At 31.5% G+C, this 142470-nt stretch overlaps 14 protein-coding genes, 1 long non-coding RNA gene, 1 other non-coding gene and 2 pseudogenes across 28 annotated transcripts; 7 read left to right on the forward strand and 11 right to left on the reverse strand.

Moving 5' to 3' along the window:
• Positions 1-5272: 5272 nt before the first annotated feature.
• LOC121230352 (putative homeobox-leucine zipper protein ATHB-51) lies at positions 5273-7039 on the forward strand. Its single transcript, XM_041114957.1, has 3 exons — positions 5273-5670; positions 5764-6110; positions 6573-7039. The coding sequence occupies exons 1-3, from the start codon at positions 5313-5315 to the stop codon at positions 6813-6815; spliced, it is 948 nt and encodes a 315-aa protein (XP_040970891.1). The 5' UTR covers positions 5273-5312; the 3' UTR covers positions 6816-7039.
• A 1768-nt stretch (positions 7040-8807) lies between these two features.
• LOC121230354 (60S ribosomal protein L24) lies at positions 8808-10659 on the reverse strand. Its single transcript, XM_041114961.1, has 5 exons — positions 10483-10659; positions 9815-9890; positions 9626-9727; positions 9243-9391; positions 8808-9151 (listed from the first exon to the last, which is right to left on the reverse strand). Exons 1-5 carry the CDS (start codon positions 10491-10493, stop codon positions 8995-8997), a joined length of 495 nt encoding a protein of 164 aa, XP_040970895.1. The 5' UTR covers positions 10494-10659; the 3' UTR covers positions 8808-8994.
• Positions 10660-12697: 2038 nt separating this feature from the next.
• Positions 12698-19742, forward strand: LOC107905342 (SRSF protein kinase 3). 2 transcript variants are annotated; one of them, XM_016831987.2, is made up of 5 exons: positions 12698-13159; positions 13554-14522; positions 16414-16461; positions 16555-16979; positions 19446-19742. In XM_016831987.2, the coding sequence occupies exons 1-4, from the start codon at positions 12950-12952 to the stop codon at positions 16936-16938; spliced, it is 1611 nt and encodes a 536-aa protein (XP_016687476.2). In that variant the 5' UTR covers positions 12698-12949; the 3' UTR covers positions 16939-16979; positions 19446-19742. The 2 variants fall into 2 exon arrangements, with proteins under 2 accessions (XP_016687476.2, XP_040970901.1); XM_041114967.1 differs by lacking the exon at positions 19446-19742 and having other exon boundaries at positions 16555-17258.
• On the reverse strand, positions 19286-23366 carry LOC107905343 (probable glycosyltransferase At5g03795). The gene is made up of 4 exons (XM_041114974.1): positions 22915-23366; positions 22595-22779; positions 20891-21224; positions 19286-19962 (listed from the first exon to the last, which is right to left on the reverse strand). Exons 1-4 carry the CDS (start codon positions 23215-23217, stop codon positions 19300-19302), a joined length of 1485 nt encoding a protein of 494 aa, XP_040970908.1. The 5' UTR covers positions 23218-23366; the 3' UTR covers positions 19286-19299.
• A 573-nt stretch (positions 23367-23939) lies between these two features.
• Positions 23940-28448, reverse strand: LOC121230360 (probable glycosyltransferase At5g03795; annotated as a pseudogene).
• Positions 28449-35922: 7474 nt separating this feature from the next.
• Positions 35923-38717, reverse strand: LOC107905339 (pentatricopeptide repeat-containing protein At5g03800). Its single transcript, XM_016831985.2, has one exon. It carries the CDS (start codon positions 38652-38654, stop codon positions 35991-35993), a length of 2664 nt encoding a protein of 887 aa, XP_016687474.2. The 5' UTR covers positions 38655-38717; the 3' UTR covers positions 35923-35990.
• Positions 38718-39682: 965 nt separating this feature from the next.
• Positions 39683-42786, reverse strand: LOC107905338 (adenylosuccinate synthetase 2, chloroplastic). The gene is made up of 4 exons (XM_016831984.2): positions 42375-42786; positions 40531-41223; positions 40123-40434; positions 39683-40028 (listed from the first exon to the last, which is right to left on the reverse strand). The coding sequence occupies exons 1-4, from the start codon at positions 42666-42668 to the stop codon at positions 39858-39860; spliced, it is 1470 nt and encodes a 489-aa protein (XP_016687473.2). The 5' UTR covers positions 42669-42786; the 3' UTR covers positions 39683-39857.
• A 3285-nt stretch (positions 42787-46071) lies between these two features.
• LOC121230365 (UDP-glucose 4-epimerase GEPI48) lies at positions 46072-49784 on the reverse strand. 2 transcript variants are annotated; one of them, XM_041114988.1, is made up of 9 exons: positions 48983-49784; positions 47851-47900; positions 47630-47765; positions 47385-47486; positions 47075-47302; positions 46845-46923; positions 46679-46761; positions 46507-46598; positions 46072-46407 (listed from the first exon to the last, which is right to left on the reverse strand). In XM_041114988.1, exons 1-9 carry the CDS (start codon positions 49163-49165, stop codon positions 46314-46316), a joined length of 1047 nt encoding a protein of 348 aa, XP_040970922.1. In that variant the 5' UTR covers positions 49166-49784; the 3' UTR covers positions 46072-46313. The 2 variants fall into 2 exon arrangements, with proteins under 2 accessions (XP_040970922.1, XP_040970925.1); XM_041114991.1 differs by lacking the exon at positions 47851-47900 and having other exon boundaries at positions 48983-49780.
• A 2894-nt stretch (positions 49785-52678) lies between these two features.
• On the reverse strand, positions 52679-52751 carry TRNAA-CGC (transfer RNA alanine (anticodon CGC)). Its single transcript has one exon. It is a non-coding gene; the product is annotated as a tRNA-Ala (tRNA).
• Positions 52752-63705: 10954 nt separating this feature from the next.
• LOC121230374 (2-methylene-furan-3-one reductase-like) lies at positions 63706-65045 on the forward strand (annotated as a pseudogene).
• A 47-nt stretch (positions 65046-65092) lies between these two features.
• Positions 65093-66430, reverse strand: LOC121230371 (uncharacterized). The gene is made up of 2 exons (XM_041114993.1): positions 65661-66430; positions 65093-65575 (listed from the first exon to the last, which is right to left on the reverse strand). The coding sequence occupies exons 1-2, from the start codon at positions 65853-65855 to the stop codon at positions 65393-65395; spliced, it is 378 nt and encodes a 125-aa protein (XP_040970927.1). The 5' UTR covers positions 65856-66430; the 3' UTR covers positions 65093-65392.
• A 2679-nt stretch (positions 66431-69109) lies between these two features.
• LOC121202840 (E3 ubiquitin-protein ligase UPL7) lies at positions 69110-77888 on the forward strand. Of its 2 annotated transcripts, none has more exons than XM_041114999.1 (15): positions 69110-69245; positions 69384-69506; positions 69607-69847; positions 69991-70583; positions 71270-72253; positions 72333-72667; positions 72932-73210; positions 73319-73571; positions 74635-74805; positions 74885-74977; positions 75119-75226; positions 75340-75456; positions 75688-75777; positions 75915-76024; positions 77351-77888. In XM_041114999.1, the coding sequence occupies exons 1-14, from the start codon at positions 69222-69224 to the stop codon at positions 75996-75998; spliced, it is 3495 nt and encodes a 1164-aa protein (XP_040970933.1). In that variant the 5' UTR covers positions 69110-69221; the 3' UTR covers positions 75999-76024; positions 77351-77888. The 2 variants fall into 2 exon arrangements, with proteins under 2 accessions (XP_040970933.1, XP_040970935.1); XM_041115001.1 differs by having other exon boundaries at positions 77356-77888.
• Positions 76716-79870, reverse strand: LOC121230376 (GDSL esterase/lipase At5g03820). Of its 3 annotated transcripts, none has more exons than XM_041115008.1 (5): positions 78526-79870; positions 78299-78429; positions 77953-78165; positions 77365-77620; positions 76716-76947 (listed from the first exon to the last, which is right to left on the reverse strand). In XM_041115008.1, exons 1-5 carry the CDS (start codon positions 78767-78769, stop codon positions 76754-76756), a joined length of 1038 nt encoding a protein of 345 aa, XP_040970942.1. In that variant the 5' UTR covers positions 78770-79870; the 3' UTR covers positions 76716-76753. The 3 variants fall into 3 exon arrangements, with proteins under 3 accessions (XP_040970942.1, XP_040970946.1, XP_040970941.1); XM_041115012.1 differs by having other exon boundaries at positions 77953-78162; positions 78526-79868; XM_041115007.1 differs by having other exon boundaries at positions 77953-78186; positions 78526-79866.
• Positions 79871-81872: 2002 nt separating this feature from the next.
• LOC121230379 (peptidyl-prolyl cis-trans isomerase FKBP16-4, chloroplastic) lies at positions 81873-85181 on the forward strand. Its single transcript, XM_041115018.1, has 10 exons — positions 81873-82020; positions 82153-82302; positions 82392-82447; positions 82529-82584; positions 83075-83132; positions 83536-83610; positions 83729-83818; positions 83909-83986; positions 84489-84529; positions 84997-85181. The coding sequence occupies exons 1-10, from the start codon at positions 81942-81944 to the stop codon at positions 85022-85024; spliced, it is 711 nt and encodes a 236-aa protein (XP_040970952.1). The 5' UTR covers positions 81873-81941; the 3' UTR covers positions 85025-85181.
• Positions 85182-85331: 150 nt separating this feature from the next.
• LOC107905332 (aspartic proteinase 36) lies at positions 85332-89431 on the reverse strand. Its single transcript, XM_016831973.2, has 10 exons — positions 88975-89431; positions 88086-88215; positions 87746-87993; positions 87005-87232; positions 86730-86892; positions 86555-86628; positions 86376-86472; positions 86225-86288; positions 85994-86065; positions 85332-85889 (listed from the first exon to the last, which is right to left on the reverse strand). Exons 1-10 carry the CDS (start codon positions 89196-89198, stop codon positions 85723-85725), a joined length of 1467 nt encoding a protein of 488 aa, XP_016687462.2. The 5' UTR covers positions 89199-89431; the 3' UTR covers positions 85332-85722.
• Positions 89432-102211: 12780 nt separating this feature from the next.
• On the forward strand, positions 102212-103441 carry LOC121230385 (uncharacterized). The gene is made up of 2 exons (XR_005928352.1): positions 102212-102841; positions 103134-103441. It is a non-coding gene; the product is annotated as an uncharacterized lncRNA (long non-coding RNA).
• Positions 103442-106579: 3138 nt separating this feature from the next.
• Positions 106580-114626, reverse strand: LOC107905331 (uncharacterized). Of its 4 annotated transcripts, XM_041115032.1 has the most exons (23): positions 114411-114626; positions 113406-114324; positions 113222-113293; positions 112913-113117; positions 112699-112807; positions 111888-111986; positions 111642-111734; positions 111352-111444; positions 111072-111164; positions 110900-110981; positions 110762-110821; positions 110628-110680; positions 110375-110541; positions 109448-109658; positions 109278-109335; positions 109096-109152; positions 108730-108975; positions 107902-107966; positions 107722-107778; positions 107542-107635; positions 107094-107234; positions 106845-106996; positions 106580-106722 (listed from the first exon to the last, which is right to left on the reverse strand). In XM_041115032.1, the coding sequence occupies exons 2-23, from the start codon at positions 114294-114296 to the stop codon at positions 106719-106721; spliced, it is 3102 nt and encodes a 1033-aa protein (XP_040970966.1). In that variant the 5' UTR covers positions 114297-114324; positions 114411-114626; the 3' UTR covers positions 106580-106718. The 4 variants fall into 4 exon arrangements, with proteins under 4 accessions (XP_040970966.1, XP_016687459.2, XP_040970982.1 ...); XM_016831970.2 differs by having other exon boundaries at positions 106580-106996; positions 111888-111980; XM_041115048.1 differs by lacking the exon at positions 110762-110821 and having other exon boundaries at positions 106580-106996; positions 111888-111980.
• A 16455-nt stretch (positions 114627-131081) lies between these two features.
• LOC107905330 (increased DNA methylation 1) lies at positions 131082-139351 on the forward strand. Of its 5 annotated transcripts, none has more exons than XM_016831962.2 (23): positions 131082-131328; positions 131420-132335; positions 132448-132519; positions 132624-132828; positions 132934-133042; positions 133887-133979; positions 134135-134227; positions 134422-134514; positions 134689-134781; positions 134871-134952; positions 135031-135090; positions 135172-135224; positions 135311-135477; positions 136204-136414; positions 136559-136616; positions 136743-136799; positions 136921-137166; positions 137950-138014; positions 138124-138180; positions 138267-138360; positions 138675-138815; positions 138915-139082; positions 139193-139351. In XM_016831962.2, the coding sequence occupies exons 2-22, from the start codon at positions 131448-131450 to the stop codon at positions 139068-139070; spliced, it is 3093 nt and encodes a 1030-aa protein (XP_016687451.2). In that variant the 5' UTR covers positions 131082-131328; positions 131420-131447; the 3' UTR covers positions 139071-139082; positions 139193-139351. The 5 variants fall into 5 exon arrangements, with proteins under 5 accessions (XP_016687451.2, XP_016687450.2, XP_040970990.1 ...); XM_016831961.2 differs by having other exon boundaries at positions 138915-139066; XM_041115062.1 differs by having other exon boundaries at positions 131083-131328; positions 131420-131525; positions 138915-139351.
• Positions 139352-142470: the final 3119 nt, after the last annotated feature.

Consider the following 142470-nt stretch of genomic DNA (forward strand, 5'->3'; position numbering starts at 1 on the left):
AAATAGGGGATTTGATTTACTTGAGCTGGATTGATTCGATATTTAACAATTTGTTTTTTCAATAGACCGATCTTCGTAGACGGGCCAACATACTTCCATGAAATTAACTTTAAGTCATGCCCCAACTATTTTTGGTTCAAAAGATTGCCAACATTAAATGAGGGAAGTTATGAATCTTTAGTATTTAGCATGGACATCCAATTTGAATCGTTTAGCACGAGTCTTCAACTTCTCCAAAGCTTTCAACTAATTCTTCAAGTAAGTGATGGTCTTGACTTGTGTTGCAAGCTTGGCATCCAAGTGCTCAATCAATGGCGCCCCAAATATTGAATTGTAACAAGCAATGGCAGGAACAATTGTAATTAGTCTTGTATTAGCTCATGTAGTTGTCTCTTGATTTGGTTCCTCATCACTAGCTACAACTTTAATGTTCGCTACAACATGTTTGTGACATCCCACATCCGACCCAAACGATGAGTCCGAATGCAAAATGTCACATTATGTTGCCAAAGTAACTCGAATGTCGTTCATTCATTAATTGGACTGAGAAATTAAATTTAAAAACATTTGTACAAAATTATGGAAATAAATAAAATGAATTATATGACTTTAAAATCATTTTAAAATACTTTAGAATCATTTTCTAGGTGTGTAACACCCCTTTCCCGACCTGATCGTCGGGTTCAAGCTACGAAATGCTACAGTCATTGCTGAAGCAACTACTGACAATTAACAATCACATTAAAACATAATTCATGCAAACACAACCCTTATAAATCATAAATTCATTATACAATCTTTCTCGGGTCTTATACGAGCCTATGTATACTCTAGAATTAACCTAAAATCGAATTAGGAGCAAATTGCAACATTTATAAAATTTCAAAATAACGTCGCAACATAAGGAGTTCCTCGTCATGATGTGACCTCCTGTTTTGCCTTGTTGTGATGGCGGGGTTCCTCGTTACGCCGTGACCCAAAAATCAGATCTCGTCGTGACATGAACTCTGTTTTTGGTACAAAATAGGTCTTTTATCACCTAATTCAAGCCAACTACACCATTGATTCATTTGGTGCATAATTGCACCTTTATTCCAGCATAACCAACAAAATTGCATATCATATCATCATTTAATCTTTACCAAATTCATTCAATTCAACATGCCTTAATTTGGCACCAAAACACATTAAACAACTTGTTAAAAGACAAACTAATTTTCCATGCTTCCAAATCATTCAAAATAACATTTAACCATGTCATTTTCATGTTCAAGTCATACCATTGCACATTCAAATGTGTCATTTAAACATTATCCATATGGTCTCAACACATGACCAAATCATGCCACAATACATGTATAAGCATTAACATCTCATAATTCACATGCTGGTCAAACTTAAACCAAGTTAATAATTCAAAGTTAATACATTTATAGCACCTATGTACATGCCACAAAACCAAAATTTTTAAATATTTAAAAGACTATCGAATCAATGACAAGATAGTGTGAGCTTTTTGTAGATCCGGTCAACATGTTCCGCAAAATGGTAATCTGACAAGGAAAGGGAAAAACAACGGGATAAGTATAACGAATGCTTAGTAAATCCATATATATTTAAATGATAAACTTACCTCAATTTACAATTTAACGACTCAAACTAATAATTTAGTAAAGATTGCCTAACATAACAGATCACAAAAACAAGGTGAGTGCTAATACAAAATCAATCATGTAATGTAATGTACCAAATTTATGATATATATATCAATACTTTACATTTGAGTACTCATAATGTATACCAAAGCTTTACATTCAACTCATTCTTTAATATCACATTTGATCATCAGTACATTTTGGATCACTTTGATTTCTCGTTTCATATTATCCGTATTACTCGATGAAACTCGGTAAATAAACTCGAATACATTGGTACTATCACATTTGTTGCTCATTCGAGCTGAACATATAATCATGTCAGGTTACCTGTCCCAGCTAAAAATTTATGTTGACGCATCAAATAGCTTGGCCAAAGCTATACATGTACATGATAGGCTACCCGTCTAAGCTAAACCGTTAAAACAACATCAGGTTACTCATTCGAGGTAAACCTGTGTCACATGTATCTTCGAGTCCGCAACAAATGTTAGAGCTCGATAATCACCAGTAATTAATCTTTACCCGTATCCATGTGTACGATAATTTTTCGAAGTTTCATCAGGGTAATTTCAACATTTAAGTTCATACTTACTTATTTACAATACAGTCCAATTCTTACCTTTTGTACTAAATTGTAAACAATTCAAATTTCAATAAACCATACATATATTCACAATATTAAATACATAAAGATTTAAACACAATTATACCATATGAACTTACCTAAAAAATCAGCAGACAAGTTGAATTGCAAGGACTATTCGGTAATTTTACTTTTTCTCCGGTTATCCTCGGTTTTATTCAAATATTGATCTATATAATAATTCAATTCAATTTATCAATTTCAAACAGTTTATAATAGTCTACTAAATGTATAAATCAGCTTAATTTTCATTTTTCGAATGTTCCTAAAGTTTTACATTTTATTTAATTTAGTCATTAAAATCGAAATTGTCATAACTTTCAAATTTGAGTTTCAATTTCAAAATCGCTCTTAATTTCATCCTTCTACAGCCTTCTATTATCTATAATTATAGAAATTTAACATCAATTTCGAAATTCTTGCACTATAGTCCCTATGTTCAAAAACTAACAATCAAACTTTACAAATTAGTCATTTTCCATAGCTAAGTTTAAAATCTAAAAAATTAACATCAATTTCATCAGTCATTCAACAATGAAAACTTTTTAAAACTTTAATAGTTTTGAAAAATAATGTTTGGATTAACTAAATCGAGCTTCCACAATCTCAAAAACATAAAATTTCTCAAAAACGGACTTTAAATCCCTTACCATACAAGGGGGATTGTTTGAAAGCTTCGACCTCGCCTTTTCTTTCTTTAAAATCGGTGGAGATGATGAAACATGAAAAGAAATGGCTTTGTTTCTTTTCATTTCATGTTTTTTAAATAAAATAATAATATAATAATAATAATAACATTATTTACATAAAAAAATCACCTAACCGTCCACTACCTTCCAGAATGGGCTAATTGCCCTTTTAAATCTTGATTTAATTACTATTTTAGTTCTTTATCAATTAAAAATCTATAGTGATTGAACTTTTATCACTTTTACAATTTAATTCTTATACCTTAATTAACTACTCGATTGACAAAATTAGAGGGTAAAACTTTAATTAAACCTTATACTAACCTCGTAAATATCAAATAATAATATTTAAGGACTCACTCATCAAAAACGGGGTTTCGAAACCACTGTTTTCGACACCACTGACTTTTGAGTTGTTACAAGGTGTACAGGATCAAATATGAGCCTTGAAGGATCAAAACAACTCAAAACAAGGGAGGAACCCTGTTCTACCGTATATGTATCAGTACAAGTGGGGAGATATACCAATACATCTCCTTGCTACTATAGTAGTTGACACACTGCTTGACTTGTTGTGTTACAATTGGGCCCAAGTATCGATACCTCTATGCCGTGACCTAAAAGTTGCCTTAAAACTGACTTTTTTGACCCATAACAACTTCATACCAAAACCTTGACTTGGAGAACTCAAAAATTAAGTTTAAAATATCAAAAACACATACCATGACACTTTCAAACATGATGAACATATCAATATTCATCTTAAGACATGCTCATCATTTAGACTTACATGTAATCAATAAATAACCATCATTTACACCATGTTAATGTTTCATTCAAGTGCTCCCAAACATCACACAAAAAAAACTCTCATTGTAACCTATACTTAGGTACATGCTAAGCCATTAACTAATTCAAAAAGAACATTACATTGATTTGATTGAGCTGAGGAGTAAGCCTTTAAATGCTATGTCGATTTCACGAGCATGTGGTAGGTTGTTTCGATTTCACAAGATTACACACCGAGCAAAAGAAAATTACAATTTTTAGATTTTTAGGGCATTATAAGACATATATATGACAAAAAAAAGAAGATAGAAGTGAGCTGTCAAAGAATATTAAAAAAAACTTGAAAAATATCATTGAAGCCGATTTTTTGAAGCAGATTTCCATCAAGATTGAAGATTCTCAATTTATTTCTTAGGAAGTTATCATGAGTTTCTTTATTTTTTCGATTAGATTGTATCTTGAATGTTTCTATTTTCAAGCATAAACTAATTTTCTAAATACCTAGGGGAGATGAACCCTATGATGGATTATGTCATTTAATTTTTATTTTATGCAATAAATACTTTGTTTCTTATTCTCAATTATGTATGCTTAATTCTTAGTTTAATATTTCTAGAGTATTGATCCATATTCGATGTGCTTAAATCGGTGGTTGAATAAATTCTATTTAAGAGTAAATCTTGCGCAATTGAGAGGAGTTGCATACAATCCTAAAAATAAGATGATATAAATCTACCGAATTAGAGTCAAATCTTTGGAAAATCCATAACACGAGTTAATCCGATAATAGGGTTTTAATTAGAAATAATTTCAATTAATCAACTTAGAGTCAGAGTTGCTCTTATGCTTGAAAGAGATATTACCATAATTTAGGGATTTTTACGGTCAAGGTGCTAAGTAAAAGAAATTGTGTAATTTAGATTGATAGTGATAGATAAAATCTAGACGAATTATTTCCTGAGTATTGTTTTGCTTCTTGGTTGTTAATAAACTATTTTTCTAATTTTTTTTGTTGTGTTCGTTAATTAATTAAATTAATTCATTTTAGTATTTAAATCAATCATTCAAATTATTCGATTAAATAATAAAAAGACGATAATTACTAATACTTTTAATTTTCATAAAAATAATATATTTATTCACCATAACTATATTATTAATTAATTGGTGTAATTCTCTAAATCAAATTCCTAGTTATTTTCGTCGCATATCATTACTAATTTAACATTTATTACTTACTTTCCAGCTCTAATAAATAAGATCTGATTAGAACCGAGTCGATAACCGGTTGGAGAGAGCTAAAGTCAGGTAAGGATGAGGCGTGAGAAAATGAAGGCATAATGTCAGTTTTGATGGAGGCAGGTTTACGGGACCAGATGGAGACCTGTGATTGCACCTTTCCATTTCTCTCTCTCTCTCTATCTACCGCTTTCCCCCATTTTCACTTCTTGTTATTAGCCGACAAGAGTCCAGCTATTTGCCCCCCCTTTTTCTCTCCCTTTAAATTCACACACATTAGCACATTTTGGTTCCATGCACCCCAAAAGTGAAGTAAGACCCCTGCACCCCCCCTTCCTTTCAGTCTCCCCCTCACGCATTGTTGCACACCCCAAAAGCCAATGTTTTAGACACTACCCTTTGTTAACTATCACTTTCCATGCTTCTTTAAGCTCACCCTTTGGTCTCTTCTGCTCTGATCGGGTCTGGTGTCTGGTCTCACTTGGTGGTCCTTTTATATATATATATATTACAAACGAAGGATACTCTTTGGAATATTGGAGAGAAAGCAAAAAAGAAATGGATTGGAATGACACTTTTCGACCCTTTGTTTCACGACCAGAACCTTCTCTTAACTTCCTTTATAGTAACTATAATTATGATCAATATCCAGGTAATATATACATGTACATATATACATATATATATGTACTCACTTTCTTTTAAATCTATAAGTGTTTATGTTTCTCTTTTTTTTTTTGGTAAGGTATGGAGATGAAGCAACATCAAGAGTTTATGGAAGTGGGTAATGAGATGGTTCTTCCAGGTTTGAATAAGAACAGCTTCAACAACAACGTTAATCAAGACAAGAAGAAGAGATTGACAAGTGATCAGTTAGACTCGTTGGAAAAGAGTTTCCAAGAAGAGATTAAGTTAGATCCCGACAGGAAAATGAAGTTGTCTAGGGAACTTGGACTTCAACCAAGACAAATCGCTGTCTGGTTCCAAAACAGACGTGCCAGATGGAAAGCTAAACAGCTTGAACGCTTGTATGATTCGCTTAAACAAGAGTTTGATGCAATCTCCAGGGAAAAACAGAAGCTTCAAGATGAGGTATGTCATTCATGTTTGATATTGGTAATAAAAAAAATTGACATAGGAAGCATTTATCACACAAATCATTAAACCCTGTCTTGGGGTTTAACCTATTTCTTAGCATATACATATATATATGTAACTATGTATGTATATGGAGCAATCACTAGAATTGTTCACGAATTTTGAGATCTCCTAGTCCTTGGGTCTTGGGATATTCATTATTAAGTAAGAGATAATTTAAGATAGAAACTTTCACTAAAGAAATTAAACAATAACCCTAATTATTCCTTTTGATCAGTATGATACATATTACTATTATTCAAGTAAATACTTATACATATTCACATCTTATGTATAGCTTTATTCAATTTTATTTAAAATATTCGTAAAATTGAATAAAAAATCTTAAAAATATGAAAATATTTTATAGGAAAAATATATATAAATAAAAATAATGCAATATCTTATTATATGCAGGTCATAAAATTGAAAGGAATTCTAAGGGAACAAGTGAGAAGGAACCAAGTCTCCACAGTTTACACCGAAATCTCTGGCGAAGAGACCGTTGAAAGCACCTCGATCCGTAGCTCGAACAAGCCGAAGATCGCCGGAAACAACCACCACCCCCACCCGGCGTGCAACTATCTTTTCAATGTAGACGAGTATAACCCAGTTTCATCCCCTTATTGGGGTACTGTTCAACTGCCTTCTTATCCCTAATAAGCTAATTAGTGACTTAAATTAATCTTTAATTAGATAACTAGCTTTAGCTTAATTAGTGTTTTGTTTGTAAGATGAGGGAAGATATGTAGTTGTTGAAAGCCATTGTTGAAGGGCTGACATAACATTAATGAGTAAAATATATCATATGTATTGTATGTACTAAACTGTTTTAAAAGGTCAAAAGGCTGCTTTAATGAATATTGGATCAAGTGCTTGAAGTACCTTTTTTTTTTCTTGAATAAGGCTGAATTTTTGTTTCTTTTTGTTTTTATAATTTTTTTCTCGTTTATTGTGCTATTTTTGGAAATTTGAATGAATACTTTGGTGAGAAAAAAAGTGTAAATTTTGAAATTTATGAAAATATAATCTATCTTATTATTATACTTAAAATTAAAATCTTTTTATATAAAAGTAATGTAGATTAGTTAATAAATGGTTTGACGGTAAAAGTATTATGGAGGTTCTTGTATTAAGAGTTGAATTGCATTTTGCCCCTTTACTTAAAAATGGGTAAGTTAATTCCTGTACATTAGATTAAAGAGCAAACCGATCATTCTGTTAAAAGAATACATAATTTTTTATTGTTAACTACTAATGTGTTGTGTGTCCGCGAAAATTTATAATAAGTATGAATTCTCTCAATTTATATCCTATCATACGATTCGAATTCAAACAAGCAGACAGCAATAGGTTATCACTTAACAGTAAAAATGAAAGGAATTTGGAATTTTTAAAAGGACTCGCTCGCTCTTTGATCCAATCTAAAAAAATTAATTTACCCATTTTTAAATTAAAAAATAAAATACAATCTGATTTTTAATACAAAAGTCCTCATAATACTTTACCATGATTTGATACAAAATAACAAAATATATATAAAATAAAAAAAATTCTAAAAATTAGCAAAAGTGAGTCATAACTCCTATAATTTATGTTAGTAATGATCCAACTTCATTGTCTTTTCGCCCAAACATATCGACACTTCTGTTGTCTTTTCGAAAGACATGAAAATATAGTCTTCCTTATAACTTAGACCGAAGTTAACAATCAAATAACAACTCGGATAATAAATCTATTAGACTCAAGTGAGTTTATCCAATGTTTAAAATCGAGGTTTAATCTACAAATTCGCCCATGTGAGTGTAATATGTGTGTACGTAGAATTTATACTATAAAAAAACCAATCAAATAAATAATAATAATATTGTTGTGAATAAATTAAATGGATGTTTACAACATTATTAAATGATGAAGTAATTAAGAAAACTTAATTCATTAAATGTAAATGAGTTTATAAATAGTACATTCTAAATGAAAATTAGACAATGAAAATTCTCCCGTATTTTTCACCCACTTTTTATTTATTATTATTGTTTTATTATTATTGTTTTATTAATTTTTCTATAACAAATATCACATTTGATGCCTGTATCTAAGGTGGTATATGAACTTTCATAAATTGTTCAATATGGTACATAAATTATCAATATATATTTTATTATGGTACTTGTTATAACATGTTAGTGGATAGTTAAACCAATCAATGAAAACTCGATACAAAATTTTGCATTATCCAGGCAAACTTAATAGTTTGAGTACTACATTAAGTATTTTCACAATACAAATATCAGACATTTTATGAAAGAAAGACGTATCAAATACTAAATTTTAAAAAAATTAGGAGAAATAACCAATATTGAATTTGAATTTAGATAATAAACTAAACTCAAGTACCAAATATTAATCCCTTTTTAGCTTAATTGGGTTTTTTTTAATATATTATTTAATTAATGTATTTAAAAATTTTAATACAAATTGGAGTACAAAAATCCTACTATTTGAACAAAATTCAAAATTTAAATCTAGAATTGGGCTTCCTTATTTGAAATGGATTCAACAAATTGATCAAAAACTGACCAAAGTATCAATCCAGATAAAATCAAGCAATTAAACTTGGTACAAGACCAAGTATGCATGGATGAAAAAGTATAAATTCAAAATCCATAAAAGCACTTCATCACAAAACTTCAACACTGGGTTCATAGTATAGGATCAAGCATAAATGCAAAAACATCATGGCCATCAATGCCATTAAGTCCATAAAATTGGCTTCAAAAAAAACATACTAACCCTATTTTTTTCTGGCTAGGGAAAAACAGATAATAACTTTAACAACTTAACGCTTTCCGCCACCGCCACCGAGCTTGGGGCCTTTCGGTGCTCCACCCTTTGGAACATTACCCTTGCCCTGAGTCTTTTGTTGCTTTGCCGCTACTTCTGCTTTCTTTGCCTTCTTTTCATCCTTAGTTTTCTTGATTCTTTCCTTGATTTCTCTGCAAAATTAAGATAAATATACAGAATATTTCCCATAAATACAAAGCTTAATACATGTGAAAATCAGTGATGAAAAAGATGGACACACACCGGAGAGCAGCTTCCCTGGCAGCATCACGGACTTCGGGTTTCTCACTTCTCTTCTTCTGGATAACCTCTAAGGTGGCACCAACAATGGATCGGGAGTAAGGCTTCTTGGCTGCACGTCTTCTCTTCTTCACGGCCTCTTGGGCAATATCCTAAATGCAAGTAAACATGGAGATAGATAAATGATAGGGCACAAAAATGATAAAATATAAACGGTAGCAATTTCTAATTCAATCAACTAATCATTTAACCTTGCCCCAACTTTTATCGTATCAATGAGACATAGAGGAGATGCACAAATTTGCTCAAAAGTTACAAACTCGATATAATTACTTCAAATGCAGAAATTTTCTATATAAACTCGGATTTGCAACATTGAGACTGACCTTCTTATGCTGCTTCCTATACATGGCTGTCCATGTAAGTTTTGAAGGCTTCAAACGGTTGTGGAAGTACCTCTTGCATTTCGAATTGGAAAAGAGGAAAACCTAAAAGAATCAATGAAGATGATTATTCGTTACAAACACAACAAAATAATATTAACTGCTTCAAATCATAACACAATGAAAATTCACCTGAGAATCTCCACGAACAAATCTGATGCCTTTCCCAGGGTATATCTTGGCACCACTAAATCGGCAAAGCTCCGTCCTAACATGCCAACATCACACAGTTTATTAATGCAAGAGCATCGATAGATAACAACAATTTCCACAAGGTAATTTTAAACTGAATCTAACGTATCCGACACACAAGCCTAATCTTTCACTCGATTATTACTTAATTTGCAGTTGAAATGAACACTAGCATTTTTCAAAGTAACATAAGCTGCAAAAATTTCGATGCCAGAACTAAACTAAAACTCCAATTCCACTCTCATAACCCAAAATTAATTACATTTCCTGTTTCCATCAGATATTTTAGTAGCCAATCAATCTATTTTATTTGCTTTCATTGATTCAAAGCATTTAGCTTCATTAACTTATCAAATAGTATATTAAAATTAACCGATTTAAAGTATATTAATACTTCAAAAACAGAAATTTCTGGCTTAATTTTCTGACTAAAATCAATGAACATGAAACCTTCAATCACATTTCCAAAATCAAATCAAATCAAAAGCAGATCCGGGTATAAACGGTTGTTTTTCCATAATGAAATGTAATTTTTTTTTTAAGATCAGGTCATTAAATTTCGATTAACGAACAATTTCAAAGAAAAACGAAATAGAGAAGAAACGTACTTGAGAACCATGGCTGCTGCTGCTGCTCTGTTCCTTTGTTATGGAAACCCTAGAAACCCTAGCGGGCGTTGCTATGTATGTATATAAGGGTTTCGTATAATCGGCCCTTATATCGTTTTAAAATTACGAATTACCCATCGCTGAGAGGGCTTGCTAATGGATGGGTAACTGGAAATGGACCAAGCCCAATATCTTAAAACAATTTTTTTTCTTTATTTTAATGTTAATAAAAAGGGTTTGCAACCAAGGTTACTAAACTATCAGTATGTTTACATTTTGATCACTTAACTTCAAAATATTTCATTTAAGTCATTGAACTATTCGAAAATTATTATTTAAGTCATTGAGTTATTAAGTTTTTTTTTAAGTCTGGCTAGCAAACTCTAAGCAGCTTCGATGACTAATACAAAGGATCATTACTTATTAAAGAGTAGAAAAACATACCTTAGATCCAAGTTGATCTGACGGTTAATGTTGAAGATCAAAGAAGAAAATTGATTGAATTTTGGTTCGTAAATTTGTGGCATGTAAAATTGTTTCATGAAATACAAATTGAAACGGTAGAAGAAAAGGGAAAAAAATAACTTTTGATTAGTGCAGGTGATTAGAGAATGTCATACAACAGCGATTTTACAAACCCAATAATTTAAATAAAAATTTTCGAATAGTTCAATAACCATTTTGTAACTTTTTAAAGTTAATTGACTAAAATGTAAACTTACTAATAGTTTAATGATCATGGTGTAATTTACTTATATTAAATTTTTTTTGAATAATCTCATCATAAGTTCTGATCATATCTGCTCTTGTTGACACAATGTCTAAAACTACTCATAACCTCTCTCCAACCTATAATATATGAGGATAATGTGCTTTAACATACTCGAACCTACGTCTTACTATATTGACAATAATATTCATACGAATCAAATTAAAATTCAATTGGCTAAATTTTATTATTTAATAAATATATATATATTTTAACTTCACAAGCATATCATTAATCTCCCTTGTAGATATAGGGAAAAAAAATACCACTAATGAGATAATTATCCTTTAGAATTACTATTAAAAATGATACACGGCCGATATTATTGAGAATTCTCTACCTTGACTGGAATCTCAATTATTAAATTATTAAATATTTTGAGAAGATGGCGATGACACCTCACTCAGCTAATCTCATCATCACGAAGGATCCAAGCCCCTTCTTAAACGCCACTTGTTAAAATTTAAGGTAAATTACATTCAAGATCATTCAGCTATTAGAAAATTTACACTTTAGTCACTTGATTTTTTTTTATAAGTTGCTTACGGGAATTAGACGTGGGGATGAGTAATTTTACAATTTAATCACTTAACTATTAGTAATTGTACAAGTTGGTCATTGATTATTAGTAAATTCGTAAGTTTACACATTTGTCACTTAATCTTTGCACTGTCACTCCCTAAGTTGATAATCCAAACAATATTGACAACAATTCAAAGCCACAATCAAAGAAAAAAAAATACAAAGAAAGAAAGAAAGAAATTATCTTATTTCAATAAGCCCCCAAATAAGACCTATAAAAGGAAAAGGATATGATAAAATCATGGAAAAGGGAATCAAAATATTGAAAAATGAGACTCACACGTATCGAATTTAGTCAAGAGTTAGTTGGAGAATTCCAAGCAACGAGTCTCAATCCAAAAGGTCAAGGAGAAAGTCTCATTGAAAAAAGGAACATATTAGAATTAGGTGGTCATCTGACGAAGATGGAAAGAGATCGAAGAGCTTCTTCATTAGGGCTTTGAGTTTAAATCAGTGAAGTTTCAAACTATTTTAAGAAAAATTAAACCATAAGGTTAAAAGAGAAGGAAAAAGCTTTGGTTCAGTGTGTTTCTTGGTTGGAAGAGAAGGCTGGAAGATGACAAGATTATTGAAATATAACTACGATGGAGTGACCTTGGGTGTGTTTTAGTGATAAACTTGTAATTTTTTTGAAATTGAGTGACTATAGTGTAAATTTACTTAATTTACCTTTTTGATGAGTAGTGAGTTAACAATTGTCATAGCAACTTAAATGTAAAGTGACTTCAATGATAACTTTTGAATAGTTTAGTCTTTTCAAAATTAAATGATCAAAGTGTAAACTCAGTAATAGTTAAGTGACCTTACATGAAATTTAGCCTAAAATTTTAAAACAAGTTTAAGAGGAGGATCGTAATATCAATAAAAAGGAAAAGAAAAACGCCAAGTTTCAAAGTCCCTCTCTCCGGGGGAATTAACAGTAACACTCCCGCACATTTTCTTTTTCTGAATTAAATTTTCCTTCAATCCAAACAGAAAAAAAAAGAGGAAATTTCCTTTCTCTTTCTTTAACAGTAGTTACAAGATCTACTAATCCAGCTGAATTTAAACGAAGAACTGTTGATTATTTTTTTGGTAAAAAAATAGTTTTTATTTTTTAGATTTGGAAGAGAAGGAATGGGGGACAAGAAGGAGGAAGAAGAGTGGAGTGGAAGTGAGAGTAGCGATATCACGTCGGAAGACGAAGGAACGGAAGATTACCGGCGGGGCGGTTACCACGCTGTGAGAATCGGCGACACTTTCAAGGACGGACGTTACGTTGTGCAAAGCAAGCTCGGTTGGGGCCATTTCTCCACCGTTTGGCTCGCTTGGGACACTCAGCTCTCTGTACATCTCTCTAGCTTTATCTTACTCTATTTCTGTACTTGTTCAGCTTAATTACGACATCGTTTAGTAAATCTGTGTACTTTATTCGAGAAGTTAGCTGCTGGCTTTTTAGCTGTAGTTCTTTTTGTTTCTTTCAGTAGTCAATCTTGTAGTTGAAGAAATTTATCTGAAAAAAAAGAAGCAAATTATTCCTCTTTATTTTTTAGCAATATTTTGATTTGACTTGATGTTTAGAAATATACAAGAGGGAATATGCAAGACTATAAGAATCATAAAACAGTGGAAAATCAATAAGAAATTTAATTTATTATTTTTTAATAGTTAACTTGCTTTTCTTTATGTTGGATTTTAATAATTCGCTGTTGTTTTTGTTTTTTTTTTTTTTAAATTACAGCGTTATATAGCTTTGAAAGTACAGAAAAGTGCAAAGCATTATACTGAGGCAGCAATGGATGAGATAACCATCTTACAACAGATTGCGGATGGGGATAAAGAAGATAAAAAATGTGTAGTGAAGCTTTTAGATCATTTTAAGCATTCAGGTCCAAATGGACAGCATGTTTGTATGGTGTTTGAATACTTGGGTGATAATCTTTTGACGCTCATCAAGTACTCTGATTATCGTGGAATGCCTATTCATAGGGTTAAGGAGATATGTTTCCATATTTTAGCGGGGTTAGATTACTTGCATAGGGAGCTTTCCATTATACACACTGATCTGAAGCCTGAAAATATTTTACTCCTGTCGATGATAGATCCGTCTAAGGATCCGAGAAAGTCAGGCACCCCTCTTGTCCTTCCTAATAACAAGGACAAGACGTTGCTGGACTCTTTAAAGTCCACTAATGGGGACTTGAGTAGAAATCAAAAGAAAAAGATTCGTAGAAAGGCTAAGCGAGCGGCTCAAGGGTGTGCGGAGAAGGAAGTTTCTGCAGCTGCCAATATGGATCCTGAAACGTCTGGTGCAGCTGAGTCATCTCTGAGTGAATACACAAATGTCGATTCTATTGAAGAACGTCCCGCTTGTTCTAGTAATGCCAATAGCTTGTCCGATGCTGATACTACCAAGGATACTGGTCAAGCAAGTGTAGGTAATAAGAGAGGAAGCCGCTCGATGAGGAGGAAACTGTTGGTATCAGTTGACTTAAAGTGCAAATTAGTTGACTTTGGTAATGCATGTTGGACATATAAACAGTTTACTAATGATATTCAGACAAGACAGTATAGATGTCCGGAGGTGATACTAGGATCTAAGTATTCTACGTCAGCAGATCTTTGGTCATTTGCATGCATTTGTTTTGAGCTTGCGACGGGTGATGTACTCTTTGATCCTCATAGTGGTGATAACTTCGACAGAGATGAGGTATTTTATTTACAAAGCTCGTATCTGTTTTATGTTTGTCTTGGCACTGCATATGATTGATGTTTTTTTTAATGGTCTCTCTTATATACTTTTCTTATTCATGCTATTGAAAATGGGGTTGGGGGCATGGGGGATTTTCTTTGGAGTCATCATTAATACGATAATCTTATTCCTTTGATTTAGTTCCCGGCTGAAATCCTGTAATATGTTATTAAGGGGACACAGTACTACTGTGTTAGGTTACTGTTTTGTAGAAGGATAGAAAATGAGAAGAGTGAAAATAATAGAGGTGTTTTGTTTCTTCACTTTTGGAGGGATTTTTAAAGTTTAATGGTGGGAAATCTTTCATCGTGCATATTCACGGTAAAAGTATCATGGAAGCCCTTGTACGAAGAGTCGGATTGCGTTTTTGCTTCCTCTACTAAAAAAAGGGCAAATTAGTCCATATACGTTAGATCAAAGAACAAATTGGTCCTTCTTTTACATATTCCATGTATTTCTACTATTAAAAACTGGTCCTTATACGTCAGAATGAGGTACATGTGGCACGCCACATGTAACTGTTTGGTTATTCTATCAGTCACGCCAGTTTTTAACAGTAGAAACAAATGAAATTTTTAAAAGAAATGATTAGTTTTTTCTTTGATCTAATATACAGGTACTAGGTGGCAAAATGCAATCTGATTATTAGTATAAGGGCCTCTATGGTACCCTTACCGTCTATTTATTTATATTTTCATTTATTTGTTATACTTCACCTTCTTCACTTCTTTTAATCCAAGATACTTTAAATTCTGGTGTTTATTTCCACTGTGTTGTAACCTTAAGTTAGTATTTAGTGTCCTTGTTATTTAGACTTGGGTGTGATGGTTGGATAAGGATAAGTCAGATATAAGTATGTTCAATTTTTTTTTTTCTTCTATTCATTTTGGATATGGCTCTCCATATCTATGGCCCAATATGTATTGGACACATGTATTCCAAGAAATAAAGAGTTGGAGGAGTATACTTTAGTATTATATTATTGAAAATGATAGCTGAGCAGAATGTAAGCTATTCATGAGCCCAATATGTATGCATGTACCTATGTCTGCATATGTATACACATATTTTGGCAGCATTGTAGAGTTTATCTTATGTTGTGCTTAGGCATGAGTTCCATTAAAAAAAAGTAAGCTATTCATGTTTGAGATAAAAGTTGAATGATCAATACGGTCTTTTTTTCTGATCTAAATGGTTTGAAATGCCTGTATTTTTGCTTCCTTTTTCTGGACCCTGAACTCAATTTCATAAGAATAACATTTTTTGGTGTACGTTTATAAGCTTATGATGGTGCAAGGATATTGTTTTCGAACACTTTAATTGAAGAGTGTTCCTTACTTTGGTTATGTGCTTCTATAACTTCTTTTTTTTTTTTTTGGTATATTTGAAGAGTAGTCACCGGTCAATGTAACTGATTCAGCTTTTAGTTTTGAAAGTGCTCACGAAGCGTTGAACATGCTAAATGGCCGAATACTATATGTGGATTACTTTTAATTGTTGTTAAATATCTAGAATTTGCCATCACAGTTTACTATATGTTAATAATAATTTTCTGTATTTTGGAATATTTATGTTATGCATATGCCTTGTATATGCATGTACCTATGTCTGCATATGTATACACATACTTTGGCAGCATTGTAGAGTTTATCTTTAGTTGTGCTTAGGCATGAGTTCCATTATAGAGGACAAACGAACTATGGGGAAAAGCCTGAACTCGAAAACTTCAAAAAATAAACGGGCTGAAAGTTATTTGTTGTACCGATGTTTGATTCTGCTTTCATTTAAACAAGCACCGATCAAAATATATGCTTTAGATGAATGTAATGTTATTATCCCATCTGTTCAGGACCATTTAGCTTTAATGATGGAGCTTCTAGGAATGATGCCACGCAAGGTGAGACTTCTCATTTCGACCTATTAATATTTTTTTGCTTTCTTTTAAGACTCCTGCATTTCAACTTAAATCATGTATCAAATTAATGCGCAGATTGCCTTGGGTGGGCGTTATTCACGAGACTTCTTCAATCGATACGGTGACTTAAGACACATCCGTCGGTTGCGTTTCTGGCCATTGAATAAAGTCCTTATTGAAAAGTACGAGTTCAGCGAGCAAGATGCAAATGACATGACTGACTTCCTGGTTCCAATCCTTGATTTTGTGCCCGATAAACGGCCTAGTGCTGCTCAGTGCCTTGTTCATCCATGGATCGATGCTGGTCCCCGACTTTTAGAGCCATCAGGGTCTTCATCGAAAACCCAAGTAGCGGTTTCTGAGAAAAAAACGAAGGAGATGGATGATATGGAGGCGATGGAGGTTGCAATGGGGAATATTGCCATAAGTGCAGATTCTAAACATGCCAAAGATCACTAGCCTCCTTCGAAACCCTCCAACGCAGCCATTTCTTCTTCCAGGTAGGAGCTTGCCTCTTTATTTTATATATGCGTAGGCTAGTTTTGTGTCTGTATCTGTGCACGGAACATGTAATTCTTTAGAAAATATATATTTTTTTATAAAATATAACTGAAAATGAAATTACATTCATATGCACTGGAAAATTGCTATTTCTTTTTAAATTAATTTTCATTTTCCAGAATGTTTTGTTTTCTTTCATCACTAGAAATAGATTGGATAAGTTATAATAATTATTATGGTGGTGTGGGAAGATAACAATAAACAAAGGTTTCAACTTTCTATCATTTTCTTTAGTTTTATTTGTCATCACTGTATATTTTGAGTAAACGAATATTAAGAATACAATAAAATCCAAAGATTGTTTACCTTTTGTGTCGATAAATACAATTCATCGAGCATTCAGCAGTTTATAACAAAGCTATTAATTTTTAGGGTAAACTACCATGTTAGTTACCCAACTTTCATAAATTTTCATTTTGAATTTTGAAAATAAAAAATTTGCCATTTGAATATTGTCCTTATATAGTTTTATTATTTTAGCCATTTGTTATTAATTTTTCATTACACACTCACCAACTTTAATAAATTTTTATTTTGCTCATTTTTTAGAAATAATTTTTTTAAAAAAAATTTTGGGCTTTTAGAGGAAATTGAGTTGTTTAGCTCTTGAGATGAAACACAAGTTTACTAAATTCTATATAAATAGACCTGATCATAAGTTAGGTTGATACAAGGCATCTAAGGTCATTTTTTAGGCTTGGGTTCGTGTTTGGCCTGAAAAATAGGCAGAAAATTATGCTTAATGTCGGTCTAGATTTAAAATATTAAACTTGAACTTGATCTGACCCGTTCATATTAGATTATTTTTTATTATAAAAATAAAATTTTTAAAAACATAATACATCAAATATACTAAAAATATTAAAATAAATGTTTTCCATCATATTGAAAATGCATTATAAAGATAATTTTTAAATAAGATTAAAATAGTTACAACTTAACAAGTAAATATCTCTAAAATAATAATAAAATTAACATTAAAAAAAGAGTTAAAAAATATCTAAGTAACAATAATAAAATAGTGAATATAATAGCAAATTGACATTTCGACAGCAGCAAAAATTGGCAGCGAAACAACATTAAAGGAATTAGTGATTAAGATTAGGAGGTTGGGTAGTATTTTTGGGTGTTAACCTTTGGGTAATAGATTTAGTTATAATTGAGTTAGTGACTTAATATAATATATGTAACTATATATATAATTAATATAATTATTTTTATAATATAATACATTTAGGTCAGGCTAAAAAAAAAATCTTACTCAGCCTAGTTAAAAAACGATCTTTAATTTTTATTCAAGTTTATTTTTTGGATTTATATTTTTGTCTAAATTCTTTACTCTTTGAACGAGTCTTTTAACTCTGGGTGGATAGCTTAACCTATGATCAAGTCTAAATGTAAGTGGCCAAAAATAATTTCATGTAAAAAATCATTTCTTTCCTATAAAAATTCAAGTAATTAAAACACCATATTTTTTTCTTTTTACTAAAAAAATTAAAATTAAATTAAAAAAATTAAAAATAAAATAAATTTTCTTGTAAAAAGTCAAGTTTTTCAAACAAAACCTCAAGTCTTTCCCTCTTACTAATAAAAACTAAAATTAATTAAAAAAAGAAAGAAATTGAAGAAGATAAATTGGTTCTTTTTGATAGTTTTTCTTATAATTAAACCTCGTACTTTTTGAACACTTCTTTTTTCTATTTTATCATTCATGATTTTATATTTAAAGTTCGTGGTTGTTCCTCTCAACGTCTTCTTTAAGGCTTGAACTCACGTTCTCTTCTTAAAAGTGTAATATTCCTTACTATTACACTCAACACTCGTTGAACTTTAAAAAAATTGAATTTGATATTCTTACTCAAGATCAGGGGCGTAGCCAGGGGGCTAGCATAGGCCCCGCCCCCCTAAAATGTAAAATTATATTTTAGGCCCTTAGATTTTTTAAAAAATTTTAAATTAGTAAAGGTAAAATTTTACTTTGACCCCCTAAAATTATAAAAATTTGATTTAACCTTGTACAAATTATAAAGATATAAACTATAAAAAATTAAAATTTCATCCGGTCCCTCCTAAAAAAATTTTCTGGCTTCGCCCCTGCTCAAGATATATTTAAATAAAGATATATTATTATAGTTCACCAAAAATCCTTTAAATATATGAAAATCTTGAAAAAAAAATAATATACACTCGTGTTTGATACTCTTATTTAAATTCAGTGAATTCGATATTCTTACCTAAATCCGAATAAAAGAAAACCCATCACCAAAGTCTAACATTTAATCTTCTCAACCAAATAGAATGAAGTATCATATGAAAAACATCATATCTCTTTGGTGTAGAATTCAACTCAAAATGCCTTTTAACTTGAACAACTCTTTTTTGCATTCTTTTATATTGCCTTTCAGGTATCCCCATCAATCTTTTCTTCAACTCCCATATTTCCTCGATCGGAACAGTCACCGAAAACGTTTTCCAATCCAAAACATCGCTAAACGGCGGCACGTAATCTTTCGATATCAAAACCGGGACGCATCCGTTGTACAAAGCCTCCACAACCCTGGGGCTTGCAACTTCGTAGCCACTGGGACAAAGGCAGTATTTACTTTTTCTCATCAAGTCAATGTAAGATAATCCTTTCGGAAGGTACTCGTAAACTTGGATGTCTTGATCTTTTCTTTTCCAATGCTTGAACAATATTGGTCTAATGGGACCATGGTTCCCTCCTGCAAAGAAGGCTAAGATCGAACGCTTCGATGGAGGTAGTCCACCGGTATTGAGCCCTTCGAGTTTATTGCCTCTGATATTGATTTCTGGGATCGATACATCTTTCATCGGATTGAACCTTTCGGAGGTGTTCGCGTTGCATAAAGCACGAATTGAGTTTCTCACTAGCTCCGGAACATAAAAGCTACTATAAGGCCCCTGAAACATAACTGAAAAAATTATTTAGAAATAGGCTAATTCATTAGAACTTCCATCAACCTAGGGCTAAATGTTAATTCGAATATAACATCAAAAATATTTAAAATATAAGAATAAAAATTTTGAAGTGTATACTTATTGCATGAATAACTTGAATCTGGTGTATTAAAACTTAAAAGTAATAACGTTCTTAAGTTTCTCACTTTCATTTCAAGGAATTTAGTCCTTTTACTTTTCGGATTTAAAACTACAAATTTAATTGTTAACATCGTTAAAGTTCTTTTGTTAAATTCAAATTCATTACAACATAATTTTTTAAGTTATATGGCTATCAAGTAAGTATTTTTTTAATTTCAAAATGTCACACCAATAAATTTAACAAAAAAAATAACGATTAGACTTGAATTTTGAAATTGAAAAAGTTGATGACTAAATTCTTGAAAATAAGCGTACAAATATTAAATTCCAAATTTACGAAAAGTACAAAACTTAAATAACATGTTTTAAACAATTTTTAATGATACTATATGTTCTTTTAATTGATTGATACTTTAAATTGATCTCCAATTTTAAAATGTTCTAATCGAGTTATCAAATTATTATATCAATTAAAAATCCTTCTGTCAACTTGGACTTTAAATGTCAAATTGATTCAGACATGAATCATATTTAAAAACATATAGATCAAATTTTAAACACGTATCTATTGTATGGACAATTTGGGTTTAAGTATTTTAAGCACATCAAAAATCTAAACTGTCTATACAATAAGTACACACGTGTCTAAATTAGTTTCATATGTTTTACATATGATCAGTATCATATCCGAGCAAAGCATTTAATACTCAAGCTAATGAAAAGATGTGATTGCTTAAATCGATAGAAAACATTAACCCAAAATCATAAATGACACAAAAGGTAAAGTTACCCAATCATGGCAAGCAAGGATGAAGTGATCGGCGCCAAGGCTCCGGTTCCAGTGTGGGTGTTTAGCGGTGATGATGTTGACGTAGTCGGTGACGATCCTCCCAAAGGAACGCAAATCATGAAGGAAATGGCGCATTCTTGTGACACTGTAAGGTAAGAAGAAGGCATGGGCATGGTGGGGATTGTGGGTGCGAAATTTTGTATTGATTTCCATCTTATTGATGAATTGTCCTTCTATGGTGTATATCATCCTGCATGGACCGTCGTGAAATAATGGAACCTCCCCTTCTTTGTACACGTATATCTTAAACTGTTTCTCCATTTCCAGGTAGCTCCTATTTCCAATAAAAAAAAAAGACATGGTGATTTTTTACTTTGCTGGCACAACAAGAAGGGTGAATTTAGAAGTTATTTTAGGGAGGGTCGGAATTGAATTACAGATTTTTTCGTGAAGTAAAAAATGTAATTTTATTTTATATTCACTTATAATTTCATCACTTTTATCATATAATAATTTTTAATTTTATCTTTTATTAAGGAACTAAAAAATAATTTTTCCATTTGAGGAGGGAGGGCAAGGCCGATACCTGCTCCCTCTAAATTCACCCTACATAACTAAGGATAACGATGTTAACCAACCTCATCGGCAATTTAGTGCCTGACCTTTGTCTTGCCTATACGATTATCTAAGTGGCACTATAAGATAAGGAGTGACTCATTATATAAATTCAGGAGCACAAGGGATAGCGGGATGGATTCCACAACCTCCCTGCCTTCTCCATTTTTATGGCTTCTTGCCCATATAGGTGAATCAGCCTCGCTCTGATCACCTCCTACCCTTTGTTGACACTTGATATCAACAATATGTAAGAGTTCTCAAATAAAAATAAACATTGAATAAATTTCATATTATGTGAATTGGATTGGTCAAATTAAAGTCTCGTTCAAAATTTAGAAATATTTAAATAAAAATATTAATCAATTTTCGGTAATTGAATGGGTCACATTATCAATTTTTGGTTCGATCAAATAAATTATTAAAAATTTATAAAAACAAAATATTAATATATGTTGCTAGTCCTTGTATAGAATTTGAGATTTAGTCTCTGTGCTTTAAAAGTTAAAATTCCAATCCTCTTATGTTTTCAATTTAAAATTCCTAGTTCAATCGTTATCATTATTGATAGTTTCTGTCAGAATTTGTTAATTTATCATGTTTATTTTTTGTCATTAATCATATGTCGTATCATTTAAGGACAATTTAATCAAAATTTCAAGTTGACAAATTTTGACAAAAAATTCTTACGATTTTAATAACTAGACTAAGACTTTCAAATAAAAAAAAAATAGAACTTAATTTTTAACATTTTAAGTAGAATAACTAAATCTCAAATTTCATCAAAATATAAAGGACTAATAACATATTTTTAACTAAGAAAAAACCGTTTCAACCAATTCAAGTTGTTCTTTAATTCAGTTAAATCTATCCATACTAGTTTATAAATCAACTACTTTAACCCGTCTCTTTGGATTAATAACCCGATTAATTTTCAATTCAACTCATCAGATCTGATTTTCCAATCTGATTTTTAGGGAAGTGATTGAAAAGGTTGTAAGATGCCCACTTTATAAAGTTAGAAAAGAAAGAGAGAATAATAATAGGATAGCCTAATTATTAAAGTTAGTGATGAAAAGATATGAGTACCTGTGAAAGACTTTAGCATTCCAATAAATAGGACCATCTGGGCTATAATCAGGGTCTTTTAATCTACTCCCATTTATAGCTTCTTTAATGGCAGCTCTTGCTCTTTGTAGACCTCTTTCCAACCTACCCAAATCACTCCAATACCACCTTCTTCTTCTATGCTTCAATGGCCGATTATCATTTAACTATGAAATAACAGTTAAATCAAGAACAAAAAAAGCTTGTTTAAAATCAACAAAATCAAACATACCCTTTTTGATAAACCACAACTTGCAGCCAAAAATGAAGAGAGAAAAAAGTATAAAAGAATTGTTTCTTACAGTGTATTGAACATGTAGGAGCTGTTGCTGTTGAGCAACACTTGAAGAAGAAGAAGAAGAAGAAGAAGAAATAGAGTTGTTTTTAATGGGGGTCTCATTTGAAAAACCTTCTTTTATGGTTTTTGAGTAAGGGTTAGTGTAACTGAAACCCCAAAAGGACCTTTTTGAAACTAATGAAAAAGATAGAAAGCTTGTAAGCAAAATCAATGGTATCACCACTGATAATAATACTACTCTCATGGATGATGATGATGATGATGATGTTTTAATGGAAGAGCAACAAGTTTTGAACCTTTTCACCATAGCTGAAGCTTTAATGGTTTTTTTAACTTATGGTGATTGACAGTTTCTTTCTAGGAACTTGATCTTTGTGTTGGGATTTTTTTTTTCTGAGAAAATCAGCTGTTTATGATATTCAGCCAATTACTGGTTCTAGAAAAGGATAAATATATTTATCATTGTGCAGGACAAAGTCTTTTTTACTGTTTTGAATGGTGAAACGGGGACCATTTTGCAAATATTTAAAACAGTATTATTGGTTTGATTATAATTTTTTTTTATGTTTTTTTACAAATGTAATGATTTTCTATTTGGGTTGAAATGTATTCTAAGTTGTTATATCTAAAATTTTAAATAATTTTCTCATTTAATAGTTAATATTGTTAGTATTTTCAGTCACTTGACATATTAATTAGGTTATTTTTGTATAATAAAATATATGATTGACGAAAAATAAATATAGTAAGTTGACAAATTTGACTATCAATAATGATAATGATTGAACTAGGATCTTTAAATTTAAATTAGAAAAGTAAGAGGATTGAATTTTTAACTTTTAAATTATAAGGACTAAATCTCAAATTTTATAAAGTATAGACACTAATAGCATATTTTAACCTTCTATTTGATAAGGAAAATCAAAGAGAAAATCAAGTTTGCTGATTCCAGAAAATAAATCTTTATTTTAACTAATTAATCTTATTTTCTTTAAATAAAAAATTAATCTAAAATTTTCCCAAATTCAATAAAAATAAAACAGTAAATTATATATCAAACACGAATATATATAAAATGATTACAATGAATTATTTATTTATCAATTGGGCATAACATCGTTACCATCACTGACCCTAACATTCAATCTTCTTAGCCAAATGGAGTGAAGGATCATATGGAACACATCGAATCGCTTCGGTGGCGAATGAAACTCGAAATGTCTCCGAACTTGCAACACTCGTCTCTGCATTCGTATGTATTGCCTCGATGATATCTTCATTAGTATTTCCTTCAATCTCGGGATATCCTCGACCGAAACCACCACCGAGAACGACTTCCACCTCAGCACATCACTGAATGGTGGCACGTAGCTTTTCGATATTAGCACCGGGACGCATCCGTTGTAGAGTGCCTCGACGATTCTCGGGCTCGCAACTTCGTAACCACTAGGGCAAAGACAGTATTTACTACTTCTCATCATTTCGTAGTAATTAATACCTTTCGGAAGGTATTTATGTACTTTGATCTCATCATCCTTACCTTCCCAATGCTCAAGTAGGATGGGTCGTATCGGTCCATGAACCCTCCTGCAAAGAAAGCCAAGATTGGTCTTCGAGATGCCGATGGCCCGCCGATCAAACCGGTTAATTTGCCAGTTCGAAGGTTCATTTCCGGAATGGACACATCCTTAACCGGGTTGAATTTTCCGAAGTGTTTGCATTGCAAAGAGCACGGATCGAGTTCTTTCCTAAGTAAGGATTCGAAAAGCTAGCTTCCGGCCCCTGTATTTTTCAAGTCTCGGACTAAATATCTACAATTTCTATAATATCCAAATCTGAATTAAATGAAGTCAACAACTTACCCAATCATGGCAAGCAAGCATGAAATGATCAGCGCCGAGGCTCCGATTCCAATACGGGTATTTCTCCGATACAACATTGACATAGTCAATGACGGTCCGTCTGATGGGACCAAAATCACGCGAGTCGCGCAAATAAACGAATTGGACCATCTTCGCTACACTGAACGGAAGGTAAAAAGCATGAGCTTTTTCGGGATCGTTAGTTCGAAACTTCGTGTTGACATCCATTTGGTAGATGAAGTTTCCTTCCATTGAATATATGCTCTTGCAAGGACCATCATGAAACACCGGGGGCTCCCCTTCTTTATATACAAACACCTTGAATTGTTTCTCCATTTCCATATAACTCCTACAAAAAATTACCAAGAGATTAAATTATATATTTTTATAAGAGTTGATATACAATTTCACCCTTTTTTATGATTTTTAAACATTTTTAAGAGGCCAATTTATAATTTTACCATAGATTAATTTCAATGGCATGGGGGACATAGATAGCAACTTAACAATGTATTAGGCCCCCACTACCTTTACAAGTATCAAGGAAAATGACTATTCAAGTATCGGATTATTCATTTATCTCAGCATATATTCGACTCATTTTACTATTCATTTAATAAATAAATATTTCGAACTTCAACTCGACTCGATCTAATCATGAGTAATGTGGTTTAATTGTGTCTATAGCTAGACCCGAGCCATGTTGAGATCAAGTGGTATCCATGTTACCTATAGGTGCTCTATAAAGTATAAATCTCACCAAAAAAACAAATGTTGACATTTTCTTAATGGGTGAAAGTGTTTTCTTTCAATGAAAACAAAAGAAAAATCTTATCGAGAACAATACCGATCGACCCCTTCCCTCAACAAAGTCTAAGTCTAATGTGGTCCCTATTTAGAGACCCAAAACTCATGTAATCATTCTTATTGGAAGATCCAATTCAATGATGATAACTAATGATATCAAAATCATGACACAGGAAATAATTTCATAATGATACTGAATTTTGAAATTTGAAAAGTATAGAGACTAAATTTTAAATTTGTAAAAAGTACAGGGACCTAAGGCATATTTTAACCCATATTCTTTTCACATGGCTGGACAAAAAATCATCAAATCAAGGTCTATGTCATTCCTTTTTCCACATAGTTCTAATAAGAATAAAACGAAGAATAGTAAAAAAGACGATACGAGAATTCTTTTGTTTTCCTTTTCACCTGTGAAAGGCCTTAGCATCCCAATACATGGGACCTATCGGAACGTACTCGGGATCCAGTAATTGACTCGAGTTTTTAGCGTCTTTGATCGCGGCTCGAGCTCGTTGCAGTCTTGCTTCGAGCTTATCCAATTTGGTTCGGACTCGTCGGTTTCGTTTTAAAGGAAGAGATATCGACTCGTTCAGGGATATCGTAGCGTTCGGGACACCGGTGACGGAAATGTTTAAGTTGTTTAGCTCGTTGGTGGTGATATTTAAGCTATCTTCCTTTGTTTCATCCTGTTGGATTCACCCAATGGAGGAGTGTCACAAAAATTCAGTGATAAAAATAGTAAGAGTTTTATATTTATGTTATGGTTTAATTCATAATATACACTATTATAAACTTTTAACCGAAATTATATTAAATATTAAATATAATTAAACCGAATTAAACATTTCAGTTTGAATCGATTTTTAATTTTTTATTGAAATCTTTTTGCTTAACCTTATCTCGTATTTGTTGAATATTTAAATTAGAACTTACTCATATTAATACTTTTCGAAAAATGTTATTTTTTATATAATATTAAAGATGAGAGATGAGGTGATAGGATTTGAACCCGTGTCAAACGGGTTTGTCTCATAAGAACTTCAACCATTATTCCATACAAAACCAATATTCAAGAAATATTTGTATAGATCTAAATTCAAACTAATCTAATTGACCTAAATTCATATTAAAAAGAATTATTTTTATTTAAATTTAATTATAAAAAAGTTCATGTCAAAAACTCGAATTCGACTACATCTCACAATTTAATTTTACTATTCATATATTATAATAATATTTAAATAAAAATATTTCTTGAATTTAAATTTAATTGAATCAATCCAAAATATAATAAAATATATATATAAATCTAAATCGAACCGAATTGATAATCCGAACGGTGGCTCGGACAATATAAGTAACTATATATAATTTCTGGAGAATTGGTAATAATAAAAAATACTAATCATTAATGTCTTTAAAACAATAAAATTAAAAACCGAACATTAACAATAAAACCGACATAAAAGTAAAAAAAAAAAAAAGAACCAAGAGAAATGTTTGACCAGCGGCTACTAAGGGGTATAATTGTACTTTCTCACATTTTCAATGTCAAATGCCAATCTTAGAAACCAATTAAAGGCTGCCTAATTTGAAGTTGAAGACACTGTCTGTCCACGTTTTCAACGTATGAAATAAAATTTTAAAGGTTAAAATATGTAATAAGTTCTTATATATTTTATAAATTTAAAATTTAATCCTTATATTTTTATTTTCAAGAATTTAATTCTTTTACTTTTTAAATTTTAAAATTTAAGTTAAATTATCAATGATATTAAATATTTTGAAATAAAAAAAAATTACTCATTTGATACTAATATAACTAAAAAATACATTATACTAAACTTGAATTTAGCAAAAATAAATTTACCAGTGTTAATAGTTAAAACTTAGATTTTGAAATCTAAAAAAAATTGAATGGACTAAATTCTTAGAAATAAAATGTATAGAGATTAAATTTCAAATTTAAGAAAAATATAAGGACTCATGACATATTTTAACCAATTTAGAAAACCCATTAAAATAAAATAAAAAAACTAAAAAGAAACTTGATTATTAAGAGTTAATTTTTTAACACTAATTATAGCATGATTTACCCAATTGTTTTCTTTATATATATAATTTTTTCCAGATTAAATTATTTATTAAATTATATCTTTTTTCCAAACATGAAATTCAGACAAAAACAAAAAAAAAATTAAAGGAAAGGGACATGCATTATATCCACATTAAGGAATATAATTCCTGATAAGAATATCGATAAAAAAAATTTTGCATGAAAGAGAAATCACTTACAAATTCGTGAATTTCCATGACTTGAGCTTCAACATCAAGTGACTTATTAGATGACCGATTAAGCGCCGCCTCACCCGACACAGCCACCGCTTCCGCCGCCGTTGATACTTCTTCACTAACTGCACCGAAATTCCCAGTACTGCTATTTCCAGAAGGAGAAACATAAACCCAATAACTTGAATTCCTCGGAACCAAAAGGAAAATGAAGAACGAAACAAGAATCAATGGAACTGTAATCATCAAAAGCTTGATCGCCGTTGATGAAGAACCCGCCGGCGTCGGAAGAAAACAGTTTTTGAACCTATCCCCACTCATTTCTTCCTTTTTTATTTTTATTTTTTGGTATTTACAATCTGTTTGCTACCAAAAAATCATCTTTCAAAGCTCTAAAAGGAGGTGATTTCTTGTTTTGTTCTTTATAAATTTTTGTTTTTGATAAGTAAGAAACAGGTGGAAAGAAAAACCAAGAAAAAGGGTATTAAAAGTATAAACATGAATGACAAGCGTCTTCCAGTTTATGTTCTCTTTATTCGAGTTTCTTCATGCAATTTTGTTTTTAATTTTCCAATTTCACCCTTCTCATCCAATCACCGAGTCTCTCTACTTATTTTGCCTTTCACGCGCTCTGGTTTTTTTTTTTTTTGATTTATTTAGTTAGTAATAAAGTGAATTTACTTTTTATTCAATGATTTCATAATCGGATCAGTAGTCATAACTCACAAATTCGATTAATAAATTATTTAAAAAATTATGAAAATAAAAAAATCGATTTAATCACTCTTTATCGATTCTCAAGTTAATTGAATAAATACTTTTGTCCGAACTGATACCTTGACCAATTTGATCTAGTTTAAACAACTTTATATTTTTCTTTCCAAGATTTTGATGTTACTTTTTCATCTATAAAATCAGAAGTTGAAATTTTCCTTAAAAAATTACACTTATTTATATGAGATTGGAATAAAACAACATTTAACCTTTGAATTTAATATTTTTTTTGTTCGTATTAGGTCTGGAATTTGACAATTTTTTTCAATTTTGGTTCCTATGATTATATGATACTTTAATGTTATGTCATATTATCAGCTAAAAAATACATGTCATCAAAATAACCATGGGTGAAACCAGTCAACCCCCTAAAATGAAAATTTTTTCATTTAAATTCTTTAAAATTTTAAATTAGTAAAGGTAAAATTGTACTTTGCCCTCCTAAAAATATAAAATTTTGATTTAATCCTTTAAAAATTATAAATATATAGGCTATTAAAATAATGAAATTATATTTTTACCATCGTAAAAATTACAATTTAATTTTGTCCCCCTTAAAAGAAATTTCTAATTTCGCCCCTAAGAACCAAAATTGAAAATTGTTATCAAGTTCCAGAACTAATTTGGATACAAATAAAAATGTCAGTGACTAAATTCAAAAGGTATTGTCAAATTTAAGTACTAAACGTTGTTTTATCCCTATTAACTTTTCATTTTTCAATAAAAAGTTTTTATTTAATTTTCAATAATTACAAAATTTATTCAATTTTTTGTGCAATTTTTAAAAATATACTATAAAAAATTAAATAATTAAGGCTTCTATTAATTAAAAAATTACATTTTATTCGTTATTTTTATAAATTTTTTGGTAAATTTTTTTTATAATTTTATTGAACGTAAATAAAAGGTAAAGCATTAATAACACTTCCTATATTAAATATTACATTAATTAATGTGATTAGGCAGATACTGTTCACATAACATAAAGTAAGGGACTTATATTAAATTAGGTCATACGTAGGTTTCCTATTTTTTCGTATATTTTTATCTGGTTAAATTCTATTATCAGTCCCTGTACTATGTACAAATTGTTAATTTGGTCCTTTTTAGTCTTTATACTTTTTGAATTTTAAAATTTTAGTCCTAACTCAATGGTAGTTATTAAATTCATTAAGTTATGTCATGATATTTTCAAACTTTGATGCGGCAAACATGTTATCGTATACGTAATGTCATGTCAGCTTGCTATTTTCATATATTACTAAAAAAAATAGTTAATAAATTTAATGAATATCGTTAGTAAAATTTTGAAATTCAAAAAATATAGCTACTAATAATGATCCAATTAGAGAACATGTACTAAATCTACAACTTTATGCAATACAAGATTAATAGTAAAACTTAACCAATCAGATTTAACTACACTTTTTCTTATAGGGGCTAATAAAAAATTGATTAAAAGCATAGGTATTAAATCCACAATTTAAGCAAAGTAAAGGGCTAATAGAAAATTTTGACCTTTTCTTATTTTTACTACTGAAAGCCTGAAACAGCACGTGGGTCGACTTTCACCTTCATTATTACTTTCTTAAACGGATTTTACTTTTACAGACATCTCACAGCCATACATCTTTAAATTTTGTGGGAAAAAATTCTACTTTAGTAAATTGATTTCCTTAAAAAAAAATTAGAGTAATTTAATCTCGTTTATTTTAAAAGTAAACAACTAAGTATAATTAATTACGATAATAATATTATCCATTAATTATATCTAATTTATATTAGTATAATAATAAATTTAACTCTTAATATTTATATATTTTATATAAATATTGACAAAATGTGTAACTGTTGTAAGCTAAATTATTAAATCATAATTAAATTAACAAAATGTGTCAACTTTGAGTATTAAATATATTATATCAACAAAAAATGTTATAATTGACAAAAAAAACATTGACATTATAACTAATTATCTCTAACTGCTCACTCTCAAAATTGAGAAATTTTAAATTGTTATAATTTTTAAAGGGACTAATTTGCATAATATAAAATTAAAAGGACCGTAAATGTTGTTTTACCTATACTTTTCATAATTAATAAAACATATTTTTATTTTTACACACATTGATCTCACGGCACATTTCATTAAATTTCACATAGGAAGGCTATAATTGTCCTTTTATTGTTATTTTTTGTTGGTTAGTTCCACTGTCGAGAAAAACATGCAAGGGGTAGTTTGGTCTTTCAGACATGATTTTAATTTTGCATTATTTATTTATTCGTTTATTTATTTTTACAGTGGGCACCTCTAGTTTATATTCAGAGTATAGAAGAGAAAGCCAAATCTGAAGCATTGAACTTCAAGCATCAGCACCCTAAATTTGTGCACTATTATTGCCTTTCTTACATCATACCCCTCACATGCAATTTCTTTTATTTTCCAAAAAGTCCACATGCAATTTTCAACAACAGAGGAAGTACCTAGACCAACCTTCTCCGGGACAAAGTCAGAAAATTATTTTAAAGGAGATCAAAGATAAATCATAAAATTTTAAAACGTCAGTGTAAGTTTATCATTATACTAATTTATAATTTTTAAAATTTTAAAGGGACTACAAGTTAATTTTACCATTGGGAGGAAGCCATCGCCTACGCCCTTCTTCTCTATGCCCCTACCACATCTCATCTAAGATAACCCAAGGCACATCATAACGCCATTCTATTTAAGTTTATGACACCGAATCACTTCCCTTCACCTACCAATAGCAACCCAACACATGGCACCTCAAGAGAAAGAACTTTATTTTCTCTTACGCTTTCTTTACTCCGCCTTATTTTAAAACAAGTTAAACCGTGCATCTCCACTACTTATCATTGTGTCAAACGATATACTTGTTTATTTTTATATTTTAAAAATTAGTACCAAACTTTGAAAATTTCTATTAATTTTTTATATTTTCATTCGAAATTTTGGAATTTTTTTATTAATTTTCGAATCTTATGATTATTTGTATTTTTTTTTCAATTTTAAAAAATTAAATTTCAACTAACCTTGGCTGGATACATGTGTATTAATGAAAGATATTAATGTTAAAGTTTACATGAACAAAATATTATGTCATATCGTGTTTCTTAAATTAATTCTACAAGTGAAGCCCTTTGAAGAAAGTAGCGTAGAACAAGGACATGATTAGACGACGTTGGATGTGGAAGTCAATTTGATAGATAAATGTATGATCACACTATAAATCTAAAACAATAAAATTACAGTGGTGGTTCTTATCTTAAGAGTTAAATTATATTTTACTTCATTTACTTAAAAATTGGGTAAATTACTTTTTATACGTTAGATCAAAGAGTAAATCAATGTTTGTGGTAAAAAATTTCATTTGTTTTAGCATGAGGTACATATGATACGACACATGTCACTAGATGTGCTCATGGGTCGGGTCAAGCCAGGTTTGGGTTGGGTCTATGCATAATATTAGCATACTTTATGCTTACCCAAGCTCAGCCCGACCTAAAATGTTACTTAAATCCGCCCATATTTGCAAAACACTAATCCAAGCTCATTTTAGGCTCACCCATATTATTTTTAATTTTTTTAATATTTATATTATATTATTTTAATATTTAATAATTTTTTATTTATTGAAACTTTTTATATAGTCATCTTAACATTATTTTAATGTTTACATTAGAGTAGTATTATATATTTAGTATAAGTTTATTTTTTTTAATGTATTCTGAATTACATAATATATAAAAATAACATAATATAAAGCATTATAAACTTAAAATGGGTTGGGCTCAGGCCTTGAATATTCAAACCCAAGCTCGATCCATATTTTAAACGGGCCTAATTTTTTTGCCCAAACCCATTTTTCGAGCCTAATATTTTTGTCCAAACCCTCCCAAATTTCGAGTCTGGGTGGGTAGCCTAGCCTATGAACAGGTCTACATGTCACTATTTGGTTATTTCGTCAGCCATGCCAATTTTCAACAATAAAAATGGATGAAATTTTTAACAGGAATGACCACTCTGCTCTTTAATCTAATGTACAGAGGCTAATTTGCCCATTTATCAAGTAGAGAGACAAAATGCAATCTAACACCTGCTATAAGAAATTCCATGATATTTTCTCCAATCTTAAACACAGATGAATTAATATAAAATCGAGTAAGTAAAACAAACAGAATCCTTACAACAATGTTAAGATAATCCAAAACGGTATATATACAATTTACCAAATTAAAATATAATGATTAAATTAATAACCATGACATGAGTAATAACATAATTTAATCCATAAATAAGATAATTTTTCTATTTTTCATCATAGGTAGTTTTGAATGGTACATCTCACCTTCTTATTTCGTGAAACATTAAATTTTTTTGCAAAGAAATAGCATAGTATTGAATTAGGTAGTATCACAAGTAGTGGACTTATTTCCATTTATAGTCCCTTTGATATTTGTTGTTTTCAAACTGATCCGGAAGTACATTTATAGAAGAAATAGCAAATCACATGATAATGTCAACAGCAATACAACACTCTTTCTAGTAAGTATATCACATGCTTATTATCAGCATGGTTTATGAATGTTTGAATATATACCAATAGTTGTGCTTCTAATTTTAGAATTTAAATTTATATTTTAAAAATAATGTAAATTACAAAATAATTATTAAATTATTCGAAAATTTTTATCTAAATAATTGAGTTGTCCAGTTTTTAAGGACGATTAATGTGGTCACTAAATTATTGTTTAACATATATAATATAATATACATTAAACATGTAACTTCCCCGTGACTTTTACAGTCATGACTAAAAAGACTCGAATTTCATTGTGTGTAAACGTTATGTGTAGGTTCTTTTCAATTTATTTGATATTATTTATTATTTGTACTATATTTATACCTATAGATTATATATATATAATTAATTACAAACCAAACATGAAACTTTTGGCAATTCCTTTCTAAAATTAAAATACAACTAATTAACTTTAACATAAATATCAATTTAATTTAGGTAAAGACTTCACATGATATTTTAAAAATAGAATTCTAATTAACTTGTTTAACTGAATGTTTTGACTATTAATATACATCATTTTTGAAATAAAAAATTATTTAAGGTTAAAATCTGTTCTTAGTCCCTGTACTTTTTATACATTTGAAATTTAGTGCCTTTACTTTTATTTTCAAGAACGTAGTCTTTCTATTATTCAGATTTTAAAATTCAGGTTGAATTATTAACACTATTAGAACTAGGCTAAATAGGCAATATATGCCCGATTTTTTTAATTGGTCAAATAGGTCATTTATTTTCTAAGATTTAAGGAAATAAGTTGATTTTAGAGACAGTGTGTGAAAGAGTGTCCAGCTGAGTGTGAGCTTTCTGAAAATTCCAAAGAAAACGCGTCCAGCTGGGCACACTTTCTCTGACATGTCAACAAAAAGCTCGTCCAGCTGAAAGAGCTTTCTTGCCAACTGTGTAGAAACCTCGCCCAATTGAACGAACTTTCTTGCCAACTATGCAGAAAGTGCGCCCAGCTAGACACACTTTCACACACTCTCTCCAAAATCAACTTATTTTCCTAAATCTTGAAAAAAAAGACCTATTTGGCCAATTAAAAAAAATCGACATATATTGCCTATTTAGCCTTAGGATCCTACTGCTATATTTGTTAATGTGACATTTTGAATAAAAAAATATACACTTAGCAACCATCTAACCAAAAAAAAATACATTGAATTGAACAAATTTTTTTTAGCTATGTCAACAATTAGACTTACATTTTCAAATCAGAAAAACAGAGAGATTAAATTTCAAATGCGTAAAAAGTAGAGGGACCAAAAGAATATTTTAACTAATATTAAATAGTAATCTTTTTATTTTTTTGAAAAATAAGAGCTTAATCAACTCTTAATTATTGAAGAGAGAGAACAAAGTGAGTGTGTTTGAAGCAAGCGTGGAAATTAAGATTAAATTATTTTGGTTAAATTATTTTATTGATGGAGTCTTTATATTATTTTATTTTAAGATTAAATTAAATTGAATTTTTTATGTAACTTAAATAATAGTTTAGAAGATGATAACGTGGAAAATAAAATAAAAAAAATTAAAATTCAACATTTTCAAAACACGAAAAGAAAAGAAGGATTAAATTATAATTTTATTATTTTATTAATTTAAAAGTATAAAAATTAAAATTTTCATTTTAGGGGCGGAGTCTCTGCTAGCTCTTTTCCTCCGTCTTTGTTTCTAAAGTGATTCTTGATTAACAAATAATACTAATTCGATAAAAAATTTAAAATAAATACAAATAAGAGCTAAATTAGTGGATTTTTTTTGTTCAATGTCATTCTAAAATAGGAAATGCTAACATTTTTTAACTCCAACCTTATTGTCATTTACAATTTTACTTGTTTGCTTTAAAATTAAATCAGAAGGATTAAATTGTTCACTTTAGGGGATTAATCTACTTTAAAATTTATATTCAGGGACTGCTAGATAATTTGACCTTTTTCATTTTGTCGGTAATTTCTCAAGCTACTAAGCACGAGCAAGGCTGATCGCCAAAACAAAAACACATCAACAAGCATATTTATGATATTTGAATAATTTGAATCGGTTGGAGTATCAATTTTTAGCCCGATTAGTTTAATTTATCAGTTTATCTAATACAATTGAATAAATTATTAAAAAATTATAAATATTAAAATTAAAATAAAAATAAATAATTAGCAAGATAACCAGTCTAACCCTTTAGTCCAGATCGATACCTCTATAGGTTCCCAATTCTATTAGTTCAGTATGGCTGTGAAACCAGTGGCAAAACTAATAGGGTAAAGTACACTAGTAACCACTCAACTATTGGGAAGTTTCTTTTTTTTGCCATACAATTATGAAGAATTACAAAATGATCACTCAACTAATTGATTTCGTCTTTTTTATCATTATCCGTTAAATGGCTAACGAAAAGATGACATAACAGCTTTTAGAATTAGCATAATGACAACTTTAACTTTCAACATTTACACATTGTGTAAGGGTTTAAATTTTTTAAAATTAAAACTGAATTGATACAATGTATAATTGTTGAGAATTAAAGTTACTATTATGCCAATTTTAAAAGATTCCAACTAATTAGTGGCTAGTGACCAAAAAAAAAATTTTGAATATTTAGTGATCATTTTATAACTTTTTATTGTTGGGTGACTGAAAAAAAAATTACTAATAGTTAGGTGACTATAGGTGTAATTTACCCGAACTAATAATGTCACTATGTATATTTCCATTGGAATCAATATATAGCAAAGATAAAATAATCACCAATAATCTTTACAACAACACTGCCCATTTCTAAAGCAATGAAAACCAGAAGCATCCCTCACCAAAATCTCTCTCTTAGTAATAATGGATACATATTTCATGAATGTATGGCAATCTCCACACATATGGATGTTCTTCACTATCCTTATGGGTTCCCTATGTTTGGTCATTAAGATCCCATATGTTGCTGCTAGTTTTGCGCTATGATACAGCAAGAATTCCTTCTTTTGATGCTCCTCGACCTCGTGAAGGACGAAGCTTGTGTCCGGAACATACCCAGCTTTTTGGCATTCCATCACGAGTATTTCTAACCCTCGATAGATGTCTTTCGTTAGGGGATGTGATTTGTCCCTTGTGTAGAATGGGTGAATGTTGTTTTGATGAATGATCCAACTTCGAGCTGGGTTTTTCCGGAAACCCTTTTCTCTCATGTCTTCCCTGACTGTTTCGGAGCAATGCCATCTCCCTGATGCGGAGTATAGATTTGATACGAGTATGTATGTTGATGGATCTTGTGGCTTCATTGCTAGTATGTGCTTTGCTACTCTTTTCCCAATCGTTGTGTTCAAGTGAATTCTACAACTGTTGAGCAATGCACGCCAAACGGATGCTTTAGGCTCGACAGTCATATTCTCAATCGTTTCTTCGGCTTCTTCGAGAAGACCCCATTGTCCTAAAACACTAACAAAGGAAGCATGATGCTCTGAAGTAGGCTCAATGTCGTAATCAGTTCTCATGGAGAGAAATAGTTTACGACAATCATCAACTAAATCCAAGTTAGTGTGTCGATAAGCCGAAAGAACTAAAAACAAAGTAATCGTATCTGGCTGTATCCCTGCTTCCTCCATTGCGGACCAAACAGCCAACGCCTCATCACCCTGCCTATGAAGAATATGACCAGCAATCAAAGCATTCCACGAAATTACGTCACGAATAGGCATAATATCGAAAACTTTGATCGCATCATTCATGTTTCCACATTTGGCATACGTGCTAATTATGGAATTTAACACTCCCAAATCGGTCACAAACCCGGTTTTAAGAGCATAGCAGTGAATTTGTTCTCCCATCTTTTCAAACCCTAAAGTTCCACATGCACCGAGTATGGAAGTTAAAGTTACTTCATCCAAATCCATTGTTCCTTCTAGTCGGCATCTTAGGAAAAACAAAACTGCCTCATCAGGTTGTCCATTTCGAGCATACCCACATAACATCGATGTACAAACAACAGAGTTATCATGTTCAACTGGCCATATCCGGAACATTTTCTCAGCATCCGCCATCCTTCCACACCTAATGCACATATCTAACAATGCTGCTTCGACACAAACATTTGATCCAAAACCAAACTTGAGACAAAAGCCTTGAATTTGTTCACTAGCTTTCACATCCATGACCAACGCACATGCGTTAATAACGCTACTCAAACTGAAATCTGTTAACTCTAAACCTTCAGACACCATTTCAATAAACAACTTTACTGCCTTCAAACCTTCACCATTTTTGCAAAATCCCGCCATAAGAGCATTATAAGAAATGCAATTCTTCTCCGGCATCTCATTGAAAACTTTCATAGCCAAATCCACTAACCCGAATTCCATATAGGCAGTAATCATTTGAGTCCAAGTAATAACATCCCTAATCGGCATGCTCTCAAACAAAACCGCAACATCTCGTACTCTACCACATTGAGTATAAAGTCCGATAAGCACATTATTCACACTCAAATTACCCTCTAATCCAGTTCTAATAGCGTGAGCATGAACTTCTTTGCCTTTCATAAAAGCATTACTTCCTTCACAGGCACTCAGAATAGAGGAAATAGTGAAAAAATCAGCTCTAAAACAACCAATTCCTTGCATAACACGGAAAAGTTCAAATGCTTTTTCATACATCCCTTCCTTCACTAAACATGAAATCACGGTATTCCATGATGCAACATCTCTTTGAGGCATTTCATCGAACACATTAAAAATAAGCCTCAAATTCCCAGTAAATTTCCAGTAAAACCCCATTAAAGCATTGGCTACAAAAGTGCTATCCAAAAAACCCATTTTAACAACCAAACCATGAATTTGAAATCCCAATTCTGACTCCAAAACCCTAATACAAGCACTTAAAATTGCAACGAAAGTGAACTCATTAGGCTCAATACCTTCAGTCCTCATCTTCATAAAAAGTTCTATCGCTTTGCTTCCTTGATTCGATTTCGCAAAACCCGAAATCAACGAAGAGTAAGTTACTACATTAGGGCAAGAAAGAGAGGCAAAAACGTTGAGAGAATGGTTAAAAAGACCCAATTTCAGGTAAGCTAAAACAAGAGAATTCCCTAAATGGGTGTCTTCTTGAAGCTTGAGAGAACAAGCATGAACAGCTTTTGCCAATTCAGCGTCGGAGTACTGAACTGAAAGGTTAAACAAAGTGAGTAAGGAATTAACGTCATTACAAATGTGGGGTTTGTAGTAGAGTGTGTGACAAGAGACTGCGGTGGTGGAAGCGAGGAGGAGGGGGCGGTGGTGGTGGGATTTGGGTTTCGGTTTGGGGAAGGAGAGATAAGAGGAGCACGGTGGATATGGCGGTGGTTTAGTAGGGAAGAGGTGGCGGTGGTGGGGGAGTGGCAGTGGCAGTGGGTGGTTTTGGGGATGGATAATGGTGGACATGGATTCAGACAAAAATTAGAGGCGTCAAACATACCTTTCTACTATAGTTTCTTTTAACTCTTGTTTATATCGTTTTGTTGCTCGTTAATCATTTAACTTCGCGTAGACTATAGACAAGCTCAGTTATATTTTATTCATTCAACTTTAAAATATTCAAAAAATTATAAAACACTCATTTAAATATTAAAAAATTTTTATTTAAATTATTAAATTATTCAAAAAAATTTATTTAAATTATTAGACTATTATTTTTTTAGAAGTCTAATTAGCGAGCTTTAAGTGACAAATCGATGATTGGTATGATAAATTAATACTTACCGATGAGTAGTAGAATATACTTAAATCTAAGACGATCTGATAGTCAATGTCGAAGACAAGGGAAGCAAGTTTTTTAAATTTTAATTCGTAGATTCATAATGTTCAAATTGTTTTATAAAAAAAATTTGAATTATAGAAAACAAGGAAAAAGACACCTTTTAATTGATATAAATAATACAAACCAAAAAAGTTTTATAACAACAATCTTAAAAACTCAATTATGAAAAATTATAAAATAATCATTTAATTACTCGATTTTACATTTTTTTTGTCAACAATAATAAAATGAGTAACAAATATGACTACTTTTTAAATTGACATAATAATAATTGAAGATCATAATAGTAATGGGTAATAAAATTATACAATATATAAATATTAAAAATTATTTTTTTTAAATCAAGACTAAATTGACACGAATATCCAAATATAATAAGTTAAAAATTACTATTATATTGGTTTTAAAAGCTATCAAGTTATTTTATTAACTCCCTTTATCAGTAATTTTTAACTGAATAATTTTATAACATTTCATAATTTAATTTAATGACTAAAAATAATAATAATTGGTTGACCACAAGTGTCGTCCACCCTGAAAAAAACACTTTTTAAACCATGGAGAAGATTTGGATGGAGGGGTATTTCAATAGGGAAATTCATTTCAATCAACATATTTAAAAGAGTCTAAAAATCTAATTGCCTCACTTGGCTAAAAGAGAACATTTGGATGTTGAATTATGCAATTTCCCCTAATTTATGTTATGGGAAATTTCCCCATCGTTATAAATATTTTTTGTAGCACAAACAGTATCGTACTGCCTGTGTGCAGAGAAAAAGAAAATCAACTAGCAATAGCATGAGCACCAAAAAAAAAGAAGTGATTAATTATTTGTATATGAGAGCATCACGACCAGGTCCGACACCGATGTAATGGATAGGCACACCAACAAGTTCCTCTATCCTCTCGACATATTGTCGTGCAGCTTTCGGAAGATCCGAATAATTTCTGATAGAAGAAATATCGGATTGCCATCCAGGCAAAACTTCGTATTCGACCTATACACACACAAAGGAAATGAATTGCAAATTGCTTTGTATTGACCTTCTGACAAGTATGTAATAAGCTATTAAGGTAGAGAAGTTTACCAACCTTCAACTGTTCGAGAAGCTGAAGATCAGCTGGGAACGATTCCACCGGTGTACCATCAACATGTTTATAAGCAACGCCTAATTTAATTTCCGGAAGATCAGATAAAACATCCAATTTGGTGAGGTTTAGAGAAGAAAAGCCGTTAATCTCACAACAGAACTTGAGAGCAACTACATCGAGCCAACCACAACGACGAGGGCGGCCAGTTGTGGTGCCAAACTCCTGCCCGGCAAACCTAAGGATATCACCACCTTGACCAAGGATTTCGGTTGGGAAAGGACCAGAGCCAACTCTTGTGGTATATGCTTTCACCTGCACACAGTGTTTAAATTTGATGAACCATTTGATTTTATGTTTGCCTGTAATTCAAGCCACCAAGAAAAATAATAAAAAAGAATATTCACTTACAACTCCAATTAGATCACCCACAACTCTAGGAGCAATACCGAGCCCAGTGCAGATTCCACCAGCTGATGGACTGGAGGAAGTTACAAAAGGATAAGTACCGAAATCAATGTCGAGCATAGTAGCTTGGCCTCCTTCCACCAATATCCTCTTCTTCTGTGCAATCGATTCATTCATTAGGTGCACAGTATCAGCAATGAAAGGCTCCAACCTCTCGGCATATCTCTTGTAGTTTTCAACCTCTTCTTTGAGCATTTCTGGAGTATAATTAAAATCCGGGAACCTTGAAGTCACGTCAGATAATAGATTATGAAGCTTCTGAGGGAAAGTATCCATGTGCCTCAAGTCACTTACTCTGATGCCATTCCTGTTCATCTTGCTCGAGTAAGCAGGTCCAATCCCTCTTCTAGTTGTACCGATAAATGACTTGTTAAGCTCAGCTTCCCTTAATCCATCAACTACTTGATGAAAATCAAATAGCAAATGAGCACGATCAGATACCAATATCCTCCCTTTGCAAGAAACCCCATTAGCTTCCAACCCATCGATTTCTTTGAATAAACCTGGCAAATGTACTACCACCCCATTTCCGATAACACACAGGGTCTCCTCGTTAAGGATACCAGAAGGAACAAGGTGAAGGGCAAACTTCTTTCCCTCTGAATTGTAAATTGTATGACCAGCATTCGCTCCACCCTGACATCAGAAAAGAATAACTAGAAACCACAAATTTGAGCTGGCTAATTAAACTCTTTATATTATCATTACACGATGTACTTGCACCCTATCTAATGACCGTGCTTATGCTGTAGGAGTATAGTAGTCATATAAAAGCATGAAAAAAATCAGTAATTAGTCCCTACTGTGATATGAACAACAGAACACATGCATAGGCAAGTCATATCAAGTTACTTCTGATCGGTAAACAAATCAGTAAATAGTCCCTATTGTGATATGAACAATCGAACTCATACTTATGTGTGATGAACAAATCAAAGCTAAAAATACCATGGAGGCCCCTATGCTAGGAGTCAGATTGCATTTTGCCCCCTCTATTCAAAAAAATGGATAATTTTTAACAGTAGAACTGGATAATATGACCCGTTTGCTACTAATTTGCCCATTTTTTGAGTAGAGGGAGCAAAATGCAATCTGACTCCTAGTACAAGGGTCACCATGGTACTTTTACCAACAATCAAACTCATATGATATGGAAGGGCAAGTCATACCATGTTACTTATGATCAGTAAACGAATCAGTAAATAGCCCTGACTGTGATTTGAACAATCGAACCCGTATGCAAGGGCAAGTCATATCATGTTACTTATGTATGAAATGTAAAAGTTCCTATCATATCAGAATATATACATAAAATATATATCTGCTTAAAAAAACGCAAATAGCTAAAAGCTATATATTCAAACATAAATGACAAATATAGAAGTATAATCATACAAAATAAATTTCAGTCATTATTCAATAAAAAATCAGCTACTATATGTGATATTCCGAATACTTTTAACAACAAAATTAATAAGATTCCACGTCAAGCATTTCGTCGACTTGCTAAGTTACATTGCAGAATCAATTAAGCTCATTATCCAAAAATTAACATATAATAACACGGATAATTACTCTTTTTCTAGAAAATAAATGAAATTTATTTTTTTCTGAATACATCTAAAATGTTGCCAAAGTAAAATGATATTATAATACATTAATTAAAAAATAATAAAATGGCTTAATTTGCACATCAGTTATCATTTAAACTTTCTCGGCGAGATTATTTTAATCATCAATAATTCAAAAATAAAATGCATAAAAACATAGGCGTATAGGAGTAGTACCTGACAGCGAGCAACGATGTCGAAGTGTTGAGCCAAGATATCAACAAGCTTGCCTTTGCCTTCATCACCCCATTGAGATCCCAACACACCGGAAACCTGACTCAGCGAACCGATACGATTCAGAGACTCACTGGAAGCTGACTCGGCAACGCTCAAAGAAGAGGAGGCGACGGGCTTCAAGGAACAGAAAACGAAGTTACGGCGGTGGTGTTGAAAGTGTAGAGTGGGCCGCCGGTAGCTACACCGGGAGGTGGCGACTGGGGTGGGGTCGAGTACGAGAGATGAGCAATTCATTGTTAAAAAAGAACAGGCAATGAGGCGAGGGTTTTGGTTTTTGAAGGTAACAGAGAATGAAGTTTTAAAGGAGTTTTTACGCTAAAATTTAGGTCAGCTCTTGGGAGCCGTTAGATCTAATATTTTAAAATCTGAACCGGTTAAATAAAGAAAAAAATCTAAAAAAATAGGGGTACCCTACATGGTCTCTTAACTATTTAATCGGTTCTATTTTTGTTATTTTTAACTATTAAATTTTTCGATTTAGTCACTTAATTATTTTCTAAATTAAATATTTTAGTCACTTTCCTCTTACTTGTGAATAACAAGAAATTCTTTCGTGGGCTTTTTATTGGCTCAATAATAAATTTAGCATTCCAATGTTTACATATTTTATCAACTTTATCACAAATAAAAAAATAACAAATTTAACATTCAATATTTACAAATTTTTAGAATTAAAATTAAAATGAAAAATTCTCTAACATTAAGGCTTAATTTGTTGAATTTTTTATATTTAGGATCAAATTGATAACATTTGAGGGCTAAATTTGTTATTAGACTAATAAAAAAACTCACTTTAACAATAACTAACAGTAGAGTGACTAAAATATTTAATTTCAAAAAGTTAAATAACTAAATTAAAAAAATTAATAGTTAAGTGACTAAAATAAAACCAATTGCATAGTTAGGTGATCGTTCTTGTAGTTTATCCAAATAAGGATAAAAGGATAGAAATCTTGGTTAAAAGAAGGTTTAAATTCCGTCGATATGGATTTAATCATTACACTTTATTTTGGTCATTTTTAGTCTGATATAACAAACATATTATCACATATATAATGACATGTTATATGGCTATTTAAATATATTACTCATAAAAAGTCAATTATAGATTTAAAGACTAACGCTAGATTTAAAGACTAACGCTTGCATTGATGCTGGAATTTCAAAAAATATAAGGACTAATAATCATATAATTGAAGAACATGGACTAAATTAACAACTTTAGGCATAGTACCGAGGATGTTTGAACCAGCTGACTAGGTCCCAATCCAAAGAATGGTTTTGAATCGATTAGATCGAGAATCAATACAGAACTAGTTGAACTATTTAAAAAAAATGGTTGAATCAACAGTTGGACCAAATTTTTCATTTTTAATTTTTAATAATTTCTAATCAAACCAATTGCACTGGTTTAACTACCAATCTAGTCTAAAAAACATTGCACACGGCTAATAGCAAAATTTAACCAAACAAATTTAATTTTTATTGTTTGACCTGTATTAAAATTTTAAAATTTGGAAAGTAAAAAGACTAAAATTAATCAATTCAAAAAGTATAAAAATTAAAATTAAACAAATTAAAGTATAATAACTAAATTAACAACTTATGCAGAGTACAAGGACTAATAATAGAATTTAATAAAAAAAATCCAAGACAAGTACCAAAATAAAATCCAACCGTCCAAGTCAAAATTCGATTTCTTGTTGGCAGTTGACAAAAAAAACTTACAAACAAAAATTAATTTGAATTATTACACTCGAAATTAAAATATTGATAACATATAAAATTTAAAATTATTTGAATCCATCATAACTCGCTTGACTCGATTTGAGCTCAAATCCGAAAAGTTCAAACCTGAAAAAATTTGAGTCTAAAAAAGTTTAAGTCTAAGAAAATTGAAACTTGTAACAGATCTGAACTCAAAAAAACTTAACCTTAAATTAACTCAAACCCGAAATAAACTCAATCCGAGTCCGCCCGTTTTCTAACTCTACTTGATATTAATTAAAAGGGAACAGAAAAGATAAATATCAATTTATAGATGAAATTTATTGCAATATGATTTAATCCACGAATTACTAAAATTATTATTCTATATTTAAGTTATAAATGAAAAAAAGAATATATTATTTTGAAATTCAACATAAATATAATATAATTAAATTATTTCACATATACTGAGTGAAAAACAAAATTATATAATAAATATATTTATAAAAAAATTGATATAAATAAAATATTAGCCTTTTTGTTAAAAAAACAGGTTATGTTTTATTATAAATTTTAAAAATTATAGAGATTTGGGTTCAAACTTTAATGGGTAAACTACATCATAGGTCATCTAACTATGGATATTTTTTTTTGATCACCAATTATGATTTTGTTTTAAATTGGTCACCCAAATATGGATTTGTTACTTTTTTATCACCCAGTTATGAATTTTTTTTAAATTGGTCATCTAATTAATTGAGATTGTATTTTTTTGTTCATTTCTGTTAATTGCACTAACGGGAGAGTGATATGGTAGTTAAAAATTAGTATAATAACAAATTTGGCCATCAAATTTTATATATTATATCAATTTAGACATAATTTAAAAAAATTAACCTTCAAAATTTACAAATGAGTCTAATTTGATTCTAATTCTAACAAAATCAAAGAAATATATAAATTTACATAAATATTTAAAAAATTAAAATTTATATTAATATTAAATAAAAAAAAACCTCTCTCCCACTGTTTCTTCCCTAAATTGGCCACCTAAATAATCTAGAGTGTATTTTTTTATCCTAATTCAAGGTGATGGGGAGGGAGGGGCGACGGTGGGGGAAGGGTTTTTTAATTTTTATTTGATATTAATATAAAATTTAAATTCAAATTTATTATTATTTTTTAAAATATTTATGTATTTTTATATGTTTCTTTGAAATTTTTTAGAATTAAGATCAAATTGATATCATTTGTATATTTTGAAGTTAAGTTTTTAAAATTATGACTAAGTCGACATAATATGTAAAAGTTAAGGTTAAATTTGTTATTATTCCGATTTTTCAACAGCCATGTCACTCTCTTGTTAGTGCAATCCACGTAAATGGACCAAAAAATACAATCTCAATTAATTGGGTGACCAATTTAATAAAAAATCATAGTTGAGTGATAAAAAAAAGAAATAAATTCATAGTTGGTTGACGAATTAAAAAACAAAATCAATGTTAGAGATTGGAGAAAAAAATTATTTAAATTCTGATTAGCAGATTCATGATGTTCAAAATTATTTAATGAAAAAAATATATATATATAAGAGAAATGAAAAGAGAGTCTTCGATTAATGTAGGCAGTGCAAAAGGAGAAAGTTATAAAACAATAATTCGATTTTGCCTTTTTTCGTCTCAAGTAATTAAATGGCTAACGAAAATATGATATAACTACCTTTTAAATTATCATAATAGCAAAAATTAATATCACCTAAAATATGTTTCTTTTTCACCTATAACGTATTCATTCATTTAGTTATTGAATTTATTAAAAATATATATATAAATTTATGCTCTTTACATTATTAAAAAAAAATTAAATGCTAATTAGATATTTTAGACGATTTCGATTATATATTAACCTAAAATATAATATGTAAAAATTAAAAACCCAACTGAATGTTTACATTGTATACAAACAGGGTACTAATATAAGAGTAAAATGCAAAATTTAATTCTATAAAAATGACAAAAGGGAGTGTTTCCAAATTAATTATTGGAATCAATATTGACTTTAACAAGGTTAAAAAACATCTGTGAATAGTAAAAAGAATTAGGAAAAAAATTAAGCTAAAAAAATGGGATAAAAAGAATGATGTGGGTATGAAAAAATTGTGTAGGTATCCTATTTTTTTGACTCAAGAGATCCATATCCAAATGGGTTCTTACTGGCCCAGTTCCATTGATCCTTGCACATATCTTCAATGCCATACTTTGCTCTGTGAATACATCCAAAGTTCAACAATATGAGTTGTGTTTGATAACAGGATGTATGCAAGCAGATAATGAAGCTACAATAATATATGTAAAGCTCTTACTTCCATTTCAATTCAGTCTCGGCCTTTTTTATTGAAGCATAAACGACTTCGGCATCGCCGGGTCGACGTCCGGCTATTTGAAGAGGGATTTTCTGATAAATACCATGAATAACGAATAAGTACAAGTCAATATATGAAAATGATAAAGAAAACTACACAAGGAATCATTTACCTTCCCGGATGCCTTTTCAAATGCAGTAACCATTTCTAAAACTGATGTTCCCTTTCCTGTTCCCAAGTTGTATACGTCACAGCCTGTGATTGAATAGGTAATAAGGACCAATTCTACTGAATTTTGAACTTCAATATGTATACTATGTTATATAATGCAGATATACCTATTTTAGGATCAGATAGTTTTTTTAATGCAGCAATGTGGCCATCTGCTAAATCAACAACATGGATGTAATCACGAACCTGAAAAGATACAAGGAATAACCCATCATGGGGTTGGTGGGCTTGATTACAAGGAAAGAAAGGTTCTGCTTTAAACATGGATGAACAAAGAAATATGAATGAAACAAGATTCATTGGAACCTAAGAAGGTGCCATACAGAAAAAATCTTACCCCGGTACCATCCTTGGTTGAATAATCCTTTCCAAACACTGTCAATGCTTGCCCCCTACCAACAGCAACTTGTTGTACAAAAGGCATGAGATTGTTTGGAGTACCCCGGGGATCCTCACCTATGAGGCCACTGGGATGAGCACCAACTGGATTAAAATATCTTAGTAGTATGATCTTCCATTGAGAATCAGAATTCCGGAGATCGCGGCAAATCTCTTCAATGAAAAGCTGAACCACCATGTCAGGTATGATTAGATGACACTATTCCTTGAGCTGCTAAATAGTATGCACTTAAATGCTCATTGCATACCTTGGTTCGTCCGTATGGATTCACTGCAGACAGGGGGAACTCTTCTGTACATGGAACCTTCTTTGGCCAGCCATAAACAGTAGCAGATGATGAAAAGACAAGCTGCAATGTATCATATTAGATCGATCAACTTGTAAAACTCAAGAAGCCAAAACAATCCATAAACTGAATCTTGGTTCAATCTCTGGTGCTAAAGATGCCAAAAGGGAAAAAGAGAGCAAAACAAGGAAGGGAAAGAAATGTACATTTTTACATCCATGTGCAGCCATGACTTCCAACAGGGTAATTGTCCCAACGATATTGTTGTCATGATAGAGCAATGGTTTACTTACACTTTCACCAACTGCTTTTAGTCCAGCAAAGTGAATCACAGCATCAAATCTGATAACGTAATAACCTTTGAAATTTGAGCAAGTAGACAAGGCACAATAAAAAACCAACATATAATATAAATTCCTGACAGTACTTTGTCTGAGCAAATATTTTTTGAATGGCTGCTCTATCACGAAGGTCCACCTGCACTTCAAGCCAGTGGTCCAATTATTACTTAATACATCAATCACTTCATGATTCTTGTTAAATTTGGGACAACAATACAGCAGCACATGATGGATTTGATTTAAACAGACAAATCCCAATGTATATTAATTGAAGCAAAAACATAATAATAGTTCCAGATGCTAACAATTAATTTCTAAAGAAATAATTATGTTTAAAGCTTTTCAATAGATCTAATCATTCCCCAATCAAAAGAGTCCTTCCATATATATATTTAAAAAAAAGGTAAAATACAGATCAAAAGACATAGGAAAAAACACTTTTTGGGTACCGACAATAAAATAATACTATAGAAACAATAAACAAAACCAAAAGGACTATATTGTTATATTTTTATATTTAAAGAATATTTATGAAATTTTTTAATTTTACAAGTAAAAATAAAAATTTCCCGAGTCTCATTAAACTTTAAGTATTACTTTTTAATATGCACAATTAAAATAAACCTTATTCGTGTTGAATATAAATTTAAATTGTTGATGCGATATTACTCTGTATACTTAGTTATAAACATGTCACCGGAATTTGTCTACTATTTGCAATTATTTCACAGTTTTTTTTGTGTGTAAAAAGAATTAAACATCATATCACCGAAATTTTACAACGCAACACGTTGCCAGCTATAGCAAATTCGATTAATCAAATTTAAACTAATTAGACTCCAAATTAACAATGAATACACAAAGATTAAATGAGATTTCTTTGTCAGGCAAACCAACTAAGCAATCTAGCCAGCGGCGGAGCGACCAGGAGCATGGCCCCTAAAACTGTAAATTTTCAATTGAGGTGTTATATAATTTATAAAAATTTAAATTAATAATAGTAAATTACATTTTAACCTTTTAAAAATGATAAAAATTTAATTTAATTTTTTAAAAATTATAAAAATTAATACCATTAAAATGAATTTAATTCCCAGAACTTTCTGCCAGCGCAATTAAATCTAGCATTAACATAGTTACAAAACTACCCCTCTTCAAAAATAATTTTATTTAAATGAAAACAAAACGTAAATAGGTGAATTCAATCGTTCAACGAACCTGATAAAAGGAAAGGTTCCTGCCGAATTCACCGGCGAGTTCTTTGACTCTCTTGAGAGCAACATCTGAGGAATTGTCGAGATTATCAACAACCACCGTTTTGTAACCGCTTAACAACAACTGCAACACCGTGTGGCTGCCGATATAACCGGCTCCGCCGGTCACTAAAATAGTCTTCGACATATTCGATCGAATCAAAACCAAAAAAAAAAAAAAAAAAAGGAAAGAAGAAGAAACTGAGAGAAGAGGCGAGCCTAACAGAAGGCTAATAATAATTCTTTGAAATTAAAAGGGTTTAATCTTATTAAAGAGTGAAGAGAATTAAAACGAAAAAAAATAGAAGAGAAAAGAAAAAGAAAGAGAGATTCTGCGAACGCTTCCGTTTCAAGAAGATGGGAGTGAGAGAGTGAATGAGAAGAATGGCCACGTGGAGTGAACAGGGTGGAAATTTAAAGGCCGGGGAGGCTCCGTATGACGTGGGGATTTTGGATGGATGGGTTTTTGGAGTAAACTATTCTTCTTCTGCTGCTGCTGCTGCTGCTGCTGCTGCTGCTGCTTTTACATTTATCGCTGCTAAAACGTAAACCTTTATTGTGTAAGGTGTGAGGGAAGGAGGTAAGCTAAATAAAAGGGCAGAGGAATGGACAAGTAATAGAATAGAAGGTGAAGAAATTCACAGCTCATATTTGGTATGCTTCATTTTGTCTTTATAGTTACAGCCTCCTTGATCCTCCATTATTCTTAGAATAGAGAATCTGACAGCCATCAATAAAAGACTGGGGGCGGTCCATTTTTCATGCCTATTAATTTAATATCTCCATATTTTAGTTTTTTCTTGGGTAAATTACGTCCGACGTTCTAACTATTAGTATATTTACGTTTTGATTATTTAATTTTAAAAAGTTATAAAATGGTTATTAAACTATTCGAATGCTAGCAAGCTCCAAGTAATAATTCAACGATTGGTATGATGGATCGGCACTCATCAACGAGTAGAATAATATACCTTAGATCCAAGTATATATGATTGTCAATGTCAGAGATCGGAGAAAAAAACTGTTTTGATTTTGGTTCGCGAATTTATGATGTTCAAAGTTGTTTTATTAAACAAAACGAACTAAAGAAGAGAAAGAAAATGAGGACTTTCGATTGGTGTAGATAGTGCAAACAGTAAAGGCCATACATCAATAATTTTAACAATTCAATAACTTAAATGAAAGCTTTCGAATAGTTTAATGACTATTTTGTAATTTTTTAGAGTTGAGTAAGCAAAATATAAACTTATTAATAATTAAGTGATCTCGAGTGCAATTAACCTTTTTTTTAAAGAAGGAAAAGAAATTATGACTCTCAAATGTGTTATAAACCCACTTTTAGTTGTACCGACGGGAAAGTGCAAAAACCTGTGAAATAAATAAATAAAATACAAAAGAGCTCCACATGGTTTTAGAAAAACAATGAATATTTGATTGAAATAAAAAAAATTTAAAGTTTCTTGAAGATAAAAAAATAAAATAAAACATTAAAAATACTTTTTAAATTAAAAAGTTGAAGCTATGAATTTTTAATTTTTAATTTAATTAATAAATTGAAATTGGTAAAAGAATAGAGAATTTTAAAGAATGATAACTTGTGGTTTTTTTTAGGATAAAAAAATTAAATTATTTTTTTATTTTCACTAAAAATATTTTTTAAAATTAAAAAATTTAATTTAATTAATGATATCTAATTCAATATTTATTTATACATCTAATTATTATTCAATAAAATTAAATATATATCATAAACTTGTATTAACCAACACCAATAATATTGTATATGATTAAATTTACGAATACAATCGAATTAATTCATGTCAAGCAGATTGAATTTTAATTCAATTGGTATAGATATTGTTATTAATATAGGAGAACGAGGGTTTGAGTGTGGTAAAACGTATTATATTCCTATCTATGAGTTAGAGAATAGCTATAAGTAATTCTAAACATTATGTAAAAAAGAACTAATATAATCAGAATTTATAATAAAATTATTCAAAAAAAAATTCACCTAAAACAGAATCTTAATAATCAAATAAAAAAGTTATAAAAATTTTAAAAAAAAATCCCAAACCACCATATTACAGAAATATAAATTTTGAGCATCAAGAATCTCATGTCACATCACATGATATAAAATTTATAATACCACCAAAAATGAATGATTTAATGGATGACAAAAAGAAGGTTCATTGGACTTTTTAAACTCAATTTGGCATTAATTCATCATTGATTCTTCCTATTCTGAGCCAATGGAAAATTTTAAAAATTGAAATAGGAAGGAAGTGATTAACGCTTGTAAAATTATAAAATTCGATTTAATTCGAAAAAATTTGATAAAAATTTAATTTTGAATTAAATAGTTTGAGATATTTGAATTAACTCGAATAAAAAATTAAAAATTTCTGTTTAACTTGAATATGAATTACACAATTCGAGTTATTCAAAAATCTGAATAAGAAAAGGCAAAACCATTATTTTGTTTATGTAGTTAAATAATCTTGTATTTCGTCTACTAGTTAAATAATCGGTCCACGTAAACACAACATTGAGTATAAATAATAGGATTCGTTAACTCGATTCAAAGCTTTTTGACTCGATCCGAAAAAATTTAAATTGAGTTCGGTTGCTAAAATAATATTTATCAACTTAACTAACTTGAAAATTTTCCTCGACTCGATTGAATGCTCACCACTAATTACATTCTAGACTGTAGATACATAAATATATTAAAATCTATAAATATAAAATATTCACATATGAAAATTAAAATATAAAAAGAGAAATTATAGTAGCAACCTGTAATACCTTTATGGGCAATGATTAGGGAAGTAAGGTGGTATGTTGTCCATGTTTTTGTTGCCACCCATGTTTCCCACATCTTTATCCAGCTGTGTAGTTATTGAAATGTTTCAAATGGTATTGGACTATTGTTTAAAATTTTCAATGTTGATGGCCCAATTTTTGACAAGAATGTTATGCACAGCCTAACTACATGTGCCACCCAATGGTTAGCCATAGAAACTGAGTTCTTCAGGGCACTGAAAACGGAAATAACTTGGAAAATATTGTTCACTTTTGGCCAGAAATGCAAATAAAATATTTCAGGCTTCCTCAGCAGAAAAGCTTGTTCTGTTTACAAGCTCAAGTTGGGGTTGGCTGAGCAACACCAGTAGCAATGGACAATGGTGCAGAAAAGCTTGTTGTTTTTAGAAGCTCAAGTTGGGGTTGGCTGAGAAACACCAGCAGTAATGGGCAATGGTGCAGAAAAGCTTGTTCTTTTTACAAGCTCAAGTTGGAGTTGGCTGAGCAACACCAGCAGCAATGGACAATGGTACAAATGGGTGCATGTTACATTACAACTTTCTCAAAAAAGACCCAGAATCAGAATGATTAAAAAAAGGAACAATTTTTTTTACAGGTATTGAAACCTGGTCCTAGTCCATATACTCCTAACCGGAAGAAACTCCAACTCCGGCATATTTATCGATCATTCTAAGAGTATCAGATACCCTTAACGATGGTTGCCAAGGCAAAGCTCTAACGGGAGAGACAAAAAGGAAGAGGCGTTGTTGTATACAAAATTTGGGGTGAAAGTTTTCTGGAGGAGGAGGAGCGAGACAGCCAAGATGAAGAATTGCTAATTAAAAATATACAGTGGAGGTGCGGGGAATCGAACCCCGTGCCTCTCGCACGCGAAGCGAGCGCTCTACCATATGAGCTACACCCCCTCGCTGTTGGGTTGATAGTTAAAGGTACGTTGCCACAAATCATATATATTGCTTTACATTAGAGTTGGCAAAACAAGCATCAGCACGAATGCTCGCCCGTGTCAATCCAACCTGTAACAATTCAAGTTCTAACATATCTAAGTTTGAGAAAGTTTGAGTTTAAGAAAATCCAAGCCTATAACAGGTTTAAGTTCGAGACTGATTTGGCTTGAGTCCAATATAAATTCAACTCAAAGCGCAAGAAAGCCCGACTTTATAGCTGAATAACCATGATAGGCATTAATAATTAATATAGTTTTATGATATTATTTAAAATAAAAACAAAATATAAATAAAGGATAACTATTTTATTTTTTTGAAAATATATTCATAAACATTGCATAATTAAAGTAAAATTTTATTAATATAAAAAGTAAATAATAATAAATTTTTATAAGTAAAATTTTATTAATAGAAAAAGTAAATAATAATAAATTTTTATGTTAAATTATAAAGTGAAATAAATTTTTTTAAAAACATTGATTTAATATAATTTTTTTAACAATCTCATTATAAGTTCTGATTATATCTGCTCTTTATGACTCAATGCCTATAACTACCCATAACCCCTCCCAAACTCATAACTAGGAGGATAATACACTTCAGCGCATTCGAACCTACGTCCTCTTATATGGGCAATGATGCTTATGCCAATCGAATTAAAACTCAATCGACATTAAAATGTTAATTATATATGTATAATAAATATATAAAATTAATAAATATTAAAATATATAAAATTCAAATTTAATGATAATATAATGATATATTATATAACAATTACCGAAATTTATTACCTAATTTGATCTTAAACTGATATACTAAATTGGTATATTTCTAATGCATAAAATAATATTTAATATATAACTATTACTAAATTATTAATATATGTATATATATTATAATATAGATTATATAACAGATATAGTATACATGATATTATAATGTTTAATCATTGATGTGTATATATATATATATGCACATTATTAATATATTATATAATATGATATAACGTTATATAATATTGTAGGAGAACTAACTTTCAAATGTACGAAGAGTATAAAGACTTAAAGTATATTTCAACTAGTATAATAATAAACAATAATATCTAATGTGCTCCTATTATATATAACTATTATTATAATAGATTATAATAAAATATATAATATTGCATGATATTATAATGTTTAATCATTGATGTATATATATAAACTATTAATATATGATATGATATAACATTATATAATATAGTAAAAGGGCTAACTTTCAAATGTACGAAAAGTATAGGGACTTAGAGCATATTTCATCCAGCATAATGATAAACAATAATAGATAATAATTAGATATAGTATTACATGATATCATAACGTTTAATCATTAATGCATATGTAAATAAACTATTAATATACTGTATACTATATGATATGATATAACATAATATAATATAGTAGGAGGGTTAACTTTCAAATGCAGAAAAAGTATAGAGACTTAGAGCATATTTCAATCAGTATAATAATAAACAATAATATATGATAATAATTAATATATTGTGAACGATCTACTATTATATAATGCAATAATATGTTTTATAAGTATTAATATATATAATTATTATTAAATTATAAATTATAATAAAAGATTCAATATTAATAGTTATGTGTAATTTAGTATATTAAAATACATGCTTATAATTATAAGTAACAATACATAAAATATTATTAAAATTTTTATATCTTAATAAAATATTATTTTTATTAAATTAGATTTTGAATTGGGCTTTAATTTTTACAAATTGTATTGGGTATTGGGTCTAATTTCATTTTATTTAAGAAATATAATTACACTCGAAATTAAAATATTTATAACTAATAAGATTCAAAAGTATTTGAATCCGTTAGAGCCTGCTTGACTCGATTCGAGCCCAAATCTAAAAAAATCTTAACCCAAAAAAATTTGAGCTCGTAACAAATCTAAACCCGAAAAAGCTCAAATCTGAACTAATTGAGCTCGAAATAAGTTCAATCTGAATCCGCCTGTTTACCAACTCTACTTTATATTAATTATAAGGGGAAAAAAGGATAAATATCAATTTAGTGATGAAATTTATTGCAATATGATTTAATCCACGAATTACTAACATTATTATTTCATATTTAAGTTATAAGTGAAAATAAAATGAATATTTTATTTTATTTTTTTATCACTCAACTATGATTTTGTTTTAAATTGGTCACTCAACTATGGATTTTTTTGTCACCTAACTATACTTTTTTTTTAAATTGATCACCTAACTAATTGAAATTGTATTTTTTTGTCTATTTCTGTTAATTGCACTAATGAGAGGGTGACATGGTAGTTGAAAATTTGGTATAATAAAAAAATTTAGCTTTCAAAATTTACATATTATATCAATTTAGTCACAATTTAAAAAAATTAATCCTCAAACTTTACAAATGATCTCAATTTGATCTTAATTCCAAAAATTCAAAGAAATATATAAAAATGCATAAATATTTCAAAATAATAATTTTAAAATTTATATTAATATTAAATAAAAACTAAGAAATCCCTCTCTCACCACCTCCTCTCCAAATTGGTCACCCAACTAATCAAGACTGTATTTTTTTTATCCTAATTCGAGGTGGTGGGGGGAGGGGGACAGTGGGGAGGGGTTTATTAATTTTTATTTAATATTAATATATTTATATTTTATTTAATATAAATATAAATATAAAATTTAAATTTATTATTATTATTTAAAATATTTACGTATTTTTATAAGTTTTTTTAAATTTTTTTAGAATTAGGATCAAATTGAGATCATTTGTAAATTTTGAGGTTAAGTTTCTAAAATTATGCCTAAATCGACATAATATGTAAAAGTTGAGGATTAAATTTGTTATTATTCTAATTTTTAATTGCCATGTCACCCTCTTGTTAGTGCAATTAACATAAATGGACCAAAGAATACAATCTCGATTAGTTGGGTAACCAATTTAATAAAATAGCATAGTTAAGTGATAAAAAACAATGAAACAAATTCATAGTTGGTTGACCAGTTTTAAGAAAATCATAATTGAGTGACCAAAAAAATTAATGACCTATAATCGGATGACCTGTGTTGTAGTTTATCCAACTTTAATTTGTGTTTTTTTTTTCTATTTTTCACATGAAAAAAATACCTTAAAACAATATAATTTACTTCATAAAATATAAATAATCTTATCATTATCTAACTACATTGATAATTAGGTGATAGAGGATAATTTATTGTATGGATACATAATTAAATTAAAATAAAATTCTCATGCTCGTAAGTATATCAAATCAAAGTAAAATTTGATATTAACCGGAGAACGAATTATATGACTTCAGTCGCCTTTAATAGGGTGAGTGTTCGATCAAATCGAGTGAAAAAATTTTGATTTAATCAAGTTAACGAGTCATATTTATCACTGTAACTCAATTTGAATTTTTTTAGAATTGATTCGAGTGAAATGAAATTTAAGTCGAGTCGAATCGAGTAAAATTATTCGAGTTAAATTAAAAAATTAAGCATGTTAAATTAAAATATTGTTACAATATAAATAATTCTAGGTTAGTGAACATAAATTTGAAACCACACATATTTGAAAACTTTTTCAAAGTAAAATAAGAAGAAAAAAAATGCGCTTTAATATGATAAACTTGAATAATTAATTAACTTATTTAGATTATCAAAATTATTATTTTAGAAAATTTTTAAAATTTTAACTTTCTTTATATATTTTTTGGAATTCTTTTTAAAAAAATTTAAAAATATTAATTTTTAAAATTTTATAAATATTTTGAATTTTGAATTTTTTTAAATTTTTGTTGAGAGAAAGACCAATTTATTCATTTTTAAAATTGACAGCAAAGATATTTACACCAAATTGTTATTCAATTTATTCAAGTTATTTGAATTATAAAATTCAAGTCGGCTCAAACTTGAAACTCAAATTATTTATTCAAGTTGACTCGAATAAATTGAATAATTCAATTTGATCAAGTCGAAAATCAATTTTTTTTCCAATTTTTTCGAATTAAGTTTTGCTCGAAAATACACATAAGTTTCGAAAGTACACATATTTACACAGTATACCCACAATGATAAATTTCTACTGAACAGATAAGTACTAAACTCTTATTACAAAACCTATGCAATTTTCAAGTATATATTGTTTTCAACTTGTTAACATACTATATCAATTACAATTAATCACTCAATAAAGTAGCATCTAAAGAAGCATAAACAACTTGCTCAATTTCAAGCTCGGTTGGAACTACTCGTGGCACTGCTCTCATATTTGCCACAATAATCTAAATAGAGAATAAAATCTAATAATTATTAAAATATGCATGAAGAAAACTTGAAAAAAAAATATAAGATATACATAGATGAGGTAGGCCCGTTCTTGATATTTTTGGGCTCTAGGCGAAACAATATATCAGGTCATTTTAAAATATATATATATAAAATGTAATACAATAAAATAAAATCATATACTAGTAATTTCATTAAAATAATACGTTTTATGACATTAAACGAATAATATATTTTTCTAACAAAATTAAAAAATATATATTTTTCATTCGATCTACTCCTATGTCATCAATTACAAAAATACAAAAAATCATTAAAAAATGGGTTCTACGAGCATTTTGAGATGCAAAATCATTAATGATAAAATCCTTCTTGATTTTTTATTTTAAAATTATTTACTATTAATAAAAGGGAAAAAATTCAAAATTATGCACAAATTTTAGTCTAATGTGTAATGTTATACATGACTATTAAAAGAGTATCTTTTTTATTTTAAAATATCATATTAGTGAACTTATTAGAAAAATTTGATGGAATTAACAATCAGGGGTCAAGGCAAGACAATTTTTTAGGGGGCCGAATGAAATTTTAATTTTTTATAGTCTATATCTTTATAATTTTAAAGGATTAAATTGAATTTTTATAATTTTAGAGGGAGACAAAGTACACTTTTACCTTTATTAATTTAAAATTTTAATAAATTTTAAAAAGACTAAATAATATTTTTTTATTTTAGGATAAAATAATTAAATTTTTTACTCCATTAATATTGGATAAAATAATTACGCTACTAAAAATCTATTATTTATACCAAATAATAAATAATATTTAAGAATCTTTTTATCTTAAATAAATATTATTTTAAAAATATTTTTTCGACCCTTTTATCATTAATAAAAATAAAATTTTTTGGACCCTGGGGCGTGGCGGCTGCACCTCAAAACAGCCCCAGGGCCGGTCATAAAAACAATAAATTTGAATAATCGTTCACACAGGAGTCGACATCGACTGTTGGTGAACCACCCTCCTTAATCCATTTGAATAATCTTAATAATTCCATTACTGTTATTTGATTATTTTTAAATGTTTAAAGCAGCCAGAATGATTACACCCCCCATTCACCTGTTAACATTAATGGGAGACAACATTAATGGCAAACAATACAAAGTGGTGCAAGTTTAGCACCCTAAAGTTGACTTTGAAAAAGTGGCATGGGATAATTTTTTTTGGTCCTTGAGATAATGGGCTATTTATTGTTTGGTCCTTAAACCTCAACTATAAATAGGCCTTCTCATTTCTCATTTCAATTATCCCAACCAATCTTTCTCTCTTAGTTTTCTCTCTTCTCCCATTTGAGAATTCTCAAGGAATTCTATTTGTTTGTAATATTTTGAAGATAGTAAAGTTATCATCTGGTGTTAGTGCCCGAGGACGTAGGTATAATTTACCGAACCTCGTTAAAACTCTTGTGTTCTTTCTTGTCCTATTTTTCTTTCAATATTTGAGGGTATAATAGTAGTATTTAATTGTGCTATTAAATTACTATAGAAGGGATATTCTGACTAAGGAAAGACTTGGTATTTAAGAGATCCATGTGATCCACCTCTCTTCCCTGGGAATTGAACTTTGTGTGATTTTTTAGTACAATAATTTACATGCTTCCGACCCTATTGGAACAACAAGTGGTATCAAGAGCCGAAGGTTAATCGTAGTATGCTCTGTGGTTGTAGTTTAAACTGATCTTCCACATCAGAAAAGATTTCCTTAGGTATATTGAAAGATTATGGAGAAAACGGTCAGTGTAGGAGCTTCAACATCGTCCATGTGGACAAGACCGACAATTGCAAATGCAAGATTGGCCGTGGAGATCTTTGATGGCACGGGCCATTTTGGTATGTGGCAAAGTGAGGTTTTAGATGCCCTTTTTCAGCAGGGTCTAGACATTGCCATTGATGAAGAGAAACCAGATGATGTACAGGAGAAAGATTGGAAGACGATTAATCGGTTGGCATGTGGCACAATTCGATCATGCCTTTCTTGAGAGCAGAGGTATGCCTTTTCAAAGGAGACTTCTGCAAATAAGTTGTGGGTGGCACTTGAAGAAATTTTTTTGAAGAAAAACAGTCAAAATAAGCTCCACTTGAAGAAAAGACTGTTTCGCTTCACTTACGTCCCAAGTACCACAATGAATGATCACATCACCAAATTTAATCAGTTAGTCACTGATTTGCTGAATATGGATGAGACATTCAAAGATGAAGATTTGGTTTTGATGCTGTTAGGGTCACTTCCTGAGGAGTTTGAGTTTCTAGAAACTACTCTACTTCATGGCAGGAGTGATATATCTCTGAGCGAAGTCTGTGCGGCCTTATACAGTTATGAACAGAGAAAGAAGGACAAACAGAAAAACTCAATCAGAGATACAAAAGCTTTAGTAGTCCGAGGTCGTTCATACACTCGGAAGAAAACTCAAAAGGGGAGATCAAAGTCAAAGTCCAGACTCGGGAAAGATGAATGTGCTTTTTGTCATGAGAAAGGCCACTGGAAGAAAAATTGTCCAAAGCTGAAGAATAAGGGAAAAGCTGCTGTAGATGCTTGTGTTGCAAAACATGATACCAGTGACTCTGAACTATCACTGGTTGCATCATCATCATCGTTCCATTCAGATGAGTGGATATTGGATTCGGGTTGTACCTATCATATGTCCCCTAACCGGGAGTGGTTCTCTGATTTAGTAGAACTAAATGGAGGAGTTGTTTATATGGGCAATGACAATACCTGTAAAACTGTTGGGATAGGTTCAATCCAATTAAAGAATAAAGATGGATCAACCAGAGTTCTGACTGATGTTCGGTATGTGCCCAGTTTGAAGAAAAATCTCATCTCATTGGGAGCCCTGGAATCCAATGGTTCAGTTGTTACTATGAGAGATGGGGTTTTGAAAGTGACATCTGGCGCACTTGTGATATTGAAGGGCATCAGGAAAAATAACTTGTATTACTACCAAGGTAGTACAGTTATTGGAGCAGTCGCTGCAGCTTCCGGTAACAAAGAATTGGACTCAATGCAGTTGTGGCATATGAAGTTGGGACATGCCAGCGAAAAATCCTTGCAAATTCTGGCAAAGCAAGGATTGTTGAAAGGTGCAAAGGCTTACAAATTAAAATTTTGCGAGCATTGTGTTCTGGGAAAGCAAAAGAGAGTGAAATTCGGTACTGCTATCCATAATACAAAAGGTATTTTAGAATATGTTCACTCAGATGTGTGGGGGCCTTCCAAGACACCTTCATTGGGAGGAAAACACTACTTTGTTACTTTTGTTGATGACTTTTCCAGAAGAGTTTGGGTGTATACCATGAGAACTAAGGATGAAGTGCTTAGAGTTTTTCTTAAATGGAAAACTATGATCGAAAACCAGACTGGCAAGAAAATCAAGCGGCTTAGGACGGACAATGGAGGGGAATATAAAAGTGATCCGTTCTTCGATGTGTACCAAGAGTATGGTATTGTTCGACACTTCACAGTTAGGGATACACCACAGCAGAATGGATTGGCAGAGCGTATGAATCGAACATTGCTGGAGAAAGTTCGATGTATGTTGTCCAATGCTGGGTTGGGCAAGCAATTTTGGGCTGAGGCTGTGACATACGCTGGCCATCTTGTTAATCGTTTGCCATCATCTGCATTAGAAAGAAAAACTCCTATGGAGGTATGGTCTGGAAAACCGGCTACAGATTATGATTCCTTACATGTGTTTGGATCCACTGCATATTACCATGTGAAGGAGTTAAAGTTAGATCCGAGGGCAAAGAAAGTTCTCTTTATGGGAATCACTTCTGGAGTGAAGGGATTTCGTCTTTGGTGCTTAAGCACAAAGAAAATGATCTGTAGCAGAGATGTTACCTTTGATGAATCTGCCACATTGAAAAAGGTAGCAGATAAAGATATTCAGACGAGCAATACTCCACAGCAGGTGGAGTGTACTCCAAAACAGGTGGAGTTTGAGCAGATGGGGATTTGCCCAGTTAATAAGTCTAATTCTCCAGCCACAATGGAGGAATTAGAGGTTGAAGAGGTTCTGACCCAAGAACCACTAAGTACACCAAAACCAGTTGTAGTTGCAAGGCCACGGAGAGAAATTCGTAAACCTGCTCGATTTACTGATATGGTGGCCTACGCCCTTCCCGTTGTTGATGATATTCCTATCACTTATCAAGAAGCAATGCAAAGCTTAGAAAGTGATAAATGGAAAAGCGCCATGGATGAAGAAATGCAGTCTCTCCGGAAGAACAATACTTGGGAGTTGGCGCAATTACCGAAAGGTAAAAGGGCAATCGGATGCAAGTGGGTATTCGCAAAGAAAGATGGATCTCCTAACAAGAAGAATATTCGCTACAAGGTAAGATTGGTAGCTAAAGGCTACGCTCAGAAGGAGGAAATTGACTACAATGATGTATTTTCCCCTGTTGTGAAGCATTCCTCCATTAGAATTTTGTTGGCCTTGGTAGCACAGTTGAATTTGGAACTAGCTCAACTTGATGTTAAGACGGCTTTCTTGCATGGTGAGTTAGAAGAGGAGATTTATATGACTCAGCCCGAAGGATACACAGATGCTGGTGGTAGAAATTGGGTTTGTAAGCTGAACAAATCGCTATATGGATTGAAGCAATCCCCGAGGCAGTGGTACAACGATTTGATAGCTTTATAAGAAGGCAGAAGTACACAAGAAGCAAATATGACAATTGTGTATATTTGCAGAAGCTGCATGACGGATCTTTCATTTATCTACTATTGTATGTTGATGATATGTTAATCGCTTCGAAGAGCCAAAATAAGATAGATAAGCTGAAGGCTCAGTTGAATCAAGAGTTCGAGATGAAAGATCTAGGTGAGGCCAAGAAGATTCTTGGCATGGAGATAAGTAGAGATAGACTGAGAGGCAAGCTCTGTTTAAATCAGAAGCAATATCTGAAAAAGGTATTACAATGTTTTGGTGTAAATGAAAACACAAAACATGTAAGTACCCCACTTGCTTCTCATTTGAAACTTAGTGCTCAATTATCTCCGAAAACTGAAAAAGAAAGAGAATATATGGCAAAAGTCCCATATGCTAATGCAGTTGGGAGTTTGATGTATGCGATGGTGTGTACGAGGCCTGACATTTCACAAGCTGTTGGAGTTGTGAGCAGGTATATGCATGATCCTGGAAAAGGACATTGGCAAGCTGTGAAATGGATTCTACGGTATCTTCGAAAAACCGTAGATGTTGGTTTAATTTTTGAACAGGATGAAGCACTTGGTCAGATTGTAGTTGGATATGTTGATTCCGACTTTGCTGGTGATTTAGATAAACGTCGTTCAACTACGGGGTATCTGTTTACTCTTGCGAAAGCCCCAGTGAGTTGGAAGTCTACCTTACAGTCTACAGTAGCTGTGTCTACTACAGAGGCAGAATATATGGCAGTTACATAAGCTGTTAAGGAGGCTATTTGGCTTAATGGATTGTTGAAAGACTTAGGAGTTGTTCAAAGTCACATAAGTTTATATTGTGACAGTCAGAGCGCTATTCATTTAGCGAAAAATCAAGTCTATCATTCAAGAACCAAGCATATCAACGTAAGATATCACTTTGTGCGGGAAGTCTTTGAAAAAGGAAAAATTCTACTTCAGAAGATTCCAACAGCAGATAATCCCGCAGATATGATGACCAAGGTGGTAACAACAATCAAGTTTAATCATTGTTTGAACTTGATTAACATTCTAAGAATTTGAGCACCTTCTGGTGTATGGCGCTCGAGAGTGCATTTGTAGGCACTACAAAAGATAGCTTTATCGAATTTGGAGAGTTGAAGGAAGTGTGTGAAGATGTGATTATCCTAATCAAATCTTCAAGGTGGAGATTGTTAACATTAATGGGAGACAACATTAATGGCAAACAATACAAAGTGGTGCAAGTTTAGCACCCTAAAGTTGACTTTGAAAAAGTGGCATGGGATAATTTTTTTTTGGTCCTTGAGATAATGGGCTATTTATTGTTTGGTCCTTAAACCTCAACTATAAATAGGCCTTCTCATTTCTCATTTCAATTATCCCAACCAATCTTTCTCTCTTAGTTTTCTCTCTTCTCCCATTTGAGAATTCTCAAGGAATTCTATTTGTTTGTAATATTTTGAAGATAGTAAAGTTATCATCTGGTGTTAGTGCCCGAGGACGTAGGTATAATTTACCGAACCTCGTTAAAACTCTTGTGTTCTTTCTTATCCTATTTTTCTTTCAATATTTGAGGGTATAATAGTAGTATTTAATTGTGCTATTAAATTACTATAGAAGGGATATTCTGACTAAGGAAAGACTTGGTATTTAAGAGATCCATGTGATCCACCTCTCTTCCCTGGGAATTGAACTTTGTGTGATTTTTTAGTACAATAATTTACACGCTTCCGACCCTATTGGAACAACATCACCCTCCTATAAATACTTGGCACTTCCTTGCCACAAACAAAACATCTAACAACAAATTATCTATTTTTAATAACACAAAAGAAAGTTGGTTTTTTGAAAAGAAAAAAAATGGAGAATGTTCCATGTACAATGAAAGCTTGGATTTTATGGACAACATGGGAAACCTGAAGATGTTCTGAAACTGAAGTCCGATGTTGTTGTTCCTGAATTGAAGGAAGATCAAGTTCTTGTTAAGGTCATGGCTTCGGGGCTTAATCCAGTTGATAATAAGAGGATGCTTGGCATTTTTGTTCAAGCTGAATGTCCTTTTCCCGTAAGTTTTTTTACATTACTGCTATAACTTAAACTCAGTTAAGTGTCTGATATGGATATATTGTTTTATTTTTGTTTTTTCAGACAGTTCCAGGGTACGATGTAGCTGGTGTGGTGGTGAAAGTAAGAAGCCAAGTAAAGAACTTAAAGGCAGGTGATGAAGTATATGGTAACATCCATGAGAAAGCCTTGGATCATCCCAAACAATACGGCACTTTGGCCGAATACGCGGCGGTTGAAGAGCGGCTATTGGCTCCCAAACCCAAGGAATCTCAGCTTTGCCGAAGCTGCTTCACTGCCGATCGCCATCGGAACAGCTTATGAAGGCCTTCAAGAATGCGAGTTCACCGCTGGTCAATCCATTCTTGTGTTGGGAGGCGCTGGTGGAGTTGGCAGCATGGTCATTCAGGTACGTTTATGTCAACATTACTAAATGATTGTATTACATTTGTGGTATGCTAAATTTGTATTATTGGATTAGCTGGCCAAGCATGTTTTCGGAGCATTAAGAGTTGTGGCTACTGCTAGCACAGGAAAACTAGAGTTGTTGAGGAATTTGGGCGCTGATTTAACAGTTGATTACACCAAGGAAAACTTTGAAGATCTCCCTGAGAAATTTGATGTTGTATATGACTGTGTTGGTAAGATTCTAGGTTCTTTTGCTTTCAAATCTAGTTTGAGAATCGAAAAAATGTTGCAAATGTTAAAATTTGAACTTTAAATTAAGCCTCGGGCCTAATCTACTTGATAAGTTTGACTACATAATCCAACTGGATTATGCATCAGGTTTATTATATGCTAGAAAAATAACAAGCCTGATTTGTATATGAAAAAACAGGGCAATGTGAAAGGGCAGTGAAGGCAATGAAGGAAGGTGGCAAAGTTGTGATAGTGATTGGAGCAGTGACTGTGCCAGCATTTGTGTTTATAGTCACTTCAAATGGGGCTGATTTGGAGAAATTGAACCCTTACTTGGAAAGTGGGAAAGTGAAGGCTGTTATTGATCTCAATAGCATTTACCCTTTCTCTCAAACACTTGAAGGACTTGCATATGTCGACACTGGTAGAGTCGCTGGAAAAGTAGTCATATATCCAATCCAACAAGATAATTAATTTAAATCAGAACAACACTCACATTTGTGATGGAAGTGTTTGATCATATGTTACCAATTGGTCTCATGTAATAAAAACAATAATGTTTCCCTCTAATGTTTCTCTATAAATGCACTTCATCAAAGTTACATTGTAATTAGCCATCTGCGTATTTGGCAGCTAGAATAGATATTTGATCCTCTACAAACACCATTAAGGTATTAACACTTATCCCAGTGCTCTAAGAACCAATATACAGCTGGTTTGTCACAATTTTCACATAAAAGCTTGAAAGTAAGTTGATGTCCACTAGCAAGTTCCAAAAAACAAGAAGCCGAGCTTGCATCTGCATAGGTACGCAGAGTTGTTGTCAAACAGCTTGTCCTATCCTTCAGTTGCCAAACCGGCCTCTTCCCGAAGGCATTCTCTGTTGACCACCACCGTTGCGTTGAAAAGCATTGGTCTGACGTAACAATGCCCTAATCCCCTGCTCCTTCATATTGGCAAACAGTGAGTCCAGTGTTTGAGGCCTCTGCTTTCTAACTACATCTCCTTGCTGCTCCTGCTGTTGTTGCTGCAAAGATAAACAAATTTCTCACTTGGCAGTCGGCATCAATTCAGTATGACTACTGTAACATCATGCTTAGACATTAGACTACTTTGCCGCAAAATTTCAGTTTGTAACCCTCCTTTGCATAGGTGGTGCTCCAATCCTGCACACAGAAATGAAAACCATAATTGGATGGATGGCTGAAACTGCATAAAACGATTAGAGAGTTCAAGTCCAACAATAGCTTTAACCCAACAAGCCCAGCAACCAGCAGCAAATCGCCGAGCCTCGAAAATCTTACCATCAGATGAAGACTATATCAGTTTCCAATAAATGCAAAGATAATACAAACTTCAACAACATAATCATGACTCTAAATCCCAATCTGGAAATGCTCTTCTACCTCAAAAACCAGAGAGAAAGCCCTCAAATGCAGTAGCAAAAATGAGGAAAACTGTAAGGATAAATGCTCCAGACTGTCAAAGAAGCAGTAAACTTCCATTCGAGTAACTTCCCCATCTTGTGAATGAAGTCGACATATACCAAAGATGACACAAAAGGTAGCATTAAGATGTCAAATTTACTCTAAAAGAACAAGATGAAACCAACTTAGTCTTTCAATACTCCCAAACCCAATATTCTTCCTCTTCCTTATTTCTAGCTCAGAGGTTTCAATATGACACCAGTATGTTTTATCGAATCTTTCTGAAATTATATTGGGTGTTGCTTATAAACAGGTTGACCGTACACCGGTGGAAGCATTCCCAGCTTCTTCAACTGTTCAAGAAGCTGAACATCAGCTGGGAATGATTCCATCGATGTACGTCAACTTATTTACTCAATATAATTTTAGGTTGATCCGATAAAATATTCAAGGTACCGTCAATAGATTTTAATCTTTGATTATTTTTAGTTTCTTCCAATATCTTATTGATTTCATTTATTTGTTAAAAATGCTTTGAAAAGAAAAATAGTTATTTTAATATAAAATTTATGTGCTTGTTGAAATAAATTTATAAAGTAAAATCATGCAATATTGACCTACTAAATTCATGCTCTCTATATTAATTCTCAACAAATATGAACTCATGCAATCTACATTATTTCTCATTATTTCTCAGTAAGTACTGCATTCATTCATTTAGTCACTACTTATTTTTGATAAAATTGTATTTTAGTCAATCTTATTTCTGTACTTATTCAATTTAGTTCTTCATGTTAATTTCATGTCATAAAAAATTGGATTATTTTCATTCTTGATCCTTTAACTTACTTATTTTTACAGTTTGACCCCTTAGATTTTGAATATTTACACTTAAGACACAAACTTTTTATATATTTACAATTTAGACATTATTTTAAATAAATGTATCATAACATACTTCTTAATTCAAAATTTTCCTTGGTATCACTCAACCTTTTTTTTACCATCTTTATATCATTTTCTCACGTTATCGAAAAATCAATTATATATTATTCAATTTAATACATTGTTCAAACAAATTTAACTCTCAATATTTATAAATTTGAAAAACTAGAACTAAATTGAAAAATATTTAAAATTTTGAGGGATAAATATTTTTATTTTTTAGAATTAAAATTAAAATTACAAATTCTCTAACACTAAGTGCTAAATTTGTTGAATTTTTAAGATTTAGGATAAAATTGATAGAATGTGTAAACATTTGAGAGCTAAATTTATTATTAGACTAATAGAAAAGGCTACGTTTATGACAACTAACGGTGTAGTCACCAAAATATTTAATTTTGAAAAATTGAGTGATTAAATAAAAAATTAATAATTAAGTGACTAAAATAGAACTAGTTGAATAGTTAGGTCACCATTCTTGTAGTTTACCCAAACAAGGACAAAAGCGTAGAAATCTTGGTTAAAAAGAAAGCTTAAATTCTGTTGATATTACCTATACTGTATAGGTGTGCATGGGCCGGGCCCATAAAAATTTTGCCCGTTTTCAAGGCCCGGGCTAGGCTCGGCCTGAAATATGGGCCTAGAAATTTGTCCAAGCCCGGCCCGGGAAAAAATAGTAGGCCCGAACCCGGCCCGGCCCGGCCATATTAATTTTTCTTTTTTATTAAATAAAAAATTTAAAATATAATAAATCAAATACATTTAAAAACATAAAAACAAATATTAAAACAAAAAACAAATAAAAAATAAGACTAAAATAATTCTTAAAATAATACATAAATTAAAAATATAATAAAAAGTAATTATATTAAAATTGAAAAATTGAAACAAACTAGAACTAAATTAAGAACCAAATTATATTAATAACAAAAGTTTTACAATATCAAAATAACATTAAAAACAACAAAAAGAGTAAAGTCAAAGTACTAAAGTTACTTAAAATTAAAAATAAAAATAATTTAATATTAAAATCACCCGGCCCGGGCCAAAAAACTTACCCGGGGCCCGACCCGTTTTCTAAACGGGCCTCGTTTTTTGTCCAAACCCATTTTTCGGGCCTATATTTTTACCCAAACTCTCCCATTTTTCGGGCGGTCCTTCAGGTCAGGCCGGGCCACCCGGCCCATACACACCTCTACCTATACGTATGCTGTGAAGTTAATCCTTGCACTTTATTTTGTTGATTTAAAATTTTTCAGTATTATCAAAAGACTGAAAGAGTAATTATTAAATTAATTAAGTTTTATTATTTCCCAGGGAAAAATTAAAATAACTTTTTAAGAAGGCCGAATGAAATTTTAATTTTTTATAGTTAATATCTTTATAATTTTTAAAGAATTAAATCGAATTTTATAATTTTAGGGGGCAAAAGTACGATATCTTTACTAATTTAAAATTTAAATTTTTTAAAGGGCTTAAATAATAAATTTCCCTTTTAGGGGGACCAGGGCCCTGCCAGCCCCCTAAATTCGCCTCTGATTATTTTCAAAATTTGATATGATAAATATATTATCATATATATATAATGCCATGTCATCTTATTATTTCAATATATTACTCATAAAAAAAAGCCAGTTATAGATTTAAAGACAGACATTTGTGTTAAGGCTGAAATTTTAAAATTCAAAAAATATTAATTATAATAGTGATCTAATTGAAGAACATGGACTAAATCAACAACTTTACCCATAATACCAAAGATGTTTGAACTAGACCAGACCGGTCGACTAGGGTCCTAGTCCAAAGAATGGCTTTGAACCAATTAGACCTAAAATCAATACAAACCAATTGAACTAGTTTAAAAAAATGGTTGAATCATTGAATCGGATTTTTTATTTTTAAGTTTTAATAATTTTTTAATCAAACTAATTGGATTGGTCGGATAGGTTCGACCACCAATTTGGTCTAAAAAATATTGTATACGACTAATAACAAAATTTAACCAAACAAATTTAATTATGGATTAAAATTTGAAAATTAGAAAGATAAAAATTGACCAATTCAAATTTGAGCAAATTAAAGTATAAGGACTAAATTCACAACTTGTGCAGAGGACAGGGACTAAATATACAAATTTAACCAAAAAATACAAGACAAGAACCAAAATAGAATCAAACCGTCCAAGACAAAATTCGATTTTTTGTTGGCAGTTGACAAAAAAAATTGACAAAAATTAAGGAAAAAAAAAAACAAAAATATTTTAGCTTCGATTAGCTTCCTTTGGATAATCATCTCTCAGTGATGGAGGAACCTCGAAAACAACAGGTTAGGGGCCTTTCGCTTGATCTATCAATTCGATTAGGGCTTTCTAATGATTCAGATTTACAATTAAAATCTTTGTATTTTCTTCTTTTCTGACTTCATTAAATGTTAAAATCCTCGATTGGGTTATCCCAAATTCAGGTATCGCTGAGAGGAGCAAGCGCAAGTGAAATATCAAGAGATGCGCTGCTTGAGAAAGTTTCTCAAGAAAGAGAGCATCGCAATTATGCAAGAAAAGCTGCCTCTGCTTCAATCTTTATCCAGGTTTACTTTTCACAATGTTTCTGTGTGTTTTTTCTTCAATTAAGTTGTGTTGTATTAAAATTTCTCTTGTTTTTTTTTAAATTTATATATATATTTGTAGAAAGTTTGGAGAAGCTATGGTGAGACAAGGAAAGTGGCTATGAGATTTCAAGAAGAATGGGAAAGTTTGGTGAAGTATCAAGCTGGAATTATGACTGGGGAATTGATTTCCAGCAGTGTTTTGAGGCCTTTTATTTTCTTCATTACACGTTTATCCATTCGACAACGAAAGAATCTTGCCAGAGAATTAAAATGTATGCAGACTTGCTTTGGGATTCTCTTGGAAAGCATAAATTCAACTGGTATGCTAATCCTTTAAATCGAATTCAATTATCCATTGCTCCTAGGAAATGTGCTGCTGTGTTTTAGATGTAGGACCTCCTTTTCTTTTTATCTTGGCTAGGTTAATAGACAGTTTGTATTGATTTCCTTCTTTGCTGGATAGATTCAAGGAAGAATATTTGCTCCCTGATTGTTGGCACGACTGAACAGAGAAGAACATCCATGTACCAAATGCGAAAGCTGATTTCACTCTGCTCATTCATTCTCTCTGAGTGTGATACGTCTCATGCAGGAAGTCAAGATATTGTTGTTCTGACATCTCTTGCATTGCGTTTTGTTGTTGTCTTAACTGATCTGAAAAGTTGGAAGATTGTTAATGATGAGAATATTGGGGATGCAGATGCTGCAGTGAAGAACTTTGTTAGATTTATTGGTAGTTGTAGAAGTGGTCTTTATGCATCTCTGAGAAGATATATAAGCAGATTGGATGCTTTTTCTTCTGCTAAAGTGAAAAGTATTGTCCAAACTGATGACAAATTCTTGATCAGCGCAAGTGCAATTACTATAGCTATTCGCCCATTTAGTCTGACAACCTTTAACGCAGCTGATTGTATTAAGTTTGATGTGCATTCTGCTGCTGAGCAGTACTGTTTGTACTTACTCACAATTCCTTGGCTTACTCAACGTGTACCAGCTGTTCTTCTACCTGCTCTAAAGCACAAGTCTACTCTTTTACCATGTTTGCAACTTTTACTGGTAATACCCTATTAAATCCCAATCTCCCTGTATCCTCTTTCTCATGCATTTTCAGGATTTTTGCTTTGCAATCATGCATATGACCATTATTCATGCTAACTTACATTCATACTATCCAAGCTTCTGATGCTATTTCTTTTCTTTTTGTTTCTCAGTCATCATTACTTGTCTTTGTTGGCAGTTATATCATTTTTTTTCTATGATTCAATTCAGTTCATATATAGCCTACTTTTATTGTTACTCAATATAGTACTCCTTTAAAAGGCCATGTACCGGGTTCCTATATAGCAAGCTGAAATCAATGAAGCCATAGCTAGCATTAGTCTTATTAGTTAAAATAGAGACTAATAGATATACCCTGGGGCTGGCTGCGGTTATTTTCACTAATTATTGCATCTTTTGGAAGTTCTATGCAAATGTGCAAAGTGCTACTAACTTGGTTCGTTTTGTATTCAAATGAAAGCATAGATTTGCTTTTATTGTCTCTAGAATATCATATTTTATAGTATGTGGCTTTCATATAAATCCGTTACTTGTATACTAGGTTGCCTTTTTCATTTATGCTCTTTTACTATTAATCCTTCAATTCATGTTGAAAAACCCTAAGCTTCAAATTGTTTTACTTATTAGACAACTCTATGATTTGAGGCATGTGGAACTGATCAAACTATGGCAGGTGATGACAGACTTCAAAAGATAAAATTGTCAGAATGATGTCAGACATTGATCAGTTTAGCATGGACTGTTCTCTGAATGCAGTTCCACCAATTGGTTGGGCTCTTGTGAACATTATAGGCCTAGCTGCTGGGAGTGAGAATGACTTTACGCATTCTGGAGCCTTAAATCAAGGTCTCGAATATGCAACCTATGTCCATGTTCTAACCATTCTTGCAGACAACTTATTGTCATGGCTTCATGATGCTGGGTGGAACGAAAAGGGGAATCAGAATCTTGAAGGCAATGATGGAGCTTATGAACCACCTGTCAGTATGCAGGAGAACAAGACAACATGTGGGTCCTTAAAGACATCCTTTATTGACCTATTTAGACCTGTTTGTCAGCAATGGCATCTTAAAAAGCTTTTGGAAAAATCAAAAACATATGCTTATACAGATGAGAGTAAGACCAAGATCCTACCTCCAAACAACTTAGAATCTCTGGAGAACTTGAGATTGCTTGATATTGCATATTTTTACTCATACATGCTTAGGATATTTGCGGCATTCAATCCCATGATTGGACCGTTGCCTATTCTCAATATGCTATCTTTCACTCCTGGATTTCTTGGCAACATTTGGGGAGTGCTAGAAAGTTCCATTTTCCTAGGAAATAGTCACACCATTGGAGATGCTAATTATGCCAGAAGCAAAGTTTCAGGGAAGAAAAAAGGAGTTGATAAAAAACTAAAACAGGCCAGTAATGATGGAGTCAGTAAATGGGCTAATGTATTGCAGAAGTTAACTGGCAAATCACAAGTAGAGGTTGATTTTTCAGATCCAGCTGATAATCATCAGGTTGATGAGGATGCTTCTGATGTTTGGGACGTAGAGCCTTTGAGGCGTGGTCCTCAAGGTATTTCAAAAGATATGTCATGTCTGCTTCATCTGTTCTGTGCCACTTATTCTCATCTGCTGTTAGTTCTTGATGACATAGAGTTTTATGAGAAACAGGTAAACTGATTATTTAGTTATCTCTCTGTTTTCTATCTTTGTCTCTGTTGTTTATTGGAGTATTTTGTGCATGATTTAGGTTCCATTCACACTGGAGCAACAACAAAGAATTGCTTCAATGCTCAATACACTGGTCTATAATGGCCTGTCTTCTAGCGTGGGCCAACAAAATGCTTCCCTTATGGATTCTGCCATCAGATGCTTGCATCTAATATATGAAAGGGATTGCAGGCACCAGTTCTGCCCCCCTGCTTTGTGGCTTTCACCGGCTAGAAGGAGCCGACCTCCCATTGCAGTAGCTGCTAGAACTCATGAAGTTGTATCAGCTAATATCAGATCAGAGGATGCTGTAGTTGTTCACAGCACGGGTTCTGTAATCACCAGCATGCCACATGTATTTCCATTTCAAGAAAGGTATTAAATCTTAAGAAATTTAATTGCTATACCATGTAATTTAGGTATGCACTTTTAATTCACCCTGTTCACCAGAATTTCATCTAACACAAAGTCAATGGTTCATATTTTGAATGTGCTCATAATATTGTTGTGTTCAAATGAGAAATTATATCTGACATATATTAGATGATCATTAAATCCTCCTATTACTAGATATAGAATGGCCTAATTTATTTGATCGAGCCAAAGTCTTTTGGTTGACATAGTTTGTATCTTTGGCAGGGTTCAAATGTTTAGGGAGTTTATCAGCATGGATAAAGTCTCTCGGAGAATGGCTGGTGAAGTAGCTGGACCTGGTTCCCGATCAATTGAGATAGTAATTCGTCGAGGTCATGTCATTGAAGATGGCTTTCGACAATTAAATTCACTTGGCTCAAGGTTGAAGTCATCAATTCATGTTTCTTTTGTTAGTGAATGTGGCCTCCCAGAGGCTGGTCTGGATTATGGTGGATTATCTAAAGAATTTTTAACTGATATATCTAAAGCAGCTTTTGCTCCTGAGTAAGTTGTACTGGTTTTAATGCTGAAAAAGTTGTTTTATTATTCTTCTTTTTTTAACTTAAAGTTAATTTATTTTTTCTAAAGTTAATTTATTTTTTCTATCTAAAGGTATGGATTATTTTCCCAAACATCAACTTCAGACAGACTTCTAATACCTAATGCAGCTGCAAGATTTCTAGAGAATGGTATTCAGATGATTGAGTTCCTTGGAAGGGTTGTTGGTAAAGCACTTTATGAAGGAATCTTACTAGATTACTCTTTTTCACATGTTTTTGTGCAAAAGCTGTTAGGCCGATATAGCTTTCTTGATGAACTGTCAACACTTGATCCTGAGCTCTACCGGAACCTTATTTATGTCAAGGTTAGCCCTCATGAAGATCATGCGTGTTATCAATTTGATCTTTATTCCTTTTTGAAGACGACTCTCCTAGTATGGCTAAATTATTTTTTTACTAGACAAATAGCTTTATAGTTGTAGTTCGTATGCCACTTGATGTTTATGTTGCATTTCGAAGGGTTAATAGAAATGAGTTTTCTGGGTGACAAGCCTGCTTTGCATATTGAGCTCATTGTTGGGCAAGAATTAGCAAGATACTGCTATGGGAAGGTATGAGGTGGGATATGTTTTTAATCTGCAAGTGACTCCTGTAAGTGACAGGATGAAGTATATAATGTCTGCATTTTTCATCTATTTGATCAAGTCAACAAGGACTGAAACCAAGGCATGAACTTCCTGTAGCTTGCTTCCTGGATTGTTGATGATATTTACTTATTATCTTTTTCGGAGGACAAAATTTTTTATTTTCTTTCTGTGCTTGTTATAACATGGATTCTCCAGAAACTACGGGGAGAAGGATAATGGGAGAAGAATATTTTAAGCTTCACCAATCATTTGATCAACAGTGAACATAGAGAATGACAAAGAGACTAAAGGAGAAACAATAGACTTTTTAAGATGGAAAGGCAAGAAGGCGTTATGTATTCAAAAGGGGGAAAAAGAAAAAACTAAAAGCGAATGTGATGTTTATATGTTCTCTGTGCAGTATTTCTCCATCTATATGGTTACATACCCAGGCTCAACTTGTTGATGGTTTCAAATAGAAAGTTTTGCCAATCTTTCTGCTCATTGCGATTGCTTAAATATTCCTCAAGGGAGAAAAGACTGCAAAACCTATATTCCATCTTATGGATCCTACATTCCATTTTTTCCTACATCACTTTTCTAGGATATTGGAAGTATTACCCCCTTTGCATAATGATCTAAATTCTTTTAGACTAAGGATCTAGTATTTGCTTGCCTTGTCTGCTTTAATGTAACACATTTATTTATTTTTTCCCGTACACAAAGGTCCTAATGTTTGAGATCTATGCATGTAAAGGAAAATCTTACAACTTTTTAATCTTGTTGAATACTTTAACTGCAGCACTATGAAGGTAATGTCGAGGATCTCTGTCTAGACTTCACAGTTACTGAGGAATCTTTTGGTAAACGGCATGTTATTGAGCTTAAACCTGGTGGCAAGGATGTTTGTGTGACTAATGCGAATAAGATGCAGTATGTTCATGCAATGGCATTTTACAAACTCAACCGACAGGTCTATCTTTATTTATTTCATAAATATTATAGAAATATATCTATGCATCTATTAACTTGTTTTCAATGTTGGATTGCAGATGCTTCCCTTTTCAAATGCATTTTATAGGGGGTTAACTGATCTTATATCTCCATCTTGGTTGAAGTTATTTAATGCAAGTGAATTTAATCAGGTATACTCCTGATGCTTTTTTGTGGAGCCATACTTGTGAATAGTATTAATTAATGATGGGCTGACTAGTTTTCTTTTTATCACTTACTGATAGGCTGACTAATAGTACACAATGCTGACCCACATTACTGCCTGTATGCAGTTGCTTTCTGGTGGAGACCATGATATTGATGTTGATGACTTAAAACATAATACACGGTATACTGGTGGCTATTCTGAGGGAAGTCGAACTGTTAAACTTTTCTGGGAGGTATTAGCATAATGGAAGTTTAATTGATTTTTCTCATGTTTGACTTAGTTCCTCAAATGTTTTAATCATGTAAACTGCTGCATGAATACAGTTCTGTTTTAAATTTCATTTAGGTTATGAATGTTTTTGAGCCCAAAGAACGTTGTATGCTGCTAAAATTTGTGACCAGCTGTTCGCGAGCTCCTTTACTGGGGTTCAAATACTTGCAGCCGGCTTTCACAATTCATAAGGTACGCTGTTATATCTGTTAAAAGTTTTCCCAGTTTCTACTTAATTAATTTAGTGAACTAGATTACAACAAACAAAAAACAAAAGGAAGAAATTTCCCAAGATTTAAAAGAAAAATCTATTGTAAAGGGCAGGGTTGAACGATAATTGTAAATGGAGAAAGGGGTACACGACTATCCTAAAATATCATCTACAACTGAAACTAAGTCAGGAATCTTCTTGATCTTGTATAGGTTGCAAGTGATGCTCCTCTTTGGGCTGCAATCGGAGGTTCAGATGTGGAGCGACTTCCATCAGCTTCTACATGCTATAACACTCTCAAGGTACAATAATAGGGGTTGGATGCTCTCCAGTTTAATAATTACTATGTTAAAAGGCACCATAACAACATCAAACTTTAACACAAGTGATTTGTTATCATCACATATCTGTGTTTTCTTGCTCTATTGGATGGTTACAGCTTCCAACATACAAGCGGTCAAGTACTCTGAAAGCAAAGCTTCGTTATGCAATTAATTCTAATGCTGGATTTGAACTTTCTTAAGGACCTGAGATTTTTAACTGGCGCAGGTGAACTTCCTTATTATCTAAATTCATTTCTATCTACCGCAAGGATTTTAAGATATTAAAAATTTTATGTATTTCCGTGCTAAAGGTCAAGTGTCTTTCAAGTTTTAATTGACCTATAGTTTATTTATGGTTAACATTGGAGACTGTTCGGATAAACAGAGAATTGTTATAGGAATGGAAGAATTGATTAAATAGAAAATGAAGCCTACTAGTGGAAGACCTTAAATATCTTGAGCATAATTAAATGATTTCATTATTCACAAATTTTGATTATGTAGGAAGATGTGAATCCCAAAGTTTCATGCTAAATAGGGCAGAGTATGCTATAGATTTGAATCCCAAAGTTGTATGCTAGTCAGTGAGAGTAGTTTACATATCTTTCGCAATGCTTACACTATCATATGTCTATATTGTATAACAGCCTGCATTTGTTGGCATGCTTGAAGAAAGCTATAACTAAATTATTCACAAAGCAACCATATCCATTTTTTTTGAGGCAAGGATCAATAAATTAACTTCCTTGGCAGAAATGCTGCGATATACCCCTGCTAAAAGCATAAATAAGGAGTTTTTACATGTGAAAATATCCTGTTAAAACAGTCATACCAACGAAGTACATATTTTAGACTTAGAGTAATGTCAATATCCTCCATATGAGAAGATTACAGGAACAGGTAATAGTGTTTTCCTTTTTCTTTTTTTCTTTTACCCCCTTCCTATGACATAGCTTCAAGATATGAGGGGCACTCCCTGTGCTAGCAAATCGCCTGCCAAGACCTGGTTAGCTGCTTCGGAGGGATGGAATCCATCCCAAAATACATATGATGTAGCATTGGAGCATGTCCCTAGGGCCCTGGAATTGCAAAGCAAGGAGGTCTCTAGTGTACCTGTTCCACAGCAAGCTCTTCTTGACTCAAAGAAACCTGCAACAATAATAACACCAAATTAACAGGGAAACAGTATATTAATGAATAATGAGTCACTTCATTCTTCAACTGCCAAATCATGCATGATGGAGCCTTGAATAAAACAATGGAAGGATACACATCATTGTGAAGTTGATATACATGACTAGATAATAACCCAAAATTTTACTAGTGTCATGTTACTATTATTAGTAAAACTTTATCTTATAATACTAGGTTTTCCTTGGTTAAAGAATGAAATTTGGTAATTGAAAATTACTTTCAGAAAATCTGATCTTGTTGATTCAGTTCACTTCAAGTTTGACGGCGGAGTATATTTCACTACGGAAACTTTATCTTTTAATTTTTCCTACTCATACGGAAGGTTGATTCATTGTATTGACTAACTACTCTATTGCAGAATAGGTGGTTTACCATTATCACTGGGCGTTGTAACCATGTCCAAGAGAGGCTGGTATATGTCGAAGACCACTAGTTTGAGACCAGGCAACCTGTCCTGTAGGCTTAGTGACGTGCTGTTCAGTTTATTGTTGAAGGCAATGGCATCTTGGTTTAACCTTGCAACACACTGATTACTTCCTGCACCAAATAGGGTGATGGCTGCAGGTAAACAACCTGTTGGTGGTAAGGTTCTCACTCCAATCCTCCTTGCTCCCAGTCCATACAGATTCTGTTTCAATCATAAAACAGTTGTGTGCTTTAAAAATACCAGTATGTAAGGAGCTCGCTTCTCTCTTTTTCTTCTGTTTTCAATAAATGTTGTTTTGAGCTTCCATACAAAAATTCTTTTTTTTTTTAACAGTTCACAAGTATATTATTTCTTGTACAATGATGTCTACTTTCCAGAAGGGTTAGAGATACATACAAACATGATTCAGGACAGACATGAATTTCTCATGTAAATGTTCCAGATATTACATATGTTAAAAGTTGTGTGATCCTCGTAAGCATTTCCAGAAAATATAATAGCCCCTATAAGTAAATACAAATGCTAAATGATACCTGAATGAAAGTAGTATAGGATCTTATGAGAATATCAGAGAACTGATCGGGTGTATAGATTCTGTTAACTAGAGGATTGATGTAGTAGTTCTGAATATAATCACTGCTTCCTGCACTCAAAAGATGTATGGCACCAGAGACTATGTTGCTGGCTCCATCGTTTCCTGCCATGTTCACCAGTTTCGCTTGGTACTCCCTGTAGTAGTTTAACTGCTGGGTCAATGTTATGGCACGATACAAAAACCAATAAATCAGTTCATCTTGTTAGATAATCAGGCTTCAGAGTCAAAGAGCATAGAGAGAAAAAGAGGGTGAATTGAGGGGTTAGGGATTTTAATTGTTTTACATATAGGTTTGCAGTACTGTCATATAAACCAGAGGCAGCTGAAGCAAAATTGGCTCCAGTCAGGAGAGCATTTCCTATGGCATCTCGACTAAGGTAAGCCGGTGGGTATGAAGTAAACCCAAGGTACTCAGCTGTGCATGCAAGAATGAAAAAGCTCCATGAGAGAAGAAGGTGAAGGAACCTAAATTAATGAGAAAAAAAGGTATGGGTTCTCAAGGAAATATTACCAGTGAAATCTGTAGCAAGTTTTCCATTGCAGAATCTTCCAGTTGGCCTGTGAGTAACAAAATCTCTTCCATATGGTGGAAAGTTTGATTTGATAAGTGTGTTGAGATTGTTGTTATTCCCCACATCAACAACCGAGTCCCCAAAGATGATGAGTGCAGGAACAAGGGGATCTCCATGAGCCACTGAAGAAACCGAAACCAGCACAAGAACCAAGGTAGCCAAAAACTCACTTGAAGCTCTCATTTTCTTTTTCTCTTTGACTTAACTGTAAACCTCACAATGCATGTATACTAGAGAAAGAGAGAGAGGTGTAAAAGAGAAGTGAATGGGGTGAAAGCAGGGGCAGGTGTAGGAGAATTTAAGGAGAAAAAGCCATAGGTGAAAGTTATGGTCAAACTGAAACAAATGTCTTTAAGAGAATGGTTCCATTAGAGGTGCTTATTTCTAGGAGAAAGAGGCATGTTTTAGCAGTCCATAAAGCCCATAAGTTCAGCCATTAGGCTTACAAAAACAAAATGACAATCATTTTGTCTGCGTTCTAAACTTTTTTTCTTTAGGTGACATTAGAATCAGTTAAAAAGTTCTATTTACTTTTTCGAAAAAGAGTTTTGGTCGTTGCCCCTTCGGTGTGCATCCACACATCTTGCATAACGTTCAAGAGTTGGCGTGTCTTCAACAAATTTTTCCATTTTTGTTCAACTAGCATGATCACTTCAGCCATCCCAAACAAATCAATTTGTTTCTTTAAGTACTCTGTGTCTCGCACTTGTATCCGTAGTATATCCTGATTCCAAAGACCCCAAATACATGAAGTCCTCTGTGTCTCACACTTGTATCCGAGTATATCCTGATTCCAAGGACTCCAAATACATGAAAAATCTTATGCATTACATGTCTGACATTTTCACCCAAGTTCGATTAACATAGCATAGAGGTTGACCTAATTGGTTAAAATCCTTTTGAGTTGGACTACAACGTAAAGGGATAGTCTTTCTCTTTATCTCCTTTTACCTATATTTTTAGTGTCAAAATTAGGTCAAAAAATCTTAATCTTTCTTTGCATTTAAAGGCATGTTTTTCATCAATATTGCACATTAGCCTAAATAAACCACATTAAATATGAACCCTTTCTTTTAAGAAGGATCGTTTTGAAGTGAGGGTTACTATTATCCCAAATAGTGAGGTCACTTCACTAGGGTTTGTCTTTGCTTCTTTTCTTTGATGTACATATAAGGGATAAATCAACATTTAGCCTTTGAACTTGATAGTATTTCCTAATTTGGTCCTTGAATTTTTTTGGGTTCACATCAATTTTTGAGTTTGATAACTTTTTCCATTTTTAATTTCATGTGATGATACTTTAATATTACGTCATGTCATCAACTTTTATATAAAAAATTGAAGTGATGATGAAGTACATTCTTAAAACGTCATAGTCATGGTCATTACATGAATCAAAATTAAATTTTTTTGTCAAAATCAATAATTAACGTGAAAAAAAAGTTTACAAAATTAACAAATTGAGAGGCTAAACACACCCATAAAAAATTGCAGAATATATGCCTTGGCTTTACCCCTATTTGTTTCTGGACACGTATTATGGACTATATTCATCATATTCCTCCTTTAAAGGAATATGGAGTTGGTTAGCTCAAGAAAGGAAATAATGAGTTGGATATGATAAAGCACAAAAAGGAGGTGAGTATGGTGTAGGAGTTTGAACTTTGAGATGTGTTTGGATACTTAAATTAATATTTAAACTGAAATTTTTTTGAAATAGAAACATTAAATAACATGTTAAGTAATTTAATAACCGGAGATTTTATGAGACTTTTGTCTTAATTAAATTTGGAGTCAAACGAGGTTCTTTTAATGTCTTTTTTTCATCTACAATACTTTATTTAAAACACGTTGAACTTTTTATTACTTGACCTAATATGAATTTCTCTTTTTCTTTTTGTTTATATAAATTTTATCCACTTTCACTTGACACATAAAAAAAGATTATTCAATTCAATCGCTAAAGAATAACCTCAATAATAATAATAATAATAATAATAGCATTAAATAATGAAGAGTAGCTAAGAGTGTCTGCAACAATGAAGCAAGCATGCAGGCACAAGCATTCAAGGTCCACAATCCCATTGTTTAAATGCTTCAAGTTCAATCAACAGTGAATGCCTTTTTTTTAAGGGTGAATGTATTTGAGAGGTCCCTCTATTGTAGAGACTTAATCGAATTAGTCCTTTACCATTAAATGAAATAATTTAGTTCTTCTACTATTAAAAAGAATTAAATAATGCCAAATTAGAATATATTTAACATTTTCTGTATAAAAAATTCATTTACTATTTAATAGATTTAATATTTTTAAAGTTTTTATAGTTTTATAAATGAAATCTTTTGTTTGGAATTGAACTGCAATTGAAAAAAAAATTCAAGACATTTTTTATACCTTAAATATTAACTCAGTTACAGTTCGAACTTATTTAATTTATTTTAAAAGTATATATACTAAATTAATCCATTTAATAATAGCGAGACTAATGTGATCCAATTCCTACAATACACGGACCTCCCAAGTACTTTTAAGTCTTTTAACCCTTTTTCCCTTCAAACAAAGAATACATATTTGGACCTATTTGTCCATTCACTCTCTTCAATGCTCTTGACAAATGTGGATCAAAGGGTGTCCTGGGGCAAAATTACAACTTGTAAATGAATATGAACAAATCCAAAAAGATAAGAGTTGGTTTTAAAATAGAACAGCAAATGCAATTGAATTAAGTGAGCTCTCATTAGGTGGTAGTAATTAAATTAAGTTAGCCCCCAAATCCCAAAAATTGATTTTTTTTTTAAATTGTCCATTTTAATCCCAGTATTTTTTTTTGAATTTTGAAACTTTAGTCTTGATCTAAATAATAACAGTTAAATTCATTCAATTAAATTCAATTACTAGTCTTATATTGTGCATACAATTGTAGATTTAGTTCATATTTTTTAATCGAATCATTCCAAGTAACGCAAATAATATTTTTAATCTATTAACAGGAATTTTAGTGAATAATATGTGGAAATAACAAACTGACATACATTATACATATGATAATATGTTTGCCACATCAGATTTTGGAAATAGCAGAACTTAATTGTTTGACAAGGACTGAAATATGAAAATTTGAAAGTACTTAACTAAAAATTATCAAATTAAAGTATAAGAATTAAATACACAACTTTCATAAAGTAGAAGGACTAATAGCAGAATTTAACACAAAAAAACTTCTTCTTCTTTTTTTTTTTTTCTGGTACAGAGGAATCCTTTAAATATGTGGATGATATTAACCATGTTATCTTCTCTTCTTTCATAAGCAAATGGAAAAAATTCCAATGACTTTCACTTCTTAAAACTGTGTCAATGGAGCTCTCCCTCTTCTCTTACCATCAAAACAGCTTCAGTCTCCTCCACAAACCTTTCTTCTCACTTCCCATTTCGTGTAAATAAAAACATATCCATATCTCTTTTATTCATTTGCATTAGTATCTACGTGACTATGTTACTCGAAATCAAGTGCGATATTTGTTTATGTATTTTTATAATGCAATGAAACCATTTGTTTGGATCTCAGGGAAGAGAGTACCAAAGAGAGATCCATTTCTGTTGCAATGTCACTGCACATTGTCATCATCTTCTAATGATGATGATAATATAAAACCAGCAATTGTGTCTTTGCAGCATGAGGGAAGACGGGTAGTGCTTGGTTCTCTTCTCACAGCTGGTTAGTGCTTTAACATCAGTCCCACTTAATAATGGGTAATTAGTGATGTGTCTCATGTTCTGATAAACTTTGTTTCATGACTGATTCAGCTGCTGCAATGTATATCTCTGATGTGGCTGAGGCAGCTAGTACAAGTAGAAGAGCTGTAAATATAATCCCATTGTCAAGCTTTATTTTATCCTTTTCTTTGGTATAATTTGTTCGCTATATGTTTGATTTTTTGCAGCTTAGGGGAGCTAAAATACCTGAGACTGAATTCACAACTCTTCCCAATGGGCTCAAGTTAGTAAATTTTCACCCCCTTTCCATTAATTCTCAATTTCTCATCTTATACCTGGAAAAATGTACGTTATTTTCAAGATATTAATACGGGTGAAAGTACCATGGAGGCCCCTCTACTAAGACTCATATTGTATTTTGTCCCCTCTACTAAAAAAATTGGCAAATTCATCGCTGTACTTGAGATCAAGGGGGAAACCGATCATTCCGTTAAAATTTCCATCCATTTTTACTGCAAATTTTTAATTAAAAAAAACCAATTTTCTCTTTGATCTAAGGCAAATGGATTGATTTGCCCATTTTTTGAGTGAAAGGGGTAAAATGCAATATGACTTCTAGTACAAGGGCCTCTATGGTACTTTATCTATTAATGTGGGAAAACTACATTGAAATGGTCCTCATATATGCAATGCAAACGACATAATCTATAAAAAAAGAAGTGATTTCTTATGGCAGTGCTTATACAATTTTTGACATCCACAATCTTCTCCAGGTACTATGATTTGAAGGTCGGCAGTGGACTTAAAGCTGTTAAGGGATCTCGGGTTGCAGTACGGTTGTGAACTTGTTAGATTTCATTAAAGCTCTATCATATATGTACTTTTTATGATTTACTTTTATCTTACATTCTACCAAAATGAGGAATTTAGCCGATTATTATTAAAATTTGGGAAAACTTTCACTATGTCATAGAGCCATGTTTCGAAGACCGATTATCTAATGTCAGCGATGACAATCCGACACCGTTGTGATATTAATTAGTGTTCACTGAAAGCTGAAGTGATTGAATGGAACTGAAGGAGAAAATCTCTAACATAATTAAGCCTGTTCTGCCTTAATGATCTATGCTCATATGAAGTTTCATGTCACCCTCTGATAAATCCTGTAATTGTTCAATTGTTGCGTTTGTTTTTTGCGGTAAGTTTGAAGCGGTATGGTTGGTTATTTTCGTAGGTTCACTATGTTGCAAAATGGAGAGGCGTCACGTTTATGACTAGCAGACAAGGACTTGGTGTCGGAGGTGGGACGGTAAGACCGACATGTTCTGTAGGCAGTTTTCATGCTGTATAACTATAACCGCCATTGCTATTTATCTACTGTAATGACATCTTTGGCAATAGTGATATGCTTGAATTCATGCATGCAGCCTTATGGTTTTGATATTGGCCAATCTGAAAGGGGAAATGTGCTTAAGGGACTGGATCTCGGTGTTGAAGGAATGCGGGTCGGAGGCCAGGTGAAGATCATACATACATACATACACGCACACACAACATGCATGCATACATACAGTTCCTTGGTGTTTAACAAATGGTTTTGTTTACAGAGACTGCTGGTAGTTCCTCCTGAGCTAGCATATGGGAAAAAGGGAGTACAAGAAATCCCTCCAAATGCAACAATTGAGGTAACAATCATCCTTTAAAATTGGACATATAATGTTATGATACCAATCACTTGTGATCAATGGCATGGGCAAATAGTTGCAATTTTTTTCTCTTAACAGTCATCCTTTAAAACTTGGATTGTACTGATATTTGGTCAATTTGTTGGTTTCTAGTAAACAACTGTTAAGCTCCTTCTAATGCCTGATAGTCTTTTATCAATTCGTTGCTCGGACTCTTATTTTTTTTAAAGTTAAATGCTTTGAGATTAAATAGTGTTATTCACATATAAACCAAACCTTTCAAAATGATTATTAAATAAGGATTATACGTTTTTAAATATGCTTAAATAAGAGCTTTTCAAATACCTTATATCATATTTTAAATTATGTATTTATTTCGTCTTTTCTTTTCCAGTAACTACTAACTCTCCAAACACGTCGACATTTTTGCTTAATCTCATCAATTATTAGTGCATTTCCTGAACTCATTTTTCTGCACATTAACTATTTGTATAACATGCAGTTGGATGTTGAGTTATTGTCCATCAAACAAAGCCCATTTGGGTAAGTAATTAAGCAAAAGCTTATACTTTGAACTATGCATAGTAATCAATGATAAAAGTACCGTAGAGTCCTTGTATTAAGAATTAAATTACATTTTATTCCTTCTACTTATAAAATTGACAAATTAGTCTTTATACGTTAAATCAAAAACTAATCGGTCTCTTCAATTAAAAATTTCATCCATTTCTACTATTTAAAATTGATCCCTGTATGTGAACATATTTTTTGTTATTTTGACAGTTACGTTAATTTTATTAGAAAAAATGGATGAATATTTTAACAGAAATGACCGATAATGTACTAGGACTAATTTTCACATTTTTAAATATAACGACCAAAATATAATCTAGCTCTTAATATAAAATCACTATAATACTTTTACCAAAAAAAAAAACTTTTCTAGCATACCATAAGTATTTAAATAGTCCCAGCAATTTGATTAACCCACTAATTTATTTGTGGTGCAGAACTCCTGTAAAAGTTATTGAGGGTTGATTCACAATTTGGATTAATTGAGACACAAACTGGGCAAATTTTTTACATGTATATTTTTTTTTTTTTTTTGTATTTTGTTCTCTTGTAATCTTTCTCGATTTGATATACTACTGAGAAAAAAATTTAATTATTTAATTTTTTTTTGAAGTGTTTGATATCCACAATGAATTATCTACAATGAATTTTCACTTTAATTCAAAATTTTCAAAAAAAAATAAATTCAGATAACATAAATTAATAGTACTTAACATTTTAGTACACTCTAATCCCCTGTTTGCATTTTTTGACTGAACAAACAAGGAAAGAATGAAAAATATGAACATTTTTTTTTATATCACCAAAAAGACCAGACACAAAACAATGAGTTTTACAAGATTGACTCGCAAACTTAGACATCAATTGCCTATTTCTACATCTCTGACCAAACCAAACCCGAAACAGCAACCGTGAAAAGAGAAACGAGCACCATTTTTCCGCACCCCGAATCCGGTTGAGAGGTAATATACAGATTTAGCTATCCGTAAGAGGATAAGACGTCCCGGTCGGTCCACAAGCAATCCAGGCCAGAATAAGAACCTTTACTATCTGAGTAAGAAAGCACAAACGCCTTGCCGATCACAATAAATAATCGATCAGACAATCTACTATATAGATCGAAGAAAGAATGAATATTTTTTTCGGGGAATCGAGGGTTTAAATTACAAGAACTGGAACTCAACGAGCTCTAACAGTTGTATTAGGAAGGTTATAAAACTCAAAGGTATAAGCTTGAATAACATCTCTTTCGTCGAGCTACTCATGCTCAGCTGCCCTTCGTTTATGAAGTCTTTACTTGAAGTAATCGAGACATTTACAGATAATGAACCTAACAAAGTTGAGAGTCCGAGAAGATGTAAGAGATAATGTTGCTAAATGAAAAGCAAAGCTTAAAGTAAAAAGCGTATAATCGTATTGTAAAATTGAACTTACAATCATAGTTGGCCCATCCAATTCGTTGATGAGCAAGATCATAAACAAATATCTTATCTTTTAAGACAAGATCTGCAAAATCGAGTAAGTCACCAAAATGGTCAAATTCATATTCTCCATTCAAAAAGTCCCGGCTTCAATGATTTTTACGAATTCAGGCAGAAATACTACTTACAGTAGCTTTATACTACGGAGTAAACTTTATTTGATTCAAAGAAAACCGTAACTAACCTCCTAAAATCGATATTCCACCCTGAACCTTTTGGAAACCGATGCACCACATTGTATCACCATTCTGTCCAAAAAGAAACCTGACCCATTACACATCATGGAACAGAAATTCAATTAACAGCAATCGTTTTTTAAATTCATAACAACTTACGTAGAAACCCGAGCGTATAAGATAGTCTTCTGGTTTTAACATCATTGATGCACCGGAAGCAAAATTTAGACTAACCGAGGGGAATATCTGACTTACACTGAAAATACAAAAACGGTTGTCAGTCTCATTTATACAAAACTATGAAATTACGACATAAAAGATAAAGCTATAGAATTAACCTGGCGGCGACTAGATAACACTGGTTTCCTTTAGAAATGGTGGGAGTAACGGAAGGTGAAACAGTAGCAGTTATCTGTGAATTCAAATATGCAAGTCAATGATTGCTATATGTCACCGTTTACATTTTTATGTTCAAAGAAAATCCAAAACCGATTCATAAGATATCGTACTTACAGCACTAACAAATGGATCATATGCCTCTTGCACGAGGTATGCCAAAGTTGTTCCGGAGTCAACAATAGTACCACGATTACTAGATGTTGCGAAAACGGATGGATCAATTTGTAGCAACTGTCTGTTGACGGCAATGCTCTGTAGCATTAAATTATAATGAGGCCTGAAAATGTCAAAACAATGAAATCATCAAACCTGCCATAAACAGAGGGAACTAAACAAAAAAAAAAACTTGTATAATTGTGGCACGAGTGTATGCAAGAAAGATGACATACTGTGATGGGACAAGTGGACTATAAACAATACTAGGTTCCATAATCGCACCGAGAACCATTATACCCCCTCCACTGCCATCCCCTTTAAGACAATGTGAGAAAACTCTAGGTGTTATACCCCGTGATGATAATTGTGATATTACAGACAGATCGCCCCGGCCAAACCCGAATATCCCATCCACAGCTTTATCTGTCTTCGTTAAGTCACCGGACTGATATGTGCTGCACCTGTTTCCGTACAATGTTCAAAAAGGAATAAATTTTTAATAACACGGTGAGATTAAAATAAGACATACAACTATGAAGATATTATACATGCAACTTAAATGACCAAGTTTACATTCCTTCTTGTGACTCAATTAATCTGACATTAACCTCATTTCCGGATCCCTTTACTGAAAAAATGGGCAAGTTAGTCATTGTATGTTAGATAAAAAAACAAACTGGTCCTTCTATTAAAAATTCCATTTAATTTTACTGTTAAAAACCGGTTTTTGTACGTTAGCATGAGTTGTGGCACACTATGTATAACTGTCTGATTATTCCACCAAACATGCCAGTTTGTAATAATAGAAATAGATGAATTTTTAATAGAAAAAACCACTTTGCTCTTTAATCTAATGTATTGGAATTATTTTGCCCATTTCTTGAGTAAAGATGGCAAAATGCAATCTGGCTCCAAATACAGTAGCCTCCATGTTACTTTTACCCAAAAATCTCTATCAAGTCATGGAAGCCCACCCGAACACAATGAGAGCCGAAGAGTTAGCAATCGAAGACTGTCCCATAACAGCGTCAAAAGACAACATATCAGTCACATAATAACCAGATGTTCCACTTCCATCCCCGTATTGAAATGAGTAACTACACTGATTACTCTGAGAGCACTGAGTTGCAGTTGTTTGATATTCTGAAGAACACATTGGATCCGAACAAGGAACCATCCTAGCAGATGACGAACTCGTGGTGTCAAATAAACTGAGCTGAATCTGTACAATACACAACATAACAAGTTAGCAATTACATACTCAACCATCATTTTTCCTCTTAAAACTTCTCAAATAAGGGAAAGGGATTTTACTCCAAGTCCACTGGATTGAGGACAATCAGCACAGGAACTGCAAGTCACCCATAGTATATCACTTCCAGTATCTATCTGCACATTGAATTCTCTAGGAGGTGATCCGAGTTTAACCTTTGTAAAATAAAGCCTAAACAAATGAACACATAAAGGATTCAAGAACAAAATCAATGTCACTAATCTAGATTCAAATGCTAAAAGCAAAAGCAATTTAAGAGAACCAAACAAGGCTCCTATACTAGAAGTCAAAGTGTATTTTATCCTTTTACTAAAAAAAATTTAGCAAGTTAGTCTTTGTAGGTTAGATTAAAGAACAAATTGACCCTTTTTGTTAAAATTTCATCCATTTCTAATTCTAAAAATAAGAATAGTGGATGGAATACCAAAGAGTTACACAAGATGTGCCACATGTACTTCGCGCTGATGCATACAGATCAGTTTTTAACGGTAAAATGGACGAAATTTTTAACAGAAGTACCGATTTGCTCCTTATTCCTTAATCTAACATATTGGAACTAAGTTACCCATTTTTTGAATAAAGGGAGCAAAATGTCATTTTTTGAACTAAGTTACTCAAAAGCTAACAAGTTTTCATCTTTGGATAAAAAAAAGGAAAAAAAAAGTATTTTTGTCCCTTTTTCCTTCAACATTTCATTATCTTCCACAGCTGTTAAAAGAAGCGTAAAGATAAAGGACTAAACAATATCCAGAAAAAATAATGTATTGATATATAAAGAACCTAAATTTAGCAATGTTTCATACTTTACAAATTCACAAAAACAAAACCCATTAAAGAACATAAAACTACAAACTCATTAGCAAGCAAAAAACAGCCATAAAATTGAAAAAAAAAAAGAAACAAAAAAGGGGGGGTTAAGTAAAGAATTACCCAACGAGATAGGGATCAGAGGTGCCTTGAACAGAGAAATCGACGACTCCACCAACGAGACCTTGCAACATACGAGAGTGCCTGAGTTGATCACGAGCTACGAGTTGGCTCAACTCAACAAGACCGTTCAAAGGAAAAGCTCTTTCAAGTGGGATAACAACACAAGAAGCCACCGACAAGACTGTTAAAAATCCCAAGATCAATAGTAGACTCAAAGCCTGCATTGTTTTTTTCTTCAAAGGCTTTGAGAAACAAAATTTTAATGAACAAAAAAAATGGGTTTTTGCTTTATAAAGATAGATCGAAATTAAAAGATCGATCTTGTTTGATTCCCTGCATTGAGAAAAGGAAAAGAAAAAAAGGAAAGGAAAAGAAAAGAAAACGAGAGTGTTACTAAGGAAGAGAGTATTTTTTCATTTAAAAAATAATATTGCGAAATGGATTGGATTTTTTGTTTATAGCCAGCTAAAATGGGGGATAAAATATAGGCGTTGTGACATGGAAAGACGAAAATACCCTTTATTGAGCAATGATTTTGCACTGAAATTTCTTGGTAGTTATGGTATATAATTTCGTTTGCTTCATTAAATTAAAAATAAATTAATAGTTGAAATATTTAAAAAAATAAAAATTTGAAAAAAAATAAAGGATAAAAATATAAATTTTTATTAAAAATAAATAACAAATTTGATTTCTTGATTTTTAATCCGTTTTTTCCTTAATTTTTATTTTTTTATCGATTCAAATCGTTCGAACTATTTTCAATACCAACAATTGAATAGGTTGGATAATCAATTCCGACCTATTTCTAATAATCATGTTGCCACTTGACCTAATAAATATTAGTATACATGATTTTTCATTATTACGAAGAAAAGTGATTATTTTTCTAGTAATTTTTATATAATACTTTTCAACGCACTCGAACTTACACCATCTTGCATTGACAATAATATTCATGTTAATTGAACTAATACTCAATAACGAAAAAGGACGATATTATATATTATTATATATAAAATTGTTAACAAAATTCATAATATACATCAATTAGTACACTTTTTTACATTAATTATTAATAATCATTTATGCAATTTTGCTTAATTTATTTATATTTTTATTTCTAAAAGTATTTTTAGATATTGGTTTGTGTAAAATTAAATTTTATTTTTTTTTAAAAAATGTACTCAATTGGCAAGAAAGGCAGAAATGTAATGAAGTTGGCTCAAAAATCAAATTTATAGGATATTTATTATTATTTGAGTTTAAGTTGACCCTCTCATTAAAACAACTTATTATTAGGACAATTCTTTTGAGTGTTTAAAATATTAATAAAAATATAGCAATTAAATAAATATTTATATTATGTTACTCTTTATTGAAATTTTTGAATAGTTATATTCTGAGTTCGAATAGATAGAGAGAATTCTCGCAAAAATTTTATCGTAACAATTGTTTTCGACAAGCAATTTGCTTCATAGGCAAAATAATTTATTAATTGTCATATCAAGTTCCATTTGAAACTACTCGAGTTACATCACAATGTCACTCTACCTAGACTAGTAGTGTCAAGCCACTTGCATCTGACTTATTATATGATATCTCGAGATATGGGACGACCAACATATGTAAGATCAAGAACTTAAGGAAAGAACAACGCAACCCTTTATCTCAATCTTTCTCATCAAATCTCAACCTCCTTCTTCCTTTGCAACTCTGACCACCTTATTTGTCAATCTTCCATCTTGTTATACTTTTATTTTAGGAATTCAGTCCTTTAACTTTTCAAATTTTAAAATTCAAGCCCAATTGTTAACATTATTAAAATTATTTTATTAAATTTAAGTCATTACAATGTCATTTTATTAAAAATATAAAAAAATTTAAAAATAAAAGAAAGATCAACCAAAACATAATAAAAATCTAAAATTTAAAAAAATTAATAATAATAACTTTGGTTTCCTGATTTTTAATCGATATTCTATCCTTGATTTTCAATTTTTTACTGATTCAAAAAAGTTCCGATTATTTTCAATTATATATCACCGGTTGAACAATCAATTCTCGATTTTCTCCTTAAGAAATATTGTCTCATTATCATTTGACCCAACAAATATCGATATACATGGTATTTCGTTCTTATGAGAAAAAATTTATTATTTTTCCAGTATTTTTTTGTATAATGCATTTAAATGATAGATAAAAACATCAATTATTATATTTAATATAATATACGTCAATTAGTACACATTTTTACATCAATTTCTAATAATAACTTATGCAAATATACTTAATTTTTTATTTCTAAAAAATATGTTTATAAGTTGATTTGTGGAAAAATAATTTTTATTTAAAAAAAAATGTGATCAATGTTTGGATGAAAGGAAAATGACAAGAAAGGCAGAAATGTTATCAAGTTGACTCAAAAGTCTTTTGAGGGTACAAATTTAAAATGATATTTATTATTATTTGAGTTTAAGTTGACTTAATTCTCTCATTTTTTGAATGTTTAAAGTATTAATAATAAAAAGTTAATTAAGAATAGAGTATTTAAATAAAATATTTATATTATTTGTTACTTTTTATTGAAATTATGGAATAATTATATAAATCTCTCTGAAGACTATTCTCAACAAGTAATTTGCATAGCAGAAAGTTCCACTAATTAACTGCTATATCATGTTCTATTCGAAAGAACTCGAGTTACATCACAACGCTACTTTACTTATACGAATAGTGTCAGGCAACTTATCTTTGATACACCAATATCGATGGGTCACGTGACATCTCGGAACAAAGGATAACAAAAGAAAGAATAAGGCAACCATTTATCTCGGTTTTTCTCGCTAAATCTCAACTTACTTCTTCCTTTACAATTCCGACTACTTCATTCATCAACCATTACTTTTGTCTTAAATGGGATAAATTGATCATATTGTCACTCTTATTTTATACATTAACACATTCGATATAAATTTATATTATAATCAATTAATTAACTTTTTTCATATATTTTAATTTTTTTAAGATCGTTACCTTATTATTAATAAAAAATTATGATATTACTAAATATTAAAAATATATATCGAATATTCTTAAGAAAGTTTTGCAGTACAGAATATATTTTAAATGGTTTCGAAATGTGGACAGCGTACTGTGCCTATTTGCACGCCTGAATTGACCAAAAGAGTCAGCAGCATACCCACGCGCAGCTGTTGGGAGAGACGACCAAGACCATAGACTCATATATATATTATAAGCATAATGATCGTGCTTAAAATCACGCATGTTCGATCAAATGAAGAACTGATTATCGCCGGCTAAGGAAGTAGGTTTAAAAAGCGGAAGAGTTTAGATAAAATAAAATAAAATCTATTTTTTAAATAAATCGGGATTTGAGTAATATTTTTTTAGTCTAGGCTTGAATTTGTAAAAGAAATTTACTGCTTTTTGTTGTTGTTTGTCATTGTTTTGGTGCTATTTGGTTATTATATTATTATTATTTTATTGTTATTGTTTGAATATCGTATACTCTTATTTTTTTGTTATTTTTACTGCTATTTCAGAGGTATTTATTTGTTAAGTTGTACCTATATTAGTAAATAATTTTTTTAATTTATTTTTAATTTATTAAAAAATATTTATTTTAATGTTTTTAGTACATTTGATGTATTATACTTTTTAATTTTGTTTTTATATAAAAATAATAATATAAAAAATCTCAATACGGGCAAGTTAGGCCAGGTTTGGGTTTTAGTATTTTTATTGGGGTCAGATTTGAGCAAAATTTTAAGCCCGTTTTTCAGATCAAACCAAGCCTGAGCTTAGAAAACGAACCTAAAATTTATATAAATTATTAATTTTGTTTTAGTTTATTTGAAAAGTCAATATCAATCAATAAAAATATTTTTATAGGATGTCATATGCTTTAGGGGTAAAATGGGATAAAATGTAACGTCCCCCTACCCGAGACCGTCACCGGAGTCAAGCAGGAGACATTACAAAACTTATCTTAGCACTTAAACAGTTTCCGTAGTAAACTATCCATCTGCGTCACGATCGCTAAAAAAATCACATCTCGAGTTACTAAACTCGAAATCCAATTCCGTAAATTTTTTCCTGAAACTAGACTCATATATCTACTTACTAAATATTTTCTAGAATTTTTGGTCAGGCCAATTAGTACAGTTTATTAGAAAAAGTCTCCCCTGTTTCAGGGTTCGGCTACTCTGACCCTTGTGCACTATGAATCAAATTTCTTCCTGTGCAGAAATCCAATGACTATGCCATTTGTTTCAATTAAAAATAGAATCAATAAGGAATCCATACATATAAAGTTTGAGTCCTAATTCTTAATACAAAATTTATGGTGAATTTCTAAAGTCAAAATAGGGAATCCAGAAATTGTTCTAACCCTGTTTCACCAAAACGTAAATATCTCATAAAATACAACTCTTTTACCTATTTTATTTCTTCCATATAAAAATAGATTCATTAAGCTTCAATTACATATTTTATTCATGATCTAATTCACTTTCTATTATTTTTGGTATATTTTCAAAGTTGGACTACTGCTACTGTCTAAATCTGTTTTAGTATAAAATGTTGATAACTAAGTTTATAACATCTTCATTTCTTCTCTCTACAATATTTACCAACACTTCCTCTTATTACTCTTTACTAATATATCAAAACATACCATACTTAAGGTTTTGGTAACATTTACAAAACATACCAAAATATCACTTAACAACTTAGATACTTTCAAAATGACCAAAAGACATCCTAGGTACAATGCCATTTTCCAAAAAGATAGAAACTTCACCAATTTGAGTTTGGGGATCGGCTTGTATGCTGAGTCCTTATACTTTCGTACCTAGCTTGCGCACGGAAACAAACCGTACGCTGAGAATACTCTCAGTGGTATTTCTATAAACAATAGCTTATCAACTTTAAAATATGGTAATTCAAACACATTATTGCTATTATTCAATATCAATCAGTACTTTAATAATCTTTACTTTATTTACCCTTATTAACATAACTCGGACACTGACGGATACACGGATTCAACCCACAGTCCGGGATAAGCACATAGTGCTTCATCGGAACAAATCCGGAACTTTAACATTATAGTACACAAAGTACTTCATCGGAACAGATCCGGAACTTTAACAGTAGTCGACACATAGTGCCTCATCGACTCAATGTCGAAATATCCCAATACTTCCAATTCCTATGACATGTCAACTATATCCGACTAGCCCGACACTGTTAATAGGGTATTCAAAATCACATTCATTTCAATATGGTAAAAATACTTACCTCATTCACATTTTCATACAATATAAATATCAAATATAGCAATAACGTTTAAGCTCGGTTTATAGAAATACAAACCATTATTTATCGAATTTAATCGATATCTTCGTTCACTTTCTCTTTTCCCTTCTTTGATGACGTATCCGGTGCTACGTTTGCTACTAACAATCATATAATTAAAAATCATCAATATATTAATTCATAAAACACATTTTCACTTTCTACCAAACTTTTACAAAAATTCCAATTTCGTCCTTTTTCCATTACTAATCTTTTTTTCTTTAACTTAAGCTTCATATTCTCTTTTAATCAACTCATTAACAATTTCTAACTCATAAAATTCATTATAAAACATAAATTTTGAGCTCTATTCAACTTAGTCCCTATTTAAGCCTAACTTAGAAATTCCTTTAACTAATCACTTCTAACTTCAATTTCTATCAATTTAACCCATAAAACCTCAATTTATTCAACTAAATCAATATCTAAAAATTCTCTATTTTTCTTCATTTTAACCTCATACATGTAGAACTTTGAATTAGGCATCCATAAACATAAAAATCATAGGAAAATGAGCTAAAACAACTTACCAATCAAACTTTAGGGCCTTAATCCTCAAATTTTCCTTTTTTATTTCTTTTTTTCTTTCCTTCTTTCTTTCTCACGTTTGCTCTATGTTAGTCTTTCTATCTTTCTTTCTTTCTTTCTTTCTCACTCTGTAACTTTTCTATTCTTTACTCGTTATTCTTTATTCATTATACTATATTATATTATTATTAACCTATAATAAATATAAAATTAACATGTGTAATAGCTATAACATAAAATATACCAACTATTACACATGTTATATCATACATTCACACACATGGCACTTAGGGTCTAATTGCTAGATTAATCCCTTTTACTTCTTTAATCTATAATTAAACTTTTTATTCCTTATGCAATTTAATCCTTTAAACTAAATTCAAGCTACTTCACTTAATTAAACACTAAATAACCATTCAACTATAATTCATAAATATTTCTAATAAACATTCATGAATAAATTTCACGGAAACAGTACTCAAGACTCAATTTCCGATACCGTAACTTTCGGTTCATTACATAAAAATCGATAGTTTAAGTATCCATTTTGATCAAAATAAGTTTAAGTACTAATATGAGATCATTGAATATTTTAGGAGTCAAATTACTTATTAAGCCATTTGAATTTGAACTCAACCAATTTAATGAGTGGAAAAAATTAAACTCATCCAACTCGAATAAGGAAATAATTTGATTCAAACTGAAATGATTCGTACAGATAATTCAAAATATAACTCGACTCAAAATTTGTCCCACAAACTCAAATGATTCAATTTTAAAATGACCCTAACTTTAAATTATTTGAACCCAAAATTAATCCTACCATAAAACTAACCGAAATTGAAATAATCGAAACAAGAAATGGTTGTCCAAATATACCAGTTCAAAGAGGAGGTTGATCTGGTTGCCTCACAAATCAGTAGGAACAGATTGAATTGGACTAAAACCTAATTGAATTGAATTTTTTTATTTTTAATAATTTATTTAATCAAATCGGACTAAACAATCAGACTGATAATTAAAAATGTAATCCGATATCAAATTCAGTTAAAAAAACATAATCGTCTGCAACAATAACTATAAATTTTATTTTATTTTATTTAGATAAGCTCTAACTTATAACTTCTATCCAAATAAGCTTGTAACCTATATCTAAAAAATCTTTTGAAATAAGACCTTACTAGTAAGGATGAAGTTAAAATTTTGTATTAATGGTGGGATAAAAATGAATTAAATTATAAAAATATATTCTTTAATAAAAGTTATGAAACATTGACCAATTTTTCCTTATTAAAAGATAATAGGAGATTGCTTTTCTTGTTGAATAACACTTTACAAAGGGCAACACTCATCCCTTTTTCTTAATTTGGTTGGTGCTGATCAATGATTATCTACTTTATTTTCAAAAGTCATGCATTATATGTATATATATACTGTTGATCTTGAATTCAAGTAGCGGGTTATTTAGTTATTGATTAAAACAATATTATCAAAGTCTTTATCTATATTTTTTAAAAAAATAAAAAAATTAGTTTATATATATTAAATCAAAGAGTAAACTGATTATTTTGTTAAAAATTTCATCTATTTTATTATTAAAATTTGGTCATTGTACATTAACATGAGGTGCACGTGGCACACCTGATATTATTGTTAAGTTATTTTAGCCACGCTAATTTTTAATAGTAGAAATGTATGAAATTTATAACAGAAAGGATCTATTTGCTCTTTGATCTAATGTACAAAGACGAATTTGCCTATTTTTAAATAAATAAAACAAAATACAATCTAACTCTTAGTATAAGGATATTTATACTACTTTTACCTCATTAATTTTAAGGTAAAAAGAAAAAGTGTTAATCTAACTATTAAATTATAAAATAAAACAAATTGTGGGAGTAGTTAAGATTTTGTCTCTTGAGAAGGGGCGCCTTGTGGAGAAAGTAGTTCATAGAGAGTTTGTGTTTTTAGATGACAAGATTTGAACCATTATAGGTTCTTATCATATATACTCTTTTTTAATACAATGTTTAGAACTATTCATAGCCTCTCTCGAATGTTTAAATAAGAGGATAATGCACGTCAATGCATTCAAACCCACACCCTCCTGAATTGGCAACAACACCAATACTAATCGAACTAAAACTACTATAATAGCATATAATTTCAAAAATTGAATATTTTATTGAGATTTCTCATGTTTTCTTGCAAGCAAATATTATAAATAATGAGATAAATTATTAATCATAAACTCAATCTTGGATCTTTTGTATTGTTTTTATTAGCTAGCAACATTAGAAATTCTATGAAGTATAACACACTCAAAACAATACTCTCATATGGTAGAAATCATTTATACCTCAAACATTAGAGATATACATCAATCAAGAAACCTTATTTTGCTTCATTCTTTAGCAAATTACCAAACCCATTTAATAAAACATTAGCCCATTTTTCTTTTTTCTTTTTTCCCAATTTAATAAGATTGCTTTTCTTGTTTACAAATTGACAATTCTTCCTTTCCATTTCCACTTTAATGCTTACCAAATTATCTTTTCTTCTTCTTATTTATTTATTTATTAAAATTACGTTTTTACTACTAACGAACGGACTTTATCTTCATGTGTTTGAATTAAGTTCGAATTTTGAAGTTGTTAATTAGAGACATAGATTGTAAAGCAGATTAAAATACCTATAGTTACGGAGTAAATTAGGCTTTCCATTGAAGTAAATGACATTTCTTAATGTTCAACCTTGTCATTATTTAGAATTTTACCTCTTTGCTTCAAAACTAAATATTTTAAGAATTAAATGGCTCACTTTTATCCTAGGATGACTAATTTATTCCCGAACCTTTCAGGAAAATGAATTAATACAAAAGTGAAAATAATATTTAAAGAGAGTTGTTGATATTGGCTAAAAGGGTAAAAAAAGAAGAAGAAGAAGAAACAACTCAAAATTAAAGTGCATTGTTCACCTAATAACTTTATGTGCCACAATTGAGAAGGAAAATTTGAAATTTGGTGAGAAATTTATTTGAATTGGATGATTTGATCCCTATAATATTTGAATTTTTCAATTTGATAGTCAAAAATCATATAGTAACTTTTATAAGGATCACTTTTTTTTTCTTCTTTCTTTTGACACATTTATTTTCAAAAGAAAAATTGTGGGGGCAGAGGCAGATCTTCAATATTCAATAATGTTGAATCTTTATTTCAACACCCGCCCCCCCCCCCCTTTCAATTTGCATCAATAATAAATGGATCCAACTTTTAGCAGTCCAACTTGAATTTGGATCAATTTTTTGGCCCAAAGCCCAACAAAAAAGGGACCAAAATAAATATTTTGAAAGTTGATCATATATATTTTATTAATTTTTCCCAGCATTATATAGAACAGATTAAGCTCTTAAAAGAATTATCAAAATTTTATTTGAAATAATTGAATTAAATGATAAGGTAAATTATAAAAATAGTCACTTTTGTTTGTCTTAGATTACATTTAGTCACTTATGTTTGAAATGTTACGTTTTAGTCACTTACGTTATTGTTTTGTTATGAAGCTGTCACTCTACCATTACCTCCCTAACGGTGGTCCTACGTAGCAGTCCAAATGGGTTTTAAATTCCAACTTGGATTTCCTACGTGGTAGTCTAAATTAAATTTATTTAATTAAAAATCTATTTTCTTCGCAGCAACTGGGCATCCAAGTTGGCATTTAAAACCCATTTGGACTGTCAATAGAACTGCCATTAGGGAGGTAACGGAGTTTAATGGTAGAGTGACCACTTCGTAATAAAACGATAACGTAAGTGACTAAAACGTAACATTTCAAGCATAAATGACTAAAATGTAATATGAGACAAACAAAAATGACTATTTTTTTAGTTTACCTAAACGATATTATATATCATTATTGATAAATCTATGTTAAAATAATGAAAATGTTATCATATATTAATAACTTTAAAGGTCACCTTTATAACACACATTAATAAAATTTTATATAATTAGAAACAACAATGTTATATTGCATGATGACTCTTCAAAAGTTCCAGAGGCATTACGCCATGAAAAGAAAATGAGTATCAAAGTTATGTGCTTGAGAGAACAAAAGAATGATACTCATGCATGTGTCACCATGAATATGAAAGAAAAATCTTATTCACCCCAACTTTAGAGTTAGGTGAAATAGTAAGAAATTTTTTTTTATCTTAATTAGTGATTGAGAGTTCGATCTTTATATTGAGTATGGAGCAATTTTAAAATTCGTGATTAGTATCTACTCCTTTAATAAATTTACAGAATAGAAAATGTTAATTACTGAGTTGTTCTAATAAATACATTGAAAAATAAAATAAAAATAAAAATTTTATTCACAGTATAGAAAAAAATTGCTAAAGAACGAAATTGACCTAACTCCATTAAATATGACTTTTTTTTCTTTTTTTTTTTTACTTTTAAGGTTTTAATTTTGTTGAAATAAAAAATGGATGTCACGTTCCACAAATCTATTGATGATATAATATTAAGTAGCTCTAGCAGCCTGCGAATGGCTAATTTAAGTATTTAATATAAAATCAATTAAATTAAAGAGATTTAATATCAACACTTGGAAGGGGTGGACAATTAATTAGAGCACCAAGTGTTGTTGTGAAATTGATTGCAAAGGAGGGAAAATCGATCATATTAAAATTATCTTTTGGGGAGGTCTATTTGATATCCAAAAACTACTCAGTAACAGTCGGATAAGTGAGGAATGCTGAGGTGAACCAAAAAAGTTTAGGTAGAGCCGTATCTAAATGTTGGCTAGATAAGCATCTTGTAGTAAGAGTAGGTATGAACCCTAGACCATCCTCACGGGGGTGGTAAACCGATGAAGGGAAGGCTCCAATTAGTTAAAAAGAACTCGCAACCCTTTGGGATTATCCTGCACTTAGAAAATTAGAAAAAGAAATAAATATAGTGATAATTTAATTCTTCGTTGTTGGAGTAAGTAGTATAGATATTTCTTTCTTAGAGCAATTGCTAGATAAACAGTTAATTATTTAATGTGTTCCATTTACATTACTAATGATTGAACCCCAACATCTCTACTATTGAAACACATGACTCTCATGAAATTTAGGTATCATCAGCTATCATCTCCCCATGTGATAAAGAAGAAAGGCTAGGCAGCCATTCCCAATATAAAACGTTATGGGCTTAGAAAAAGAAATAAAGAAAAAAAGAAAAGGGAGATGTCATAATGGCATATCCTATGGAAGATGCTCAAACTAGTCAGCCCCCTTCAATTGCCACAAAAGAAAAAAAATTGAAGCCCTATATCAACCCATACAAAGCTTCAATATCAAACCCTCTTAATAATTCAGCACCATCATGGCCACCCTTGCCAATCGCTTCAACTAGACAAGGGTGGCCAATGGTACGTAGCTTTTTCTTTCATAGGGCTATTTTTTTTTCGTAAAAGACGTTTTGAAAGTTGAAACTATTCAACCCTTTCTCTTTTAAAGACGATTTTCTCTTAATAGGGCAACTTCGATCCTTTGGCATTTTGGCTTCCTCGCCTAGCATCTATCTTCACTTCATTACATATATATATATATGATTTCTGAGGCTCGAGGGCAACTCATAGTATATGTTATATTTCCAAGTATTTTCTTGTTTATCTTTATAATTTGGTGGTTTGTTTAGTTAGTATTTTGTAAGCCAGTGACCAAAGTTTCAGTGTGCTGCAGTCTTGTTGTAGTAGCTTATCTTTTGTATTTGATCTTCCTACTAATATTAATTTTATGTCGTAGTTAAAATTATTGGAGTTGTTTGGTTGATGTGATTTTCTTTTTTAAAACTTGAAAAGAGAACTCAAAAGGTGAAATTGGTTAAATTTTGTTATTAATTTTTATATTATGCAGAAATTATAGATTTAATTTTTATATTTTTTTGTTTTTTAAATTTCACCAATGGAATTTATTAAATTTATTAAGATTTTCTATTTCAAAATCTTATGAGCTTGCTATTTCATATTGCTTATAAAAAAAAACTAGTTATTGAGTTGACATTTTTCATTTGCGATCAGACAAGAATTTTGAAATTCGATAAATATAAGTGTTGAAACCCTTTTGAAAACGAAAAGTTGGGAGTCGCCACCAATAGTTTTTAATAGGGTGTGATTGGATCACCTCAAAACACGGTCGTTTTTAATAAATAAATAAATTTTTCAAAACAACGATTTTGGTCTGTGAAAATAGAAAACCGGTTCAAGAGTCAGTTACGTACGAGGAAGGATTAGCACCCTCGACACGCCCAAAATTGGTACTTGATTAATTATTTAGTGTCTTAATGTCGAAAATTAAAGATTTGGACAGAGTTCAAAACGCGATCCTCTTTTTATTGGCTTTTAAAACATTTAGGTGGGTCAAATGTGTATTAAAGACCATCTCACCTTGAGGTAAAATATTACATCCAATACGTTAGGACACAATATTTTTGACCCTCAAATGTGATATTGTCTTTAAAACGTGCGTTTTTAACTTTAAAAGGATATTCGAATATTTAAAACAGACAAAGAAAGCGAAACCCAGTACGTTAGGACACGATCCTTTGAATTCTTTAAATACCGAACATTGCCTTGTTTAAAGTTTCAAATGATATGGAATAAATAAATTAAATGTATTTATTTAAGAAAACTTGGTAACATAAGGAATAAAACACGCAGCAATAACATCTCATGAATAATCTAAATAGGGACATGCAAAGGAACAACTTAGAATACATGCAATAACAGCACATCATATATTATGAAAGTACCACAATTTATATCCCAGGGTTTATGAATAAGAAATCAATTTTAAAAGAAATCTCAAATAAATCACACAAATAAAATATAATAAGGTTTTTTAAAATAAAATAAAATAAATAATAGGAAAAAGAAAATTTGGAAATATAATTATATAAACTATAAGAAAATTTTAAATAGGTAATAGATGTAAGAATTTAAAAGAATAAACAAGGAAAAAAAAGAAATGATATATCATATAGTAATGTACAAATGAATTTTAAAATAAATATCACAAAATAAATAATTTGAATGAAAGCTTGAATTGTAGCAAAATAAAAAAATAAAGGGAAAGCAAAAATATACATGCATAAAAGATTAAACATAAATAATATAAAAAATAGAGGTACTTAAAACAAACAAAATATACAATCAAAATAGGATCCCAAAGAACCCAATTGTACATGAATCAACTAAAAAAAAGGAAAAACGTATAATAAATTTAAGAGGAAAAATATATATATATATATATATATATAATAAATATAAAGAGAACATTTATATAGAATAATATGAAAGCAATAATCTATTTGACACAGAGCTGATTTTATCGTAAATTATATATGTATAATAACACATAAGAGCTATTTAAATGTAAACTCATACAAAATTTTAAAATAATAAAAAACTCCATTGAAACAAAAACAAAGTCTAGAGGATAGTTTTAAACAAATCGAATTATTAAAACAAAATCAAGGACTTGAACTAGACACGCACAAACAGGGAGAAACCAAAAATGCAAATTCCCCAAATCCCAAAGCGCTGCACCTAGACGTGGACTAAATTGGAATAACACGCAAATTCTAAGGATGAATTTAAATAATCAAGGAAGCATAAACAGGGCCCAATTGACCATTGGCACAAAATGGGAGGGAGTCAACGCATAAATTCCCCCTTTTGTATCAAAGTGTGTGGGACCAGCACCAAACGGTGCTCTTTCATTTGCCCGTTAAAAGACAAAAGCCATTGAATTCATTTACTCTGCCATCTTTTAGAGAAAGAAAACAACACGCCCCCCCCCCCAAAATCTCTACTAGGATTTCAACCCGAAGCGCCGCAAATGGAGGGTCATCGGCTCTTCTATGCCATCGCCTCTGGCGCCGATCCACGGCGAACCCAGGTAAGCCCCGTTACTTCTGATATTTATTTTAAAAAACAATTTGCAAAGCAAAGAAAAAAAAGACAAAAAGGGAAAAATGCGAAACTAGGAAGAATCAAAAAAACAACCTTCTGAGTTTTTGATCTCTTTTATTGCTATCACTTGCTTATGTGTATTCTCTGCTGTAGTCTGTGAAAAAAAATTGAAAAGAAAAAATTCCCAAAAAAAAAAAACCTCCCATTACAGTGTTTTCAATGGCTTTTTATAGCCTAGAAATAAAATGAAAATCTTCTACTGTTGTTTGCCCTTGCAGATATCTCGGAGGCGTGGGAGCGTGGCATGAAATAGAGCACGATTCGGAAGCTTGGCGCGCGTCGTACTCTGCTTGGACTCGAAGCTTGCGGCGCCGATTTCCTTCTGCTGCTAGGGTGTTGGGTTGGCTCTATGTTTTGTGTATTGGGTTGAGAGATGTGGGTTAGGTTTTGGGTAATCTGTTGGGCTTTGGGTTTGTGTTGGGTTTTAATAGGTGTTTTTATATTTGGGTTTGTTTTAAATTTGGTCCTACAATAAGCACTAAGAATAATTAAAATAGAGAATGTGGATTAAATCTACAATTCTATACATATAAGTTTCTATTTCAACAAATTGCACGTAGAGATATTGATAAAACTAACAGAGTTAATGGTATTTTATAACTAATCGATTGAGCAGCAGCTCGTAGACCACCTAAAAATGAATATTTATTATTTGATCTGTATCCTGATATAAGAAGTCCAACGGGAGCAATACTTGAAATGGTAATCCATAAAAAAGTATCAATATTGAGATCGGCTAAAATAAGGCGAGAGCTAAAAGGAATTACTGAAAAACTTAGTAAAATTGATACATTGCCTCTAGATGGAAGAATATTTTCTTTGGAAAGAAGTTTTGTTCCATCTACTAGCACTTGAAGAATGCACAAAGGACCGGCATATTCAGGCCCATACGTTGTTGTATTTTTGCAGAATTACTAGTAAAATTTAAATTTAACTACTACGGTTTTGGATTAAAACTAGAATTTCAAAATTAAAAAGATACAAATATTAAAATTGACTAATTTAAAAAATATATAAATTAAAAATAACTAAATTAAAATATAATTATACAAATCAAAATTACAAAAATAATAATCAGTAAGGTCTTATAGTTTCTTTTTTATTACATTTTTAAAACCTTCCATCTTTTTACACATGTCGAAGGCCCTTTCTTTTTCATTGTAAATATAAAATGGTTAAATTTCTATTCTGGTCCTTTTATTTTATATAGATTACATAAAAAATGCTTAAATGTCACTTTTGATCTTTATATTAAGTTGGAATCTAATATTTAATTATTATACTTGATTTTTTATATAATTTAATACCTCGTTTATAATTTCATTACTTTTTTATATAAAAAGGTCCTAAGAAATTTTATCGTTACACGTGTCTTTTTTTTTGCCGAATAAGATAACGGTAAAATTTTAGTATTTATCCCTCTACTTTGCTAAAGTTTAGGATTTAGTTTATAATACAATTTTAATAAAAATTTAATAAATAATTATAAGGTATAAATCTCAAAATTATACATGAATTTTGATTTAATGTGCAATTGTATACATGAACTTTAACTTGGTGCAATTATACACGTGAAACTCTAATTGTGGTTTAAACGTATAACTGAAACTTTAATTTTGATTTAATCATACACATTTAAAGAAATAAATACATAAATTTATTTTTACATTGGATAAATATAATGATTTATGTATGTAATATATAAACATAAAATGATGTTATATCAATAATTGTGTTAATAAATTTACAAGAATTGGATCAAATTAAAATTTCATGTATAAAATTGCACAAAATCAAAGTTCATGCATACAATTACATATTAAACCATAATTCATATATAATTTTAGTATTTATCCCTAATTATAATTATAATTATATTCCAAACAACTTCCTCATGCTTTTTTTTTTCATTTTATAAAAATAGTTCATTTTTAATTTTGGTCATTCTAATATGCTTAAATTTGAGATTTAATATTTATACTTTAATTTCTAACATAATTTGATCTATATGTTCTTATAATGTTATTAATTAGTTTAATATTTTTATAATATTATTAATTAGTTCAAATAGTTAATATCATTCACTTTTCAATTAAACCATTTCATGGTTATATATAATTTGAAAGTAGATTTATAAACCCAAAAAGTATAGGGATTAAATTATTAAAAATAAAAATAGGATGACTAAATTATAAATGTACGAAGTGTAAAAACTTAGAGTCATGGTTGTTTTAACCGAACTAAACCGGCCAGGGTATCGATTCAGAGAGATCCATCAGACCAATTGACCCACAAACCAGTACAGATTAATTGAACCAAAATCGATTTTTATTTTTTTAATGGTTTATTTAATCAAATCATACGGAGCAATGGCCTGATCAATTTTGATCACCTATATAGTTTTGGAAACCTTGTTTAATGTATATTTTAATCTTTAAAATTTTATTCTATAATTCTACACAAAAAATTAATCAGTTCGAAGCGTGAGTTAATCATACTAGTTCTCATTTATATGATCATGGGATTCTTTTTACCTTTAAAAAAAAGGAAGAGAGCAGCTAAAACAACAATTGTTCCTATATGTAAATAATTTGTGTCTAATACCAGTTCGAACTTCATACAAATTCGATTAACCCAATCAGACTTTTTTTTTAAATTTTTATAATTTATTCATTCGAACCAAATAAACCAAGCTAGAGTAGCTAAAACAACAATTTTCCCTATATATGATCATACTATTGTTAATAATTTACATCTAATACTAGTTTGAACTTCATGCAATTCGATCAACTCAATCAGACAAGTTTTTTTAATATTATATACAAATTTATTCAAATAAACCAATTAAATCAATCAAACAAAAAATTAAGAATCTTTGATTCTAAAAACCTTCCTAAAAATACCCAAAAAAAAGTTTTCTTTTAATGTAAAACTAAGTCTCAAATGACTCTGAGGATCAGTTTAGATATTAAAATCCAACCAACCGAATACACTTCCTAAAATATCTTCTCTCAATTATATAAATTTATTTATATATTCTTGAGTTTCAAAACTTCTTAATAAATATTTCTATTTTTAACTTAATTACCATCTCCCATTTTTATAAGACTTTACCACCCATATATGATTTATTTTTGTATAAATTAATATACAATATTAAAACATCATGTGAACTTGCCAAAACGAATCAATGCTGGATGCAAAAATATTAAATTACAATACCCGACAAATAATAAAACCAAACCCATCAGTTCACAAATTCCAAAGTCAATCCATCAAATCAATTCATCCAATTTGATTAAATAAATTATTATAAAACTCATTTTTCATAAAAATTAAAAAAACAATCAATTCGACCGGTTTCAAACACTTCACAGGTCAACCGATTTAGATATATAGAGAGATAATATCTAATACATTAATAAAATATTATTTTTTTTCACAAGCAGCTTTTAAAAATTATCATTTATTTTTTTAAATATTTATTTTTAAAAATTTTATTGACAGTGTATCGTACCAAATATTATTCTGGGAAAAACTGAGTCAAGTCAGGCCAAACAAAAAGGCACTTGATTTCAAGCACCAGATAAGAACCGGAGATTTTTGTAATATATACATATATTCCTACTGATTAAAATAAATGTATGGCTCTGCTTCAAAATCATTAAGCTAAAAAGTTCAAGTCTCGTATGTGGGTGGCTATTTCATAATGGTAGGGAACTGGAATGGATATTTTAACAGCATTTGGTTCACTTCTGGAAGCTCATTCCAGTTCACAAATTGAGTTCACTTCTTTATCATCTTCACCTTAACAAGTGAAACAAAATAACACAATTTATGTAACCTCAATACCTATCTAATTCCATGCACAAATTAAATTAAATTTAACATTTAAAAAAAAAAAGAACACCACAAATGCATTTCCTTACTCTAGAAAATCAGATATTCCTTGGTTCAAATGCTCATATAACTCCCTGCGCTCGATACTACTAATGAGTTGATGGATTGGAACTTCTTTCTGTAGCATCGAAGTTCCTTGGAAAATAACCATCTGGCAGCATGATTTTCTATATTCACTGAGCTGAAGCACGAGGGAAATGTAATGTTTTCAGAAACATGGCAGTTGAATTGGATAAAAGAGAAATACAAGCATGATTATGATGATGTTATTGACAAACCTGGTCGGGTCTTAACTTCTTGAAACCGAATTTATCTGTCCAGATTGATTCAGCTTCTTCAGCAGCTGGGAGAATGATATTTTTTACATTCAAGAATGCCAACAGCTTTTCGATACAAGAGAATAACAGCTGGAAGTAGCCCTGTATGGTAATTTAGTTCCACTGAATCAAGATTGAACAGAGATGATATTGGAACAGAGATGATAACAGCAACATGCATTCCAAGCTAATAATTTTGTAAAATCACAGGAATTATATGATAAGTGTGTTGGCAAGAAGAATATCTCTAGACTGTTTTGGGGGATGGGCAACGAGTCCAAATTAGAAAAACTCCAAGAATCATCAAAATTACCAAGCCGGCAATTGGAAATTAGAGTAAAACTATTTAGAAAAGGTAGGAATTGTAGGCAAAGTTTATAAAAACAAAACGGGGGTCCATTAACCTCACCTTTCCATGGTTAGCAATGCTTGTAGCGACTAAAGGGATTTCAGCAATTTCTTGCCCAAAAACTCGAATTATTCCAGCTGATACAACGAATGAGCTGCAATATTATCCAAAAGAGAATACTATCAACATTCAAATAGCAAAAGCATCTAAAGCTTTAAATGTTAAGCAAATATGTCTTACTTAATTGTCAATACAGCACAATACATTCCTCCGTATTCTTGGCCCTTTAAGTTCCTTCTGTAAGAGAGAAGGTAATACAAATTTGTCAAAAATATATAAATAAATAAATAAAAGAGGGGAGGGAGGTGGGGGAGGGGGGAACACACTCAAGTAGAAGAAAAAAAGAAGGCTCGTGCTTACCCATAAACCATGCATGGGATAAGGTCCCTCCCAGTTGTTGCATCAACTATGGGGTTGAAACATTCCTTGACCCAAACAGAAAAGAAGAAAGTTCAGTGGTAAGCCATGAATGACGGATTTTTTATGTTTTGAAAAAGAAAACATAGCCAAATCAGAGCCCCACAACGCAAAATAATCATACACTGCTAAATCACAGCTTTGAATGCAACATGCAAATCACAGCGGCATTTTGCTAAGCAATGATTCAGATTGGCAGGATAAAACCCTGTTAGATAAGTCTAGCTAGAAACTTACACTAACGATCTGATATCCCCAAAAACCTTTAAAGCAGCCACTAACAGAGACATCAAAGCAAAATGCATCAATTTATCAATCGTTTTGGTTTAAATGCTCTTAAAATATCACAGTTGAACAATCATGTTCTTTTACAGTATATAGTATTTAATGGGTGCAAAACTCCACCACAATAAGGTCAAAGCAAGGTACTAATAATAGAATAGAAAATGCTAAGGAGAAGTATATTAGAAAGTAAGAGATGAAAATATATTAACTATATAAAAGTTATAAGCTCAGTATTTTGCCTTTCCCAGCCACTTTAGCAGAAGGGAAAAAGAAAATTAAAAGATAAAGAAAAGAAGATGACTGATGAGAAGCAGCATAAACGTTAGTTAGAAGCTACTGATGTTTCCGTGCAACATCCAACCCGGAAAGCATACTTGGCAAATAAAAACTTGAAAATAAACATATAATAATTGCAATAATTACAAAATAGCATTGCACGATTACTGTTTATCAATATTGGCAAAATATAAAATGAACAATACTTACATGGAAGATACCAACTGCTTGAGAAAGCAACAATCTAGTTTCAGGAGAAGAGAATTTGCTGCTAAGAAGCCTCCATCTCACATCAATATTGATATCAGCATCTAAACCTTTTTTCACATATTTCTTCTTTAATATATCCAAAAGGGAGTCAGGGAGCCTTTCAGCTCCACGAATGAGCAACTTCTGCAGTGTAGAATGGATCCTACCACAATCTGAGCAGCAAAACCACTTCCCTTTCGGTATTTCCTGTTGTACAAGCGGCATCAGTATTTTCATCCATTAACAGATAATGTGTCCAACAGATAGGAATCAAGACTTCCATATTTAATAATCAAAGGAATAATGGTGATAATAAGACATGCATACCCTTAGATCAGCCATTTTATGAGTCCTCAAACAGCCAATATGATATTCTTTCTCACACTGATACAAAATTATTTTTAAAAAATAAATGAGCACATCAGCGAAAATGAAATGAGGGGGGGGGATTTTTAGCAGTGTTGAACCCCAATGCAAAGGCAAGATGAAATAAAAAATTAACATTATACCTGATCACAAAGTATAACTGTCCGAGGACCAAATCCTGATTTGCTAAAATCGCATGCCCTATATAAAATAAAATCAAAGAAATTTATGGAAATATTGCAAACGCAAGCTGTATACAAATAGTCTTCATGAACTACAGGCTCCAAGATTTATCCTTCTGTATACTCATAACCTGCATAATGCGCATCCACTAAGTTCTGTCTCGATGCTCTTCACAATTCGTACACATCTGCTGGTTATTTGCTCTATAGCATCAACTCCTAAAATCCTTCCAGCAGCAGCAGCATTAGCATTATGCTCTGCACACTTTTCTCTCATCAACATGTTCTGGCAATATTTGCAGTACCAGCGACCGTGAGGAATTGTTGGTAGAGAAGCACATTCTGCATAGCATGCAATAACAATCAGCTAAATAAGAGCTGTAAAACTGATCATCACAGGCAACTATGGCAGTCTTAAAGTTTAAAACAAAAAGACTGGGTAAAGTAAATCTACAAAGCAAAATGCAAAGAAAAACATCTAATAACATGCACATGAGGGACAAGGCAAGACTTCATTTGTGTTAATATGCAATGCCACTGACTGAGTGATCTCCCACCAACACTCAGCCTCTGCTTATTGTCTAAACGAGTCAGCCTTTCATCCAACTCAAACTCCACTTCTCTTGTTTATTTCCCTCTACTCCTACCATTTTGAATAAAACATTCCATTTAAAAATCATGGTGCACATTTGAGAAACTGCAATCACTTTTTTTCTTTTCTCCTGATTATCTTCTCTTGGTAAAATATATAAGTTCTTTATCATCTATAGGCAAAGACATGAAACTAGCACAGTAAATCTCATGCACATCAGGCACAGGAGTGGAGACTTCAGACCTCAGGGCTCAGGTCACGCAATTATCATTCTTGACACAACACACACACACACACAAAAAAAGAAAAAAAGCACTGCTCCAGATCTATCCCTAAAACCCCAAAGACAAATAAATAAAGTCTCACAGTGTCCAAGCAAAGTACCCATGAAACCAAGAAAACAAAATCAAACCATCCATCCATGCATTTCCTGATTATAATAAATTCTTAATATTTACAATCAAACCTTTATGAAACGCCCTTGGGCATCCATCACAAAGCAAAAGATTTCCACCATCAGCACAAATGATGCATGCAACATCATTATCCTTGGCAGAATAAAGACGACCTTTTGAGAGAGATATTGCCAGTTCATGCAGAGACACCCCATTAGACGTGTAAATGTACGCGTAGCTGCCAAAGTATACAAATATAATCAAGATATATTTAATAATGTAACTTACGAAGGAAGCTGTAAAGCATCTGATATGGAAACATACGGTTTTCGACGAGATGCCCAACCAGCATGAGCTTCAAACTGTGAGGGGCTAACCTGCGCAACAAAAGGAATAGCATAAACAGACAAAAAATGATATTGTGAAATTCTGAAGCTCAAGCAAGAAAAGCACAATACCTCATAATTGCAACAACGACAAATTATCCCAAAGCCCTTTTTGTAACCCTCAAGCAATCTCTGCCCATTAAAACTAATCACACTTCACACACCACTGATATACAAAGGCATAAAATAAATTACTTTCATCTCTATTACCTGTCCACGGGCATAGTATGCAACTTCAGTTCCATCAGGCAGTCCATCTTCCTCGAATACCAACTTATGCAATCGCTGATCTCTATAGAAAAAGATTCCAAAGGGAAAGGAGATTCCATCAGAAAAAGGAAATAACAGCTTATTAAAGAAGTATATTAAAAAAAGTACCAACTTTGTCGTCATCTTCCATTGACTTCCATTGGGTGAATAAATTGGTGATGAAGCACCTTTGAACATCTTTGACATCAACAATGGTTTCACTGGCCTGAGTACCAATAAAAGCACAAAAATCAAAGAAGGGGACTAACAACAACAAAAATACTACAGACTCAGAAGAAACTTCACTGAAAGCAGATCCTTGTCTCAAAACTTGCAGGCATAGGACAACAGAAGAAAGAAACCGTCATAAAATGACCAAAAAAAAAAAAAAAACAGGATAAAATGTTACTAACTTCTTTTTTGTTCTCCAATGGCCCTTATCTTGAGAGGAAATATGCACTGAAGCGCTCTTCAAGGACTTCGTGAATAACCCTGGCTTTGTTAACCTGGAAATAACACAGACGGAAGTATGATGCACCAAGAATAAACCTACAAGAAAAGGAACACTATTTATAGTTTAAACTACCACCTAGCACTGCTCTATAGCTTCCAAATAGAACAATTCACTTTCCATGAATGGAAAGAAATTGGTTAAAGACAGAATTATGCAACAGCAAATGACAATTGTAAGAAGGTCACCAACTTTCTTGTTGTCTTCCATGGACGTCTGTTTTGTAAAGAAATAGATGACGAAGAACACTGAGGTGAATTTGATGTCAAATCAAGCTCTGATGACCTGAAACAATGCAGGAGGCACATGATAAAAGGCGGTAAAATATTAAAAAGAAAAAATCATCTTACTTAAATATATCAGCCTGTTTATGAGCCAAAAATGATGGCAAGAAATGGCACAGAAAAGAATAAAGAAGAGATATTAAGAGACACTAACTTGTTTGCTTTCTTCCTTTGACTTCTATTTTGTGGAGAGACACTCAATGATGCACTTCCAAAGGACTGCAACATCGAAACAGGTTCTTGTGATCTGAAACTACACAAAAATAAAACATATAAATTGAGAAATTTAGATTTGAAGTATTAACCCCAGGTACAAACTGATAAACGTTAAGAAAAATTATATCAAGCATTAAGAAAAAGTTACTTTCTTGTCACATTCCATTAACTCGTGGATTGTGGAAAAGATAACCATTGAAGCAGTTCCAAAGGAATGTGATTTGAAATAAAATAGTGCAACCATATTAAATAATGTATCTACACATTACTAATACAAACTATAAACAAATGTCACTCTAGCATTACCTTAAAACTTCAGTTATGTTAAATCTCATACTGTAAGTCAGTTTTATACCCTCCAAAAGAAAAATAAATAAATTGCATTTTTATCAAGGAGTACACATGCTGAATAAATTATCAGTCAAATAAACTTAACATGCCCCTTTTTATACAATGCATCAATCAACTAGAACTGAATGGACAATCTAAAAACCCATAAAATGTCATACAAATAATTGAATCCAACTCCCTAAATTACAAATTTGTAATAAAGTTCTAGTTATCATGAAAAAATTTTGAATATTACACGGTAATTGCAATGATCATACAATGGAATTGTCAAACAAATAAAATATTCAACTAATGACAAACATTAAGGACCCTACCCAACTAAGCTATAAAGCAGAAGAGACAACAATTACTATTTATTAATTTTATTATTTTACAAACAATGCTTAAGGAATGCATACCTGGTTCCAACACTGGGTGAACTCACTGTGACAAACTGAGATTTCTTCAACTCCACGCATGAATTGCAAAGCGGTCCTACTTGGCCAACATGTATTACAGGAAATGAACCTAGAAACAAGTGAATGACAAAAGGAGTAAGACCTCAGTACAATAAAAATATTCTTTTTACTTGCCTCTGTCAATAATAATGTATTTAATAAAACAAAAGGTCACCTTTGCATCTTCTACAAGTAAAATATTTTTGCTCAGGTACAGCTCTAATGATATTTTGAATTGTTGCTTCTAATGTATGCAGAGGTCCTCTCCTGCATGCCCGCAACACCTCAAGCAGGCTCTTCCCATTTTCAAAGCAGATATATTGAGCTGCTCGTTTGTATTGTTTACAAGCATGAATCTCAAATTGGGAAGGTGGAACAACCTAAAATAGGAAACAGGACAGCAGCAAGAAGATTGATAACAGCAATTATTGATCACATAGTTACACAGAATCCAAAACTGCAACCTGGGAAAGTGATTGCTTACTCTGCGCCCTTTACACAAGGAACATGAACACAAAATTCCTCCATCTGTTATGATGCCCCGAAGACCAGCTGTCTGGAATTAATATAAAACTAAGCTACACACTATATTCAAATTCCGAAGAGAAACAAAAAATTAAAGGATATATTCAAAATTAAAAGAAACAACGGGAGCAGCCAAGAAACACCTTACTACTAATTGTACCCATGTAAACTACCGGAACCCCGTCAAGTAAGCCAGTGTCAAAGAGCTCTTTAACAGTCATTGGGCACTTATTAAGTGAGATCTTTTTTGACATTTTCAACTCCAAATTCTTCCTAGGAGTCGTCAATCCACTTTCTTCAGCTGCTTCTTCTCCACCAAAATTTGAAACTAACACATTCTCAACATTCTGCTGTTCGCACCCCAAACTTTCCTCTGCTTCAACCTTTGGTCTCAATAGTGATTTCTTGGGCCACCTCAGGGTCTTCAAGAGTAGATCATCATCATTACCGTCACTACTGTCAAAGCCTCCTTTCTCTACTGGACGAGTCTCAAGCTCATCCATAGACTGACAAGTTTGAACAACAGGCTTACCATCTATTCCAATTGCCTCAACTACCAGGTTCCCTACAATGGCATTTTCTCCAATAGTATGGCTTTCTTCAATCAAAGCCTCTATAAATGGACCCCCTTTGACAATATCTCGAACAACTAAGCTCTCATCAACCACATTTTCTATTACCACTTTATCCCCTGCTAAATTTCCATTTCCCAATCTACTTTCAATCAAATTATTGTTTACACCATTTGCGTCAGCTAAAATTTTATCCTCCTGATCCTCATCAATTAAAGACACTTTAACACCATTTATCGGTTCATTAAAGTCCTTGAGCTTTTGGCTATCTAAATTCTCAGAAACACGGCAATCAATTCTCGACTTTTTAACTCGAGTGTACACAATGTAACCATTCACTTGAGTACTATTAACTCTTTTACAACAACTACTACTAGAACTCGCCTGAGTTTGAGACTGAATCACTGCCTCCCGAGTTTGACCGAGTGAACCATCCACTCCGTAATCCAACTCTGGCTTCATGCCTCACTCACTTCACTCTCAAAATCCACTAAAATTCACCATAAAATGAAAAAAATCAAATTAAAAAGAAAAACGAAACGAAAAATTTAGCAGCTGTAGAGTGAAAGATTTTACCGATTAAGATCGTATAAAGGCATGAGATGCTTGATTTTCTTGAGAGAGGCAAGTGAAAATTTGGAGCGGAGAGTTAAAACGGAAGAGTCCGAGATCGGATTCAACAAAATTTAGGGTTTTCGATTAAAACTCAAAGGATTTGAAAGAAAAATCTATTAATATTATGGGAGATTTTTTTTCCTTCTTTTTTTCCCCTTTGGCGTGTTGTTAACCGACCAGTGAAAGAAAAAAAGAGATGTGGGACTTTCAAGGGAACGGAACGGAACGGAACGGAACGGCAAATGGCAAAGATCCATGAAATAAAACGGAGAAAGGTTTTATGAAGGTTAAACTATGCTGTTAGTCCTTGTATTAGGTATAAATTGTACATTTAGTCCTTTTGCGTATTATTATATGTGTTATAACTTGTCAGCTTGCTGTTTTTACATTAAAAAAATCTCATTACTTTAGTTAATAAATTTAATAGTTATTTTTTGAGATTAAAATTTTAAATTTTAAAAATATTAAAAATTAAAAATGATCAAATTGAAGAAAAATATTTAATCCATAATTTACGATGTACGAGGCTAATAGCAGAATTTATCTAATGGATTCAACTACAACTATTTGAGTCAAAATTGGAATTTTCAAAATTCAAAAAGTAGGATTAAATTTGACCAAATTAGAATGTAAGGATTAAATTTATAACATACAAATAATACAAAGACTCATAACAAAATTTACCCTATTAGGAATTTACGATATTAACCCTAATTGATTTTCCCTTGCCGCTCTAAAGAAGCAAAATAGCCCTTATTGATTACAAAGGAGTTATGGTCAGGCCTCTTGGTTTGTGTTTGTTGAGGCCTAGTAGGCTCATTCTCTAAAACCCAATAATATGCCATCCTTTTTGGGTTATGGTGTAGTAATTAAGGTTTAGAGTTTAAATTCATTTGTGGAAATTTTTAAATGATTTTTAAACCCTCAAAGTTTTAATTAAATTACACGTTTAATAAAGATATTACGCACTTAAATTCACTCAAACTCATATCTTTATAAGTTTTCAACATCGGCTAGATGAGACTATCATAGGTCGGATGACCTCCATTAAAAATAGGTTGGATAGAATTAATGCAAATAGAAAGTCAAAGCAAGGTCAAGACTTTCGTACTCAATAAGTAGGAGCAAAGCTAGAATTTTTATTTTTTGATGGGCTGAATTTGAAGTATAAATTTTTGAGAGAGTTAAATGCAATTTTATCATTGTATTAATGTAAAACTTTATAATTTTTAAGGGATTAAACTATAAACTTTTTTTTGTTTTTTGAGCGGTCATAATTTAATTTTAAATTTTAGGAGTGCCCCAAATACAATATTACCATTAAATTAAATTAAAACTTTGTAAATACTCAAAGGATTAAAAGGATAATTTTTCATTTTAAGGGGCTAGCCCCCTACTTGCCCCATTAACTCAGTGTTGTGAGGTGGAGTACTTTCCAACTCAAATAGTGGATTTTGGTTTCAATAGAAATGTAAGAATTTGTTCAATCATCCAAGCCAATTTGTGGGTGTCTTATGATGAATTAATGTTATACTAGGGAAAGGACTGCAAAAATCATGGTCAATATGGACAAAATATCAATAATAACATATGCTCAACGGAACAAGAGAGGGTGTTAATAAATTTCCTTTTAACTAGAAGTATTCAAAAATTGAAGAAAATATATTGGGATATGAAGATTAACCATATTCAGAAAGGCAAATTTAGTGTCTGACTACATGACAAAGGACTTCAACAATGATTTCCTGTGAGTTTAAACTTTTGATGTCCCACTAATTAGTATAAAACACAAATCACTTAGCAATAGCATGGGGATCATATGGTTGTCCTTATTTCATTGTAACTCAAGGGTTTTGTATTTATATTATCTTAAATATTTAATGGAATGGAACAAAAGGGTTTGGAGTGTCAAACTTTGGTGATGTTGTAGTTATCAACTTAAGTGAGTGGTTATGTAGTTGTAGGAGATAGGACCACATTAGCATCCCATGTCCATATGTCGTTGCAACAGTTTTGTGAAAAAAGCCAATGTTTCTGATTATGTGTATAAGGGGTTTAAAAACGAAATGTATGAAAAGTTGTATGGCTTTGTATTGACTGTTGTCCATAGTGAAAAATATTGGCATAAAACTAATATAGGACCAACTAACTCCCCTCATACCAAGGAAAATACCTAGGAGACCATGAAAAAAATTGAGTAAGATAAGAGGAAAGAAGGAGTGGGACTAAACTGTCTAGAAGAGGGAAAAATATAAAGTACTAAAAGTGTTTCAATTGGACACAACTCTAGAAGGTGTCAAACTTCATCTACTATAAGTGTTGAGTTTCTTAAAAATTATAATGCATTATAATCCAACTCCAACATGTCAATTTTGCAGACTACAACTCCAACAACTCCTAATCCAACAGCTCCATTAAAAGCATCTGCATCATCGCTACCAGTTCCACCAACATCACCCTCATATTAGCAAGACCAACAATACCTCAAGCAAATCCAGCGGAACCTCCAACTACTAATAAACTATTTGCAGAACTTGTAGCTTCCACTTATAAACTTGCAAGTCCTCCACCTCATGTTGATTTTAACATCTTACTTCATGTAACCAATAGTTAGGGAATTTTATTTTTTTTAAACAAGCTCATACATAACCTATATAAACATATTTCTTTCCTTTTTTAAGACCAAAACATGTTCACTATATACAAGGCTTCGATAAAAATTATAGTACCATTTCGTTCAACCACTAATCTTGATAGAATTACATTTTGTATAGTAAACTTTATTATTGTTTTATTAACTATTGATGGTCACTAAACTAACTATAAATACGACAAAGGTAAATGCACCTATCAAACAATAGTATAGCTATGGTAAGTAGAGAATATCGTATTCACGAGGACTAAAAGTATTAGTAATTACCGCTTTTCTATTATTTAGTCGATAGTTTGGAGTGATGTGTTTTAAGATAAATTTACTAAAATAATTTAACTAAGAACGCAACAAAGAATGAATCAATGTAGTAATCGAATATTAACCAATGAGATAGACAATACACAGGAAAGAATCCACCTAGACTTCACTTATTATTATGAATATGAATTAAACAATTTATTCACTTGTGTCATGATCCGTAGAAATCCCTAAATTATGTTAATATTTATTTCGAGAGTAAGAACAACTGACTCTAGGTTGATTAATTGAAATCTCTTTCTAATTAAAACCCCTATCATCGCATTAACTCAATCTATGGATTCCCTATTAGATTTGACTCTAATCTGATAAATTTATGTCGTCCTATTTCTAGAATTACATGCAACTCCACTCAATTATGCTAGATCTACTATTAAACAGAGACTTTTGATCCACTGAATTAAGCACATTAAACATGAATTAATATCCCGAAAATATTAAAACAATAAATAAGCATACATAATTGAGAACAAGATTCAAGTATTTATTGCGTAAAAACATACATTAAATAAAATGTTTCGTCATAAGTTCATCCTCCCTAGGTATTTAGAGAATTAGTTCATAATCCTGAATGAAAACATCTCAAAGTTAGATTAACCATAAGACATAAAAAAACTCATAAAAAATTAAAAAGAAATTAAAAGGAGATCTTCGATCTTGATGGAGATCCGATTAAGAGTTGATTTCAATGGCGTTCTTTGAGTGTTGTCTTTGATATTCTCTGATTGCCCCCTTTATGCCTTCTTCTAATGGGTATTTATAGACTTTAGAATGCTTAAAAAGCTTAAAAATGGTGTTTTTCCACATATTTAGGATGCAGGGTGTGAAATCGACACAGGCTGGCACATGGGCGTCTATTCAGCCCGTGTGGCTCACACGGACTTGTGTCCAGGCCATGTGGAAATTCCCAGGATGTGTGGCTCCTGAAAACAACTTTATTTGTCCAATTTTGGCTCGTTTTTAGCTACTTTCGCTCCTAAATGCTCTCCTAAGTATAGAAACATGAATTTAAAGCATTAGGAGCATCAAATTCACTAATTTGCATAACTAATCATACAAAAATGCATTAAGAGTGAAATTAAAATATGTTACTTTTATAACTTATCAACTATTGTTTCATAGTTTTGGACTAATGTTACGACATCTACTGCAACAACCACCAGCTCGTTCAGCACAACCATCTCCTTCCACTATGCAAACATTTTCAACAAAACAAATACTTACAATACTTAGTAGAAGGGGAAAACAAGTTGTACAAAGAATTGGGCGATACACAAAAGAGAGGTCAGGAATGCAATTTTTGAATGCAAGTAACCAAAAAGACAATTGTTGAACCATAAATGCTAAATTGATTTCAATTTGTTTTAATACATTTCAATATTAATAAAAAATATATTATAAGTGTGGATTAATAGTTTTTTTGGATAATCTTATTATAGATTCGGATCATATCTACTCTTTTTGACATAATGCCTATAACTACCTATAGCTCCTCCCCAATCCATGAATAGGAGGACAATGCGCTTTAACGCACTCGAAACCACGTCCGTCTATATTCGTAACAATGCCTAATCCAATTGAGTTATGACTCAATCGACAGTTAATTTAGTATTTTTAAGTTGCATTTTTGTTTGTAAGTTAGTGGCCAAAGTTTTTAGTGTGCTGCAATCTTATTTGTACCTGGTTGCGTTTGTATTTTATCTTCTTGCTAATATTAATTTGGGTAAATTACACCAACAATCACTCAACTTTGGGGTAGCTGGCAAAACAGACACTCTGGTTTCAATTCAATCACTTAACTTTCAAAAAATAAGAAAACAGTTATTACTGTTACAAACGTAACAGAAAGCTGAGGTGGCCAATTAACTTGCTGTGTTGGCATCCTATGTGGAAACGATGAAAAAAAAACTTAGATCTGAAAAAGAAAAAACAATGGGGAAGCAAAAGATGAAAATGGAGACCCAAATTTGAAAGCTCTTTTTTTCTTCTTCTCTGTGTTGAGTGTTTTTGTTTTTCACCTTATTTGCTTCCTTTTTCTAATCACTTTGAATTGAAATGAGAAGACAAAAAAAAAGAACTTGAAACCAAAATTAGGATTTAGAAACTGGTAAAATACTTAAAACCTATATAGTTCTCTCTTTCTCTTGCTTTATTCTTATTGACCAAAAATAGGAAGAGAAGGCGTTTTTTTGTGATTTAGTATTTTAGGAAGAAATTTCTCTGTGGAACAAAGTTTAGCCTTGGAAAAATTAGTGAAGTATATATTTGGCTGTGCAAGTGTTGGGGGAGGACAAAATTTATTCACAACAGCAGCAACTAAGGGAAGAATAAGAAGAATATTTGGGAAAAATACCCTAACCTAGTTTAATTGTAGTGCAAGTGGTGGTGATCTGAGCACTTGTCTTCGGTGCTGCTGGTTTGTTTGTGGGATTGGTTGTATTGGGGTTGTTGAAGACTTTGAAAGGGATTTTACAGTTTTTTCTTATTCTTCTTCTTCTTATTCTTTTTCTGTTATTAGGAGTGTTTTTCAATTTCTTCTTAAATTGGGTGGATTTCCACTATGGACATCCGACGTGGCCAATTACCTGGCCACATCAGCTAGTTAACTAGCTGCGTCACTTATCCCATTAGGTCTATAACGGAAATTGTTAGTAGGTGACTAATTTGTTACTTTTCAATAACTTTAATGACTGTTTTATTTTTTTTTAAAGTTGAGTGACTAAATTGAAATCAGAATGATTGTTTTGTCAGCTACCCCGAAGTAAAGTAACTATTGGTGTAATTTACCCTATTAATTTTATGCCCCAGTTTAAATTACCAACATTAGTTGGTTGATGGGATTTCATTTTTAAAAATTGAAAATAAAACTCAAAACTCATCATTTAAAAAGTTAAAATTATGATTAGTTAAATTCTACTATTACTTCAATACCATTTTTGGCCAAAATAGGATTGAATTTAGAATATAAAACAATTGATGACACTTATGGTTATAAAAAGAAATGTTTTTTAATTTTTCATTATGCTTAAGTTATGGATTTAGTCTCAGTACTTTAATTTGATTTTTTTAGTACTTTTTTTTTAACAATCTCAATCCTTAATAAACTGTAACAGTTTGTTTTCAGTGAAATCAGAATAGTAGCTTCGAGACCACAAAATTGAGGTCAAAATATTTATTTGTTTATTATTTTAAGGTCTACAGCATGATATTATGAGTGTATAAAAATTTCGTTAAGAAATTTTATCATTTGCATGCTCAATTTGATAAAAAGGACTAAATAGCGTAAAGTACAAAACTAGGGTTCTATAAGCTAAAGGGATTTAATAGTTATGAAATTAAATTATTGGAGGGTTTATGTGGTAATTAAGCCATTTTAGTCATGATTGGACAAAGTTGGACATTAAATTGATGAAATTTCAAGTATTAAACAAAGGTTAAATTTGTAATTCATTAAATAAGTTAAGTAAAATAATTAAGACAAAAGCTATCATCTTTGTCTTGTTTCTCTTTCACTGACATTTAGCTAAGAAAACACCATTAATAGATTTTTAAGGTTCGGTTATGTCTCATCTATGCATGTAAGTAATTTTTGACTCGGTTTTTGATGATTTCTATATTTCTAGAGTCGTTGTAGCTTAATCTAGCTAGCCCAGAGACTAATTTGCAAAATTGCTAAAGTATTAGGGTTTTACCATTGATGAATGTGTATGTGTTTTGATGTTTGAGGATAGAAAACGAATGGTTGTTGTTAGATAAACAACATTTGTTAAGAGGTCTTTTATAAAATTATCAATTAGGGATTAAATTGAGAAATGTAAAAATTATGTGGTAAATGTGTGAAATAATGAAATCTGTGGGATGCTATGAGCATAGATGAAATTCGGCTAGCATGGGTGTGGACTCAATTGCATGAATTTGCATTTTTATGAGTTATGGACTAAATTGTAAATATGTTAAAATATTAGGGGTAAAAGTGTAAAATTGCAAAAAATATTTTGGGCTGAATTGAATAGAATGAATATTAAATGGATTTAATTTGATTATTTAGATCAAGTTAAGCCTCGTACAGATCTAGATCGAGGGAAAGATAAAGTATTGGACTAGTCGATCCTATTCCGTCATTTTTGTTATCGAGGTAAGTTCGTATGTTTAATAAGCATTAAATTATACGTAATTGAATGCTTAATTGATATAAATGTGATGATATGACACTACGGTAATTCTCAACAATTTATCCGGTTGAACCTTAGGGATAGATAGGATACAAACGACATGTCATTAGGGGTTATTGTGTTTTGGGTGTTGGTTCGTACGTTCTACTGGTGGCTAAATTTTCTGGCATGTGTTGCGGTTACTCATCACCTTGTGTGAGCAGCACTGTATAGCTACATTTTAACCGTCAGCTTGTATGAGCAGACCCGGTGATAACTCAATATGAGCATTTACATATAACATATGAGATTGAGATGGTTACGACCATGTATTGGCACTTAGTGTGCGAGATTCCCAAGCATCTGATATTATTCCAAATGGTTCAACGGGTATATTGATGATATGAAAGGGTAAGAGATTGATATGTATCAATGCAGGGATGTACGTAAACCATATAAGCATTGAATCCATGAAATTTGTGAGTTTCATGATTTACTATGTGGATGAATAAATGTTAGCCTTGTGATTAAGTTGAGTTGTAGTATATTGTGTTTAGATTATTTAAATTGTGAATGAATAATAAGTTATACTTATTAGCCATACGAGCTTACTAAGCTTATATCTTACTCTATTTACTTTTCCGTGTTTTATAGTGATTGCGAAGTTTGCTCGGATTGGGAGTTGTCGGAGATCTCATCACATTATCCAGCCTTTGTTTTGGTACTTTTGAACTTGTGTACTTGGTTATATAGCATGTATAGGTATTGTGGTTAATATGGCATATATGTTTGTAATGTTGATAGCCAATTGATTTGGCTTGTAAATAATATATATTTTTGGTTATATGTTTAGCCATGTGATTTGGCTTATTTTTGGTAAACTTTGTTGGATAAATATATGTAAATGGCCTTTTGATATGTGGATCATAATTGCTATGTGAATGTCTTGTTGAGATTTGGTATTGAAGGTAGCAAATGGTTGAATTTGGGAATGTATGAGCATGTTAAATATTAGGTAAGATAATGCATATATGGAATTGACCATTTAAGTGATTTTTAGATGTGAAATTGGTATGAATTTGAATAGCCAAATGTGATGTTTATGAGTAATGTTGTTGTTGGTATTAGAATTGTATGAATTGGACTTGGTTGTGGTTATTTTGAATGCCTATTGAGGATATGATCATTTGCTATTTGGTATGTGTAGGTTAAAACTACATTGGGTGAGAAATGTGGCTTGAAACACAGCCTATTTTTGTCCACACGGGTTGAGACACGGGCATCTGTCTCAGCCGTGTGTCCCCTAATATTTAATTAGAAACCAAGTTAGTAGTGTAACACTCATTAACCTTAAACCATTACCGGAACAGGGTTACGGAGCATTACCAGACCTTTCAGACATATTACGAACCTCACACAAATAAATAACATACATATTATAATTTAATAATTTAATCCCTTTCATGGACCTTTGAGGCCCAAAATACGTATTAGAAGTGGAAAGAAACTTGTTCGAGTACTCCAGAAATTTTTCGTAAATATTTTTTTTTAAAAAACTCAATATAATCCCCTTATAAACATGTAACCTTCCCTAAAATTTTTAAACCACAACCAAAAAAAATTTATACTCAAATACACTTATATCATAACCAATTCATTAACATAGTAATTTAATAATTAAAAATTCATAATATCATTCAAATTGACTAATAACTTCATTTATTTTCCATTCAAACTTAATGCCAAATTTTATAGTATACTCTTTACCATTTCTGTAATACACCCTACCCGTATTCATTGTCGGAATAGGGTACGAGGTATTACCAGAGTTTACGATTTTATTTTTTTATATTCAATATAGCCCGTTTATAAATATCTAATCTTCCCTACAATATTAAATCGAGACCAATCCACTTCAACCAAACCAATTCAACATATTTTCAAGATAAATTCATGCATATTTATAATATAACGTCATCACATACCCAAAACCAGGTTTGTTAACCATACTAATGGCTAACTTTATATTCTTTTCACGTTAACATTTACTTTATTAGCTTATACATGCCATTGATTTCCAAAATAAAGTTTCTTTATATACCGAAATCCTGACGTTGATAGTGTGATGTGTCTCCGACCAAATCCGACCTCCGAGCTCTTAACACTACAAAATAGGGAAAAAGGAAACGGGGTAAGCACTTTGTGCTTAGTAAGCTCATGTAACAAGAATTATACTTACCTAATATTTTCAATACAATACAATAAACATTCATATATCCATTCAATGCATTATTACCCTAATATACACAAACTCAACATTCAAGTTAGTACAATAATTTCCATGTACCAATAATATATACCATGATTGATGAACTCATCAATACCATGATTTTCATTCCCTTATATATATATCTCATTGAATTTCTTGGAATTTTCGATGAATTTTCAGAGGTACACTTTTAATGTACAATTCCGAGTCCGTCAATTCATATTCATGTACGGACATTTCCATTTCAGAGAGCACACTCCCGCGAACCTCAACCTTACAGCGGGATTACCAGTCCAGGCTAAATCCCATATAATATAAACTCATAGAGTATTGTCAGGATTACCAGTCCAGGCTAAATCCCCTGTAATATAAACTCATAGAGTATTGTCAGGATTACCAGTCCAGGCTAAATCCCCTGCAACGACAATTACTCTAATGAGCTTGGATCTGAATTACCAGTCCAGGCTAAATTCAGACCCTAATTATTCGGGAGGGCTATATCAGGATAGGATCACCCGTCCGGGCTAGATCCTTTTTACCGTCAATTCCTTTTCAGAGATCCATCGAAATTTCCTTTCATTCAACCAGGATTTCTTCCCCTTTTTATCAAATATATCAATGTTTCATAAATTTTCATACAATGAACTTTCAAATCATATTCACATCAATAACATACATTTCAAGCATTTAAGAATATAATTCAAGTTACACGAACTTACCTTGATACTTGTTTGTAAACAAAAAAAAATCTACTAATCCCGAACTTTTTCCTTTCCTTGATCTAGCTTCGTATTTGAATCTTCTGGATCTAAATAAATTAATTTAATTATCAATTTAATACATTACATGTTCATATGCAACATTCTCTATAATTCAACTATTATTATTTATAGTTTATTCAAAGCTGTCTATTTGAGTTATAGTCACTAAATTATTTATAACTCGAGCTACAGAACTCCAAATTAAGATCCGTTAATTTTACCTGAAACTAGACTCATATATCTTCTTATCATAAAATTTTCAGAATTTTTTGTTTAGCCAATAAGTACAGTTTATTCTTTAAAATCACCTCTATTCTGTTGTCTGACAGTTCTGACCCTTCTTCACTAAAAATTAATTATCTCTTCATACAGGATTCAAATGATGTTCTTGTTTGTTTCTCTTAAAAATAGACTCATTCAGGATTTTATACATATAAATTTAAGCCCCTAATTATTTTTCTTCAATTTTTTTTATGATTTTTCAAAGTCAGAACAGGGGAACTCGAATTCATTCTGACCTTGTCTCACAAAATTCATTATATCTCATGATTCACAAATCCATTTCTTACACCATTTCTTCCATGAGAAACTAGACTCAATAAGCTTTAATTTAATATTTTTTCATCTTCTAATTCAATTTATACAATTTATGGTGATTTTTCAAAGTTTGTCTACTGCTGCTGTCCAAACTGTTTTTGTGCAAGCTGTTTATTACCATTTTTCCCCTAAGCTTTTAATAAATAACAATTTCGTCCCTACTCAATTGAGCTGATTTTTATCAATTAACACTTTATTCTATCACCTTAAACTAGTTTACAACCTTTAGGAATCAAAATTTCAGCAATAGACTTTAATTCCAAACATTTTCACAATTAGGTCCTAAAAATCAATTTCTATTGAAATTACCTAATAAAATCATCTCATAAACAAATTAAAGCTTTAATTTCATTCTATTTCATCATAAACTTACAGCACTCAACCATGGTGACTTTCAATTTCATCCATGAAATCAAAAACTAATGAATTTAATAGTAGGGCCTAGTTGTAAAAGTCTTAGAAACACAAAAATTACAAGAAAAAGGCAAGGATATACTCACTTGGTGAAAAATTATGGAATACCAGAGAACCCTCCTATGGCGTTTTTAGCTGCTGGAATTGAAGAGAAATGAAGAGAAATCTAGATATTTCCTATTTAGTCCTAGTTTTTATTTAGTTAATTTTGTAATATTCCAATTTTACCCTTAATTTATCATTTTTCCTCCTGATTTCATGCCCTTGCCGTCCAGCTCAAATAAATTTTGGGTCTAATTACCTTTTAAATCCTTTCTCATTAGACTCTTAAGCTATTTAATCATTCTAGCAACTTTTACACCTATTACAATTTAGTCCTTTTCATTTAATGACTGCCCAAACATTAAAATTTCCTGACGAAATTTTAATACCACATTACTAACATTTCATAAATATTTATAAAATTATTTTTGACTCGGTTTTACGAGATAGAGGTCCCGATACCTTGTTTTTACCCAATTTCTTCAATAATTTCTTTTTCTAACTAACCACTAAATCGGTAAATTTTTTTTCTATCAATATTTTCATACGATTTTCCTATCATATCAATTTTCATGCAAAAATATTGAAATGAATTTCTCTTTAAATTGGATTTGTGGTTACGAAACCACTATTCCGATAACCTTGAATTTAGGCCATTACAATTTCACTTAGACTAAGTTTAAAACATTACAAACCATCCATACTTTATAACCAAAATCATATGACCCATGTATATAACCTAGGTACATGCCACATTTACCAAAAGGAAAAGAAAATACATCACCAAAGTTGTGCTGAAGTCGGGATTGATCTGGATGCTGAACCGGAACCTTTGATTTCTACTGACCTACGCACGGAAACAACCGTAGACTGAGTATGAAATACTTAGTGGTATTACCATAATTCAAACTATATAACTCTAATGAATTAAAAATATTAATCATATAACATTAAACATGTAAAATTTATAGCTCATAAGAACTAATTTGCATTCAATTTCATGTTTAATATATAATAATTCATCGACAATATCATATCTTAATAACTTGAACTTGATCAATTCATGAACCTTAGGTTCATGTTTCCAAATCTCACATACAATTTCATTTCACAATTCGACTAACAATTTCTTTCTCATACTTTTAATCATACGATCAATCAAATTTATTCAATTCACTCATTTCGAATATTCACCCTATTAACAAACCCGGACTTTGACGGATACATGGATTCCAACCAAACACACCAGTACGACACATTATGCCTAAAACGGTACTCAGTACCTGATTATTATATCAGAAACAGTATACGACACATAAAGTGCCTGAAACGACACACGTGGTGCCTAATATGACACATATAGTGCCTGATCGGCAAAGCCGATAAATTCCCATACTCTTCCAATTCTATGGCATGCCAAATATATCCGACTCAGCCCGACTAGTTAATAGGTTATTCAAATCATTTCTCAATTTCAATTTCACTTTCAATGTACAATTCAATTCGATACAATTTTTCACTTTCCAACAATATACTATCAAATATTCATACATAATCATACTTCATCTCAATTTTATTCAATTCAATATTGATACTTACCTTATAAATTTACTTACCATACACATAAATTTAAAAATAACATTTAATAAATAGTAGTTTGAATTATAGTAATACAAACTGTGAAATTCCTCGAGTTTACTCCTCGTCCACCTTTTTTTTTCCTTTCTTCGTAGATGCTTCGAGTGCGATGTTAGCTACAAAAAATTAAGATAATTTCATAATCATTAATATATTACTAATTTATATCTAATAAATTGAATTTCTATTCGATTTTCTACTTTAATTTCAATTTAGTCTTAACTAAATTCACTTACTTTTCTATCTCAATTCATACTTTATTTCTACTCAATTTTCAACCAAACTTAGACATAACTATCTAAATTTCATCATAAAATCCTAATTTCAAAATTCTTTCAATTTAGTCGCTACTATGTAAAACTAATAGCTTATTTTACAATTTAATCCTTTAATCAATTCTAACAAAAATTCTATCAATTAAACCCCTAATTCATCATTTCGTTTAACATGAATTATGTTCAAAAACCTAAGAACTTCCAAAAATTCAACTTAATTTCAACAAAACTTTGTTCTAAAGCATCTAAAACATCAAAATTAAAAGAAAATGACTTAATTGACTTACCTATTTAAGTTCCAGGCTTTAAAATCCCTATTTCTCCCTTTTTTCTTTTTTTTCTTTCTTTTCTTCTTTCCCTTCTCCGTGTTCGAATGTTTCTGTTCCTTTTATGTTTTGTTTCATTTTATTTTGGGTTAGTTTATTATTTTACTATATTAACTTAATAAATTTTATTATTTATTAAATAATAAGTAAATAAATATGTATACTACAATTGTATGTATATGATTTATTACACTTGTATTTTACTATCACCTTACATTTGTCAACTTATTAATTTATTAATTAATATAATAATATAATATCAATTAATTAAATAATAATAAATATCTATTTAATACACAAATACATATATTACAAATGTTCACATATACATTGTTACATTTGTATATTATCATCACCATCAACTTGTCAAAATTTTAATTTATTTATCCTATAAAAATCTTATAATATAATTATTTTAAATTAATTTATCATAATTTATATCTAAAATATTAATTATATAATTAAAATATAACATAAAAATCTTAGATTTTTATTGCATATTTGCCGCCTCATTTCTTGTTAATGGCTTAATTCCCATTTTAGTCCTTTTTATTTTCTATTAATCTATAATCCAGCTTTTACCCCTTATTCAACTTAGTCCTTTTTACTAATTACTCTTAATTAAACTAAATTCAATTAAATAAAACCTAATTAAACACACTACTAGACTCATAAATATTTCTAATAATATTTATTAATTTGGTTTAATAAGACGGAAGCCTGATATTGTACTTTTTCGATGTCCGTGAATTTTGGGTCATTACAAGTAGCTTTACACGGCCTAGCACACGGGCGTGTGACTTGACCGTGTGGCATAAGTCAGTATACCCTACAATTTTCACACGGTCTAGCACACAGTCTGGCACACAAGTGTGTGAGGTCATTTTGAAGGGTAAACGGGCTAGTCACACGGGCGCGTGGTTGGCCGTGTGACCCAAGTTAGTGAGTTATACGGGGTAAGACACGGGTTGGGACACAGCCATGTGATCCCATTTCGAATGTCCACACGGCCTGTGACATGAGCGTGTCTTTGGCAGTGTGAGACACACAACCGGGTCACACGGGCGTGTGTCCCATGTACTTTGAAATTTTTCTATGTTTTTTTCCAAAATTTCTCTGAGTTCTCGGTTTAATCCCGAACCACTTCTAATGCTTGTTTTCAGGGGCGAAGCCAGGGGGCTGGCATGGGCCTAGGCCCCCCTAAAATGTAAAATTGCTATTTAGACCCTTAAAATTTTTTAAAAAATTAAAATTAGTAAAGGTAAAATTGTACTTTGGCCCACTAAACTTATAAAAATTCGATTTAATCCTTTACAAATTATAAAGATATAAACTATAAACAATTAAAATTTCATCTGGCCCCCTTAAAAAATTATTTTGGCTTCGCCCCTGCTTGTTTTAGGCCTCGAAGGCTCGTATTAGGAACTATATGATTCTATTTGAATGATGTTTGCTTGGATATGAGAATTATGTGATTGTTTAAGAAATAAGTTCGATAATACTCTATAATCCTATTCTGACGACGGATACGAGTTAGGGGTGTTACATAAACACTATTTGTTAAATTCATTAAGTTTTTCTATTTTTAAAATTTTGTGCAACAAATGCATTATTATATGCGCAATGCCATGATGGCTTACTATTTTTATAGATTACTCACACACATAAAAAAAAGCCAACTAATGGGTTAAACGGATGCCATTTTGCATTCAAACTAAAATTTCAAAATTCAAGAAGTATAGAGACTAAGAATAGTCGAAGTGGAGAACACATGCTAAATCTACAATTTTATAAATAGTACAAAACTAATAACATCATTTAGTTAAACTGATTTAACTACTATTATTTGGGTCAAGACTAAAATTTCGAAGATTGAAAACTATAAAGATTAAATTGACCTATTCGAAAAATATAAAAATTAAAATATAAGGATAAAATCCATAAAATCAAGATCATAAAACAATGATGAATACGGTGTGATAGTCATGTCTCTTTTTCCTTTTAACGGTTGATAAATGCTATAAAGAACAAATGACCTCACATCCCCCACCTTAGACAAATAGCATTATTTTTTCCCCTTTTTATTTCATTTCCAAAAAGAAAGAGAGGTCGATGATCACATGCTCATGAACTCTTTTTGGTTTGATAGTTAAGGGGTGTTCATTCATAGAATTCACTAAAGTTCGAGCCTCCAAGGAAGCAAGCGCCGAATTTCTCTGTGTAAACATGGTAGGAAAATCTATTGACATCCATTCTTATTCTATTTAGTACATATACTGTTGATATGTTGTCCGTCTTGAGTGTATTTTCTCTTTAGCCCTTTTTCTAAACTAATATTAATCCATCATGACAACCATAATTCAACTTAGACGTCAGATTGCAAGTTTGAGTGAATTTAAACGCGTAATATCAATGTGTAATTTAATTAAAGCTTTTGAGGGTTTAAAAATAATTTAAAATGTAAAATAAAAAATGAATTTAAACTCAAAACCTTAACCCAAAAAGAATAGCATGTTATTGGGTTTTAAAGAATAAGTCTACTAGGCCTCAACAAACAGAAACCAACAGGCCTGACCATAATCTCCTTCGTAATCAGTAAGGGCTATTTTGCTTCTTTAGAGCCGCAAGAGAAAATCAAGTATGGCTAATATCGTAAATTCCTAAAACGTTAAAATTTTCTATTAGTCTTTGTATTATTTGTAAATTGTGAATTTAACCCTTACACTCAAATTTGGTCAAATTTAATCCTTGCAATTTTTGAGTTTTGAAAATTTCAATCTTGCCTCAAACAACTGTAGTTAAATCTATTCGATAAATTCTACTATTAGCCTCATGCCATGCATAAGTTTTAGATTTAGTCTATTTTTATTTAATTTGATCATATTAGTCCTTAATACCTTTTGAATTTTAAAATTTTAACTAACAAAAGTAATGCGATTTTTTTGAATGCATAATTAGTAAGCTGACAAGTCATAACACATGTGACAAAATGTTTACTACATAAAATTTCAGAAATATAAGAAATTAATTGCTTAAGAACTGAAATTTCAAAAATTAAAAAATGCACCACTAAAATAGAGTAAAGGGACTAAGTGTACAATTTAAGCATAGTACAAGGATGAGTAGCAGAATTTGACCTTCCTAAAACCTTTCTCCGTTTTGTTTTATATCTTGCCATTTGCCCCTCCGTTCCGTTCCCTTGACAATCCCACATCTCCTTTTTCTTTCGCTGGTCGGTTAACAACACACGAAAGGGAAAAAAGAAGAAAAAATCCCCCGAAATATTAATAGATTTCTCTTTCAAATCCATTGAGTTTTAATCGACAACCCTAAATTTTGTTGAATCCGATCTCGGACTCTTCCATTTTGACTCTCCCCTCCAAAAACTCTTTCGAGAAAATAAAGCCTCTCATGGCCTTTATACGATCTTAATCGGTAAAATCCTTCTCTCTACAGCTGCTAAATGTTTCGTTCCGTTTCGTTTTCCTTTTTAATTTGATTTTTTTCATTTTTTTGTGAACTTTAGTGGATTTTGTGAGTGAAGTGAGTGAGGCATGAAGCGAGAGTTGGATTACGGATTGGATGGCTCACTCGGTCAAACTCGGGAGGCAGTGACTCAGTCTCAAACTCAGGCGAGTTCTAGTAGTAGTTATAAAAGAGTTAATAATACTCAAGTGAATGGTTACATTGTATACACTCGAGTTAAAAAGTCGAGAATTAATTGCCGTATTTCTGAGAATTCAGATAGCGAAAAGCTCGAGGTCTTTAATAAACCGATAAATGGTGTTAAAGTGTCTTTAATTGACGAGGATCAGGAGAATAAAACATTGGCTGACACAAGTGGTGTAAACAATAATTTGAATGAAGGTAGATCGAGAAATGGAAATGTAGCAGGGGATAAGGTGGTAGTAGAAAATGTGATTGATGAGAGCTTAGTTGTTCGAGATATTGTCAAAGGGGGTCCACTTATAGAGGCTTTGGTTGAAGAAAGCCATACTATTGGAGAAAATGCCATCGTAGGGAACCTGGTAGTTGAGGCAATTGGAATAGATGGTAGGCGTGTTGTTCAATCTAGTCAGTCTATGGATGAGCTCGAGACTTATTTGGTAGAGAAAAGAGGTTTTGACAGTAGTGACGGTGATGATGATGATTTACTCTTGAAGACCCTGAGGCGGCCCAAGAAATCGTTTTTGAGACCAAAGGTTGAAACAGAAGAAAGTTTGGTGTGCGAAGAGCAGAATGTTGAAAATGTGTTAGTTTCAACTTTTGGTGGAGAAGAAGCAGCTGAAGAAAGTGGATTGACGACTCCTAGGAAGAATTTGGAGTTGAAAATGTCAAAAAAGATCTCACTTAATAAGTGCCCAATGACTGTTAAAGAGCTCTTTGACACTGGTTTACTTGATGGGGTTCCAGTAGTTTACATGGGTACAATTAGTAGTAAGGTGTTTCCTGGCTGCCGCCGTTGCTTCTTTTAATTTTGAATATATCCTTTAATTTTTTGTTTCTCTTTGGAATTTAAATATAGTGTGTAGCTTAGTTTTATATTAATTCCAGACAGCTGGTCTTCGGGGCATCATTACCGATGGAGGAATTTTGTGTTCATGTTCCTTGTGTAAAGGGCGCAGAGTAAGCAACCGCTTTCCCAGGTTTCAGTTTTGGATTCTGTATAACTCTGTGATTAATAATTGCTGTTATTGATCTTCTTGCTGTTGTTCTGTTCCCTATGTTAGGTTGTTCCACCTTCCCAATTTGAGATTCATGCTTGTAAACAATACAAACGAGCAGCTCAATATATCTGCTTTGAAAATGGGAAGAGCTTGCTTGAGGTATTGCGGGCATGCAGGAGAGGACCTCTGCATACATTAGAAGCAACAATTCAAAATATCATTAGAGCTGTACCTGAGCAAAAATGTTTCACTTGTAGAAGATGCAAAGGTCACCTTTTGTTTTATTAAATACATTATTATTGACAGAGGCAAGTAACCAGAATATTTTTATTTCACTGAGATCTTATTCTTTTTGTCATTCACCTGATTCTAGGATCATTTCCTGTAATACATGTTGGCCAAGTAGGACCGCTTTGCAATTCATGTGTGGAGTTGAAGAAATCTCAGTGCATTACAATGAGTTCACTCAGTGTTGGAACCAGGTATGCGTTCCTTAAGCATTGTTTTGTAAAATAATGAAACTAATAAATAGTAATTGATCCTTGCAATTACTTTAAAATTTTATTTGTCATTAGTTGAATATTTTAATTGTAAAATATCCTTGCAAATAAAAATGTTTCACTTGTAGAAGATACAAAGGATCAGTTACAAATTTTATTTGTAAAATATCCTTGCAAATAAAAATGTTTCACTTCCTTAATATTTGTCATTAGTTGAATATTTTATTTGTTTGACAATTGCACTGTTATGACTTATGATCCTTGCAATTACTTTGAAAATTTCAAAATCTTTTCATGATAACTAGAACTTTATTACAAATTTGTAATCTAGCAAGTTAGATTCAATTATTTGTATGACATTTTTTGGGTTTTTAGATTGTCCCTTCAGTTTTAATTGATTGATGCATTGTATAAAAAGTGACATGTTAAGTTTGTTTGACTGATAATTTGTTCAGCATGTGTACTCCTTGATAGAAATGCAATTTATTCATTTTTCTTTTGGAGGGATAAACTGACTTACTGTATGAAATTTAACGTAACTGAAGTTGTAAGGTAATGCTAGAGTGACATTTGTTTATAGTTTCTAGTAGTAACGTGTAGATACATTATTTTATATGGTTGCATTGTTTTATTGCAAATCACATTCCTTTGGAACTGCTTCAATGGGTATCTTTCCATAATCCACGAGTTAATGGAATGTGACAAGAAATTAGCTTTTTGTTTATGCTTGATATAATTGTTCTTAATGTTTATCAGTTAGTACCCGAGGGTAATACTTTATATTTAAATTTATTATTTTATATGTTTTATTTTTGTGTTGTTTCAGATCACAAGAACCTGTTTCAATGTTGCAGTCCTTTGTAAGTTCACCATTGAGTATCTCTCCACAAAATAGAAGTCAAAGGAAGAAAGCAAGCAAGTTAGTGTCTCTTAATATCTCTTCTTTATTCTTTTTCTGTGCCATTTATTGCTATCATTTTTGGCTCATAAACATGCCAATATATTTAAGTAAGATGATTTTTTCTTTTTAATATTTCACTGCCTTTTATCATGTATACCCCTGCATTATTTCAGGTCATCGGAGCTAGATTTGACATCAAATTCACCTCAGTGTTCTTCATCATCTATTTCTTCACAAAATAGACGTCCATGGAAGACAACAAGAAAGTTGGTGACCTTACAATTGTCATTTGCTGTCACATAATTCTTTTTTTAGCCAATTTCTTTCCATTCATGGAAAGTGAATTGTTTTATTTGGAAGCTATATAGTAGTTCTAGGTGGTAGTTTGAACTTTAAATAGTGTTCCTTTTCTTGTAGGTTTATAGTTGGTGCATCATACTTCTGTCTGTGTTGTTTCCAGGTTAACAAAGCCAGGGTTATTCACAAAGTCCCTGAAGAGTGCTCCAGTGCATATTTCCTCACAAGATAAGGGCCATTGGAGAACAAAAAAGAAGTTAGTATCATTTTATCCTTTTTTTTCATTTTATGACGGTTTCAAACTTCTGTTGTTCTATGCCTGTAAGGTTTGAGACACAAGGATCTGTTTTTAGTGAAGCTTCTTCTGAGTCCGTGGTCATCTTCATAGTTATTCCCCTTTTGTGTCTTTTGTGCTTTTATTGGTTTTCAGGGCGGTGAAACCAGTTTTGATGTCAAAGACATTCAAAGGTGCCTCATCACCAATTTTTTCTCCCTATGGAAGTCAATGGAAGAAGACGACAAAGTTGGTACTTCTTAAATATATTTCTTTAATAAGCTGTAATTCCCTTTTCTGATGGAATCTCCTTTGTTTTTGAAATCTTTTTTCTATAGGGATCAGCAATTGCATAAGTTGGTATTCGAGGAAGATGGACTGCCTGATGGGACTGAAGTTGCATACTATGCCCGTGGACAGGTAATTGAGATGAAAGTAATTTATTTTATGCCTTCATATATCAGTGGTGTGTAAAGTGTGATTAATTTTAATGGGCAGAGATTGCTTGAGGGTTACAAAAAGGGCTTTGGGATAATTTGTCGTTGTTGCAATTGTGAGGTATTGTGCTTTTATTGCTTGAGCTTGAAATTCTCAAAATTGCATTTTGTGTCTGTTTATGTTATTCCTTCTGTTGTGCAGGTTAGCCCCTCACAGTTTGAAGCTCATGCTGGTTGGGCTTCTCGTCGGAAACCGTATGTTTCTATATCAGATGCTTTACAGCTTCCTTCATAAGTTACTATTTTAAAAATATCTTGATTATATTTGTGTATTTTGGCAGCTATGCACACATCTACACGTCTAATGGGGTGTCTCTGCATGAACTGGCAATATCTCTCTCAAAAGGACGCCTTTATTCTGCAAAGGATAATGACGTTGCATGCATCATTTGTGCTGATGGTGGAAATCTTTTGCTTTGCGATGGATGCCCAAGGGCGTTTCATAAAGGTTTGATTGTAAATATTGAGAATTTCTTATAATCAGGAAATGCATGGATGGAATAGTTTGATCTTGTTTTATTGGTTTCATAGCTCATATTTGGTGGTATTTTGCTTGGACAGTTTGAGACTTATTTGTCTTTGGGGTTTTAGGGATTGATCTGGAGCAGTGATTTTTTTTTTTTTGTGTGTGTGTGTGTTGTTAAGAATGATAATTGAGTGACCTGAGCCCTAAGGTCTGAGGTCTCCACTCCTGTGCCTGATATGCTTGAGATTTACGGTACTAGATTTGTGGCATTGCCTATATAGATGATAAAGAATTTATATATTTTACCAAGAGAAGGTAATAAGGAGAAAAAAAAAAAGTGCATTTCTCAAATGTGCGGCATGTTTTTTAAATGGAATGTTTTATTCAAAAGGGTAGGACTAGAGGGAAATAAACAGAAGTGGAGTTTGAGTTGGATGAAAGGCCAACTCATTTAGACGATAACCGGAGGCTGAGAGTTGATGGGAGATGACTCAGTCAGTGGCATTGCATATTAACACAAATGTATTCTTGCTTTGTCCCTTATGTGCTTGTTTGTAGATGTTTCCATTTGCATTTTGCTTTAAAGATTTACTTTACTCAGTTCTTTTGTTTTAAACTTTAAAACTGTTAATAGTTGGCTCTGATGATTAGTTTTCCAGCTCTGATTTAACTGATTGTTATTGAGTAGAACTTTATTGATCTATGCAGAATGCGCTTCTCTGCCAACAATTCCTCATGGTCGCTGGTACTGCAAATATTGCCAGAACATGTTTATGAGAGAAAAATGTGCAGAGCATAATGCTAATGCTGCTGCTGCTGGAAGAATTTTAGGAGTTGATGCTATAGAACAAATAACCAGCAGATGCATTCGAATTGTGAAAAACATTGAGGCAGAACTTAGTGGATGCGCATTATGCAGGTTATGAGTACACACAACGATGAACCATGAAGCCTATTTGTTTACAGTTTGCATTTGCGATATTTCCATAAATTTCTTTAGTTCTTTCCCCAATGCCTTTTGGTTTGGCTTGAAATTGTCCTTCTTTGATTTTATTTTATATAGGGCATGTGATTTTAGCAAATCAGGATTTGGTCCTCGGACAGTTATACTTTGTGATCAGGTATAATGTTAATTTTTTATTTCATCTTGTCTTTGCATTGGGCTTCAACACTGATAAAAATCCCCCCGCTTTCATTTCATTTTCGCTGATGTGCTCATTTATTTTTTAAAAATAATTTTGTATCAGTGTGAGAAAGAATATCATATTGGCTGTTTGAAGACTCATAAAATGGCTGATCTAAGGGTATGTATGCATTATTGTCACTGTTTTTTTCTTTGATTATTAAATATGAAATTCTTGATTCCTATCTGTTGGACACATTATCTGTTAATGGATGAAAATACTGATGCTGCTTGTACAACAGGAAATACCGAAAGGGAAGTGGTTTTGCTGCTCAGATTGCGGTAGGATCCATTCTACACTACAGAAGTTGCTCATTCATGGAGCTGAAAGGCTCCCTGACTCCCTTTTGGATGTATTAAAGAAGAAATATGTGGAAAAAGGTTTAGATGCTGATATCAATATTGATGTGAGATGGAGGCTTCTTAGCGGCAAATTCGCTTCTCCTGAAACTAGATTGTTGCTTTCTCAAGCAGTTGGTATCTTCCATGTAAGTATTGTTCATGTTATATTTTGCCAATATTGATAAACTGTAGTCATGCAATGCTATTCTGTAATTATTGCAATTATTATAGGTTTATTTTCGAGTTTTTATTTGCCAAGTATGCTTTCTGGGTTGGATGTTGCATGGAAACATCAGTATCTTGTAACTAACGTTTATGCCAGTCATCTTCTTTCTTTTATCATTTAATTTTCTTTTTTCCCTTCTGCTAAAGTGGCTGGGGAAGCCGAAATACTGAGCTTATAACTTTATATGGTTAATATATGTTCATCTCTTTCTTTCCTAATATACTTTTTAGCATTATCTATTCTATTATCTGTAAAATCTCGAGGCATCTTAATATTACCTTGCTTTGATATTATTATGGTGGAATTTTTCACCCATTAAATATTATATTCTGTAAAAGAACATAAGTGTACAATTTAGACATTTTGAAAGCATTTAAGCCAAAAGGATTGAGAAATGGATGCATTTTGCTTTGATGCCTCTGTTTATGGACTTCTTTAAAGGTTTTTGGGGATATCAGATGATAAGTGTGTTTTTCCAGGTAGACTTATCTAACCAGGGTTTTATCCTGCCAATCTGAAGCATTGCTTAGCAAAGCCGCCATGATTTGCATGTTCCATTCAGAACTGTGATTTAGCAGTGTTGGATAATTTTTGCCTTTTGGGGCTCTGATGAGGCTATGTTTTTTGTTTTCAAAACATAAAAGATGCATCGAGCCATGGCTTACCTTATTTCACTGAACTTTTCTTTTTTGTTTGGGTCAAGGAATGTTTCAACCCCATAGTTGATGCAGCAACTGGGAGGGACCTTATCCCGTGCATGGTTTATGGGTAAGCATGAGCTTTTTTCTTTTCTTCTCTTTTGGTGCTGGATGTTGCTGGTTGTAGATATATACACCCCCGTTTTTTTGACAAACTTGTATTACCTTCTCTCTTACAGAAGGAACTTAAAAGGCCAAGAATATGGAGGAATGTATTGTGCTGTATTGACAATTAAGTAAGACGTATTTGCATAACATTTAAAGCTTTAGATGCTTTTGCTATTTGAATGTTGACAATATTCTCTTTTGGATAATGTTGCAGCTCATTCGTTGTATCAGCTGGAATAATTCGAGTTTTTGGGCAAGAAATTGCTGAAATTCCTTTAGTTGCTACAAGCATTGCTAACCATGGAAAGGTGAGGCTAATGGACCCAAGTTTGTCTTTATAATCTTTGCCTGCGATTCCTACCTCTTTTAAATAGTTTTACTTGGATTTTCAATTGCTGGCTTGGTAATATTGATGACTGTTCTAGTTTTTCTAATTCCACGAAACAGTCTGAAGATATTCTTCTTGCCAACACACTTGGAGTTGCTTTTTCCTACACATCTCGTAAATTCCTCTGTGATTTTACGAAATTATTAGAGCTTTGATTGCATATTGCTGTTATCTTTTACCTGTTCTGATATCATGTCTTCAATCTTGATTTACTGGAACTAAATTACCATACAGGGATACTTCCAGCTGTTATTCTCTTGTATTGAAAAGCTGTTGGCATTCTTGAATGTAAAAAATATCGTTCTCCCAGCTGCCGAAGAAGCTGAATCAATCTGGACAGATAAATTCGGTTTCAAGAAGTTAAGACCCGACCAGGTTTGTCAATAACATCATCATAGTCATGCTTGTATTCCCCCCTTTTATCTAATTCAACTGCCATGTTTCTGAAAACATTACATTTCCTTTGTGTTTCAGCTCAGTGAATATAGAAAATCATGCTGCCAGATGGTTATTTTCCAAGGAACTTCAATGCTACAGAAAGAAGTTCCAACCGATCAACTCGTTAGCAGCATCGAGCGCACGGAATTATACAAACATATGAACCAAGGAAGATCTTATTTTCTAGAGTGAGGAAATGCACTTGTGTGTTCTTTTTTTCTTTTTAAATGTTAAATTTAATTGAATTTGTGCACGGAATTAGATAGATAATTGAAGTTTCATAAATTGTGTTATTTTGTTTGTCACTTTTTAAGGTGAAGATGATAAAGAAGTGGAGCTCAATTTGTGAACTGAACCAAATGCTGTTAAAATATCCATTACAGGTCCCTACTATTACGAAACAGCCCTGCCACATACAAGAACTTGAATTCTTTAGCATAATGAATTTGAAGCAAACCATGCATTTATTTCCATTATCACATAGCACAAAAATCTCTGGTTTATATCTGATATGTGGCCTTAAGTACCTTTTGTCTTTGATGACTTGTCATAATTAGGGATGGCAACACGACAAGGTGAGTTGTTTTTAGGTTCGGCCTGACTCGACTCGGTTTTGCCTGTTTAATGCTTTAGCATTTGATTCCGACCTCGGCTCCTTCCTCGACCTTGCATCTTGCCTTGATCTGTATTGTCAAGTTTGAAATTCTACATAAAAGTTTGGATATTATATTAATGGTTAAAATATGCCACAAGTTATTATACTTTTTGAAATTTTGGAATTTAGTCCCTTTTTTTCTTATTTTCAGAAATTTAGTCTTTTATTTTTCAAAATTCAAATACAACGGTTAACATTGTTAAATTTAGGTTAATTATATTTTTTTAATTATATGGCTACTAAGTGAGTTTTTTCAGTAATTTTATTTTAAAATATCACTCCAACAAATTCTAAAAAGATTTATAGCATTAATATAAAAAGAAGAAGGATTAAATTCTTGAAATTAAAAGTGTAATTTAAAAGTTTATAAATTTTAAAAGTAAATGTTTTTGTGGCATATTTGAACTTATATTAATTTATACGGAAATAAATAGTGTACGTCTAATAATCTCTAATGAAAATGAGATTGTGATTACAATAAAACTATGTTATGTATTTTTAAAATCAAAAGTTGAAAATTTACTTATATAATTGAGAGAAGGGTATTTTAGCAAGTATAAATTGATTTTGAGAGTCAGCTGACTCATTTTGTTCTGAAACTTAGTTTTAGATGTATTTAAAACAGGAAAAAAAAAACTTAGTTGGTAGAATTGAATTGGATCGATCGGAATTGGTTGGTACATTAGACAAAAAGTTTTTTGGATCGTTTATTGATTTGATTGAGTTCGCAATTGAATTGATTTGGTTAGATTTTATAAATTTGTAATTTTTTTTAAATTAACAATTTTCTAGATTGATGATTGAATTAAGAATTTGTAATTTGATCAAATCAATTCGAAAATCAATTTAGTTTGGAAAGCCATATTAAATCGATTTAGTTTGGAAAGTTATACTAAATAATAATGTTATTTGGGTTTTCTTTGTCATTCAATATCTCATTGCTCTTAATCTTTACGTAATAAGGTTATTAGAGTACTCAATCCTTTATCCAAAAACTCTTATTCATCAAACATTTGGTGGTGCATACATAATTTATGAAATTGACTTTTATAATTTCCGTCCTCCACTTTATAACAATGCTAAATAATCTTATCAAAGTTTTCGTGATAACCCACACACATATATATATATAATATGTATATAAAACGAGTGGTCAACAAATGGAAGAAGATGATCATGCAACCTAGTCGAAGTTCCAAAAACATTAATATTAAATGTGAGATTACAACATCCTCTTATTGTCATTCTTAATTTTCTTCAACAAATTGCTACGCAATTCCACCATGGAAAGAAGGTAAGCATAATATATTCACAAAACTCCCACCCATGTTAGGACATGCGGCAAATGTAGAGGACATTGAAACATTAAACCTACCACCGATAAGTAGATAAAATTATTCTCTCGAGAAAACTATCACTCAAACAACGGATAGTTTGGTTTTTATTGGGAACATGAAAATTTTTTGTCACTAAACCTCATATGAGTTCAATGTTTTATTTTATCAGAGCCTAAATAAATGACAATATCTATCTTGTCACAATCATCCTTGTCCCATCGAAGACATTCCTTCCATGCGCTCTGTAATGATAGCTAGATGACAAGTTCAACGCGTTAAAACCATATTACACGGAGCTCGTTTATAAATACCCCAAAAACGATTAAAAAAAAAGATCAACATTCGAAAGATATCTAAACGTACACTCTCTCTATACTCAGCCTTCAAACTTCCCACCTTCATTCTCCATAATCTTTTAAACAAAACTAATAACTTAGCTTATATTTTGCCAGGAGACCTTGCTTCTCTTATTATTATTATTATTATTATTATTATTATTATTATTATTAATATTATTATTATGAAAGGTTATTATTTGATTATTAGTCCTACTTTAGAGATAAAAAGGGGCATGAGCTTTTTGTACGTGATATGCTCCTGTCTCTCTCTCTCTCTCTATACTTCTTATTATTTTGGTAGATAAAGATGAAATTGTTAAAATAAATGTAAAAGAAAAGGAAGAATCAAAGTATAATGTCGAATAAATAGGTTTAATTGTTGAATTTTATGGTAACGAATTCAACGGAGTAAGTTATAGTGATACTAGCGCTATAAAAAAATATTAAATGTATTCAACTGGGGGAGAATTTTGAATAAATTCATACTATTTTGATTGAAATCTGATGGTGTTTCTCGTAGTCTTCTGTTGGGTTGGTTTACTTTTGAGCATGTTTTGTTTGCTTTTATCTTTTTTTTCTTAAGACACATTTAGTATGGTACTAAAATCCTGTTAAAAATGTTTTAGTTTGTATTAATTAGAGTTTGATGTTGAAGGGATTTAATTAATCTCTCTACTAAAAAATAATTTAATTCTTATAGATTTAATTTCGATACACAACGATAAAATTTTAGATGGTGATAACCTTTGATTTTAAAAAACTCACTTTTTATGTTTAAATTGACATGACAAAAAAAGAAAGAAAGAAAAAAGTTAACATTTGCAAGGCATGATGAAAATTCAATTACTCTTAAACATTTAGTATAAGAAGGAATAAATGTTAGGTATAGTGATAAAATACATTACTTTCCTTAAAGAAAATGTACATTTGAATTTTGAAGACAATGTTATTAGAAGTATTTGTGAACCTCGAATCATAAAATTAAATTTTTGTTTTTTTTTGGGGGGGGGGTTGAGAAAGAAAAATATCTTTATTTTTTGGTGAATTATAAGAGGAGGAAAAAACCCTATCATTAACGCGACTCGGACTCAGGCCACACCTGAAATAATGAACACTCTAACTATCATATCAACAAACAAGATTTAAGAAAATTTTCTTTTTTAACAACCCTCTAAATTTATTATATATGAAAATATCATCACTCAATTTAAGACATGAAATTTATTGGGGGTATGAAATGATAATAAAAACAAGAGGCTTTT

The sequence above is a fragment of the Gossypium hirsutum genome, chromosome A01 (assembly GCF_007990345.1).
Source record: "Gossypium hirsutum isolate 1008001.06 chromosome A01, Gossypium_hirsutum_v2.1, whole genome shotgun sequence".
Classification (NCBI taxonomy): Eukaryota; Viridiplantae; Streptophyta; class Magnoliopsida; order Malvales; family Malvaceae; genus Gossypium; species Gossypium hirsutum.

Excerpts from the sequence above, each read along its gene's own strand:
- LOC121230352 (XM_041114957.1), top strand. The coding sequence starts at position 5,313 with ATGCACCCCAAAAGTGAAGTAAGACCCCTGCACCCCCCCTTCCTTTCA. Across the intron at positions 5,671-5,763 it reads TAATTATGATCAATATCCAG|GTATGGAGATGAAGCAACAT; the intron begins GTAATATATACA and ends TTTTTTGGTAAG. Across the intron at positions 6,111-6,572 it reads AACAGAAGCTTCAAGATGAG|GTCATAAAATTGAAAGGAAT; the intron begins GTATGTCATTCA and ends TATTATATGCAG.
- LOC121230354 (XM_041114961.1), bottom strand. Across the intron at positions 9,392-9,625 it reads ATAGGAAGCAGCATAAGAAG|GATATTGCCCAAGAGGCCGT; the intron begins GTCAGTCTCAAT and ends ACTTGCATTTAG. Across the intron at positions 9,152-9,242 it reads GCCAGGGAAGCTGCTCTCCG|AGAAATCAAGGAAAGAATCA; the intron begins GTGTGTGTCCAT and ends TTAATTTTGCAG.
- LOC107905342 (XM_016831987.2), top strand. The coding sequence starts at position 12,950 with ATGGGGGACAAGAAGGAGGAAGAAGAGTGGAGTGGAAGTGAGAGTAGC. Across the intron at positions 13,160-13,553 it reads CTTGGGACACTCAGCTCTCT|CGTTATATAGCTTTGAAAGT; the intron begins GTACATCTCTCT and ends TTTAAATTACAG. Across the intron at positions 14,523-16,413 it reads ATAACTTCGACAGAGATGAG|GACCATTTAGCTTTAATGAT; the intron begins GTATTTTATTTA and ends CCATCTGTTCAG.
- LOC107905343 (XM_041114974.1), bottom strand. The coding sequence starts at position 23,217 with ATGGTGAAAAGGTTCAAAACTTGTTGCTCTTCCATTAAAACATCATCA. Across the intron at positions 22,780-22,914 it reads TCCTACATGTTCAATACACT|TTAAATGATAATCGGCCATT; the intron begins GTAAGAAACAAT and ends GTTATTTCATAG. Across the intron at positions 21,225-22,594 it reads AATGCTAAAGTCTTTCACAG|GAGCTACCTGGAAATGGAGA; the intron begins GTACTCATATCT and ends TATTGGAAATAG.
- LOC107905339 (XM_016831985.2), bottom strand. The coding sequence starts at position 38,654 with ATGTCCACCATTATCCATCCCCAAAACCACCCACTGCCACTGCCACTC.
- LOC107905338 (XM_016831984.2), bottom strand. The coding sequence starts at position 42,668 with ATGAATTGCTCATCTCTCGTACTCGACCCCACCCCAGTCGCCACCTCC. Across the intron at positions 41,224-42,374 it reads ACATCGTTGCTCGCTGTCAG|GGTGGAGCGAATGCTGGTCA; the intron begins GTACTACTCCTA and ends TTCTGATGTCAG. Across the intron at positions 40,029-40,122 it reads AGCTTCTCGAACAGTTGAAG|GTCGAATACGAAGTTTTGCC; the intron begins GTTGGTAAACTT and ends GTGTGTGTATAG.
- LOC121230365 (XM_041114988.1), bottom strand. The coding sequence starts at position 49,165 with ATGTCGAAGACTATTTTAGTGACCGGCGGAGCCGGTTATATCGGCAGC. Across the intron at positions 47,766-47,850 it reads AAAATATTTGCTCAGACAAA|ATTTGATGCTGTGATTCACT; the intron begins GTACTGTCAGGA and ends TTACGTTATCAG. Across the intron at positions 47,303-47,384 it reads ATCCATACGGACGAACCAAG|CTTTTCATTGAAGAGATTTG; the intron begins GTATGCAATGAG and ends ATGGTGGTTCAG.
- LOC121230371 (XM_041114993.1), bottom strand. The coding sequence starts at position 65,855 with ATGGTAAGATTTTCGAGGCTCGGCGATTTGCTGCTGGTTGCTGGGCTT. Across the intron at positions 65,576-65,660 it reads AACTGAAATTTTGCGGCAAA|CAACAACAGCAGGAGCAGCA; the intron begins GTAGTCTAATGT and ends TTATCTTTGCAG.
- LOC121202840 (XM_041114999.1), top strand. The coding sequence starts at position 69,222 with ATGGAGGAACCTCGAAAACAACAG. Across the intron at positions 69,246-69,383 it reads AGGAACCTCGAAAACAACAG|GTATCGCTGAGAGGAGCAAG; the intron begins GTTAGGGGCCTT and ends TCCCAAATTCAG. Across the intron at positions 69,848-69,990 it reads GGAAAGCATAAATTCAACTG|ATTCAAGGAAGAATATTTGC; the intron begins GTATGCTAATCC and ends TTTGCTGGATAG.
- LOC121230376 (XM_041115007.1), bottom strand. The coding sequence starts at position 78,769 with ATGAGAGCTTCAAGTGAGTTTTTGGCTACCTTGGTTCTTGTGCTGGTT. Across the intron at positions 78,430-78,525 it reads ACTTGCTACAGATTTCACTG|CTGAGTACCTTGGGTTTACT; the intron begins GTAATATTTCCT and ends TTGCATGCACAG. Across the intron at positions 76,948-77,364 it reads TACAACGCCCAGTGATAATG|GTTTCTTTGAGTCAAGAAGA; the intron begins GTAAACCACCTA and ends TTATTGTTGCAG.
- LOC121230379 (XM_041115018.1), top strand. The coding sequence starts at position 81,942 with ATGGAGCTCTCCCTCTTCTCTTACCATCAAAACAGCTTCAGTCTCCTC. Across the intron at positions 82,585-83,074 it reads ACTCTTCCCAATGGGCTCAA|GTACTATGATTTGAAGGTCG; the intron begins GTTAGTAAATTT and ends AATCTTCTCCAG. Across the intron at positions 83,133-83,535 it reads TTAAGGGATCTCGGGTTGCA|GTTCACTATGTTGCAAAATG; the intron begins GTACGGTTGTGA and ends TTATTTTCGTAG.
- LOC107905332 (XM_016831973.2), bottom strand. The coding sequence starts at position 89,198 with ATGCAGGCTTTGAGTCTACTATTGATCTTGGGATTTTTAACAGTCTTG. Across the intron at positions 87,233-87,745 it reads TCGGCTCTCATTGTGTTCGG|GTGCAGCACATATCAGTCCG; the intron begins GTGGGCTTCCAT and ends GTACGGAAACAG. Across the intron at positions 86,473-86,554 it reads TGTTATCTAGTCGCCGCCAG|TGTAAGTCAGATATTCCCCT; the intron begins GTTAATTCTATA and ends TTGTATTTTCAG.
- LOC107905331 (XM_041115032.1), bottom strand. The coding sequence starts at position 114,296 with ATGAAGCCAGAGTTGGATTACGGAGTGGATGGTTCACTCGGTCAAACT. Across the intron at positions 111,735-111,887 it reads CAAAGGAAGAAAGCAAACAA|GTCATCAGAGCTTGATTTGA; the intron begins GTTAGTGTCTCT and ends GCATTGTTTCAG. Across the intron at positions 110,982-111,071 it reads CAATGGAAGATGACGACAAA|AGATCAGCGATTGCATAAGT; the intron begins GTTGGTACTTTT and ends CTTTTTCTATAG.
- LOC107905330 (XM_016831962.2), top strand. The coding sequence starts at position 131,448 with ATGAAGCGAGAGTTGGATTACGGATTGGATGGCTCACTCGGTCAAACT. Across the intron at positions 133,043-133,886 it reads TCACTCAGTGTTGGAACCAG|ATCACAAGAACCTGTTTCAA; the intron begins GTATGCGTTCCT and ends GTGTTGTTTCAG. Across the intron at positions 135,478-136,203 it reads CCCAAGGGCGTTTCATAAAG|AATGCGCTTCTCTGCCAACA; the intron begins GTTTGATTGTAA and ends TGATCTATGCAG.